General features: G+C 38.8%; 3 protein-coding genes and 1 long non-coding RNA gene across 7 annotated transcripts; 2 read left to right on the top strand and 2 right to left on the bottom strand.

The window, feature by feature from the left end:
- Window positions 1-33,207: 33,207 nt before the first annotated feature.
- On the bottom strand, window positions 33,208-67,620 carry LOC101433720 (carbonic anhydrase 13). The gene is made up of 7 exons (XM_004474763.5): window positions 67,314-67,620; window positions 62,808-63,005; window positions 53,811-53,929; window positions 47,379-47,474; window positions 45,994-46,056; window positions 45,415-45,570; window positions 33,208-35,208 (listed from the first exon to the last, which is right to left on the bottom strand). Exons 1-7 carry the CDS (start codon window positions 67,348-67,350, stop codon window positions 35,089-35,091), a joined length of 789 nt encoding a protein of 262 aa, XP_004474820.2. The 5' UTR covers window positions 67,351-67,620; the 3' UTR covers window positions 33,208-35,088.
- A 1-nt stretch (window position 67,621) lies between these two features.
- RBIS (ribosomal biogenesis factor) lies at window positions 67,622-93,757 on the top strand. Of its 4 annotated transcripts, XM_023583568.3 has the most exons (9): window positions 67,622-67,718; window positions 68,577-68,688; window positions 68,926-69,002; window positions 73,924-74,050; window positions 75,519-75,646; window positions 88,332-88,586; window positions 90,999-91,115; window positions 93,220-93,336; window positions 93,627-93,757. In XM_023583568.3, exons 7-9 carry the CDS (start codon window positions 91,002-91,004, stop codon window positions 93,696-93,698), a joined length of 303 nt encoding a protein of 100 aa, XP_023439336.1. In that variant the 5' UTR covers window positions 67,622-67,718; window positions 68,577-68,688; window positions 68,926-69,002; window positions 73,924-74,050; window positions 75,519-75,646; window positions 88,332-88,586; window positions 90,999-91,001; the 3' UTR covers window positions 93,699-93,757. The 4 variants fall into 4 exon arrangements, with proteins under 4 accessions (XP_023439336.1, XP_012373568.1, XP_004474822.1 ...); XM_012518114.4 differs by lacking the exons at window positions 67,622-67,718; window positions 68,577-68,688; window positions 68,926-69,002; ... (1 more) ...; window positions 75,519-75,646; window positions 88,332-88,586 and adding an exon at window positions 88,708-88,908; XM_004474765.4 differs by lacking the exons at window positions 67,622-67,718; window positions 68,577-68,688; window positions 68,926-69,002; ... (1 more) ...; window positions 75,519-75,646; window positions 88,332-88,586 and adding an exon at window positions 88,781-88,903.
- On the bottom strand, window positions 93,741-136,143 carry E2F5 (E2F transcription factor 5). Its single transcript, XM_004474764.4, has 8 exons — window positions 135,916-136,143; window positions 106,304-106,413; window positions 104,511-104,672; window positions 103,166-103,209; window positions 101,916-101,980; window positions 100,174-100,441; window positions 97,204-97,251; window positions 93,741-94,502 (listed from the first exon to the last, which is right to left on the bottom strand). The coding sequence occupies exons 1-8, from the start codon at window positions 136,141-136,143 to the stop codon at window positions 94,393-94,395; spliced, it is 1,035 nt and encodes a 344-aa protein (XP_004474821.1). The 3' UTR covers window positions 93,741-94,392.
- A 46-nt stretch (window positions 136,144-136,189) lies between these two features.
- Window positions 136,190-138,221, top strand: LOC131273273 (uncharacterized). The gene is made up of 2 exons (XR_009180442.2): window positions 136,190-136,279; window positions 136,921-138,221. It is a non-coding gene; the product is annotated as an uncharacterized lncRNA (long non-coding RNA).
- Window positions 138,222-144,179: the final 5,958 nt, after the last annotated feature.

Genomic DNA, 144,179 nt, shown 5'->3' with positions numbered 1-144,179 from the left:
TGGAAGGGCCATCTCAGTGAAATATTGGGAGAGAAGAACATTGCAGTTGATTGAAAAATAAATGAAAGTTGAGAATGTGGAAATCAAGAATATAAGCTTTTTCATCTAAAAGTTTGTTGTAATGGTAAAGAGTGGAATAGGGCAAAACTTAGAGGAAGTTTCTTTGATTTCTGAATTTATTTCTTTGTTTTTTAGGGCATGAAAGGCTTAAATAAATTTATAAATTGATTATCTATTATTGGTGAGGGTGAAGAGAGAAATTGATTAGATATTACTGGTGAAGATTAAGAAGGATGAAGATAGAAGAGTTGTATCTGGAAAGTAGTATGATCACACAAGAGGAGAATGGCAGTATGAGGAGCTCATTTGCAATGGGATATTATTCTGATAAAAAAAAATAGAATGAAGTAGCAATACTACAAAACAGATGAAACCTGGATACATTAAATGAATAGGAAAATTCATTCTCCCTTAATACATGGCAATGATGGTATCTAGAAAAACTCCAAATATTTTTATCAAAATATTTGTATATGTAAGACAATATAAATTGAGCTTATTCTCAGTATCCAGACTATAACAAATTTTGTAAGGATATACAATGATTAGGGCTTGCCTCCAAAATATATAAAGAACTTCTACAATTTAATAATCTGAATCCAAATAATCCAGTGAAAATGGGAAAATATTTAAGTATATATTCACCAAAGAGAAATAAAAATGGCCAACAAGCAAATGAAAAGATGTTCAAAATCATTTGTCATTGGATAAATACAACTCGAAATTACAATGAGATGCCACTTCACAATCAATAAGATGGTTATAAGAAAAAAGAATACCAAATGTTAGCAAGGACATGAGGAAATGGAACTCCTCATAGACTGCTGATGTAAATGGTACAGCTGCTTGGGAAATTAGTTTGGCAGTTCCTCAAAAAGTTAAACACAGAATTACCATTTGACCTGCAATTTAACTCCTATATATATATATATATCGAAGTATGTGTGTATATATATGTGTGTGTGTGTGTGTGTGTGTGTATATAGTAGTGAACATAGGTCTACACAAAATCTCAAAAACAGTTCTATCCATAAAAGCATTATTCATTATAGCATCAAAGTGGAAGCAACCCAATTGTCCATGTATTTAAGAATGAATAGATAAAACATGGTATGTTATACAATGGGATATTATTTGCCAATAAAAAGGAATGGGGTGGAGTCAAGATGGCATCAGAGTAAGGTGCTCCTGGAGTCAGCTTGTGAAACAGGGCAGTTGGTGGTCACCCAGAGCTACCTAAAGCACATTTTGGAGGACCCAGGAAACCAGAGGAGTATCCTGCAACATCCTTGACAGTATGGAAGGAGGAGACTACCCTTCTGCACAGAGGAATCGTGAGTGGAGCACTCCACGCTGCAGAGGTCGGTGCCCATGCTGTGCAAGCTGCCTCAAGAGCTGTTCCGTGGTTGGGGTTGGAAGTTCCATTTCCCCCAATGAAAACAGGAGGAAAACACAGAGTGGCACCGACTTCAGTGACTGATGAGTGGCTTCTGCGGGCTGAAGTAGAATCCAAAGAACAACTAAACTTGGAGCCTGTCCAGGTCAGAGGGAAGCTGGTGGCCTCCATTCTGACTCCACCCTGGGGAACGAGGGGAAGCGGCGCTGACTGAAAGTCATAGCGCTTGTAAGGACCGGCTTCTTTCCGCCCAGGTTGGATTGCAGGTCTAGCCTAAACCCCAGTCCCACCTCTGGCAGGGAGGAAGCTGGGAGCACCTGCACTACCTCTCTGGGAAGCTGCAAGTTACACTGCAGAGGCTGGATCTCAGCCTACACTAGGGGCACAGCCACCTCAGGAGCTATTATGTGGCTGGAGTTGGAAGCTCCATTTCCCATAAATGATGGAGGAAGAGACAGATGTCCACTGACCTCAGCTACTGATTAGTGGACTCAGAGGGCTACAATATAATCTCAGAGCCAGCTAGAGTCTGAGCATGTCCAAGTGGGAAAGTCCAGTAGCCGCCATTTTGACTCTGACCCCTGGACATGAGAGGAAGCTGGGCTGACTGAATCCAGTGGAGTTAGGGACAGGCTTCTTTCCACCAAAATCAGACTGCAGCCCTAGCCTAGGCTCCAGTCCCACCTCCAGCAGGGAGGAAGCTGGCAGGACCTGCACCAGGCTCTCCAGGCAACGGAAAGTGGTCTCCACTGGTAGAAGCTGAATAGTCGGACACCTAGGGCTACATCCCTACACCCCAAGATAATAGGACAGGAGCTGGGTATCCTCAGCCTCTCCAGGCAATAGGCAGGAGTTTTCAGCCCACACAGATTTGTTGAGTACCATTGAGCCCATCTCCACCTCTGATCCCCCACAGGATAGGAGGGGGCTGGTGTTGCCTCAAACTCCCAAGGCAATAGTTTTGGGCTGCACAAGTCTGACTGTTGGGCACCTGTGGCTCCACCTCCATCCCCAATAGGGCAAGAGACAGACTGTATTTGCCCAGCCTCTTTGGGTAACTGCAGGTGCTTTTGGCCCACAGCCTGGTCTGGTGAATACTTGTGGATGCACACTCACCACCCAATCAGAAAGGAGGGGGCTGGTCTTTCCACAGCCTTTTTAGGCAACAGCAGACATTTAACCTGCATAGACTGAACTATTGGATGCCTATGAATCTACTCCCACCCCCAATAGGATAGGAGGGGTTTGGTGTCTCCACAGCCTCTCTGGACAACGGTGGGTACTTTCAGCCAACAGGGACTGAACTGTCGGGTGCCTGTAGATCCATCGCCATGCCTTAAGAGGATAGAAGGAAGCTATTGTTTCCTCAACCTCTCTAGGCAACAGCAGGTATTCTCAGCCTAAAGGGACTGAACTGTTGAGCACCCATAGAACCATCCCTACCACTCAATTGATTATGACAGAACAGGTGTTCCTCAGCCTTTTCAGGCAACAGTGGGTACTTTCAGCCTACAGGACTGAACTGTTGAGCATTTGTGGTTCTGTTCCCACCCCCTAAAGGGAAGAAGGGACAGTACTCCCTAAGCCTCTCAGGGAAACTGCAGGCATATTTGGCCCACAGAGATTAGATTGCTGGGCACTCCAGAGGGTTCATTCCCACTCCCAACAGGGAGAGGGTCTAGTGATACATCAGTTTACCTGAGCAACTATGGTCATTTTGGACCCACACAGCATAGATTGCTGACCAAAACTAAAGCTCTATCCCTGCTGAAGGTAGGGGAGGAAGGGGTGTGAAGTTTCATCAATGTCTATAGATGACGACAGACAGTCTTGTGCCCAACTGGGATTATTATACATGGCTACAGCTCTGTCCCTACCCCTGACAGAGAAGCAAGGTGGAAGAATCTTCATCACTTACTGGGGCAACATGGGCAACTTCAGCCTCCGTAGCTCACAGCATGAACTACATCCTTGGCTCCTACTACACAACCAGCAAGGGAGAAAAGATAAGAAATCCCTAAATTAAAGGGAGAAACTGAACCCAGAATAAATACATCTAGTAAGCCAGATGCAGAAATGCCAACAAAAAATTACAATCCATACCAAGAAACAGGATTTTATACCCAGCAAGATTATCTTTTACAAATGAGTGTGAGATTAGAATATTTACAGATAAACAGAAACTGAGAGAGTTTATAACAAAAAGACTAGCTTTATAAGAAATACTAAAGGGAATATTACAGCCTGAAAAGAAAAGACAGGAGAGAGAGGCCTAGAAGAGAGTCTAGAAAAGACACCTTTATCAGTAACAGTAACTAAAAGTGTCAAATATAAAATGACAGACAAAATGCGAAGATCAAAATGGATGAACTAAGAACTGCCTTTACAGTAATAACATTGAATGTTAATGGATTAAACTCCCCAATCAAAAGACACAAACTGGCAGAATGGATAAGAAAATATAAGGCATCTATATGTTGTCTGCAAGAGGCTCACCTTAGACCCAAGGATACCAGTAAATTGAAAGTGAAAGGTTGGAAAAAGATATTCCACACATGCAGTAACCAAAAAAAAGCTGGGGTAGCTATAATTATGTCAGAAAGAAGCAAGACTGTTATTAGAGACGAGGAAGGACATTACATATTAATAAAAGGGATGATTCACCAGGAAGAAATAACAATCATAAATATGTATGCACCTGACCAGGATGCCCCAAGATACAGGAGGCAAACACTGGCAAAACTGAAGGAAGAAATAGATATCTCTACAATAATAGTTGGAGACTTCAATACACCACTCTCAGAATTGAATAGAACATCTGGGCAGAAGATCAATAAAGAAACAGAGAGCTTGAATAATATGATAAATGATCTAAACCTAATAGACATATACAGAACACTGCACCCTAAAACAGCAGGGTATACATTCTTTTCAAGTGCTCATGGATCTTTCTCCAGGATAGACCATATGTTGGGTCACAAAGCAGATTTCAATAAATTCAACAAGATTGAAATTATACAAAGCACTTTCTCTCATCATAACTGTGGTTAACAGCAATACTATAATATTCTTACATCAATACCAAAAAATGTACTGTGTTGATAATGGGGGTATGGAAAGAGTATGCCAAATGTATGCTATGGTTGATGGTAATAGTCTAATCATATTATCTCATAATCTGTTGCAAATATTTCACCATGGTAGGGTTGTTGTATGGGAGATCTACCCATATGCTTGATTGTTTTGTAAGTTCACAACCTCTGTAATAAAAAGAAATTTTTAAAAAATAGGGTGGGTTGGGGGAAAAATACACCAAATTGAAGATATGGATGATAGTTAATAGTAATATTTTGACAGTGCTCTTGCATAGTTTATAACAAATGTTTCACAACAATGCAAGGTGTTGGTGGAGGGGTGAGGCATGGGACCCCTGTATGATGTAATGCATGTTTATTTTTAAGTTCACAAACTTACTATACACTTACTGTTTATGCATGTTCATGTATGAATGATATACTTCAATACTTTTAAAAATTCATTTACAAAAATTCTTCCTCTCTGTCTCTGAATTTCTGTGATTAGGAAGAAGGCACAAATAAATTTGAAACATTTAATACTTTTGAAATTATGTTTTGGTGGCTTATTAACATATCCTTGTTTTTCTTTCCTTTTTTCCTACTTATAGTTTCTGGTGGTATAGAAAAATGCCTTATTTTGATCATATTTACTTATTGGCTTGTACCTTCCTTATGTAGCTGCTTTAACTTATATTATTTAGTAAAACAATAAATGATAATAAAGGTTTCCATAGAGTTCCTACTCTGAAAAGGAACTCTCAGAGAAACTAAAATTAGCTCATCTAATGCTGAGATAACTCCAGTCTTTGCTGTTTTTTTAATTTGTTCAAATGCAGTTTTGTTTACTATGGCTGCAGGGAAATGATACATATCCATTTTTGTTCCTTAGGTACAAAGTTAAACCAGCTTTAAGAGAAAATCTTTATTGTGTTTCAATACTCAATAAGAATAGGAAAGAGAAAGACCCAGTCTAATAGTATAGGAACATCTGTTTTGAGGATGAGAATCATTGTGGTATTATGAGACTTTGGGGCCTATCTATCCCACCCATTGAATGGATCGTTTAACTCTTTCCTGTACTTTCTCTGAGTTTCTTACCCATGTTTCTCTTACGTGAAGTGGGAGTAATACAAATGAGAATCAGTGTGAAGATCAAGTGAAATAGTTTATAAAGTGATTAGCCTGTTAATGTTCAGCAATGAACAAGATGCACCAAGTTAGAGTCACCTTCCTCCAAAGAATTTGTATTACCCTTTCCCAGATTTTCCAGGCCAACACTGAAGAATTTGTTTTCTCCTTATTCTAAAAGAACTATTACCTCCCTCCAACTGAGCCACCCTACTTGAATGGGACCTGCCTGCCACTAGATGGCCCCTTTGAAGAACCACTAAGACCTCTTCTTTATACCTTTGTTCTCTGTCAGATTCACGCCTTCTTGTCGAAGATTTATAATTATTATCACATTGTATTCCTGTGTAAGTTTCCTATTGCTATCATAACAGATCATCAAATCTTAGAGGCTTTAAACAACTCAAATATATTATCTCATAGTTCTAGAGGTCAGAAGTTCAACATGGGTCTCGCTGGGCTAAAATCAAGGTGTCTCCTGAGCTGCAATTCCCCTGGGGACTCAGGGGGAAATCCATTTCCTTGCCTTGTCCTGCTTTAATCGACCTGCAAGCATTGACTCATGGACCCTTTCCTCTTTCTTCAAAGTCTGTAACACTGCATCTCTCTGACTTTGCTTTCATCATCATATCTTTTCCTCTAGCCATAACCAGGAAAGGTTCTCAGCTTTTAAGAATTCATGTGATTAGATTGGGCCTACCTGTATAATCCAGGATGATCGCCCCATCTCAAGGTCCTTAACTTAAATGCATCTGTAAAATCCCTGTTTCCATATAGGGTAACATTTCACAGGTTCTGAGGAGTGGGGTATGGGCATCTTTTGGGGCCATCATTCTGCTTACTGCAATTCTAAATAGTTCAAAGTTAGTGCATAAAAATGAGAATACATAACTCCATGAAATGCCTGCACTGAGCATTTTTCTTGAGCACTCTAATTCCATCTCAAAAACCTCTCTGATTTCGGAAGTCATAGTACCTAGCCCATATAACTCCTGGTGCAAGTTATAGTCTTTAATGATCAAGCTTCATCTTACCTTTTCTGTCATACCCAGCTCAACTTTGATAATCTATATCCAACATGTCTGTCACTCTTTTCTAGGATATGGTAGCAAAATGGCATCAGACATTTTTATTAGAAGTAGTATTGAGTTTCTGAAAAGCTAGCATGGGAGTGAAGAAAAGCAATACATTAAAATATATAAAATATATTATCACAAAAGGCCTGGTAATTGCTAAATATTGTTGCTTATACTCTGAAGAGTTCATTATTGCTTTGCTAAATCTCTTCAAAATAAACTCTTCAGATTCTCCACTATATCACATATCTAGTAGCATTGTGTTCCTATAACTGGAGCAAAGTTGTCCCCCAAAGGGGACCAACAGCACACCTCCTGTAGTGTGGCTGACATTTCTTTCTATGTTATTTTCAAGGGCACGAACCTCATGCAAAACATCATGATACAATAAATCCAACACTTTAGTATCTTGAATAATCTTTCAAAGCTCTCTTCTAAGAGATCAGGAAAGAAAGTAATAATGCAGGTAAGAAAATTCTAAAATGTCATTAGGGGTTCTATGCTATTCTAGAACATCAGCTCACATATTATGAGGTGTTAAACAATGCCACTTCCTGGAAAACATTTGTTTCCAAAACAGGATCAGTTTTATTGGGTACATTCTATTTTCTCCTGTTTTTTTTAATAACTTGAATTTTTTCTTATTCACAGGCAAAGGATAAACCCCCTGACCCCTACATATTCCTTCTAGTCTTACAATTCTATGCATCTTGATTTTCCTCCTTGTACAATAAAACAATAAGCGCTTTCTCTACACAAGTCCTTTTTATGGTAACCCCTGACCTTTACAAAATGCCAGTTGACTCTCTCGGGTTGTCTGTTTTTATGTCATGTCTCTTTAACAGCTGGGATGACTTGTATCACTTGGCCAAACTAGAGGAAGGCTACAGCAAATGTTCCGACCCTGTGCAATAGTCTTATATGGAAATCAAAGAATGATGCACATTCTCTTCTGACTATTTTGTTGAACTCTACTTTTTCTTCTATCTTCACTAGAAAGCTGAAGATACTTGTGGAGATGTCATGTCGTACTTCTAGTAGTGTGGAGTCTTGTAACAGTAGAGAAGCTCAATAGGTTCTGGCAGCAAAAGAAGCAGCCTCTCTTTCTGCACTCCTTGCACCTCTGCTCTGGCAGCCTCTCCACTGTGGGGGTGGCTTCATGTGGCAAAAGGAAGAAAGTCCAAGTCCTCTGCTCGCCCCGCAGAAACCCCCAGGATTGTGCCACTGCTGGCAGATGAAAAAGGAAATACTCTTAAACATGTCTTTTCTGTAATATTACAGACCAGAAATTACATATATTCTACACATTTTAACTACTTATACCTTTAAAATACCACTACCCACTATAATTTCAGGCAGTAAAAAGCAAACAAATTTTAGAACACTTTTCTACTTCATAAAATAAATAAATGAAAATATCATGCTTATATATCTATCTCCTTCACAAGGCTATGGGCCCCTTCAGGTCAGGAACTATATTTTATTCATCTTTGAATCCCAGTGCCTATCACAGCACATGGCACATAGTAGGGATTCAATAAATTGTGGGGAATAAGTAAACAACAAATATTGAGAAACACCATTATTTGCTTATTGCTAACTTTTCAGAAAACATATCCTAGATACAGACGAATGCATTCATTCAAAAATATTAAACAAGCACCTACTATATGCTTTGACACTGTACTAGTTTTGGGGATACAAACATGAAAAAGACACATTCCCTGCCTTAGAAGAGTTTAGTCTGCTGGGAGTGGGCTACAGCACTATGAACAAAACACATAGTAGCAAAGTTGAAAAAGCTCCTAGGTTTGCCCAGAGGAGAGAGATGGCCAAGGAAAGCCTTCAGAGAGAAGGTCCCATTACATTTTTAAAGAAATAGAGAAAGAGAATTTCATGGGAGGAAAAAATCATGAGAAAGAACAACAGCAGAAAAGAACAGAGCTTATTTAGGATTGTTTGGAGAATGGCAAGGTTGTCTGGAGAGGATAGAACACAGGGGACCTCAGGGAGGAGTGGGGAATAGCAGGAAGAGGCTCAAAAAGGGGCTTGGAGCCAGAGAGTGCCAGCTCCTGAACGCAGAGCTGAGGTGTTCAAGCGCCACTGTGTTGGTGGAGTGTCCCTCCTTAAGGGGCTAGCCAGGGAGGAATGCCACCAGCTCTGTGTTTTGCAGAGATTACCGTGGTGGTGAGGCCCCTGGACTGAAGGCAAGGGGGCTGGAAAGTTATGACAATCAGGGCCTGAACTAGGACCGTGGGTGAGAGGAAGAGTTGTTGAACTGACCGACTCTCCTATCGCAATTTCCACGCTCACCCGTGAAATCTGAATGGGAATGCATAAAGGCTATCTTACGATCATGTTAGTCCAATTCCTGCCACAGTCTGTGCAGCCAAACTTAAAAATCTGTGCAACAAGGTAAATGTATGACTTTTGACATTTAAAATTTAAATGACATTTAAAATATGTTGTCCGATTACAACATATTAATAAAGAAAAATATATTCCCTCCTTATTTGTTCCACCCTGAATGTTGGCATCAGTGTGACACCATAGACTTCTTCCTGAGAAGAGAAATTAGCACCCGCAGGTCTACGTGTGACATTTTTCAACTGTTTGCCACCACCCCACTAAGGTGATGTCATGTGGAGGTGAGAAAATGGTACAGTTGCTCCTTGTCTTCTCCGTGGAGCTTACAGGCAGAGAGGCTAGTTGGAGGATTCACAGGCTTGACTGAGGGAAAAGTAAACTAGTGCTTTGGGATAAAAGTAATCTTGACCCTTCATAAACCATTACTGCAAATCTGGGATTTATAAGCACAGAATTATATCCAGTGTATCTGTTTCCCTAAATTTCCCACTGCATTAACCAATTTTTAAAAAGTAAAACAAACTATCAAGACTTTGTAAGAGGAAGATGTACTAGAGATTCATTTTCTTTAGTTCCTAAATGGCAAAAATGGTCATAGTCGCTATTGATGTAGGGGTGGGAATATGAGTGACTTTTTCTTTTCTTTTCCTTGTTTTTCATTTGTGATGTTTTAAAAACCCTGTCTGCATGTGTTAAATCCATTAACATTTCTGCCCAACAGAGCCTTGTAAATGAGCAGCACTAATTATTCTACCCTATCTAACTTTCAGAAGCAAAATATCTTCTGACAAAATCTAGTTCTCCCATTTGGGGCCCCGCTAGGATGGCCCCTCAAGATTTCTGGAGAAAGATCTCTTACTTTTTCTGTGGTCCTGAATAATCATTTGTAAATGACTTCAAGAGACTTCCCATTCAAAGCAAACACTTTTTCCCTCACTAACTCCAGCCACCTAGTACAGCATTTCCATGAGCTGAAATTCTCTACGACCAACTGGACTCAGCCAGTTAACCTCCAGTTTGTGACATAGCATGCAACCTACCTTTTAAATTAGGATGGTCCAAATATACTAATTTATATTATTAGTTTGTGTGTGTTGTTGTTTGTTTTTGTTTTTTCAAAGGTGCTACAGTGGGGCTGTGGGCAAAAAGAAAGTGGACTCCGTTGCCATTGGCTTGTAAATTGCCTCAGACGGGGCAATTTGGCAATATTGCTTAAAATGCTCAAAGATGCCCATGCACTTTGGGCTCAAACCAACTCCTGGAAATTTTAATTAAGGAAAAAAATTAAAAGGAAGAAAACAGTATTATGTTCAAAGACGCTCACAACAATATTATGTATAGCAATAAAAAGTGGAACTAATCTAAATGTTCAACAACAGAGGAATTATAAATTATTATATAATTAATGGCATTTAAAATCCGTTCTTCAATGAAATATGTATAAGGTGAATATGTAAATTGGTTTAAAATATTTTACTTTTAAAAAGGAGTTGCTCTAGGTAAGGCAGAACCACAGAGGTAGGAACTGAGACCTGCCCGCTTGTGCTACCCCCCCACACACATTCTGCATGCTGGCCCCAAACCACCTCAGAGGAATTCTTGGAATATTTGGAGCAGAGTATGAAAAGTACTGTTGCTTACTTATGTTGTAAATGAAAATAAGTATTTAGCTACCTGAGAAAATGTTTATGAGAAAATATTTCTAAGATGATGTTAAGAAGAATGGCACATTTGCATACTATATATGTATATATATTGTATAAACATATACATATAGTGAATATTGGAAAGAAAATAACTAGATGAACAGCCTTGTCTTATAATGCTGTTCTGGAAACAAATGCCTCTACTCGATGGAAATGTGTTTTATCAAATCCACTAACCATAATGCGTTGGATAATTAATCTGTCTTTTCTCAATATTCTCATCCATGAAGTGGGAACAACTAGAGAAACTATGGCATGGAGTTATTGCAAGCCTCAGTGGGTGGACTCCTGTAAGGTGCTTTAATAGCTGCTATCTATCATTAGTAACATAATTCCATTTCACTTGATTATAAGATTTTTAAGGTAAAGAGTGGAATCAAAAGAGAAAAATGCAGATTTCGCCGGCTGCTTCCCTCCTTGCTCTTGTCCTGAGCAGAGTAAACACCTCCTCACATTGGCTCCAGGGGCCCGCTCCTGCCCTAAGGCTTGCTGCAGGTAGGAAACCACAGAAAACAGTGGGATTAGGTGTGCTTCTAGATCTCTTTCCTGTTAAACACATAATAAAAAGTTGTATCTCCCTTATCATATCAATAATGTGATTAACAAAATCAGTACAGCTTCTTGAAAATCCATTCTTGCACATATGGATTTAGGATTTTTTTACTTTCAGCTGTATATTTTCAATTAATCTGATGTTCTATCCACATAAAGACTGGAGAAGTTACTTAAAATAAGGCTTCATTCAATATTTAAATACATTGACTAGATGGTTAATAGGAAGGAAAAGGGAAGCAGACTTGGTCCAATGGATAGCGCACCCGCCTACCACATGGGAGGTCTGCGGTTCAAACCCCAGGCCTCCTTGACCCGTGTGGAGCTGGCCCACGCACAGTGCTGATGTGAGCAATGAGTGCCGTGCCACGCAGGGGTGTCCCCTGCGTAGGGGAGCCCCACGCACAAGGAGTGCACCCAGTAAGGAGGGCCGCCCAGCGCGAAAGAAAGTGCAGCCTGCCCAGGAATGGCACTGCACACACGGAGAGCTGACACAAGATGACACAACAAAAAGAAACACAGATTCCCAGTGCCACTGATAAGGATAGAAGTGGTCACAGAAGAACACACAGTGAATGGACACATAGCAGACAACTGGGGGGGGGGGGGCGGGAAGGAGGGGGAGGAGGGGGAGAAAAATTTTTAAATTTAAAAAAATAGGAAGGAAAAGATCCATGTTGATATGATATTACCTGTCACTGGCTATTTCTCTCTGCTGCTCTTCCTTCTCTTATTCATCTGTTTGCTAACATCCCCTCTGCAGCTCACCCATGCCTCTAACTTCTGAGGCTGATTCCATTGTTTCAGCCTTACATCAGAACCTGCAGCTTCTTAAATAGAGCATCAGCACTTATTTTTGTATCAATCAGTTAATGAGCAAGCCATACTTGAGTAATTGATGTCTAAATATGTTTATTTTCAATTTTCCTAAGATTGACTCACTACTAACATGGTATTTAAAGGAATGCTTCACAGCTTATGTTCCTGAGAGAGCAATCAATGTTTTATCCTTTTTTTTAGAACTTTTTAAAACTTCATTTAGAAAGTACCAAACAGCAGCAGTGACACCTAGTGGCAGAACCCAAAAGGAATGAGAAAATACTAGACCACGGGTTCTTAAGCAGGGGTCCGTGAGCTTGAATAGAAATTCAAAAAAACATTATTCTTGTGAGGATGCGTTGGTGCGGGTGTGATGTATTCATTAAATAGTACACGGTATAGTGTGGACTTACTAAGGGGTCCGTGGTTTTCACCTGACTGGCAAAGGGGTTCGTGGAACGAAAAAGGTGCCACGAACCCCCGTACTAAACTGTTCTTACTTGTATCTCCCGAGTTGACAGAGTGTGGCAATTCGAATAATATCTAACATTTCTTGAACGTGCCAGGCACTGTGATAATTCTTCTAAGCGCCTGATCTCATGTAAGATACACAACAAACTTTTATGCTGATACTATTGTTATTCTCATTTTATGGATTAGAAAAGAGACTTGGAGACATTAAGGAACTCGCTCATGCTCAATGAGTAATTGTAGGGCCAGGGCACCCAAAGTCTTCTGCAAACTTTGCTCCTACCTGAGAAAGTAGTAACCTGACTTCCCTGGAATCCCAAGGCTGGAAAAATCTTAGTCATTCTTCTGCAGCTTCTTTGTGAACAAAACATGTTCTTGAATTCCCCTCAGTCTAGGAAGGGTCTCTGAGGAGTGGAGGTGTACATATGGTGGTGAGTGGAGGGGGTGTGCAGAAGGGACACTAGTCTGGGTGAAGATTTCCTAAATGAAATCTCACAGCCTTGAAGGCCGGGGCATGGTCTTGACCTGACAGAAAACCTGGGGCGGAATAGTGACTGAAGTTGGCCTCTAACCCTACTGTGAATCTCAACAAGAATGGGGCATGCCAAAGAGAAGACAGAGTGGTAAAAATAACCCAGAGAGCTTTTGAAAAGTAAGCGTCAAATGAGAAAGCTTTGGGTAGGTCTTTGATGTCCATGGCCAATCCTAAATACTGCTTTGAATATCTCTGATCTAGCCATCTCCTTTTCATAGAAAAAGAGCACTCACAGACGAGACTCTATGCCATTTACAGAAAACTTAGGAAAGGATTACACATTTATGGAAGTACAGCTGACCCAACATTAAATGACCCAACATTAAAACAGCTTTAATACCAGGAAATTTAAATCCAGACTTGCTTCAACCAGAGGCCCCTTCCTCTCATTCTGTACTTAGAAGTAGACTGCAGTGTGTGATGTCCTTCAAATGTTTCCTGTTAATAAATACTTCTTTGCCCTTCTCTCCCTACGGAGCCCAGAGGCTGAAGTGATATCCAGAGGAGGTAGATATTCTCTCAGAGGCAATGATGGGCAGGAGATGTAACTGCCGGTGGAGGGAGTGGGAGGGTCGGTGCTTAGAACAAAGGAGAGGAAATGGCAGGGCACCATGTATGGGCTGACTTGATTTATGGGCGAGGGCCAGAGATACCCTCTGTCTACGGTCTCCCATTGGCCAATACACTCCCCGGGAGAGCAAATCAGGCTTTCTGATCCAACAGCACCACCTAGGGGTTAACGTGAGGTACTAATCACTGCTGTCCACGCATCTTCCTTTACAATTGGGGAGATTACGCTCACACTGGGGTTTTTGTTTTGTTTTGTTTTCCTCTTAACAGTTTTTTACATTTCTGTTCAAATACTCTTCTTATTTTACTGCATATTCTCCCTTTCAAATATCGATCATTTACTGCAAGAAAAGTTTTCTCTTTCTTCTCCACATCTTCTTCTAAGTCCCTGTTTCTAAGTCTGTCTCTCACCCCAGCAGTATTTTTCTGGAAAATACAGTGTGCATGGCAAATGACGACCGTGAATATTAGGAAATACAGCATCCATTAAAGTGTGAGTGAGGGTCTTCAAATGAGTTGGTTAATTGACAGTAAGATTAATACTTTTGAACAATACATAAAAATTTTTGGAGCCTTTTAGAGTCCTGAAGCACTAATGAAAATGGTTTGTGAATATGTATGTGTCTTGTTGCACTATCTCATATTTTAAAGATTGCAATAATTTTTTAAATTATAGAAGTTATAGTTTACAGAAAAATCCATGCAGAAAATGCAGAGTTCCCATGTGCCCCCCTCACAAACACAGTTTTCCCTATCATTTATATTTTGCATTATTGTAGGACTTTCTTACAGTTGAAGAACCAATGATATTACAATTTTATTATTAACTATAGTCCACCATTCCTGAGGAATGATTGTTTTGTGTTATATAGCCCTATATTTTTGATGGGTTTTAAATTTTTTATTCTAGCAGCAAATATAAAGCCTAAAATTTCCCCTTATTAACCACTTTTAAATATACAACTCAGTGGTGTCAATCACATTCACAATGTGAATCTCATATCTTAAAAATTGCAATTTTAAAACCTTTTAAAGTCTTTAAGGAAAACTTCACACTCATTATAATACCAAATTTGGAATTAAATGGCTTATCGCTAATTATGAGTTCTACATCCTGCATCTACAGGCACAAAAACCTAATCCAGAAAATTCAGGACTATTTGTGAATCTACATGTTATTTCAAATGTGCATGTAAAAATATTCATTTGTTCATTATTGACATCTGATATGTGCCAAGCACTGTTTAGATTATAGGAACATGGTCTAACAAAATAAAATCTCTGTCCTTAAGGAAATTATTTTCTAGTAGGAGAAACAGATGACATTAAAAATAAATATCAGGAAGCGGACTTGACCCAGTGGATAGGGCATCTGTCTACCACATGAGAGGTCCGTGGTTCAGACCCTGGGCCTCCCTGACCTGTGTGGAGCTGGCCCACGCGCAGTGCTGATGTGCACAAGGAGTGCTGTGCCACGCAGGGGTGTCCCTGTGTAGGGAGGCCCAACACGCAAGGAATGCGCCCCATAAGGAGAGCCACCCAGCGCGAAAGAAAGTGCAGCCTGCCCAGGAATGGTGCCGCACACACGGAGAACTGACACAACAAGATGATGCAACAAAAAGAAACACAGATTCCCATGCTGTTGACAACAACAGAATTGGACAAAGAAGAACACGCAGCAAATATACACAGAGAACAGACAACTGGGGCGGTGGGGGGGGGGGGAAGGGAGAGAAATAAATAAACTAAATCTTTTTTAAAAAATAAAATTAAATAAATAAATATTATGTTAGTTTTGTTAGGTGCTATGAAAAAATAATCAAGACTCTCTATAGGTTAAGGAACAAGAGTAACAGAGCTCTCTGCTATTTCTCGGCATTGGCAGGGACACCTCTTTGAAGAGGTGACATTTGAATGAGTGAGGGAGTGATCCATGCAAATATCTAAAGAAGAGCATCCCAGGCTGTTCAAGGATCAGTAAGGGGTCTGTCATACTGGAGTGCAGCGGGTGGGACAAGAGCAGAGAAGACAGTGCACGGGTCATGTGGGGACCTATAAAGCATGGAAGGATTTTGTACATTACTCTGAGTAATAGGAAGTCTCTGAAGGGCAGAGCTCAATGGAATGAAGCATTCTCATTTATTTTTTAAAGGATTCCTCTGGCTACTATTGCAGAGAAAGAGTGGAGTGAGAAGATGAGAGTGAGTTTTGAGTGGCTCCATTTTTGGAGATGAAGAATCCCGGGAGAGGGGCAGGATGTGGGGACGAGCAGGGTGGTAGGTGGAATCAAGAGGTCTGTTTGATGGGAAGCAGATGTGGCTCAGCAGATAGAGCATACGCCTACCATACAGGAGGTCCAAGGGTTTGATACCCAGGGCCTCCTGGCTCGTGTGGTGAGCTGGCCCATGCACAAGCGCTGCTGTGTGCAAGGAGTACTGGCCCACGCAGGGATGCCCCCACATAAGGGAGCCCCCCACACAAGGAATGGCCCCTGATCAAGGAGAGCCACCTCGTATGAAACCACAGCCTGCTCAGGACTGGTGCCACACACACACAGAGTGCTGACACAGCAAGATGATGCATCAAAAAGAGACACAGATCCCCAGTGCCACCTAATGAGAATACAAGCGGATACAGAGAACAGACAATGGGGGGAGGGGGCGAGAAAGAAAGAAATAAACCTTAAAAAAGAAAAACAGAGATCCGTTTGAGCGTATTAATTCTAAGGTGTCTGTTACACATCCCATGAGCTGACCCATAGGCTGGTGGATATGTGAGATCGGAGTTCAAGGGAAGGGTTTGGGCTGGAGAAATAAGTGTGGGTGTTATTTGTATATTTAGAAGTTATTTAAAGTTATGTAGCTAAATAAAATCACCCCTGGAGTACGTAGAGAAAGAAGAACTGACCAGAAAGACGCTGCTAGTGAAGGAGGAGGAAAACCAGGAGCTGTGTCTCAGAAGCAAGAGAAGAAACACAGATATACACACACGTGCCCTCATATATATATTTATGAGTATATATCCATATTTATCTGTTTTAGTTTGCTGAAGGCTGCCAGTGTAGAATACCAGAAACGGGTTGGCTTTTATAATGAGAATTCATTAGATGAAGCTTTCAGGTCAGGGGAGTAGATGTAGCTCAAGCAGTTGAGCACCTGCTTCCCACAGGGAGGTCCTGGGTACAGTGCCCAGGGCCTCCTGAAAAAAACAGAAGAACAAACAATAAGCAAAACAAATGAAAAAAAACTAACTCAGAGTTGCTGATGTGGCTCATTGTTTGAGTGTGGGCTTCCCGCATATGAGGTCCTGGTATGTAAAAAAAAAAACCAGCAAAACGCTTACTGTCTGAGGCTGTGAAAATGTCCACATCAAGGCATCATCAGAGATGCCGTCACTGACGGGCAGCTGCTGGCGGTCCTGGCCTCCTGCCTCTTGGCAGGGCAAAACGGCAGCCCGTCCCTGCTTCTCCTCCAGTCTCACTCTCCCCGAGCTCAGGGCCATCAGGCACACGGCTCGTCTCACTGGGCGTCCTGTGGTCCCTCCCCTCTGCTCTGGGCCCCCTCTCATCAGCTTCAAGCGGCTCCCTGGGTCTAGCCTCTCCTGGGCCTCTTTCCTTACCTCTGTGCACCACTGATTCTAGCCTCCGGCATGAGAGACCTCTCCTTCTGTTTCTAGACTCTTCAGTCCTCCATGTATAAAGGACTCCAGTGAGAGGATTAAGAGCCCCCGCGATAGGTCCACAGGCACAGGAATGGATTAGCTCCAAGGACGTGATCTTTTCTGGGATCCACAAAAAACTTCAAACACACTATTCATATCCAAGGATAGCCATGTCCAGCAAATTAATGTATATGTATCTATAGCCATATTTATAGTAAATAATTAAATTCCTTTATATATACAATTATATCCAGATCTAGTAAATAATTAAATTCATATGTATGTATACATTTATATCCAGACCTAATAAACATCAAATTCATATATTTCTCTGACTCTGATGCCAAGCACATTGGAGAATGGCAGAGGGTGGTGGAGAAGGAACATAAGAAACTTTTGGTTTTGATTTATGACTTAGTTGCAGAATATTTCTTAAGTTTACTCACATGAAATTGTTACAGAACAAGAGTATGTGATTAAGTTTTCCCAGGTGATTCGAAAGATACTATATGACCTGGTGATAAATTTCAACATTTACAGTGAACATTAACTGGTTATAGGGAATAATTCAGGAATTAATCTATTATTGAATATTAGAAGTAATAGATATATCTGAGATCTTTCTTATATTAAAGGAAGATTAAAATGGAATATGTCCTCCTAGCTTATTCAGTCTTACTAATTTTTAACAGGGATACACTTCCATTGCTAATGACGTGGAGATTTTGCTGGAATAGGTATGTTGCATATCCTTGTAATAATGAAATCAAACAGAACTCTCTGGCTCCTCCCTTCCCAAACATTAGTGAAGAAACTAGATTCAGCTTTGTTTTTCTTAATAGAGTCCTTTATGTTAAAGAAAAATTAGGGCTCAAATTTCAGACTCATGACGAGTGAGCAAATTCTGCTAAAAGTGCTTCTGGGTAGCTGCAAAGCAACAGAACCCTTTCTTGCTTAGAATAGGAAGCACTTTAAGCTTGTGTTTAAACGTCAAGGCTCTGATTTCTTAAAGGAAAACACAAAAAATATATGGAGTGCATGGCAAATAAAATGAGTAAATAGATGTGGGTTTAGGAATTGTTGTCTCATTGCTTCTCTCAGGATGCACGAGGGACAGATGGAAAACCCAACCCAGCCTAGTTCCCAGGCCAAAAGTAAAAGGCAACTGATGTTTGGAGCACCCTGGGACCAGGGCCACGGGAGCTTCATGGATCCTAAAGATTTGGCTTATATAACAACCCTGAAAAATGTCTTCAAAATGTCTTTATACCTGCAAAGCCTCTCTTTAGTCATGGAATGGTGATTCATCTAACTCACACTTATCACAGTCAGTGCTTCCCGTCTGTACCCCTGATCTTTTTGTATTGCTTCTCATGCCAACTGGCTGAGAAAATACAGCATCTCCCTGAAGTAGAAGCTTAAATATGTTTCCCCAAAAGAAAATTCCCATGAAAATAAAAAGGAGGAAGGAAGGAAGGAAGGAAGGAAGGAAGGAAGGAAGGAAGGAAGGAAGGAAGGAAGGAAGGAAGGAAGGAAGGAAGGAAGGAAGGAAGGAGGGAAGGAGGGAGGGAGGGAGGAAGGAGGGAAGGAGGGAGGGAGGGAGGAAGGAGGGAGGGAGGGAAAAACAAACAAGCTATATCTAATTCTTTCACATGTGCTGTCTCGTTTCCTTGGATTAAAACACTGCGTTCTGAATGCTGACTCGGCAGTGTAAGGCCTCGTGGAGACTTGTGTCTTTGTGGAGACCACACACTAGCTGAACCCTCTGGTCTGCACCCAGTTCTTAGTACTGCCAGCAACGTGATGAGATGAAGCCCCACCAGAAGAACCGAAGAAAAGGCCTTCCCTTTGGGCCACATGTCCTGACACTCCTCTCCCACTGGGCTCGTGTATTCTATTTATACCAAACCACCACCACACCAAACCTCGTCACCCTTCCACATCTTAAGGTGATTGTGTATTCAGCCAAAATCGTCACACTTTTCCCTGATCAAGACTTAACAGTTACCTCCTTTAAGAAATTTTCTTTACCTGCCTTATTAATGTAGAATACATTATTTCCTAGAAATATGTCAGTATAGTGTGTGGTTATATTTTGATTTTTATATGACTACCTCCTCCTCATGAACTCTGATGTCCTTGATAGCTTAGTTCTACTCATCTTCATCTTCACCTTCCTAGTATCAGGTTATAAATTGTACTTCATGAAATTCAAGATGCTGCTGATTGCAAGAAACTTTATTTCTCTACCACTAAGAAAGCAAAATGAGCTACCACTTCCACCAGGACAATGCTATTAATTGTTAAGACTAACCTTGATTTCAGAGATGATAATTATGTAAAAAGGCACATTTTAGAATCAATATGGCAGTAGGTGCTTAATACATTTGCTGGTCTAAAAAAAACCAAAACATCATGCTCTCTTTTTTTTACACTTTTTTAATTAAAGTTAATAGATCACAAAGAACATTGCTCTATTTTAAACAATACCATCATCAATACTTGGGTGCTACACTGAGACTTTCCCCAAGATATAATTCCCTACAGATTAGGGAATTAGGAGAAGGGATGAAAGGAATTTGAAGATCAATAACTGTACAACATGAAATTGAGAAAAGGTGTGGCAAAAAAATTTGGAGTTGATAGTCAGTAGCACTCAAAAAGTAAAGATAAAAAAAGAAATTGCTAGGGAGAAGCTTCTCAAAACCAAACACTTAGAACAGGAGGGTTGGGCAGTTTGCTGGGAACAGAAGGTAGGTGGAAATTTCTGCTGGCAGAATCCAGGGAGCTGCTAGGCCAGTGCTCAAGTGACCATAGCCTAAGTAGTTGGGACTTGAATTCAAGAAGTAAAACTAAACCTGTAGAGAAAATTGCATATTTCTTCAGTCCCTAAACAGGGATTAATACAAAATTGCTAGAATTGATGTTGGGAAATAAAGTGGCAAGAAAGATATGTTAACAGAAGTTAACAACAAAAGTAAGGACGGGCCATACAGGAAGAGCGAATCTGGCAGTGCTGGGTAGAGGGTTAACCCTATGTCAGACAATGTGGGCCTCTGTCTCAGCACTTTACCTTCTTTTATCTAGGCTATATGTATGTATATGAATATGACTTTATTTCAGCAAGCACCAGTCTGTTCACTAGAACTGACCATAACTCTATAAGAGGAGAGGAGGATCGAGAAGAACAAGGGGTTGGAAACAAATAGAGTGGGAGTGGTTCTCAATCCTTTTGGTCTCTGGACCCTTTGCACCCTTAAAAATTTTTGATGACCCCAAAGAGCTTTTGTTTATGTATCTATTAATATGTAATGTATAAGAAAGTAAAACTAAGAAATTTTGAAACTATTAATTCATTTAAAGATAATAAATCCAGTATTTATTAATATAAAACATTTTTATGAAGAAATAACAGTACCTTACAAAACAAAAAAATTAATTTAAGAAAAGTGGCATTTACTTTTTTTGTAAATCCCTCAAATAGAGGACAGCTGGAATCTCATATCTGTTTCTGCATTCAATCTGTTGTAATAAGCTGTTTTGCTTGAAGTATTTGAAGGGAAACAGGCCTCACACCGATATGTAGTTGGAAGAGAAAGGAATAAGTTAATAGCATTTTCAGATAATTGTGCTTCTTCTTAGCTATTACACCAAAACTTGACATGTAGTTTCTTAAAAATTAGCTGCATATTGGGAAGCGGCTGTGGCTCAATTAGTTGGGCAACGGTCTACCATACGGAAGGCAAATGGACACAGAGAGCAGACAGCAAGCAAAAAAAAAATAAGCCAAAAGGGGGGGATAAAAAAAAATTAGTTGCATATCAATAAATTTCCATAGTCTGCTCCATTAAAATTTATCGGTCTATCTTGCATTTTTATAGATATTTTTATCTGTGCATGATTTTGTAACATCATGCACTGGTCATCTGGAAAATATTGGTTCACTGATTTATGCATATCTTCAAAATATTGATACAATACATTATGCTATATTTTAAAAATCTCATTTGCTAAAATATCCACTAATCTCTTCAGTAAAGCCCTAAAGCATTGAGAAGCTGGCATGCTCACAGAGGCAAAAACAAGTTTTCCAAAATCCTAAATTTCACTTGAAAGTTCTAATTTTATCTTGGCAACAAACACTTTTAATTATTCTCTTGAAGACAAGCTCACTTTGCTTATTTCCAAGAAAATAATTGCCAATTGTCCAAGACTGAATATACATAGTTTGCCCATTGCTCTTGCAAGTAAAAATGGCATTCCATGGAAAAAAATTTCTAATTCAGCTTTGCAAGGCAAACAATTACATACATGCTTTTGTTAGTTTTAATCATTGGACTTATGCAGCAGAAGTTGTTCATACAGCAGATTTGGCTCAACTGATAGAGCGTCCACCTACCATATGAGAGGCCCTGGGTTTGAACCTAACCCGTGTGGTGAGCTGGCTCATGCACAGTGCTGATGCACTCAAGGAGTGCTGTGCCATGCAGGGGTGTCCCCCACGTAGGGGAACCCCATGCTCAAGAAGTGCACCCCCACAAGGAGAGCTGCCCTGTGCAAAAAAAGCACAGCCTGCCCAGGAATGGTGGAGCAGAGAGCTGAAGCAGCAAGATGACGCAACAAAAAGAGACACAGGTCCCCAGTGCTGCTGACAAGAATGCAAGCAGACACAGAAGAACACACAGTGAATGGACATAGAGAGCAGACAATGGGTGGGGTGGGGAGAAGGGGAGAAAAAGAAATAAAATTAAATAAATCTTTTAAAAAAAGGAAGTTATTGATAAGATCTTCCCATTTCGTTACATGGAATATTCAAAGGATGTATACTCAGGGGTGATGTTTAATAAAATTAATAATTTTTACTTAGGAACAAGGGCATTTTAAAGATTAACAAATTTTAAAACTGCAATTGCATGATGGTGAGGAAAACAATGACTTCCATTACAGTTTGCTGCCACAGTCTGGATTTGTATTAAGACACCAGCAGTTTTCTCACCACTGCTTTTGCACCAGCAGAAAAAATATCAATAGAGTGAAAAGGGCAAATCATATCTTGGTATTATTATAAATAAATCTCACAGATCCCTTGGAAGTATCTCAGGAAGCCCTTGGAATCTGCAGACCACACTTTGAGAATTGGCAGGCTATGGAACGCTTGGGGAAGAGCACAGCCTGCTTCTCCAGCTGATGGCAGCAGTGGGTTTACTCAGAGGAGAGCTAGAAGGAGTTTGGCCAGAACAAAGATGGATAGCACTTGTTTGGAGACTGTTCTGGGGAAAGGATGAACCCTTTAAGTCATAAACCTATTTATAATTTCACAATTAATAAATGCATGTCATTGTGGTACAAATTGCTTGAGTTTTTAGAATAAACCTTTATGGGCATTTGCCTTTTCAATGAGGAAGACTGGATTTCAAGATTTGCTAATTTTGTGTGTAAACAAAGCATGTATTTATTCATTCATGTTGTATTAGTTTTCTAGGGCTGCTATAACAAATGACCACAAACTGGATGGCTTAAAACAAAAGAAATGTATTCTCTCACAGTTTAGGAGGACAAAAGTCTGAAATCAGGGTGTCAGCAGGGTCACGCTCCCTTTCAAAGCTCCAGGAAAGAATATGCTCCATGCCTCTCTCTAGTTTCTCATGGTGACTAGCAGTCCTTAGCATTCCTTGACTTGTAAATGCATCACTCAAATCTCTACCTCTCTTGTCACAGAGCCTTGTTCCCTGTGTGTCTTCTCCATTTCTGTGTCCAAATATCTCCCTCCTTTCTCTAATAAAGACACCAGCCATTGGATTTAGGCCCACCCAATCCATCTTAACTGGATTACATTTACAAACACTATTTCCAAATAAGGTCACATTCTGAAGTTCTAAGTTGACTTGAATTTTGTGAGGACACCATTCAACACTCTGCACATGCGTTCATTCATGAGTTCATTCAAGGTACTGTGAATAGCTGGCATAATCAATCCATGTTTGCTGTTAGACTTAGAGGGCTAAGAGAGATGAGAACAAGCTCTAACATCGATTCTCTACCTCCCTGATACTTGTGAAAGGCCCGCAGTTCACAGAGCACAAAAGCCAGAAGCCAGTCTACTTGTAAGCTGTACAGGAAGCACCAACTGAATAGGGTCGACTAGCTTCGTCCTGTTGAAATGCCAGTTTTGCCATTTCCAAGTTGGATATCTCATTCTGACAATCCCTATTCTTTACCACCACTCTGGAAATCTATCGCTTTATCAAAGCTTTAGCAGAAAATTTAAAAAATAAATTCTCTTTTGGTGGATGATGGTTATTTTCCTGGAAGGCATGAATTATCTTGTAAGTTTGCTCTTTCCAGGCCTATCTTCAATGACTTTTTCACTCTTTAGTGGATATTTGTTGTTTTATGCTATGCAGAATCATTTTTCCCTTCTTCGAGTACTAACCTTCTGCTTTCTTTTACTGCAGCCACCCCTCTTCCACTCTTTTTTTTTTTTTAAAGATTTCTTTATTTATTTATTTCTCTCCCCTTCCACCCCCAGCCCCAGTTGTCTGTTCTCTGTGTCTGTTTGCTGCGTGTTTTGTCTGCTTCTGTTGTTGTCAGCGGCACGGGAATCTGTGTTTCTTTTTTGTTGCGTCATCTAGTTGCGTCTTTTGTTGCGTCATCTCTCCATGTGCACAGCGCCATTCCTGGGCAGGCTGCACTTTCTTTCACACTGGGTGGCTCTCCTTATGGGGTGCACTGCTTGTGCATGGGGCTTCGCTATGCGGGGACACCCCTGCATGGCATGGCACTCATTGTGCGCATCAGCGCTGCACGTGGGCCAGCTCCATAGAGGTCAAGGAGGCCCGGAGTTTGAACCGTGGACCTCCCATGTGGTAGACGGACGCCCCAACCACTGGGCCAAGTCCGCTTCCCCCTCTTCCACTCTTGAGCCATGCAGTTTTGAAAGGGGCTGGCTCCACTCCTTCCAGGAGCGACCATTGACCCAAGCCCCCAAATCGGCATACTCTATCCACTGTCCATGGATTGAGGATGGGCATGTGACCCAATCTAGGCCAATGAGTTCAAGCCAGAAAACTTTTTGAAGTATCTGGTGAAGGACGCGCACCATTTTCCATTGCTGTGGCTTAGGGGAGGTGGCAATGGTATGAAATGCAGGCTTCCGCCTTGCCAAGGTGAGAGTCTGGGTGTTGATGGAGGCCACAGGGGTGGAGACAGCAGAGGAGGGAGACTAAGGCCTGATCTGAGCTCAACCACTGGACTCTCAAGTATGTGAATCAATAAATTGCTTTGCCCACCCTTAAGGCAAAAAGCCACAGTGAGCCCCAACTTCCACTGGAGGAAGCATTCACCGAGTGTGAGGGTTAGGGAGAAGGGTGGAGAGGGTTTCCTTGCTGCAGGTTTGGTTGCCTGGACCCCCGTTTTGAGCTTTGAGGAGCATTCCAGCTGGCTCAGTGTAGCACCAGGAAGAGAGGAGAGGCGAATCTCCTAAGGCTGCCTTATTTGCCTAACTGCCCTGGGATAGAGAAAATTGGCCTGGGAGGCAATTAAGCAGTCCGGTGCTGAAAACTATCAAAATTTCAACTCCCCTAAGGAAGGCAGGCAGTTAGAAGCACTTACTAAGCTTCCAGGAGCCTATTTAGGGTTCTCTGGGAGGAGAGGGTGCTCTCGAAGAGGGTTGATAGTCATTTTTTTTCTGTGGTGAGCTAAGTCACCACGGTCCCACTTGAATTTCAAAAGGGAACACTCACAAAGGCTATTGTGTCCTGCTGCCCTGGGAGAGAAAGCAGTAAGAATAGAAGAGCGAGAACAAGCTTCTATTCAGCAGGAATTTATCCTATTGCAAAGAGTCAAACCTACCCAAGGGAAAGTGACTAGATAGCTTTCTGAAGAACTAAATGACCCAATGAGAAAGTTTAGCTCAGTGGAGGAGTTTCTGCCTTGAATATACAAGGTCTCTACTTTGATTCCCAGCTCCTCTTAGAGTAGTGATCCACTGCTGGATATTAAACATCCAGCTGCTACTTTAGGACAGAGAAAACATAGACATTATTCTTGTATTAGTTTCTCCTGGGCCTTATTTTTTCTAAAAAAAAAAAAAAGAAAGAAAATGGTTACTTTTGTTCTAAAATTTAACTTAGTTTACTCACTAAAACCGGCTTCAAAACCTGCAGAGGAAAGGCTGCTGGGTAATTGATTGATGAACACTGGCAGCCTGAGAAGCTCTACAGGGGCCTAAGAGGGAAGGCTGTTTTTCCTTAGTTTTTGTTTGACTGCTTGCTTGTGGGTTTCTTTGTTTTTTGTTTTCTTGTCTTTCTTTTCTCTTTCTCACCACCCCCGCCCCCTTTTTTAAATTAGGTGCTACTGGCTCATTTCTTGTATGCTGTGTTTCCTCTTCCTTGATTTCCCCTTTTCTGTGTATACCGGTTTTGGCTACCAGTGCTATCTCTTTTCCTTTCTACATCTTTCTATCTTCCACCTTCTGTTGTTATTCTTACATTACATCTCGCTTTGTTTAGTCCTCTATTTTTCTGGTTTTTTATTTCTAACTATTTTATTCTTTTTTCTTTCTTTTATTAACTTTTTTCTCTTTGATCTTTTCTCTTTCCCTCTCTCCTCATTATTTTGGCATTTTAATTCATTCTATATTCTTATCTATATTCAACTTCCCATTTCATTGTAAACACTCCACTTTTTTATTCCTGTTACTCTACACTGCTTACATGAGTTAAACATTCATTTTCCTTTCAAGAGTTAAAGTTTCCTCTTCTAACTTTTACTATTATTATTATTACTATGATCCTTGTTCTTTTCTTACCTCTTGCTTTCTCTGGCCCTACTCTTTTTCCTTCAGGGAAACATAGACAACAACAAGGAAATAGAATAAGAAGAACAAAATGTCAAAGAGAAAACTTGATGCAAACACAAAACAGGAACTAAATAAAACCCTGGAATAGAGAGAGAAGCTAATTAACTGGATAAACCCATCAAAATAAAAAGATGACCAGACAGCAACAAAAAATTACAAGCCATATCAAGAAATAGGAAGGCATGGCCTAGTCCAATGAACAAACTGCAAACCAGGAAGAGAGGCATAACATTGAACAACTAATCAAAGCTGTCCAAACAAATATCATGAACCAACTTAATGAAGTGAAGGAGATTAAGAATAGTAAAAAAACAGTGGGAGAACATACTGAAGAAATTGTAAGCATACGTAAAAAGACAACAGGTATCATGGTGATGAATGACACAATCCAAGAAATCAAAAATATACTCTCAGCAAATAACAGCAGATGTAAACAGGCAGAGAAAAGAATTAGTGATGTGGAAGACAGCACATCTGAAATCAAACAGATAGCAGACAGATAGATAAAAAGATTTTTAAAAATCCAGCAGGGACTTAGGGATTTGAACGATACCACACAACACACAAACATATACATTTATAGGCATTCCAGAGGGAGAAGAGAAGGGTAAGGGGACAGAAGGAGTGCTGGAGGAAATAATGGCTGAAAAATTCCCAACCCTATTGAGGGAGATGGATGTACATGTACAGGAAGCATAACACACCCCAAACAGTATAAATCCAAACAGGCCTACTCCAGACATATACTTGTCAAATTGTTCTATGCTCAAGACAAAGAGAAAATACTGAAGGCAGCAAGAGAACAGAGAACCATCATAAACAAGGGAAGCTCAATAAGATTGAGTACTGATTTCTCATCTGAAAGCATGGAGGCAAGAAGGCAGTAGTATGACTTAGTCAAGGTGCTAAAAAAAAACTTCCAGTCAAGAATTCTCTATCCAGCAAGCTGACATTCAAAAATGATGGAGAGCTCAAAATATTCACAAATAAACTAAGAGAGTATGCCAATAAAAAACCTACCCTTCAAGAAATACTAAAGGGAGTTCTGAATGTTGAAAGGAAAAAAACAGGAGAGAGAGCATTGGAGGGAAGTGTAAAAACAACTGAAAAGACAAAAAGAGAAATAAAAACAACATATGACATACAAAAACCCAAAGAAAATATGGCTAATGTAAGTAATTCCTTCAGAGTAATAACACTGAATGTTAATGGATTGAACTCACCAGTCAAGAGATATAGATTGGCAGAAAGGGTAAGGAAATATGACCCATCTATAAGAAACCTATCTCAGACCCAGGGATTCAAGGAAGCTGAAAGTGGATGGCTGGAAAACAATCTTACAAGCAAACAATAACCAAAAAAGGGCAGGAGTACCTACTAAAATCAGACAAAATATACTCTAAATGCAAAACTATTGTAAGAGACAAAGATGGACACTATATATTAGTAAAAGGAATAACCTTTCAAGAAGAAAGAACAATCACAAACATTTATGCACCTAACCAGGGCAGCTTAAAATACATGAGGCAAACACTGGAAAAACTAAGTGGAGAAATAGATGCCTCAACAATTATAGTGGGGGACTTTAATACACCATTATCACAATTAGACAGAACATCTCAACAAATAATCAATAAAGAAACAAAGACTTTGAATAATACATTAGAGGCCTGGGATCTAATAGACATATACAGAACAATACATCCAAAAACAGCAGGATATACATTCTTCTCAAGAGCATAGGGATCATTCTCTAAGATAGACCACATGCTAGGTCACAGTGAAAGTCTCAATGAACTCAGAAAAATTGAAATCATACAAAGTAATTTCTATAGCCACAATGGAAGCTGGAAATTTGTAAGGACCAGAGACCCAGAATAGGCATAAAAATATGGAAGTTAAACAACACCCTCTTAGACGAACAGTGTATCAAGAGGAAATTTCTAAAGATACCAGTAACTACCTTGAAATGAATGAAAATGACAGCACACCATATCAAAACTTACTGGATGCAGCAAAAGCTGTTTTGAGAGGGAAATTCATAGCCATAAATTCATATATCAAGAACGAAGAAAAAGCTAAAATCAATGAACTAACCGCACACCTGGAGGAATTAGAAAAAGAATAACAAACTAACCCCAAATGAAGTAGAAAGAAATAACAAATATCAGAATAGAACTAAATGAAACAGAAAATAAGAAAGCACTAGAAAAAATAAATAAAGCCAAAACCTGGTTCTTTGAGAAGATCAATAAAATTAACAAACCCTTAGCTATACTAACAAATAGAAAAAGAGAGAAGATGCAAATACACAAAATAACAAACAAGGAAGGGGCTGCCACTACTGACTCCAAAGAAATAAAGAGTATCATAAGAAGAAATTTTGAAAAATTATATGCCAACAAGAAGGACAAATTAGAGGAAATGGACAAATTCCTAGAAACACACAAGCAGCCTACATTGACAAAAGAAGAAATTAATGAACTCAACAGACCAACCACAAGAGATAGAATCAGTCATTAAAAACCTCCCAACTGTAGCTATGTTTCAATATCTATACCTCAGTTGTAGCAAATATAATATCCACATGTTAAAAGATCATTTCTGGGGAAGGGGGAAAAGAGTTTGATGTTAGGTATATGGGAGGCCCTTATATTGTATATGTGACTTTACTGTGATATAAAATTTTTTGGAGACAGAATTAAAAATTTTTTTAAAAATGGATGTAGACACTGAGGAAGGATGGAAAAGAATGCCTTGCCACTGTATATACAGGGCAACACCTATTACAGTGATGAAGGCAAAATGTCAAAAACAAAGTTTTATGATATTTTTCATTTTTTAATACCCCAATTTATTTTTTATTTTTTTCTAAATTAGTATGTATTTTATTTCTAATCTTTAAAACTGTCATTACTATTTCATTTTCCTACTATTTGAATTTGGTAATATATTAGGCTTCATTTCTGAAGAAGTTTTGGATCACAGAGGGGTTCAACTATGGCAGGCGAGGAGCACTGGTGTAGGGTGTCATTAATAGGTGACACATGGTTGTGTGGAGTTCTCCTGGGCATGTATATAGGGTACATAAAAATGTTCAGATATTCATTGGGTATTTTCATAGTATCTAGAGTTATAGATGACAACTGAGGGAGTGCTGAGTTCCTAGCCAGGGGAGCTCTGTCACATTCCCCAATGGAACAGCAACAATTCTCGAAGTGCAAGGGCGAAGACCAGTGAAGAAGGATGGTCCAATGATGGGCCCTTGATACTGATGACTATGCTTATGAGCCTGTGTGCCTGAAATTTCAACTAGGCCTAGAACTGCAGGGTGCCTAAGAGTTACCTCGTGAGAGGATCCATGTTGCTCAAATATGGCCACTCTCTAAGCTGAACTCAGTGGTAAATGCATTACCTACCCCCAGCGTGGGACCTGACTCCCAGGGATGAGCCATCCTGGTGCCGAGGGATTACTACCAAGCACCAGCTGGTGATGCAACTAGAAAAAGACCTTGAATAAAAGGGGGAAATGGTAAAGACAAATGATTTTATATGGCTAAGAGACTTCAAAATGAGTCAGGAGGTCCTCAGAGGGTTATGCATGTCTCAGCAGGATCCCAGAGACAGCCAAAGTAGATACAACCCCAGGTACTGGTACACCTGAGGTTCTACAATCATGGCAGATGGCTCTAGAGTTCAGTGCCTTGACAGTGGGCCCTACTTTGGAATTTGTGCTACTGAGTGTAATGGAGTTGGACTCAGGTGTGACCTCTCTACACATGCCTCTGTCACTTTTACTGAACCTGTAGTTGACACTGGAATTGGTGTATACTCAGGAGACTTGAATCTCTGGATTGTCCGTGTGCCAGCTGGGCCTGAGCCCCAGCAGAGTTGCAACACCTACTCTCTGGTTCATTGGACTTACCCAGGTCAGCTAACAGGGAGGTGAAGATGGTCAACCACTACACCAGGAAACCAAGAGTGTCTATAACTGCAAGCAGGAGAATCCCATCCATCAGCCTTGTAGGATAAAAGTTCTCTCTCAATTATAGGTGGAGTGGGCATCACCATCGCAGAATCCTCAGGATTGGGGAATAAAATATGGATTAGAGTGGACTTACTGGTATTCACTATTGTGACTCTAGCAATGGTTGAAAGTGTATCATTGATGTGAAGACAGTGGCCACGGGAATTGCCAAGGGCAGGGAGAGGGAAGAAGAGGTGCAATGTGGGGATGTTTTTGGGACTTGGAGTTATCCTGTATGATACTGCAGGGACAGATGCAGGACATTATATATCCTACCATAACCCACTGAATGGACTGGGGGAGAATGTAAACTATAATCCTTGTGGTGTAGCAGTGCTCCAAGATGTATTAACCAAATGCAATGAATGTGCCACAGTGTTGAAATAGGTTGTTGATGTGAGAGGAGTGGCAGGGGTGGGGGGTGGGCTATATGGGAACCTCTTATATTTTTTGGTATAACATTTTGTGTGATATATGTATCTTTAAAAAATAAAGACAATTACATTTTAAAAATTTGGGGAAAAAAACAAAACAAAACCAAAAAAACAACCTGCCAACTAAAAAGAGCCCAAAACCAGATGGCTTCACAAGTGAATTCTACCAAGTTTTCCAAAAAGAACTAACACCAATCCTGCTTAAACTCTTCCAAAATATTGAAGTAGAAGGAACATTGCCTAACTAATACTATGAAGCCAATATTGCCCTAATACCAAAGCCAAACAAAGATGCCATGAGAAAGAAAAATTACAGACCAATCTCTCCAATGCATCTAGATGTTAAAATCCTCAGCAAAATACTTGCTAATCATATTCAACAACACATCAAACAAATTATACACTATGACCAAGAGGGTTTCATCCTGGGTATGCAAGGATGGTTCAACATAAGAAAATTAATCAATGTAATACACCACATAAACAGATCAAAAGAAAAAAAATCACATGATCATCTTGATAAACACAGAAAAAGCATTCAACAAAACACAGCACCCTTTCCTGATAAAAACACTGCAAAAGATAGGAATAGAGGGAAACTTTTTGAACACGATAACGGGTATATATGAAAAGCCCACAGCTAGCATCATATACAATGGTGAAATCCTAAAAGCTTGCCCTCTGAGATCGGGAACAAGACAAGGATGCCCACTATCACTGCTCCTATTTAACATGTGTTAGAAGTACTTGCTCAAGCACTGAGGCAAGAAAAAGATACAAAAGGTATCCAAATTGGAAAGGAAGAAGTCAAAATTTCACTATTTGCAGACAACATGATCCTATATATAGAAAGCCCTGAGAAACCTACAACAAAGCATCTAGAACTTATAAATGAGTTCAGTAAAGTCGCAGGTTGTAAGATCAATGTGCAAAAATCTGTAGCATTTCTATACATCAATAATGAGCAATCTGAGGAGGAAATCAAGAAAAAATACCATTTATAATAGTAACTTAAAAAATCAAATACTTAGGAATAAATTTAACTAAAGATGTAAATCACTTATACACAGAAAACTACACAATTTTGTTAAAGGAAATCAAAGAAGAGTTAAATAAATGGAAGAATATTCCCTGTTCATGGATAGAATGACTAAATATCATTAAGACTGCTATCCTACCTAAACTAACCTACAGATTTAATGCAATCCCAATAAAAAATCAACATAACATTTTTTACTGAATTGTAAAAACTAACTATGAAATTTATTTGGAAGGGCAAGAGGCCCCGAAAAGACAAAGACATATTGAAAAAGAAAAATGAAAAAAATAAAAATAAATAAATTCCATTATTTGCTTTAACCATTTTGCTTTTGTTTTTATTTTCTAGTATCTAGGACTCTTCACTGACACATATCCCTACCACAGGTACCAGGTGCAAAACACCACCACAGAGAGAACTCAGAACTCAGTTTCCAAATATACCACACTTGCAAAATTTCATGACTTCATTAATTTCTCCAGAATTCATTTCTCCATCTTCCCATGGTACTCTATAGATATCTCAAATTAAAATACTAAACATTTTGTATTCGTGCAAATTGTATGCTTGTCCTGGAAGATTTTGACTATTTGAAAGTAGGATGTCTTAATATCTTTATATCTATAGTAACTAGCTCAACACTTAGCACACATGTGCCCAATAAATCATGCTCAGATTAAGTTTCCAGCGTGGGAGAGAAATATAGCAAAAGTCACAGGAAGCAGTGAGATGGGGTCTGGCACCACAGTTCTTTGCCTGACTTGAGAAATGGAGGTCCCCAGCTCTTGACCTGTCAACCCGTTTGCCCTCTGATCCATTCCTGGCCCTTCCTCCTGCTCTATTCGTATCGCAGTCACTGAGTGTTACACTTTGAATGGGTTGTACAAAGCATGGGACTGTATAACACAGGGAATCCAGGGGAGGAAGATGGACTGTGGTTAACGGAGTAAATGTGAGAACGTTCTCTCATGAAATATAGTAAATGTATATTATTGATTCAGGGTGTTGATGATTGGGTGAGTTGGGGGGAAAATGCACCAAATGTAAGATATGGGCTATAGTTAATAGTAATATTTTGACGGTGCTCTTTCATAGTCTGTAACAGATGTTTCACAACAATGCAAGGTGGTGGCAGTGGGGTGGTATTTGGGAGCCTTATATAATGATGTGCATGTTTGTTTTGTAACTTCACAACTTTTAATATACACTTATTGTTAAATATGTTTACGTATGAATGATACCCTTCAATAAAATTTTATTAAAAATGTAATCTCACTCTGTTTATTGCATACACAAGGACCCAATGCTACTCAGTTTATCACATTTTTTAAATTGTATTTGAATCCAATTTAAATTAAAATACAAAAAGCTTAACAAGCATAAATCCAATGTATGTTGTGGGAAACAAAAGAGAGAAAAGAGAGCTATACTAGTATTTACAACTCTTTATTTTTTTTAAAAAGAGAGATAATATAACAATTTTTAAAACAATCTTTTTGCATCTAAGGAATATATATATAAATCAGCAGACAATCTTCAAGAAAATCAATTCTGTGTCAAACCTTTGTAGTCCAATGTGCAATTTGTAGTACAGAACAGATCCAATAGTCTAGCAAAAACCATAGGTTACAAAGTAGTAACTCACATAACACAGTAATTAAAATCCCCATTATGCACGCCCCTCCAGATAAAGCAATTTGCATTCTCTGAGAAAACAGGGTTCTTTTCCTGACTAGGATACTTCACAAAATATCTTTTCAAACTAAAGAAATATCTTTCTACTCAAAACAGGTATTTTAAAAGTCATTAGCACTTCTGATTATACGAGTATAATTAATCATCTCTTTAAAAATAAACAATTTTCAAGAGATGACAACCTACATTTTACTTTTATGCTGTGTATTTGATCCAAGCAGAGAGTAATTATCAGAGATATCAAATAAAATTAAACAAAAATATTCAATTCATTAAATATTTACCTCAAAGTCCTCAAGTTAGATCCTGTGAGAGGAAATAAAAAATGACCAAGTTATCAATTTTACTTTCCAAGAGCAAATGCTATACAACAATATATAGCATTATGGACACAATGTACTGATACTCATTTATTCTTTCAAGAAAAAATTACAGAAAATTTTCAGTTATTAAAATCTACATCCAGGGGAAGAGAAATGTCTAAAACAAATCACCAGAGGTATAGCATATCTTCAAGTCTTAAATGTGGTTAACAGGAATTTAAGTTAATGTTTAGTGCCACTCATTTATACCAGGAAGGGCAAAAAAAAACCCATGCTATTCTCTTTCACCAAAAACAAACAAAAATATTACACAAGAGGTAATAGGTTAAAATGATTGTCTATCTATTACATAGAATTACTTAAAAGACTGAAGGCCATGGGTAAAAAAGGAGACAGGTTCTGATGTGAGGATGGGTTGAAGAGTTTAGAATATTTACATGAGTTTCAAATAATTTTTCCCACCACTTGGCAGAAAATGACCTCCATGGGATTTCTTCTTGCTCTGTTGCCAAAATAGAGTACCAAACCTTGGCAACCCATTCCTCGAGCCTGAGGGCAGCTCTCCCTCGCTGGGCCTGTGTAATTCGTTAGCTTGCGTACTGCCAATTACTAGCCGTTTCATCATTAACATATTGAGGGAATATGATGTATGGCATAATTTGTAAAAATGTATGGTTTATTTGGGAACTGTGGCGTAGACCCATTAAAGAGCTATATCCTACCTACCCCCTACCTCCCTCATATTCTCATATTGTTTTCATTATTAAAGGCATCACGCAATTCAAATCAGCAACACAATAATATACAAAAAAAAATCCTTTAAAAGGAAATATTAACTCCTTTTTATGACTCAGAATAAGATTAAAACATTAAGCAGAACCATTTATTTAGAAAATCCTAAATTCAAGAAATAAAATTAATTTTTTAATCAAACATCATTGAGAGATATGACTGGTTTGGCCTCTCTGGCAAGGCAAAATTTTTAATGTACACTGAGGCTGATGATGCCAGCCATGTTTTTACACAGGTTGAAGTAGAGGTATTTCATGGGTTTTGATATAAATCAAACGATGTTTATGGCTTGAATACCCACCCATAAGTACAACGGAAACAGAAGAGTTCAATTAATTTAAATAAAGGGATCTGGTTTGTTTTTGCTTTTTGTGGTGCTAAAACTAACAGCAAAAAGGTATCCATAAACCAAGATTCTAGGAAAGAACTGTTAGCAGAGAGTTTCGTTTTCTTTTGTTGTCTCTCCGCAGTCGTGTTTGTAGTGGTTGTTGGTGACAATTTTTAATAGAAAGAGGCTCTCACTTTGCGTCCCTTCAGAGGCTGTGGTGGACGGTGATTGCTCAACAAAAAAGCCGCTGCCTCACCCTCAGCTGTGCACAGGAGGCTGCGGAATTTGGCTAGCTGTTGAAAAAAAAAGGAACTTCAGCATAGAAAAGTCATGCTTATGTTAATGAACTGCCTTGCATAGAGAGTTAAGAAACATATAAACTTGACAAGGAACTACAAATATGGCAATGAAAATTTTCTAAATTACAGGTCATAATAAAATAGCTCTTTTGCTAAAGTCTCACCATTATACAAATACCTATGGGTTCAAAATTAAGTAAGCAGTTGATTTCCCCTCTAGCAATACTATTGTTGTTACATGCAAGGTATAAGAAATATTTCTGATAAAGCAAATAACCTGTAATTTACTTAAACATTGGGTTAAAGTTGGATTTTTTAAACAATATTTCTTCATTATTATAAATGATCCTATTATTACTATTTTTGCACAAAATACACCTGTCATTTTTAGAGTATTTTTCCTGAAGTATCTAGGGTTTAAGACCTGGAAATGAAAATAGATTGAAATCTGAGGACGTTTTATTTTCATGACGTAAATCTAATTTTACTTCTAAGTGTTTCTGATACATAATAGATGCTTAATAACTATGCCTTAACTGAAAAAAGGAAAAAAAAAAGGTGGAGTGAAAGCTAAATACTGATATTATACAGTGATCAGATAAAAGCACTCTTTATTCAAATACCAAAGTAATAAGAAGAAACAAGATGCAGAATGTGGTTTAAAGAGTATATATCTTGAAACCAGGCAAGGTCATCTAAAAAGGTAAAATAGGACAACAGCACTGAGCTGGTTTTCAGAACTTTTGTTTTAAGTACTATTTTCCTTTAACTTTGCTTTCACTGCATTGTGCCTTGTAAACAACTAGCCATGGAAGGGCTCTTCAACTTCTGATAATATTTTAATGCAATTTAGTGGTATAGACCATTTTTCTCACAAAAAGAGCTTAATATTCTTATTACCAAAACAAATGCTTACGAAGTTTACACTGTATATTAGAAAAAAAATAAAATTACTAGTAATCCTACTACTCAGAAATAACTACTGTTAACGTGATGGAGTATACATACTCTTCCAGATATGACTGAATGCACACACACATGCATACATACACACATACCTTTTTACATGTTTTATTATAAAAATAAGCTCAACCATACATACTGTTTTGAAACCTGATTTTTTCACTTTATATATATCCTAAATATATGTACTTTAATACATATAAAGATACATATTATTTTTAACTGCAGCAAAGTTTTCTATTGTAAAAATTTTTATAAATTATTTTACAATTTCTTTGAGGGTTTAACATTATTTAATAAGATTCAGCACAGGTCTACAGTAGTGAAATGAAATTAGGAAAATTACCAGAATAATTCTACTTTCTCTAAAATGTTCATCAAAAATATATTGCTCCGAAGCGGATGTGGCTCAATCAGTTGGGCTCCTGTCTACCATATGGGAGGCCCTGGGTTCGTGTCCTGGGGCCTCCTCGTGAAGGCAGGCTCGCCCACGTCCATAGAGAGCTGATGGCCCACGTCCACGGAGAGCTGGCGCAGCAAGATGACCCAACCAAGGCAGATAAGCAGACACAGAAGAACACGCAGCGGATGGACACAGAGAGCAGAAAGCAAGCAAGCAGCAAGGGTGGGGGGACATAAATAAATAAATAAAATCTTTAAAAATATATATATTGCCAATTAATACACATGTTTGGTGTTTGTTTTGTTAAGGACAAATTATTAAATAATAATAATACAGTAATACATAGGAATCTCCATTCTCTAAACTTGGCTAGTCAGATTTAAACAAGGACACACCAGTTAGGTTTCCACCACCGTCATCATTTACCTGAGGCCTAAAATATTTCTTGTCTGGTACTAACCAGGATGGAAGGCAGAAGGGAGAAAGGTCCTTCACATAAACAAACAGTTAATAACCTCATTTGAATGGGACAAGGTCAGCCATCATATACAGCTGGGTATTTCCATAAGTGATATTCTGAGGTGTCTTTTAAAGGGTAGAGATATGGGAAGATGAGGCAAATACAGTTTATTATTACCCACATTTCAAGGGATTCCTAAAATAAGACCTGATCATTGTAGCTAAAAGTAGGTGAGACTTAAGAGATTCTCTGTAGCAAGTAGTCAAGTGGCAGAGGTAATTGAATTGAACCTCTGGCCCCATCTTGAAGACAGGCACTCATCTGCAGATGGTGATCTTCTTCTGGATCTTCTCCAGTTCTTCTGGAGCAGCCATTCCAGGTGGGACTGTGCAGGAATGTTGAGTCCTGTTCAGGGCACCGACCCACAGGCCTCAGCAAGCACAGCTTACCTCTCTGGTGATACTGCCAATTCCTCTGAAGATATTGGCTTCATTCTCCTCACTTTATTTTTTTCCTGTTCTGGAAATTGAACATGGCTTTCATCGCTATAACACCTTAGCCTCATCTATCTAAAACTGGACATTATTCTAGCTCTCTCTGAGCAACCTGCTCATTTTAGTAAGAATTCCTAAACCTGTCATAATGTCTTACCACACCCCTTCCCTTTTTTGATCTGGGTCTTCCAATCACTTAGCCCAGCCAGTTGAACCCTGCATCAGCCAGTAAATAATTCCAGAATTGAATACCTAGAATGTACCTAGAAAAGAGCTGTATATTCTCTTGGCTCTGGTGTCATCTGCCATTGAACAAAATGCACACCCCTGGCTGGCAGCTACCAGTCGCATCCCCTCGCCCAGCCCCAGGCTTAGTTCAGACAGAAAACCTTGCCCTCTGCCTCAGCACCTCCATCGCCCCTGCCAGCATGCTACGCAGTTCAGACTTGAGTCTGAGGTAAGTATAACCTGTTTTGCTATTTTTCTTGGCTCAAATACTGAAAATTTTATTTCCTTGTCGAGTAACCCAGTAAGCTGAAATATTCTTTTTTAATGTTTCTACAAACAGCTTTGATTGTGTCACTCTCCTGCTCAAAAGTCTTTAATAGCACTTCATTACTTGCCAAAGTTGAGTAATAGTAAAACTCTCTTGCTTAATTTTATAGGCCAGGTACTGTGCTGAGTTTGTAAGTTTACATTTCATTATCTCATTTAATCCCCCACATAACCCTACTGATAAAATATTATTATCCTCATTTTACAGATGAGGAAACTATGGGATATCTAGCAAGTTTCAATGAGTAAGTTGTCTGGCAAATATAAACCATGTACTAACCACAGCACTGTATTATATCCCCAACTTTTTTTTTTTTTTTTTTTTTGCCATTTTCCTCTAATTTATTTTCATTTATTTTTTATTATGGAAAATTTCAAACATACACAAAAGTAAAAAGAGCAGGGTAACAGACTCCTATGAATCGATCACTCAGTTTCAGCAATCATCAATTTATGGCCAATTTTATGTGATCCATATTCTTACTCATTTGTTTTCTCTTCTCCTCCTGCCTCACATTGGGTTATTTTTAAGTAACTAGGGTACAAATACCTCAGAATATATTCTAAAATATCTAGCATCTCTAACAGTCAATAGGCACCCAAAACACCTTAGCTTGGCTTCCAAGCCTCTTAAGCACACAGTTCCAGCTAAACTTTTTAGACTAATCTCCTATTACCTTCACACACAGGCCTCACTCTATCCCAGGTTCCTGAAAGGTGGTCCCAGATCATGTGCATGAAAGGCCCCTGGGGTATTTTTTAAAAATGCTTATTTCTGGACCCTGTCCCAGATCTTCTGAATCAGAACGTCTGATAAGTCTCAAGGATCCACTGGGTTTTTTAGGTACCAGGCCCAGGGATTGAACCCCAGACCTCATGTGTATGAAGCTGGAACTCAACAACTGAGCCACATTGGTTCCCCTGAGTGGTTTTCTCATTTGTTTGCTTGTTATTTGTTTTGTTTTTAGGAGGCACCGGGGACCAAGCCCGAGATCTCCCATGTGGGAAGCAGATGCTCAACTGCTTGAGCACATCCGCTCCCTCCAGGTTCCACATTTTGATAGGCTTTATGGGGTGATTCTTATACACACTAACGTTTGAAAAACAGAGGTACAATCAAAGTTGCCCACATATTTTCTGCACTTTCCTGTATTCTTTCCTCTACTTACAGTGTTCTTTCTTTTTTGAATCCCCCTCCTCCTTTCTTTTACTATCTTCCACTACTTGCAAACGTTTAACCTTCAAGGTCCATACGTCCCAAATGCCAGCCCTTTCAGGAAGTCATTCCTGATTCCTCCAATGAAAATTAGTCTTTCCTCTTATGAGTTCCCATTAAACTTTGTGTTTCTCTTATAGTACCAAGCACAGCCATTGTGCTAAGTTTATTTATTAATTTATTTTATCCTCTCTATTAGATTATACTCCTTCAGGACAAGGCCCATTTTTTCACACATCTTGTGTCATGTTGTATGTAGCCTTACAAAGAACTGGCAATTAGTAAGTAATTCCAGAACTGAATATCTAGAATATACTAGAATAGAGCTGTATATATTAAGTTGAGATGCATGAATTCTTTCTTCATCTCATATATAGCCCAGAGAAGAAGAAGTAAAGGAAAACATTCTTAGATCATTATTTCATTTTAATTAAATATCAAATACAAAATTTTACTCTTAAAAAAGGACATTAGAAGAAGCGGATGTGGCTCAAGAGATTGAGCTTCTGCCGACCATATAGGAGGACTCAGGTTCAACCCCTGGGGCCTCTTGGTTAAAAAGAAAAGTGAGCCTGCATGAGTGCCCATGCAGCAAGCCAGTGCCCACGCAAATGAGTCACATAGCAAGATGATGACGCAACAAAAGAGAGATGAAGGGGAGAATCAAGGTGAGGCGCAACAGAAACCAGGACCTGAGGTAGCACAAGTGACAGGGAACCTCTCTCCACATCAGAGGTCCCCAGAATCAAATCCTGGCGAATCCTAGAGGAGAAAAACTAGAAGAAAAGACAAAAAGAGAAATAGATACAGAAGATCACACAACGGGGTGTGGAGGGAATAAAAGGACATTACGATTTTTGCTTCCAGATATGATATTCTTAGACCTTCCCAATATCCTCCCTGTAGCAAACTACTACGAAACCCAGATGCAATACAAAAAGCAACTGGCTGAAGGGACTGGAGAGTGAACAGGAGCAGGAAGGCTTTAATGGGGAGGTCATGTTCACTCAGAAGAGAGAAGGGTGCTGTATAACTGAGTTCCTGTCCTCCAACTTCTGGCTTGGAGCTAAGCATAGCCTGAAAAGTGAACACAGCCATAAGGAGTATAGCTGGAAAAGCGTACAGTCTTCTGAAAAGTGAAGCCAGGAAACTGAACACTGAAGAGAGTAAAAACATCCTGCAATAGAAAGAGTCAAAGAAGGGATTCCCTAACTCTTTACCCACATCTTTGATTGACTCATGACTCATACAAGAAAAATTACCTGTTAAAAACAAAAGAAACAATAATCATCAGAGGACAAATAACAGGATCCAGAATTTCTGCAACCTAATGTCCATATATCTATGATACAATAAAAATTGCCCAGCATAAGAAGTACTAAGAAAATGGAACAAATTCTCAAAGAAAAGGAAACCAAAAGAGTCTGACCCATGATGAACCAAATGTTAGAACTAACAAGGATTGCAGTGTGGCTATTATAACTATAACCTAAGGATTATATAAAGTTAAACAAAGCAACTTTTCAATGCATGAGAAATCTCAGCAGAGTAATAAGAAAAGAAAGGGAAATAATATAAAAAGAACCAATGGAAATTCTGGAACTAAAAAGTACAATTTCTAAAATGAAGAATTCACTAGATGGACTTGGTCAAATTAGTATGACAGAGGAAAGAGCAAATCAACATGAATACAGATCAACAGAAATTATCCACAGTGAAGAACAGAAGGGGGAAAAAGGATTTCAAAATAAAATAGAACCTCAGGGTCTCAAATGATATTAAGAGTTCAAATGTATGTGTAAATAGAATATCAGAAGAAAGGAAAGAAAGAATGCGGCACACCATACACAAAACTTTAACTCAAAAACAATCAAAGACTTAAATTCAAGAGCTAAAACTATTACTTAAAGCAGGAGAAATATTCTATAGCATATAGTTAGAGAAAGATTTCATAAACATATACCAAAAGCAAAAACTATAAAAGATTAATTGATAAAATGGACTTCATCAACATTAAGAACTTTTGCTCTTTGAAAGACATAGTTTAAGAATCAAAAAAAAAGCCATAGACTGAAAGATAACTCTTGTAAAATAGGTATCCAACAAAAGGTTTTTATCCAGACTACAAAAAAATAAACCTTGCAACTCAATAATGAGAGAACAAGCAATCCAATTTTATAAATGGCTAACGGATTTGAACAAATACTTCACAAAAGTAGACTGAACTATGGTCAATAAGCATATGAAAAGATGCTCACCATTCCTAGTCTTCATAAGAATGCAAAATAAAATCACACTGAGATACTACTACAAACACACACAACAGCAGAGCTAAAGTTAAAAAGACTGACAATAACAAGTGCTAACAAGGATGTGGAGCAAATAGAAATCTCATACATTGCAGGTGGGAATGCAAAATGGTGCAGCCACTTTAGAAAATAATATGGCAGTACCTTATAAAATTAAACATGCATTTACCACATAACCCAGCCATTCCATTCTTAGGTAATACTCAAGACATGAAAATGTGTCCACACAAAAGTGTGTGTGTCAATTATTCCTAATACCCAAATATGAATAGCTACTAGTCATAATAATCAAAAGTCTATCGACTGGTGAATAGATTTTACAAATTATGGTATAGCCATACCATCCATATCTATGGGATATTACCCAGCAACAAAATAAAATGAATGAATCTCTAAAACATTATGCTAAGCAAAAGAAATCAATTGCAAAGCCTATGTCTGGCTAAGTCCATTTAAATGAAATTCTAGAAAAGGCAAAATTCTAGTGACAGCATGCCAGTGGCTGCCTGGAGCCATGGGTGAGAAATGGAATAAAATACAAAGGGGCTCAAGGAAACTTTTTGAGACAAGTTGGTGGTAATTGTATGGGCGTATGCAATGACCAAAATCAATTGTACGCTTAAAATTAGTGAATTTTATTGTCCTTAAATAACATAATAAACAGAGAAGACCTTAAAAAAAGAGAGAGGAGTATTAAATTCAAAATTTTTCCATACTGAATTTCAACAGTTGAGCAAGCCAGTTTAGATAATTTAGATAAAGGAGACTTGACAAGAAAAATCAGTCTTCCAAAGAAAATGACAAATTTATTAGCAGAAAACAGTACATCTGCTCACTGATACAGCAGTTGAATTAACGATACTGAGTGTTTGACAGTGAGGAAGAAAACTAGACTTGAATAAAGAAAAAGTAAATGAAAAGTATCTGATTTGCCCTATAGGTCAGAAAGAGACTTGGCAAGAAAGAAAAGAAAGAAAAAAGAGTGGAATAAAGAAAAGAAAAGAACAGTAGCAAAACTTAGAAAAAATCTGGCAAGAACTTACTAAAAAGAGGATATTAGTCTACACAGCAAGTGACATATGGTGGTATTGGAAAATGAATGAAAATAATATTCCACAGTGACTTTGAGAAGAAAGACCTGCCAAAAATAAGATGGAAAAGTATCTTTTGGAAAGTAATGCATTAAGGCAGTGGTATATACAAAAGACATTTCCTTTTCACTTTATATCAAAGAGCTAAACAACTGAATAATTTTATCAATCCTCTCATGTTTGCAATTTTAAAAAATAAACCTTTAATTTTAGAACTGTCTTAGATATACAGAATTATTACAAAGATAGTACAGAGAGTTCTTTCTCATATACCTCACACCCAGGTTCTCCTGTTACCAACATATTGTATTAATATGGTAGATTTGTCAAAATTAATGAACCAATATTAATATGTTATCATCAACTAAAGCCCATAGTTTATTCAGATTTTCTTCCTTTTTACCTAACATCCCATCCATAATCCTGTAATACATTGAGTAGTCATATTTCCTTAGGCTGTTCTTGGTTGTGATAGTTTCTCAGACTTGCATTGTTTTTGATAACTCTGACAGTTTTCAGGTGTACTGGTCCCTCAACTGGAAATAGTCTGATATTTCTCTGATAGTTAGATTGGAGTTGCACTTTTAAAATATCTTTTTTGTTTCATTCTCTAACCCTCAAAATCACCATAATATCACTTTATAATAATTGAGATGATTATGCAGATAATCAACTCAATCTGTGTAAAAATTAAAATGTCTGAAATGTTTTTGCTATAGCAGATTTAAGTGAATGTTTCAAAGTGAAATAATCACGGAAGAGCTCTGCATTGCAACGATTATTTTATATACTCTACTGTAGAAAAGCCAAATTAATAATTGTTAATTGAGCCCAAAATAAGATGCAGCAGTGATTCCACGGCTAGACAGCTAAACTTGCTAAACTTCCAGAAAATTATTTTTCACAAGGTTAACTTTATGAGTTTTTGAGGAACTAAATTATATATTTTGTTATGTTCTTTTCCAAATTCCCATTGGATTGAAAGAAACGTTACTTCCCAAGTGACTTTAAAGAACACGGAAATCCCTGAAAGATGAGAAAAGCATGACACTCTTATTAACTACCTCGATGTTAATTAACTCTTACTATTAATCTGTTCAAATTTAACAAAGGAATAAAAAAGTAATGTTTTGCATGGGGAAGAAAAATTCCACTGACAAGGGACAGGTCGGTTTTTTCATGATACAACACAATTGATTTATGATGTAAAAATTCACAGGAGTTTTCATATCAATCAAGCTCTAGATTTTCACCCAGACTTCTATAATATGTTTTCATAACTATGCTCCTCAATTATTAGTTGGCCCTCATCCTACCGACAAGGTCAACAGAATTCTGAGAAACAGCCAATAGAACATTGGATGTGTTCTGCACCCAAAGGGGAAATGTAATCTGACATGCTCTTGATACAGCTAAACCTACTCTAGCCTTTGATTTGGGGAAAACTAAACAGCAAAACCTAGATTATGGCCCTGCTAAAATAGTGCAGCACCTATTTCCAAAGGAAAGCTAAAACTAAAACGAAGCCCAGCAGGAGGCACAGCACCCCCAGAACCCCAGGGAGGACCCAGTCAGTTTGTCAGGTTGGTCAATCTGCAAAGAGCTTGTGGGCATCAAAGACGTCCTTGGTCAGCTACTGCAGGGCTCACAATCATTCATTAGAAAAAGGAGAGCATGGCTGATTCATTAGAAAGGCATAGGTCTTAAAATGCCATGCCATGGCCTTGGAACAAATGCTTAAAAGCCCCTCAGGCAGCCCCACGAAGTTTTTGTGAACAAAAGCCAAAAGATCTTCTTAAATTCTTTTTTTTTTTTTTTAGTTTTTAAGTAAATTTCATTGGTTGCTAACTATAATTTTTTTTAAATATTTTTATTTATTTCCCTTTCCCCCATTGATTTTGCACTTGCTGTCTGCTCTCTGTGTCCATTCACTGTGTGCTCTCTGTATCTGCCTGTCTTCTCTTTAGGAGGCACCAGGAACTGGTCCCTGGATCTTCAGTGTGGGAGAGCAGCACTCAATCCTTTGAGTCACCTCAGCTCCTTGGTTCACTGCATCTCCCATTTTCCCTCCTCTGTGCCTCCTTTGTTGTGTCATCTTGCTGTGCCAGCTCTCCACGTGAGGGCCAGCTCGCTTTCACCAGGAGACCCCAGGAACTGAACCCGGGACCCCCCATATGGTAGACAGGAGCCCAATCACTTGAGCCACATCTCTTCGCTCTTCTTAAACTCTTATGCTGTCAAATTCTAGACACACACGTTTCGTAGGGCACTGTGATTCTCGCTCTTCTTGCTGTTGACTTGCTGAGTGTGAAATCTGTGGGCGGTAAATGACTGAGGCCAGAAGGGAGGATGTGGCTCTCCAATAGGAGCCTCTTTGCTGCTTTCGCCATTTACATCCACTTATATCTATTTATATCATAGACCAGACAAAAGCAAATGATAATAGTGTTCAAAACGGCATTTCATTTTCATCAGTGTCTTTATGCACATTAAATTTCAAAAACTAAGAACCAGGAAAGGAATTGTCTAATGATAGCATGTCAAATGATAAAGAGACCCCACTCTCTTATCTGGTCCAACCACTTACCTGACTAATGAAGGGAAATGACAGGCTTCTTAACATGACGTTTAGCACAAGGTTTAAAAAAAAAAAAAGAAGGTTCAGCCTCGTTTCCTGAGTGCAAGATCTACCTTGAAGAGGTGAAATACCTGCTGAGAGCTGATATTTATAGGTTGCTTTAAAATGATCCATGTGACACTCTCAAGAAGAGGAGGGACTGTGAGGGAACCAGGATATGTCCAGTAGTCCCAGGATGGAGGAAGGAGAGATAATGGGTCAAAATTCGTGAATCGAGTTTGTTTACCCTGGGTGAGAAAGGAGAATTCCCACAAATTACAATGGGATAGCTTCATACAGACTTTGAAATATGCACATCCAATGAAATAATATGGAATTGTTTAGTATCAATCAAAAATATCAATAGCACATCATCTAGATTTAAGAAACACAAGATTTGTTTTACTATATGTTACATGAAATGTATTACAAATAAAGGATTATTCTGCAATATCAATATTAGGAACTAATTAAGCATAAATAAATTTATTAATGGTTATATTAGATAATTTAAGATTCATAATTTTCAAACGAAAAATGGTAGTAGATTATTTCTACTCTTTTGGTGAAATATGTTCCAAACCTGTTGGTGTCTAAGTGTTCAAAGAAAGGTAAGAGGATTCAGAAGAGAACAATAACAAAAATACATTAGTCATTAGCAAATATTTTACCTTTTCTTTAATAGAATCCAAAATGTCAATAATCTTCTGCAGTTGGGAATTATGTTCACCAATCTGAAAACAAAGAATTTCAAAAGAAATTGTTACTATAGCAGATTTGGGCTGAATCACTCCATTTCAGTCACTTTTTAAAAATTATTTTTCAAAAAAGTTAAGCTAACCCAGAACAAACAGCGTTTGTTCTATAATCAAGCTCTATTTTACCTGCTGGGCCTTATCATGCCAGAATAACCTGAACAACAAGATAATGTTGCAGGGTCCCTTAGCTAAACTGTCAGAATTGTTCCAGAACTGGTAGGAACAGCTTCATATTTTTTTCCGCTTTATAAACGTTTAAGATATAGGTTGCCTTGAGAGAAGCCTTGCTTAGGAACCTCTGACATAATACTTGCATTATTAAGGCAAATGTGACTTGCAGACCTAGATCCAAACTGGCTACGGTGGTGTCAAAACACTAGACCCAAACATCTTTCATTTTCAGCCTAAATCAATTTGAGGTACCAAATCAAGAAGATACACCATCATGAGCTGAACTCATCAGAAGGATATATGGATTATATATGGATATATGCTTTTCAGTATTACCAGTGGCCTAAAATTGACCTGATGGTTTTGAACACTTCAGGACTAAACTGCCATCTCTTGTGTCACCTGGATGCCACTGCCACCACCCAGACTTGGAAGCCAAAGAAAAGGGACTACCTCATCCAAGCCACTCTCCGCCTCTGTCCCACGCTTCTCCCAGACCCAACCCCATGAGTTACAACATCACACTCAGATGATGTGGCCTAGCAAATGGACAGGCCCTACAAGAATGTGGTCACAGTGGGAGTTCAGCAGCCCAACCCGCCCACAGGTATTGTGACAACGATACTTGCCTGACCACAGGTGAATATTACACAAGGGGAAATACAACAAAACTATTATTAAAAAACAATAATAATAATATGTTGGGAAACAAGCCATTGTGGTCAAACTAGTGCTTCAAGAATAAGGAGCTTGAACTTTACTCTTTCCTATATCTCTAAGTATTGTATAATAAGGAAGAGCCCGGAATAAAGGTTTTCTTTTCAGTCTCCATTGTTATTTCAGTGGCTACTGTTCGTGCTGTTACTATTAATATTATCATTGCTGCTAATCACATAAAAAGACCAGTGGACAAAAGAGGAATCATAAGACCAAGTTTCTAGGGTACTTTTGGGACCTTAGATGAACCATAAACTTATGCACAAATTTTTAATATTTGTTTCAAAAGGAAAAAATGTAAGCCCAGAAATAGCTGACTATTAACAAAATGATTAACTGTACTCCATGATTGAAACTATTTATCAAATATAGCTGGTGGACTATTTAAAATGAAATCAGTGAATTCTTACCTGTAAAAATACTCCCACGACAGCTAGTCCATCTGGCTCATGAGCTGCCTCAACAAAGCTGGGGTATTTGTCAGAATTCCAGTGAACAACATGGAGCTGAAAGGAATGTGCACAACATAATTCAAATATATTTTTTTAAATCCTTAAAAGCATAAGTGTAAATAAAACATTTATATAGATGTTCTGGTGCTATACACTCTTATATACAATGTATTCTTCAAAAGACCCTTGGACAGAATCCTTCTAGTTACATTTGTCCAGAAATTGAAGTACAAGAAGTCGGAAGGAGCATGGTCAGTTAGCTACTGTGCACTGCTTTAGAGCTTACTATATTAGAATTTACCATTTGGAATGTCCTGGAAATTCCTGCCGAGTCCCTCCAGCCCTAACAATCTCCCACCATTGCTACCTAGCAACTCAAGGCCCATTTGGGCCTTCCACGGATATGCAGTGGCAATTTAACAGTCCTTTATATCAGGTTCCAGCTGGTGGAAGGGTCTACAGAGCTAAGCCTTGGCTCACAGCAGGTGGGTCAGTCAACCACTACACAGTGAGTTTCCAGGGACAATTCTCCTGCTAAGGACAGTATCATTTGTTCCTGAAACCACCCAGTTGGATGTTTATTGCCTTGGTTTGATACTTTATGGTTTGAAAATACAAATTCTCCTTAAGAGTAACTATTTTAAGCAGCATGAATATAGACGGATCAGAGAGCAAGTTTCAGTGGAGAAGAAGAGGCTTCAGGGTCTGGGGTGTCTGTGGAAAAAAATGAGAGGCAGCTGATGCTGCTGAAGAGGAGAAAAGAGAAAGAAGTGGGAAAAGGAGAGAGGATTGAGGAAGCTGAAACCTAAAAACAGATTTCACTGTTTCACAACTCCAATGTTGTGCAAGCAGCTTTCTGCAAAAACAAAAGTGCCCAAAATATTCTACTGTTGTAAACAATGCAGTATCCGAAACACATGAACAAGGGTGAAAGGCTGCAGAATAGCAATAAGGCAAAACCATGTTAGGAGAGTCTTCAGCCCTGGTAAAGGGGAGGACAACCTGAGATTGAAGCCCGCAGGCAATGTGGCACATCCATGAGATTTGGTGAGGTCTGTAGATGGTGACAACCAGATAGCACTGTCCTCGGAGCCTATATGAGAGACTGACTTCAAATAAGGTCCCCTTTTAAGAGGCACATTAGAGAGGAAGCACTTGTATGAGCCTTCATACCCAATGGCCCTTCTAGCTAACTTATGGAAGGAATTTACTATTTTCAAATACATGTTTTTACCTCCTCCTTTAAATATAACTCCACATCTAACAAGTAATTAATATAGAAAGGAAGTGGGATTTTTGGCTAGAAATACCATAAACAGTAAACTATAAAAGAGTACACCATCCACAAAAAATCAAGAGAGGGTTGTTGGATATTCAGACAGAAAATATGAGAGTGGATTCCTGTGGTGTCATGTTCTAGGCTGGTGCGAGAAGAGTTGGGGGAGGAAAGAAAACTGTCAGCACTGGATGATGAAACAAAAATACATGTGGCTCACATGAGACAGACGACATTCCTCAGTAAGGGAGGAGCTGAAGAGGAGGTGAAGATGGTTTTAAAATGGCACTGTGCCCATGCATCAGTTTATTTGGTAAGAGATGACACATGCCAAAGAGATGAAAAGATTCAAACTGACATTTTTAGGGTCACAACAACTAAGTAGAAAATGAATGTGTAACTAAAGAGAGAAGCATCTATGTCCTTCTACTGTCTAAACCATAAAACAATAAACAAAAAAGTATTGGGAAGCTAGAGCAAGAAAATTTTTTTTTCTTCTTGTTATTCTTTTTTCTTTTTTTTTAATGGCAGGTCTTCCTCTTTCCCATACATCGGCTTAACTGACAGCAATACCTTCAGAGAAACTGACATCATTTTTATTAGCATTTGTATTAGAAATAAAATGCAAAGAACAAACTTTCATTTCCTGATTAACAATGACAGCAACAGTGATTTGAGCTGAATGACAAGAAGTCAGTGTCGCACTATGAAAATTAAAATAATAAGATTCTTTCCTATTTGGAAACAATTTCTAAATCATAATGTTATTCAGCTTTGTTATTTTTAAACTGGATATTGATGATATATGAAATACAATTACTATGCCCTAAATCCACCATTAATGTTGAAATAATAATTTCATTATCAACTACATATTTAATACACTAATATATTCTCTGTAATCTGTAATCAGATAACACTCAAAATATGGGGTGAGCTATTGGACTAATTTTTGTAGGTGCTTAACTATTGAGATAAAACTTTTTCATGATTTAGATCATTTTAATCTTTCCCTATAATGCCTCAAATCATCAGATTAGATCCAAAAGAAATTTTTTTATTTAAATGTCTTTTTTTTTCCTTTTCTTTCTTTTCTTCATTTTATTTTTTAATGGACACAATTTGCTGGTGATAGTCATGAATTCATTAAAAAATGGCTGAAAAAATGAACTAACTCCTTGAAATCATTTCTATAGTTGAACACAAAGGGAATCTTTTGAACCTAAAACGAAATGCAAGTAACTCCCAAACACCTCCCACTCCAGACCTGACCTCTTCTTAAAATTTCAACTTTGTATATTGTGTACTTAAATGCTAGCCTAATAGGCACCTCAAATTTAACGTGTCCAAAACAGAAAGTTAATTCCTTTCCACAGCCAGTTCCTGCTTGGAACAGTAAATGGCACAACCATCCTCTCATTTGCTCAAGCCAAACCTTAGCAGTGTTTCTAGACTCTTCTTTTCTTTGCTTCACTCATGACATCCTTTCCAACGGCAAGCCCCATTGACTTTACTTCCTAGCATATATCATGCATCTGGCCACATCTCATCATCTCTGCCCCTACACAGGGCAAATCACCATCCTCTCTCACTCGGATGATTTCCATAAACTTTCTAATTTGTCTCCTTGCCTCAACATTTGCCTGACCTTAGCCTAGTCCCCAAACAGTATTCAGATATATGTTATAAAATAGTAAGCAGAACATGCCATTGCCCTGCTCAAAACCCTCCATTGTCTTCTCTCCAGTACTTTAGGGCTAAGCCCCAAAAGGCTCACAATGCCCCACAAAGCCCAGCGTGGTGTCACTCCTGCCTGTCCCTCTTGGATAGGGGTTCTTAAACTTTTTTGTTCCACGGACCCTTTTGCCAGTCAGGTGAAAACCACGGACCTCTTAAGTCCACACTATACTGTGCATTATTTAATAAATATATCACACCGACACCAATACATCCCCACAAGAATAATGTTTTTTTGAATTTCAATTCACGCTCACAGACCACTGGTTAAGAAGCCCTGCTCCAGGACGTCTCTTACCACACTCCTTTCGTAGTATGTTGCAATCCCATAGGTCAATGTTTTTCCTTTCTTGAAAATGCCCATCTCATTCCTGCCTTAGGACTTTTGTACTTGCTGTTCCTGCTTCCTGGAAAGCTCTCATGGTGGCTTCTTGTCATTCAGACCCAATTCACATAACATCTCAAAGAAGTCTCTACCATCTACCAGATCACATCGTATTGTTTCTGTCAAAGCACTTGCCACTTATTTCTTTGTTTATATGTTTAGTGTGTACCACTATCTTACTGCCAACTGTGAGCATTTCCTATTCAAACCAAAAACACTGACTCCTCCTCTCCCTCATCCTCCAATCCAATAAAAAACTTTCACTGAAGGCACCACTTCCATCCAGCCAGCCCTGCACCTTCAAGCCAGCACCATTTATCTGCTGGGACTTCCCCAACAGTCTCCCAACTGGCTCCCCTTATCTCCTCCTGCTTCAATCCAATCAATTGTAGGACTTTAGTCTGAATGATATTTTTTAAGCGGAAAACGCATTACTTCCCAATCCAAAGCCATTAAATGGCTTTCATTGCACTTAGAATAATGTTCACAATTCTTACCATGCTTTATCCGTGGTTTATGTTAGTATGATCAACCTCCCCCCATTTTGCCTTTGATAACTTTTCCCTTTGATCTCTATCTCTAACCAGATGGGCCATTCTGTTCTTCAAATGTGTGAGGCTCTTTCTCACCCCAATTCTTCACACAAGATTCTACACAGGACCACTACTATCCCTTTCCTTTGCTTGACTCAGCCCTATTCAGTCTTCAGTTCTCCGCTTAAAAGCCTCTTTTGAAAGGAAGCACCTTGACCCCTGACCCCTGACCTCTGACCCCTGAGTCTGGATTAGGTTGTGTAGTTATGAGGACTTGTGGCATCCTTACTTCTTTCCAGAACTCCTTTCAGGATGAATACAGGTAAGTAGGGCTCTCAAATTCTTACACAGTAAGTGAATGAATGAGAGAATAAATGAATAAATGAGCAAATGAACTAAAAAATACCTTAAATAAATATTAAAGAATAGTATAACCATCAACTCATAAATGGAAAGACAAAATGTGGTATATGCACATAATGGAATATTATTCAGTCATAAAAAGGAATGACGTTTTCATAAATGCTACAACATGGGTGAATCTTGAAGATATCAGGTTGAGTAAAATACGCCAGACACAAAAGACAAATATTAAACAATCTCGCTTATATAAAAAACCTAGAATAAGCAAATTCATAAAGACAGAGAGTAGATTACAAATTACTAGAGGCCAGAGTATGAAGGAAATGGGAGGTTATTATTTAAAGGGTACATAATTTCTGTGTAAGTTGACAAAATTTGGGGTAATGTATGTTGGTGATAGTAGCACAATATTGTGAATATAATTAATACCACTGAATTGTACACTTGAAAGTGGTTCAAATGGGACATTTTGAGTTGTATACATGTTACTACAATAAAAAGTTAAAAATTTTAAAAAGAGCAGTTTATGAAATTTTAGTCAAAGTTTTATCCACTACAAGAAGGGAAGTCCACAAAGATGGCTCTTGTTTTGTAGGTCAGGACTCTGAGCCTCTGCCAGACTTCAGGCTATACAAGCCTTTTTCAGAAAACTGCTTACCAAATCAGAGTAAATCTCTGTAAGAATATACTTGCAAATTTATGAAAGCACAAGGTGTAACTATAAAGCAATGCGGGCAACTCTCCTGTGTTACTTAGGAAATTAGAGAGCAAGGATCCAGAGCAGCCAGCATTTAATCTCCACTGAGCTTTTGAGATTTGGAGCAACATGTTAAATTTAGAAAACAAAACTTTAGAAGGCAAACATGAAAGCTATTCAGTAGATGAAATACATTGAGACAATGTCCAGATTCAGGAGTCCCTCCTTTCACATTCTTGGTGTCTTTTGTCCACAGCCACAGAACACATTTTGTGCACATTTTTTCCATACACCCCGAGGGCAAGCCAGTTCCCATACCATTATGCACTTGGCCTCAAACAAAAGTATTTTAATAGGTAAAATTGACACTTTTGGTTGATAGCCTCAACCGTCAGCTATATGTGGTAATGGAAGAATAAAATTGGAAAGATGTTCCTGTTTGCTGGATTTCTCTGAACAGCAGTGCGGTAAAGAGACTAAAATTCACAGCTCAGTAACAATGAGAAAATGAGGAAAAACTGCCCTCGCCTCATAATGTTGCTCTGTCTTGCTTAGGTGAATCACAAGCCAAATTATTTTCACTTGAATTAGCTTTGGCTGAGTCACACAATTAGCCACTTTCATCTCATGGTAAAGTTGGATGTTTGCTACATTTGCTTACTCATATTAACACTTAGAGCATATTGCTATTTATCCTTTAACCAGAGGATTAAAAAATTAGAGTGCTGTTAATGAATATAATCATAATGAAAAAGGAATAACTTCCCAGTGGGGGGAAAAACAAAAAGCAAGCCAATAGACTTTTACTGTGTTATACTTTACCAATGACCTGAATAATTAATTAGCAGAGATTCCATTTATGCCTGTAAATATAAAGTAAGGCAGAGGTTAGGAAAGTTTGTGTCTTTCTTTTTTTCCTGAGAAGTAGAACTTTACCATTTACTATCACCTATCTAAATGTGGACTTTACATGATATTTGTTTATATTTGTGACCAAATATGTACACTGGTAGGCCTAAAACAAATGTTTCTTTCTCTCCTTTATCATTGGACTTTCAGGAGAAACAAGAGACACCATAGAAAGAGTTCATAATTTGGTATCAGACAGATCTACATTTGAAATCATCCTGACCACATCCTAGCTGGATACATCACTTATTTTTCCAAGTCATTATTTCACTCATTTCTAAAATGGGAACAGTAACTAGCTTTCCCAGCTTGGTTTTAGCATATTTAAAACACTCAGGTTGATAGGAATATCTCACTCTCATTCTAAACGAGTAAAGGAGCTTCAGACTGTGAGCAACCTAATTGGCTCAAGGATTTCCAGGGAGCTGTGCCCTGTGCTCCTGACAGCCCACGCATAGGAACCTGCGTGGTGGAGATCTGTGTACCTTACCTCTGCAGCATACTGCACACCGTCCACCACATGCTCAGAGCCGTGATCGTCAGCAGACCCCCAATGAAGGTGGAACTGTCGTAGCCTGTAGCTGCCAGTGAGAGGACCTCCTCGCAGAACTGAACACCGATACATTTCATGTTGTTAGAAAGAAAAAAATGTTTGCCTGTATGGTCATACACAATCCACCACATTTTCCTGGACTACTCAACATTTCATTTCCTCCAAGAAAACTGTTTCACATGTGTCTTTCAGTTTGCTGACAGGAATACAACTTTCAGGTATATGAGGCTCAACCACAAACATTTTTAAAAGTTAGATGGTCCTCAATACAGATCTTTATGGAACAGCTGGGAAATCTCAACAATTCCTTAAAGATAAGAGTTTGACCTGTTTGTGGATAAGTCGGCCTCTCTGAATAAGGATATGATATGCAAAGAAGTCCATCTCATGCTCACAGAGGCAGTGCAGAATTCTGGGTAGGGCAAAGGCTATGGCAATTAGAAGACCTGGACTCACCCTCTCTTTTATGAACTATGTGATCTTGGGCAAACTCTTTAACTTCTAAGCTTCACATCTATAACCTAGAGAGAGAATAGGACCTCTTCCTAATGCTGTTGTGAGAAGAACAACAAATGAATATAACACACTTACTACCGCCTGACACACAGTCAGTCTGCTGAACATTTTAGCTATTATTTTATTGTTATTTTTATTATAAAAATTGACAAACTAAGCATATCTTCTATACTCAAATTCTATATTCTTAGGGTACAACACATGTAAAGCAGGGCAAAATAATTATTTTTTTCTTAATCCATCCTCTCTCTGTCACTTTGACAATGTATATTTTTACTTCAAAGTATATTTCCCTCTACAAATATGATCTCTAAAACTATGGCACTGGAACCACATCAGGGCTACACAGAAAACCTTCTTAATAGAAAACTTAATACTAAACTGTTCTTTCCAATTAATCTTCCTTGGACCTGCTGAAAAGGAAGTAGGAGAGTGCAGAATATACTAGAAGTATCACTAAACTCCCATCAGCACCCAACAGGATTCGTGTGGGATTGGTGAGCTGCAATCTTAATAACGGTATGAAATAAATTACTCATTAACCCTTCTCTTCAGAGATCTATATAGCCATTGTCTCAGATTACATCAAGTAGCACCTGGACAAAAAGCAAAAAAATGTTGCGGGGTTTGTTATATAGTTTTCTACACAAAGCAAGGGGGCAAAAAAAGACAATATATTTGCTGAAGGCATATATCTCTTTGAGTTAAACTGTAAAAGCAGGAAAGAACCAGACTATCTATATTGACCAGTCAAGTCATTCAATTCTTCATTACTAGTTTCACTTTACTAAAGTTTAAAATCAGTGGTTGAGTTGGTGTAGTGTAGTATTAGCAGCCTGGGAATCAGCAGACCTAGGAAGAGTCTCAGCTCAGCCACTAAATTATGAGATCTTTCCAGAGTCATGTAAGATTCTCTGGGCTTCAGCATCCTTATCTATATTTGTGTTTCTTTGTCCTTTTTTTAAAATTTATTTTATTTTTTATTTCTCCCTCCCCCCTCATTGTTTGCGCCCACTGTCTGCTCTTTGTGTCTGTTCATTGAGTTCATTCATTTTCTTTTTTTTTTTCAGAGGCACTGGGAACTGAACCTAGGCTCTCCCATGTGGAACGGAGGTGCTTAATTGCTTGAGCCATATCTGCTCCCTGCTTGTTGTGTCTCTCGTTGTTCTTCCTCATTGTGTTTCCTTGTTGTGTCATCTTGTTGCATCAGCAGGCTGTCTTGCTTGTTGTATTACTCAGTCAAAAGGGTGCTGATGCAAAATACCAGAAGTTGGTTGGTTTTTATAAAGGGTATTTATTTGGGGTAGAAGCCGACAGATACCAGGCCAAAAAGCATAAGTTACTTCCTGCATCAAAGTCTATTTTCATTTGTTATAGCAAGATGGCTGTCGAAGGCTGTGAGGATTCAGACTTCCTGGATTTCTCCCTTCCAAGGTCTTGCTTCTCTCTGGGTTCAAGGTTCCTTTCTTCCTGGGACTGGCTTCTCTTTCCTCTGTGAGCTTACTTCCCAGGGCTCCAGCTTAAGTCTTCAGCATCAAACTCCAACATCAAAACTCCAACATCAGAAACCCTCAACTCCTGGGACTGGCTTCTCTTTCCTCTGTGAGCTTACTTCCCAGGGCTCCAGCTTAAGTCTTCAGCATCAAACTCCAACATCAAAACTCCAACATCAGAAACCCTCAACTCTGTTTTTTGCCACGCCTTTTATCTGTGAGTCCCCACCTACCAAGGGGTGGGGACTCAACGCCCCAATCATAACTTAATCATGCCCAGGTACAGATCAGATTACAATCTGATTGTAATCTAATATCTATTTTTGGAATTAATAACCATATCAAACTGCTACACTTGTCTTCTTTAGGATGCACCGGGAAATGAACCCAGGACCTCACATGTGGTAAGGCAGCACCCACCTGCTTGAGCCACATCTGTTTCCCTCTGTCTGTTTTTAATAAGAAGGTTGGTCTGGATGGTCTACAGTACTAAACTGCTCATGAAAAATTGTGAGACTAGATAATAAAAATATTTTGGAAAGTTGAATGTTTGGGGTTTCTTTTAAATTTATTTGGATACAGATTTCTTTACATTAAAGAAAAATAGCTATTTTCAAAACCCTCTGAAAAACAAGAGATACGAAAAAAACACATCAGCCTCTAAGGCTCACTCCTCAGCCCCTCTATTACAAAGAGAATATTGTTAATGTTTTGGCACTCACTAGATAATGTCTACAAACACAGAGACCATACCTGTTTGGGCTACTGTTGACCCATTATCACAGAGATGTACCAAAAAAAAAATTTGATGGATATCTGAATTTATCTTTTAAAGGAAGTTTCAAAGATTATTCACAGATCATTTAAAAAACACATGTCCTTAAGATATACCACAGTCTTTGCAATGACATTCCAAATAAAAAGAAATCAATAGCTCTATTGTTGTTGTTTTTTTTCCCTTTACTGTTACATAATGAAACCTGAGCTGAATCTCATAAAGTCATTCCTTCACAGATAAAAAGCAGATTAGAGAGCTGGAGTAATCAATGTGGAATTTTTTTTTTTGACTTTTTTTTTTAATTCATTTTTTAAAAATATTACATTCAAAAAATATGAGGTAATGTGGAATTGATTTTAAGAGAAGCAACAAGAAAGCTGGCTTAAGAGAAAAGAAAGTGACACAAAAACACACATTGTTAAGGAAACATCCAAGAGAAACGGTCGGCTTCTAGAAAGCCTGCTTGGAATCCAGGGTTTAAAGCCAGACAGATTAGCACAGCTGTTTAGTTAAGCAAAAAGATTGCCTTATAATTCACATATTTATACTCAACATTTGAGTGTTTCAACTAAATTACCCAACCTGGGATTAGGATCAGCAAATGTCTAATGGTGGAGAAAATCATTCTCTTGGAGCAGTGCTCTTCCAGAGAAACGGGTGGGAAATGGTGAGTCAAAATATCAAGGCTTATTTATCACTGGCTCTGAGAGAGACTATACTGAACAGCTAAACTATGGTATGAAACTGATAAAGGCTACAAAAATTATTTTTAACGAGCACAGTTTAGATAAATAAATAAATAATATGGTCTGCATTTTTTGTCTGAAAACAAGAATCATTCTTCTAAAATCATACTTGGCATATGTAGTCCATTTATCTTTTAATGCAGAATTTTTCAAAAAATCTATTCCAAGTAACACACTCAAACAAGAAGTCTATACAGATTAAGGAGCCAGATTTAAATGCAATAAAATTTGGGGAGAAATTTGATATCTTAGTAAAAGAAAGTCTTTGTCACTGGCAATATGCAAGGTCATGAAATTAGAAATCTATGTTTTTCCATTAAATTTGACTTTTTAAAATTCAGTTAGTAATATGCCAACCCTACTCCTTTTCCTAAACCTCTTTATCGTCAGCAGCCTTGCAATGATAAGCAGGGCTGAGAATAAGATCAGGAAAAAGTTCATTTAAAAATCAACACGGGGAAGCAGACTTGGCCCAGAGGTTAGGGCGTCCGTCTACCACATAGGAGGTCCACGGTTCAAACCCCGGGCTTCCTTGACCCGTGCGCAGCTGGCCTACACACAGCGCTGATGCGCGCAAGGAGTGCTGTGCCACGCAGGGGTGTCCCCGCATAGGGGAGCCCCACTTGCAAGGGGTGCGCCCCGTAAGGAGAGCCGCCCAGTGCAAAAGAAAGTCAGCCTGCCCAGGAATGGCGCCACACACATGGAGAGCTGACACAACAAGATGACTCAACAAAAAGAAACACAGATTCCTGAGCCGCTGACAACAACAGAAGCAGACACAGAAGAACACGCAGCAAGTGGACACAGAGAACAGACAACTGGGGTGGGGGGGGAAGGGGAGGGAAATAAATAAATCTTAGAAAAAAAAAATCAACACGGGGAGTAGATGTGGCTCAAGCGACTGAGTGCCTTTTTCCCACATGGGAGGTCCTGGGTTTGGTTCCCAATGCCACCTAAAAACAAAAACAAACAGCAAACAAAAGAAAAAAAAACAACTCAGGGGAGCTGATGTGGCTCAGTGGTTGAGCACCATCTTCCCACATACAAGGTCCAGGGTTCAGTTCCCAGCCCTAGTACCTTAAAAAAAAAAAATCAACACATTATGTCTCTTCTTACATTTAATGTTCATACATATCCCACTGAGATACCAATTCCTTTCAAATAGAAACAATCCTAATCTTATACCTCTGCCTACCCAGTGCCTAGCACAGTGCTGGACCCAGTAAATATTACTAACACAAAATAAGAGAAAGAAGCCACGTGTGGTAGAACTCTCCACAAATGCTGGTTTGTAAGGGCTTCACGGAGGTTACCTGGGAATGGCTGAAGAGTAGATTTTCAGACTAGAGAACCTCAAGGAAGCTGTGGCCTGATCACTGTATGGTAAAATGGCTCTCTGAAGGAAGACTAAATTAACAGCAGTGCTGTCATCTGCTTGGAAGCTAGGAAAAGAAGACCCAAAGAGCACACGCTGCCAGTACTACATGACAGGAGAGACTGAAGGCCAGAGATGTTTCCAGGCCCTGGGGCCAGTGTTCTTGAAGCAATAGATGGGGCTCCTGCCCGCACCTGCACAATCTTTCTTTCGTCCACAGTTGTGAAGGGCTCACTATGGGCCAGTGAGTGCAGGGAACACTAAGTACGCAACAGGAACTAGAGTGCTCCTGTCCGCAAGGAATTTACAGCCTGGTGGAGGAAACAATTACAGTGAAGCTTTATAATTTCCACTTGATAAATTACCAATTCATCTGCCTGGTTATCTTGATTCCTGGGGGTTCTGTACACCCAAGGTATGCCCTCTACATTTTTTTTTTCTCATTGTATATGCGACAATCTTATGAATTTAGCATTTACCCAGAAGTAGATATTGTGATCACAACTGAAAAATTGACGACTTAGAGTGTCTAGAGATACAAATTCAACAACAAACACCAAGGCCATCATATTTTTGCTATTCTTAGGAGGCTTTTCTTTGCAAGACGCTAGGTTACTTCCCTTTGATATCTTTTAAAAATTTTACACACGTATGTTATCCATAGAAAGGTCAAAGAACATTAGCAGTAGTATAACCAGTAGTAGTGGTTACAAGTAGTACCTGGGCACTTACTCATGAGCGTGGTGTGGAAATGTATGCCAGGAACTGTTTCATTTAATAAAATATAAAAAGTAGTACCATAGCCTTTAAAAATGAAATGTTCAAACAATTAATAGCCTACCAATATTTAACTATTTAGGTGTTAAGATGTTAAATACTAATTTTTTTTTTTAAGATTGATTTGTTTATTTATTTTTCTCCCCTTCCCCCGCCCCACCCCGGTTGTCTGTTCTCTGTGTCTATTTGCTGCGTCGTCTTTGTCCGCTTCTGTTGTCAGCGGCACGTGAAATCTGTGTTTCTTTTCGTTGCGTCATCTTGCTGTGTCAGCTCTCCGTGTGTGCGGCACCATTCCTGGGCAGGCTGCACTTTCTTTCGCGCTGGGTGGCTCTCCTTATGGGGTGCACTTCTTGTGCGTGAGGCTCCCCTATGCAGGGGACACCCCTGCGTGGCAGGGCGCTCCTTGCGCGCATCAGCACTGCACATGGGCCAGCTCCACATGGGTCAAGGAGGCCCAGGGTTTGAACCGCGGACCTCCCATGTGGTAGACGGATGCCCTAACCATTGGGCCAAACCCGCCACCTTAAATACTAATTAATTTCTGTGGTTTGTTATTTTCCTGGATTTAATCTGTGTATGCTAATGCACTATCTACCCTAATGCATTATCGTGGTATTTTTCATGACCTTCAAGGCATATCATATTTAAAAATTTAAAGAAACGTTTATAGAGTACCTACTGTATGCCAGGCCCCATGCTAGGTAGCTGAGTAAATAAGACATAGCTGACGTCCACAGTGAGCCTGCAGCTCACATATCAGGCTACGATTATGGGTGGCATAAACTTTGTATTTAAAGACTCTTTATTGCATGACAGGACAATCCCGGGATGCCATGGGTAGCCCTGGCAAGGGTGGTGGGGCCAGTCAGGGGGGTTCTGCTCTCGGCCCTGAAAGACCAGTAGCCAGGGTGAAAACCCGCCTTGTTTTCCTCATTAGATCGTAATTTCCCTGACCTACCACGGTTATGTCAATAGGAATTCTTACTAAAGAATGTCACACCCACCTGCCCTTTTTCAAAGGACTATTAATTCCTGAGGGAGGCTCCCTGCAAGTTAGCCACAGAGCAAGCCTGTAGCTGCCCAGCCAAACCAGCCCTTGGAAGGACCACAAGGAAGATTTGCTGCAGTGGTTCTGTAAACTGATGAGAGGGGAGGGGTCGGGTATATGAAAGTCCCTATATTTTTATTTTACTTTTATATAATCTAAAACTTCTTTAAAGATAAAGGAAAAAAGTTAATTTTGGTTTCCAGTGGCTTCTTTACAAAATGGAAATTATTTTATTCAAATTAAAGTAGTTTGCTACAGAAAGTAGCCCTATTTTTTTTAGTTTAACAAAGAAAAAGAAAAATCAGCATCAACTTATTTTGTTTAACTATAGTGGTTCTACTTTTTAATCGATTTAATCTCAAAAGTAACCATGAAATATTCTCTTTTGATTTATCTTGAGGAAAAAAAGAATGAGACTCATGACCCATATTTATATAGTTTGTCTCAAGGGAGTACAAATTATTAACTTCATGGATATTTTCATTTAATTCTGGTTATTTCCTTGTGAAATAACATAGAAAAGAGACCTTCATTTAATGGGCTAGGAGTGGATAGCCTCAGCTTGTTTGTTTTTTATGATTGAGACTTTATAAACAGCATCATGCTACAATTATGGGTGGTATAAACTTTGTATTTAAAGACTCTTTATTTAGAAAACTCAGGTTTCTTTTACAATGTACTCTTTACATCAACTATATCTATTAATATAGATTCACAAAACTGAGGATCTGAAGAAATACCATTGAATATATATAAAAAGCCAGGCCAAAAATAAAAGTTGAAAACACCAGGGCTTGTTTTTTTTTAAACAATATTTTGATAAAAATGTATCATTTTCATGAATTTGATAAATATGAGGACAAAATCTGTGTGGGCTTATAATTATTGCTAACAATAAAGCTTTACACAAATACAGGATGTTATTACTAAACTAAATCTGAGTTTAACGAATAAGTGAAAAATTTCTTCCAATTAAAGACTTTCAATCCAACTATAATTTTTATGAATAAAGAAAACATAGCATCATCCTAATGTTAGACTAAAATTCAAAATAATTTGTCAGAAGCCTCAAAAAGTGTTCTAAAATATGATTCTCTCTAATATTCACTCTTACCTTACATTAAAACTTCATACCTTTTATTTTTTTGGATAAGAGGTTATGCTTGAAAAAGGATTAAATACTCATTTTAAGGAAACACTCTTTTCTACATTTCTTCGTTTAGTTAACAAATTAAAAAATACAATAAAATTTTGAGTGGTCTATTATTTATTTATTGTGAAAGATACGATTCCATGAACTAATCAAACCAGTTTTCTTTTTTTTTATTACAAGTTCGAGTAAAGTAATTAATAAGGAACACAAAGTTGGTAGGCATTTCAAATTTCTTCTTTTTTTTAAATAAAACTTCTGTCTCCTTTAAATGTTCATTATTAGGATAATGGTGTATAAATTATCATATAAGCCTAGTTGATACCACTCAGCTTTTTTTAACAAGAACGCTAGGTCTATACGTGTTAACAAGGAAAGATGCGTATGAAGTAACTTTAAGTGGAGAATAAAAAGTTCTAGGGTGATATAGCATAATTTCATTTTACTTTTTAAAAGAAAATGCAAAAATATAAGCAAAATGATATTTTTATGTGTTCATTCTTCCATATGACTTATGGAAGAATATAGAATTACAACAGGAAAGGTTGTGGGGAGAAAAAGAATTGTTAATTTTTATCATCTATTTCTGTGCTGTTTTACTTACTACAGGTGTGCATCATTTTTGTAATTGAAATAAGAGAATAATATATTGAAATATATTGAGTATATTAGACCACATATACTAACCAACAAAACAGTGTTTGCAAATAACTCCTAAAATAATTATGACTAAAACTTCCCAGAAACAAGTCAATTGTTTATGAAATATTAAACTCAATATTTTCATGCTGATAACTGCTAAGTGAAGTCATAATAATATCCATAACAATAAGCTAAGATAAATTTTAAGGCATCATTCAACATACCTTTTCTAAACACTCCTTTTTAAGATAAAGTTATCTTAAAGTCAAAATACATAACATGATATCTCAAGTCATATAGAGATAAAAATATGCTTCATTTAGACAAATTCCAGATCTAGTCAAAATAAAATATAAAAGATAAGAAAGTGAAGTCTCCTTTACATCCCACCCCAAACAAAAGAGCTAACCTGATTTGTCCTCTGTGTCATCAAAGTCAACACTGAAGGAATGGCCACTATTGCTGATGATTTTAGCCGAGTTTGGGTCGTACTTGATAATAAGAGATCTGAGGGAAGAGTCGTATTTCACTTCTTTGGTTTTAATTTCAATCGGAGACTGATGATCTCCATCAGCAATAGGGAAAAATTCATTCCAATGAATAGGACCTTAAATATATAGGATCAAAAGAAAAGAACTAATAAGTCGTCTTATCCATCCATTCTTTATTTCATTCAACAGATATTTCTTAAATGCAATGCACTCAAAGATTAATAAAATAAGATCCACCCCCTCAGGAATTTACCACATAATTTCTTTGAGGTAAAGTTCACACAACATGGAATTTAATCATTCTAAAGTTTTCAATCCAGTGACAAAATTTTAGTACATTCACAATGTTGTACAATCATCACCTCTATCTAGTTCTAAAACATTTTCATCACCAGAAAAGGAGATGGTAATTTCTATTAAGCTGTCACTCCCCATTCTCCCTCCCTCCGTTTTTTACAAGACTAATTATTTTCATTATAAATATGGAAAATTCTTGATTTGCCTTAAATAATTTTCTGAATTAAACTAACCATTGTAGAAAAAAAGAGCATGTGAGTTTTTAAAGTACTTTCCAAGGACTCTCTAAACAAACTCAGAATAGCACAATTCATCATTCAAAACAATGAAATTCAGTCTCAGCTCCAAGAACAAGCTGTGGTCACTCCAGCAGTCAACAAGTTTATTTGGGGGCAGGGGGGTAGGGAGTTGGAAGGACCCACAAGCTGTATAACAAAGAAAGGGAGTAGTTTTAAAACATGCTGTTCCTACTTCATTCTTTCACCACTTACCAATATCTTGTGGTTTCACTCAGGCCTCAACTCAATTACCTCTGATGTATAACAGGCATACTGGGGAAATATATAAATTTTTCACATCAGATAATGCAAATCAAATGGCTGCTCCACATGAGGACATGTAATATTGTTGGTTGTGGTAGGGTCAGGCTGCAATTAATTTATCTTTCTACGTTGTAGAAGGTCCTTCTGTGGCTATTTTGCCAATGCTACATTTGATTTCCAACACAAGGGACAAATGTTACTTGATTCTCTATTTAAAAAGTCAATATTACATCAGGTTCACAAATTAGACAGGCACATGTTTGGTAAATTTTTTTTTTTTAAAGATTTATTTATTTATTTATTCCCCGCTTGCAGCTTGTTCCCTTTTTTGCTGTCTTTTCTCTGTGTCCACTCGCTGCATGTTTTTTCTGTATCTCCTTGTCTCCCTTTGTTGGGTAATCTTGCTGCACCAGCTCTCCATGGCGCATAGGCTGTCAGCTCTCTGCAGTGCGCAGGCCAGCTTGCCTTCACAAGGAGGCCTCCCATATGGTAGACGGGAGCCCAACTAATTGAGCCACAGCCGCTTCCCTGTTTGGTAAATTTTTGTGAGCCAATAAGCTGGCAAGTCACTTATCTATGTTCCTCCTTCTCCAGGAGACTCTATTCAAGTTCTGCCTCTCAATAAAATCAACAGCAAGTTTCAGCTTCCTTCGTGTATATGCCAAGTCAGTTTAGAGATGTGAGTCACTTTAGCAGGGGTTCTTAACCTTTTTTGTTCCACAGACCCTTTTGCCAGTCAGGTGAAAACCATGGACCCCTTACCAAGACCACACCACACTGTGCATAATTTAATAAATATATCACACCTGCAGCAAAACATCCTCACAAGAATAATATTTTTTTGAATTTCAATTCAAGCTCACAGATCCCTGGTTAAGATCCCCGCTTTAGAGGTTACGGGCTCTTATTTTCTCTCTACTGTACCTGCAATTTACACAGCTACCAGTAGGTGGGAAGGGTAGAGGGCTACTGACTAAGCTTTCCCCTGCTTCACTGACCACTTACCTCTACTTATTAAAGTGACACCATATGAAAATTAAGCATAAATTACCAATAACAAACACTTGAAGAAAGAGAAAACTTAGAGTAAGATTTAAAGAAATGCAGATATATCGCCATTCACAGCAGCTTTCAATCTCTTAATCTAATGCTTCTTATTACTCTTTATTTTTGCTAAGGAGAAAGCACAAATGTTTCTTTCATGTATGTCTCACAAAGTCACAGCATGAATACAAAACTAGACAATCAACATAAAGTTGTCTTCCTGTGAATCTGGCAGTTTCAAGTTCAAAGCAACTTGAGCATCAAAAGTCCTTGCTTAAAGTTTATTACAGAGAAGATACTAAGTATCCCTGTTAATACTCATTTACTTTTCTGAATACTCTTTCAATATGACAATCTAGTCCTTTTTCTCTACATGAAAAAAGCTTTTTATTGCATTGTTACCAAGAATGAGTGAACCTAATGTGATTGAGGTTTCAAACATGCAGTGCACGTGTCACAGCATGTTGCTGACTTTTTCCCAAAGGTTTATTTCTCCTTCCAATTCCTTTACTCTCCTATTCAGTCCCTTATAGCCACTACTGTTTTTAAAAGCAAAAGTAAACCAACATAAAATAAAAGTACCACTACTTTGCATCAAATACCCAATATTATCTATTAATCACTATAGTTGGTACAGTCCCCAATCTCTTAAAGAGGCCTTCCCCCTTTTAAAATTTTTCTTCCCTAACATTCAGCTTTAAGTCCATTTAAGCATAGTTCTTAGGTAAACATATGGTGGCTCTTCAAACTGATTTAGGAACTTTTGAATATCCACGGTGATGGACGATTTTCAGAGGTTGTTACATTCCCTAAACAAAGCCAATAAAACTATCCAAGGTTAGTCTCAGAAGTTATTCCTTCTTTGGGAAAGCAGTGCCCTCTTCCATGCTCCACCTCTTGATGTACCCTTAGATCTTGCTGCTCTTACAGGTTTAAGTGTCTCTTCATCTGCTCATTCACTGTTTTCTGCCAATGTCTTAACAGACAAAACCAACAAAACTTGCCTAGTCAAGATACAACATATTCCAATAAGGATTTTGCCAAATTACTTAAAGGCATGGTCCTCAGAAAGCTTTTGAGTCTAAAAGAAGGAAAGTCTCCACAATTCCTAGGAGAAAAACAAATTCACTCCTTGTTGATGGCTTCTCTATGACAGATTTTTTTTTCATTTCTGAAGGTAAGTTTCATTTGAACCAACATTTTCTAATCTAGTAAAGAACAGTCAATACTCCTTGACTGAAAATAACCTTCTTCTTCCTAACAACAGTGAGGGCACCCATCAAATATTAAATAACAGTAATAAAAATGTTTCCAGCAAAGAGGGAAATTAAAAGAGACCTGTTTTGTGATTTTTTTTCCAAAACATAAATTGGAAATTAGCAAAATATAAGATATAATCATGACCTCAGCCACAAAGCAATGTGCTCAAATTATATTACTCCTTCTTAAAGTTCTAATTTTTTTTACTTTACTGCCATCTTGAAATTAACCTGTTAATGGTAAACCTCAATAAGGCCACAATTACAGAAGGAACTTTTCTGTTCCATTGAGTAAGTAAGTCTTCCATAAAATCTGACTATACAATAGGGTTTAGTAATACAAATGTTAATCCAGGGAAAGTATTTTCATTAGTAATACACAGCCCTAATTTTGACAGCAGTTCACTATACCTAGTGCATCTTAGCAATTGTTTCAAACAATCAATTCAGTTCAGTGTAAGAACAAAAAAAAATATTTTACTTTTGATAATTTAGGATATACAAGAAAAAACTATACATCTTACTGTTGCTGCTCCTATCAATAAACACATTTTTACCAATGTCAGAATTTCAGTAATACTCAGTTTCTGCCAAGGATGAAGATGGAAGGAGAAGAAAAGAAGGGAGAAGTAGTCCAAAAAAATAATTTTAATTCCTAGAGAGAACCTGGGAATAATAAAGCTAACAGTAGCAGTCAAACAACTGTAAATTGCTGTAGGAATATTCTACAGTAACAGCTCTTAAGAAATTTACAATATTTTGGTTGTCAAGAAAGCTAGTCTTCAGTATGCCATGCAAATTAAGGGTTCTTAAACATATTTTTAAAGATTTTTTCATGATCCGTTTCTCCTCAATAGAGAGTTCAAAAGTCTGAAAGAGAACTTGCCCTCAATTCATCAAAGTATGTCACTAGTCTTCTTATCTCCTTGCCTTTGGTTGGTAAGTGGTTATTACTACGCAAAGCCCTGGTCTTTCCAAATGAAGGTGAAAGAAGGTTATCTGCTGACCCACAGCAGCCCTCACCATCACAACCACCACCACCCAAAGAAAAAGCGCTTTTCCAGGCTAACCCGGCTCCCAGCTTCCTGCTCTCGGCTCTGGGAAGAGCTGTTCAATTTAAAGAGGAACAGAAAAAGTTTCTCGCACACGCGGATTCAGCGTTCTGCGGCGGGCAGGCGCGGGGCCGCGAGCTGGCGCCCTGCGCCCCCCGCGCAGAGCCCCGCCCGGCCCGCCCCGCGGGGTGCCCGCGCGCTCCCGGCTCCCGCTCTGCAGAGGGGCTCACCGTTGTGTTCGCCGTATCCCCAGCTGATCCTCGACATGGTCCCTCGGGGTGGACGGAGAGGAAGATGTGGCCGGGCCGTGAGAATCAGGAAGGGAGCGGGGCCGGCGAGGCGCGGGCGGGAGCCGACCTTGGGCGGGGACCGCGGGGTGCAGCGCGGCGGGAGTGGGCGCCCTGGAGCCCCGCGCCCGGGCGCGCCCGGCCTCGGCCTCCAGGGGGCAGCGGCGCGCGGGAGAAGGGACTGCTCGAGACCGACTTACTAGAGAGAAAAGTCTAGGAGGGTTTCCAAAGGGGATTTCCTGCCTTGCGAGAACCCGCAGCCGTGGAGAGGAGAGGGTTGCCTGGAGGGCTGTCCTGGAAATGAGTCACCCGGTCCTGCAGTCACCAGGGCTCCTGGCGCGGATCCAGGTGATGATGTTGAAGAGGTCGGTGGTGATGGTGGTAGCGGGGGCGATTACGAACGGAGGACACTGATAGGAAAATAACCACAAGAATAACCTAACGACTCTGTATTAAGAGTTTACTAATGGGTCAGGATCCGGGCTAAGAAGGTTGCCCCCGTTTCCCGATTAGAGCCTCACAACAATCCCTTAAGGAAGATGGATAAGTATCCCATTTAGGAGAGGAGGAAAGGAGACTGAAGAGAAGCCGAGAGATCCCCGCCCAGGGCTGGCTGCCCGCCCACGCGTCCTGCTCCCAGGCTCTTACTCCAGCCTCCAGGCAGGACTGGGGCTTGGAGAGAGAGCCGAGCAAACCCAGTTGCTGGCCCTTGGTCACGAACTTCCGTTGCCCTTCCCTCCGATGGAGAAGAGCAGCTTTCCAGGCCATCCTTTTCTGGACGTTTGGTAAGCTTGCTGCCGTAGACTGAAGGCGGAACTGGCTACAGAGCCCTGAACTTCCGTCCTGGAGCAGTTCTGGGCACTAAGTGAAAGAAAACTTCACGAGTGTGATCACTGATGAGTGGGGATGTAGAGGAGAATGTCCTTTCTGTCAGGAGATGAATGCTGAAGCCTGGGCTGAAGTGCCTTGACGGCATATGATTTTCAAATATGTCAGTCAGTAAGTGGTGAATCCAGTTGAAGGATATTTCAGTGCTCATGATACTAGTCTTAAATTCATTTTTCTGTAGGTTTGAAATTTTTTCTTTTAAATTGGGGCCAGAAATCTTCATCAAATCAGTGGCCCTTTTAACTTGCTAAATAACCTTCTCAACTGTGTGTGTGTTGTTTTCTCCTTAACAAAGAGTCTCTGTCTCTGGGTTCACAGCGTCAAGAGTAAAAACTTAAAGGAAGAGTAACACTGAGGAAAACCCAAGTACACCGACCTAGCATATGGTCATCAGTTCATCATCTCTACTTCTCTCTTGAACCACCAGTAGGTACAGTTCAAGCTTTATTTTGGGGGGGAAAAAAAAACACAAAAAAACATGCGTAAGTCTGTTCTTTTAATGTATCAGACTCTGCAAATCAATAATGTATAGCACCAAGTTACAAATCTAGCCATTAAAATAGTTACGTATAGTAACATATTAAGGAAATATCAAAATATGAATTAGTATCATTTTATCGGGCATGTACACAGCTTCCTTCTCTGTCTGAGATGTACTTTTTTCCAGTTGTCCCATTTAGGAACTGTAAATATGAACCAGAGTGTGTCTATTATCACATGACCTTTACCAAGCAGGAAACTGAGGTGAGTAATGTTCCCTGTTAACCAGAGAGACAAGCCACACAGTTAGGGACATAAACCCAATCTGCAGAGTCCCAAGTCCAAGGTGCTCTCCATCTGTCCTTGGTTTCTTTAATTCATCAACTCCTGTGATTTGTGCCACTGAGACTTATTAACCCCATAGGAAAGTCTTATCATTTGGACATTTCGTGGAGACTCTTGATTTCATGTAGTTGATACTATATGTGGTTTTGATTTCTCAAATTCCTATTCCTAAAGTTAGGATTGTATAATCCAGTCTCCCAAGGAGTAGTCTGAAGTTCAAAGGAGTTAAAAGACTTGCCCAAATAACCTAGCTTTGGTGCCAGGACAGGGGTTCTCCTCCTAGCATTGAAAGGGGAACTTTCGTGAATGAGCTCTCAAGTCGCTTCTCAGGTTGTAGGTTTCAGAAACTAGAGCCAAACATTTCTTCTGTCCTAAATTTTCAGACAAGGGCACATTGTTAAAACCCTACATTCTACACTTCTGTTCTTTTGTTTATTATCATCCAGTTCTCTAATAGAAATTTATCCACACCCTATTTTGGATGTTTCACATCTTTTTGGAGCATATTATAAAAACAGGTAGAGCTTGAAAGAGAAAGGGGAAAAGTTAAGATTATTTAAAAGAAGTGAGCTAATGTAAATAACACATCATTGTTGGAAATTCCAAATAATTCAGCTGCCATAGAATTTAGTTAATAGTTAGAATTTACTTAATAGTCTCTTGGCTTGGAATGAATAAATCAGTATCACTTTATTGCTGTCACCTCTTTGAAATGTAAAGAGAGAGAAATTAGAGGTGCTATCAGGTATATAGATAAGACATTCTGTCATGAGCATTTATCAGGTTTATCTACCCTCTGCTGTCCTCCAGGAAAGGGCAGTCCGTTCTATCAAGAACAGTACCCACAGCCCCATCTCCTTCACCAAGTAAGGTCTGATTTACCTCACTCCAGGAAGATCCTGACCTGAAGCCCACCACTGGAGGCTTGCTTCCCCGGCCTTACTCAGCCAGCAGGACCTCCAGTTCCCACCGATTCCATTACCTACGTTACCTACCCCATTCCCCACCTCCTTTTTTTCTTCATTGCCATCTGCATACTAATGTGCTCTAGAATTTCCTGTTGTTAGGGGGGGGATTTTTCTTTGAGTATTCTTCACCCTTTTGCTCCTACCCAACCTCTGTGGCATTTCTCTGGATCTTCTTCCCATACCTACCCTTTTGAGGGGGTAGGGGCACTGGGATTGAACCCAGGATGTCCTACATGGGAAGCAGGCACTCAACCACAGTACTACACCTGCTGCCCTCATACCCAGTCTTTCAGTGTTGCAGTTTTCAGGATTTCTTCTAGGATCTTTCCTTTCAGCACTCTCCTTATGACTTCTACCAACTTCTAAGGAATTCATCTCTCAAGCTTAGGTATCTATTCCAGCACTATGCAAGAGAAGCTATTTGAGTCACAGATGCAAGCCATACATGTAACTAATTTGTCAGCTATCACATTAAGGTCAAATGAAACAAGTGAAATTAATGATGTATCTCATTTAACCCAGCATATTAAAAAATGTTATCATTTCAACATGAATCAATATAAAAATCATTAATGAGTGGGTCAGTCATCAGTTTATTTTCTCTTAACTCTAAATTCACCTGCTCTGCAATAACAGAGCTTTAAGAATTTCTTCTTGGCAGCAAGCATGACATTAAGTTTTTTTCAGTAGAGGAACATGCAGGAGGAAGGAACTTGTCTTTCTAGTTCAGGTGTGCTGCATTGTTTTCTTCCGGCCCCTCTTGCACTGTTATCAGTGGCACATGCGCAGGGACATTCAGTGGCACTGTGGCCCAGCCACACACCCACAGTGTTCAGGCCATTGGCAAGCTCAAGCCCGAGCTCTCACCAGTGACCACATTGTCTCCTGCCAGGTCTCCTGCCGCCTTCCCATCAGGCAGATTCTTGATGCCCGACTCTCTCTGTGTGCCTGCTCAGCAGCCTCCTCCTGCCTGCCCTCCTGAGGGTGACGTGGACATTGTGCACTCTAGGCCGTGCATCACCTGCCAGAGAGGGAGTCCCCGATGCTCTGAGTCCCTCTATAGGCCTGCACACCAGCCTCAGCCCTCCCCCAGTATCCTGGAGAGGCATTTCCTACTTGCTCGGTAATTGGACCAGTGAACTTCTCTGTCATCCAAAGACTGCAACCACAGGTTCCCCTGTGATCTAAATCCCAGTCCAAAGGGAAGTCTGCTTTCCAAGTTTGTCCTTTGTTAGAAACTTTCCCTTAGCCCCAGGAGATTCTGTAGAGTTCCCTCTACATCGCCATAGTTACCCCTGTTACAGTTAATAATTCTTTATAGGGAAGCGGACTTGGCCCAGTGGATAGTATGTCCGTCTACCACATGGGAGGTCTGCGGTTCAAACCCCGGGCCTCCTTGACCCGTGTGCAGCTGGCCTATGCGCAGTGCTGATGCTCACAAGGAGTGAGCCCCACGCACAAGGAGTGAGCGCCACGTGCAAGGAGTGCGCCCCGGAAGGAGTCCGCTCTGCAAGGGGTGCGCCCCATAAAGAGAGCCGCCCAGCGGGAAAGAAAGTACAGCCTGCCCAGGAATGGCACCGCACACACAGAGAGCTGACACAGCAAGATGACACAACAAAAAGAAATACAGATTGCCGTGCCGCTGACAACAACAGAAACGGACAAAGAAAAACATGCAGCAAATGGACACAGAGAACAGACAACTGGGGCGGGGGAGGGGAGCGAAATAAATAAATCTTTAAAAAAAAATTCTTTATAGTGAACTTTCCTGTTCAATTACTATGTAATTTCTGTTTCCTGATTCAAGAATATATTTCATATTCTTTTTTTCTTGCTACATCTTCCAAATCTTACAGCACATCTCAATTCACGCTAGCTATATTACAAGTGCTGTATGTGGCTGAATGTCTATATCGGGCAGCACAGCTCTAGATCCACTGACTCGAATCCAACTGCCCAAACTTAACAAGTTTCCTATCCCTCCCATCATCTTTCCTCAGTTTCCTATGTTTCATTAAATGGCACCGCCATCTATCCAGTGGCACAAGACAGAATAATCACATTGATCCTTGCTTTTCTCTTTCTCCCTCACCTCTAAATTTTGTTTTAACTCCTATGCAATCAGTTAATTTCATGGAAAAGAAAAGAAAGAAAAATATACTATGAATATAAAACAATTCAAAAGATGTATTTAAAAATTTTATGCCATTTCTTCCTAATCAGTGTCAATTTCTGAAAAGTATCAACATTCCACGTTGACAAGGATGCAGTTTAACAAGTCTGCTCGGGAAACGGACTTTGGCCCAGTGGTTAGGGCGTCGGTCTACCACATGGGAGGTTTGCGGTTCAAGCCCCGGGCCTCCTTGACCAGTGTGGAGCTGGCCCGCATGCGCAGTGCTGATGCGCGCAAGGAGTGCCCTGCTACACAGGGGTGTCCCCCGCGTAGGGGAGCCCCACTCGCAAGGAGTGCACCCATAAGGAGAGCCGCCCAGCGCGAAGGAGAGAGCAGCCTGCCGAGGAATGGCGCCGCCCACACTTCCCGTGCCCGCCCACACTTCCCATGCCGCTGAGAACAACAGAAGCGGACAGAGAAACAAGACGCAGCAAAAAGACACAGAAAACAGACAACCGGGGGAGGGGAGGGGAATTAAATAAATAAAAATAAATCTTCAAAAAAAAAAAACAAAACAAAAAACAGGCCTGCTCATACACTATTGGTAGAAATGTAAAATATATGACCTTTCTAGAAACAATTTGGCAATTTAAATCAAGAAATCATTTTGATGATTTAAATGGAAAAAATTGGGAGGTTCCTATAAACCCCACTCCCCACCCCCCACCCCACCTCATACATCAACATCCCCTTTCATCAATAAGGCACATTCATTGCATTAAGGGAAATTTTAAAAAATATATAATAAAATAAATGAATGCCAATGTAAGAGATAACAAAAAAATAAAATAAAAGGAAAAAATTGTTGGTTTAGAGTTAACACAGACTGAAGCAGACAATTTTTGACTCTCCTCTTTGTGTTGTTTCAGAGCAACCCAAGAATAATTATTCTTGGGCATGCTTCTGGAGAAAATAATCAGAGATCTCATCAGATTCATGTTCAGTATGTTTCTCACAGAGTATTTATAACAGAAAAAAATCTAGAAACAACCAGAATGATACTGGGAATATAGCAGCTGCAGTAGCCAGCCTCCAAGATAGTCCTCAATGATCTTCACCTCCTGGAATTCACCTCCTTGTGTTGCCTCCTTCCTCACTGCATCAGGACTCGTATGTGTGATTAATAAAATACAGTGGAAGTGATGCCACGTTACTTCCAAGTCTAGGTTATAAAAGGCATCGCAGCTACCCCTGCTCTCTAGGTTCACTCACTCTGAGGAAAGCCAGCTACCATATCATGAGAATATTCAAATTGCTCTGTGGAGAGATGCATGGGGAGAGGAACAGAGGCATTCTCCATAACAGCCAGCTCCAGCTTGCCAGCCTTGTCAGTCACCCCTCTGGAAGCAGATGCCTTAGCCCCAGGCAAGCCAGCCCCAGCCAACATCTGACTGAAACCTCTGGAAAGAGCCAGAGCCAGAACTGCCCAGCCATGCCCCTCCCGAGTTCCAGACTCACTGAAAGTATGAGATAAATTAAATGATGATTGTTATTTTTAACCAATAAGTTTTGGGATAATTTGTAATGTGTGTTCTATAAACATAAAATTTGTCTTCAATAGTCTATATGGTTATAAATAAAAGGTTTAATAAAGCATTGTTTACATTAAAGTATTAAATGGCTAATTCCAAAAGGTCATTCTTAAATATATATAAAACTGAATTGATGATGATAATAATAAAAGGTAATTTTATAACAGGAAAGATTGGCAGCAACCAGCCGCCCCAGCCGCAACTGGTGCCCGAACAGGGACCGGGGCCAGTCCAACGTGACCGCTGCCTCACCCCCGTGGGACCTCGCTCCCACCCCTTCGCCGTGCTCTCAAGGTAAGGACCCCCGTTATCGGCCCCCGGCAGAAAAATGGGCGGGCGTCTATCTTCCCGCCAAGCGCCGCAAGTCAGAGCACTTGCTGGCCTACTAGCCTGCCACCAATGTAAAGTTTCAGGCAGGCAACTCCAGGCTTACTGGGATCTACTCGTCCCCTTCAACCCCTAGCTTTCCACTGCCAATCTCTCGGACCCTGATACCTATCTGAAATTGGCCCCGCCTATCAACAAGGCCAGCCACAAGCCCGAAAATCCACACAAGCTTATAAGGCAATCAACTCTGTTCCAGCAAACGCCCACCCCCTTTCACAACTCTTTGGGCTCCCTACTATCTACAGGACAATGTATCTCTGGGCTAGTGAAGGCTGATATAATTAATCCACTGGTATGAGAGAAAAACATGGCAACATTTGTGTTTTGTTTTATTTCCATGCTAATTCTGATTGGGCTTATTTAACCAAGATAATAAAATTAGTACAAAATTTTTATCAAGGTTTAAAAAGGAATTTTCAGTTTTAAATCAATAGTTTACTCCTGAACTTCAAGTCTCACTATAGTCTTACAGTAATTATCCAAAAATGTGTGCTAATGGTCTGCCTAACTGCTGCTCGAGTTATTTTAGCTGATTGCTAATAACTGATAGGAATGTTTCGGAGCACAGACTTTCGTGTTGCAGGCAGCATGGATTCCAGAGAAAATCTTGAAAGGTACAATCTAAAATGTGCTATATAACAGAGGATTTAAAAGCAGCTATACTAAGAAACTAAGAATTATGAGTTAATTGTAAACTGTATGTTTCTGTTACTGTGTTGTGATTGTTCTGTGTTTGTTCGTTCAATGTCAGTGTATATTTTGATACCTCCGGATGGTAATATAAGTTAATAAAAATTTATAAAAGAGCTCTATACAAATGGCCAAAAATTAAATAAGCGCTTATATTAATACTTAAGTTTATTATATCAATACATGAGCTTAAATGTTAATAAGATATCTACAATAATAGAAATCGTAAGTCTTGATTGACAAGATTAACTGTACGTCTTCATAAAAGGTTGTTCTTGCCCAGATTAAAATGAATAACTTATTTTTCTTCACAGGATAATATAAAGAATGTAAAGCTTAAATGAATATTAAAAAAGGTTAAAAGTTTGTGAAAATGCTAACTGAAATGTAATAAGTTTTGCAAAAAGGCGTATTTTGTCCTAAAGTAAAATAGCTAATTTTTCATGAACTCTTGAAACTTAATTTGCAGATGGCAAGCTGTAAAAGGTATTGTGATAACTTTAAGTAAGGGAATGTGTTCTATAAACATAAAATTTGTCTTCAATAGTCTATATGGTTATAAATAAAAGGTTTAATAAAGCATTGTTTACATTGAAGTATTAAATGGCTAATTCCAAAAGGTCATTCTTAAATATATATAAAACTGAATTGATGACTATAATAATAAAAGGTAATTTTATAACAGGAAAGATTGGCAGCAACCAGCCGCCCCAGCCGCAGTAATGCAGCATTAGAAGACTAACACAACAGCTAACACCACCAGACAAAAAAGCCCTGCCTTCAGGGAGCTTACATTCTAACAGAGAAAGCCAGGTAATTAAAAAAATAAAGAAAACCTTTAATATGTTATATTGTGATAAAACAGAGAAGGGGAGCGAAGACCCTGGAGGACTTGCAGTTTTATGGAAGGAAATCAGGAAAGTCCCCACTGAAAAAATGACATTTGATAGAAGACCTGAAAGAGACGAGGGAGTGAGCCCTACAAATATGCAGGGGGAGAGTGCTGGGGCAGCAGGGTTGAGGAAAAGGAGACTGCCTGGAATGATGACAAAACAGTAAGAAAACCAGCAGGGCTAGAGTGTTCCAAGCAAGCAAGGGGGAAGAAGAGTGGATAGGGTCAGAGAGAGAACATTGGCAGCCAAGCCAAGGGGGTCACTATAGAACTTTACGGGACATTGTAAGTGCTTTGGCTTTTGTTCTGATTGGAGAGTTTCAAGCTGAGGAATGACACAGGATCCCTCTGGCTGCCAAGTGGAGTAAAGATCAAAGCATAGTTAGAATGCTATATTACAATACTCCAGGTGAGGGAAAGATGATGGTGAGTTGGATCAGAAAGCAATAATTGGTGATTGTTCATTTTCTCTTTTTATACTTTCTGAATTTTCCAAGTTTTCTGCAAAGATGCTTTGTTACTTTTCTAATCCAAAAAGGAGAAACAATAGTTTTTAAGGAGCCAAATATTTGTGAAATACTTTATAGTCCTCAGTATTTTTCATTGTATTTATCAAAATATAGATATTCAGGTAATTCTTACTAGGATCTCCACACAACAGGGATACTCTAAAACGAAACAAAGAAGAGAGTCAAAAATTGTCTGCTTCAGTCTATGTTAATTCTAAACCAACAATTTTAACTAAAAGACAAAACCCTTGTTAGTCCATAGACAACTTGAGAGTTTCCATTATTACTTAACATGATAATTACAAAGTACAATGTCCTTTCAATTTTTTCCTTTTAAATGCTGCAGAAAATTGGAGGGTTAAAGCATACTTCCTTCTTTGATTCTGCCAATTTTCTGAGTTTTTAATGTGTACCTAAATATTTCACAATTTCTCTAATTTTTAACCATTACTTGCATTTTAACAAGTATCATAAAAAATCTGAAAGGACTTTGTGTACCTTTGAATATTTTTATTGCCTTTGTGATATGTACTTGACTGCTCTTAACCTTCAAATATTTCATATTGGGCCCTCCTTTGTGACTGTAATTAGTTCAAGTTCAAGAAATCTGGGCATTTGGCCAAGACAGTACTCTGGATAAAATCAGCTTAATTAAATTGAAAACATATTTGTAGAGTACCTATCCTGTCTAAGGAAGAGTGCTATAAGCACATGAAAAGTGTATTTGTAGGTATCTCTTAGTCATGCTAAAGACAATAGAGTTTTGCAATCATTTTTAGTGTATAGATTACAATTCCTTGTCTTTTTTTATGCCTCACAAAATGTTATTTCATTCAACAAACATTTATGCCACACCTCCCATGCCCTGGAAATAAATGATCCTGGATGGGACTACAAAAGTGCTTAAGTAATGGACTCTGCCCCTGAAGAGCACATAGATTAGTTGAGAGATAAAATACACATACACGTAATGTGATTTTTGAATTATAGAAAATATATAGTGAAAAGCTAAAGCCCGTGACCTACCTCTTGAAGCAAGTCACTGTTCCTTCGCTACAAAGAGTTAATCGTCCCTCTTCACTTAGTGGTTCTTACCCTCCAGGTATTTCTAGGAATTCGACCTGGATGCAAAGAAGAAGAGGGCCTATGGTTTGCTCTACTTTCTGTCTTTTGTAGAACATATTATACATATTCATTCTCAGTCTAAAAAGAAATGCTTCTTTCACTAAGGGATTAAAAATTAGACTCCCAATTTCCACAATTAAGCCTTAAAAATATTCATGATCTAATTGACTTCTTATAATAATGCAGATTTCATTTGGGGGTAGCTTTACTAATTATTTAGCCTATTCTGCAAAAATGCAAGATGGGGAAGCAGCTGTGGCTCAAGCTACTGAGATCCCATTTATCATATGGAGGACCCAGGTCCGATACCGGAGACCTCCTGGTGAAAAAAAGTAAAAGAACATCCCGGGCCTGGGTGGAGAGGCACCAGCGAAGCAATGCACCAAAAAGAAAATGACACAACCAAATAGAAAAAATAAATAAATGCAGAATGCATATGTTTTTAATTGACGACTTTTCATGCATCGGTTACCCACAGGAGCCATAGCAGGTGGTCCCTGGCTCTCTATCATCTCTCTGTCCCATCATTTATTTCCTGGACTATTGCCTCTTTGCCTGGAACCCCTTCTTCCTCCAGTTGACTTTCATGCTGCTGCCAAAATTATATGCCATCTTCTGTGTGGGTGAGTGGGGGTGGGGAGGAAAGGTGATGGGAATTCCTCATTACCTATTGAATAAAACCCCAAACTGTTGTCTGCTTTACTTCCTTCCTCCCTTCCTCCTTTCCTCCCTTCCTCCCTCTCTCCATAGGCAGGTTAGTTTAGGAAATCGGAAGATGAATCTAAAACCAGGCAGAAAATCATGACTGCGAAACACGTGGCCATGGAACCCATCCTGGAAACCCCGAGGGCAAGACCCCACCAGAAGGCTGCTGGAAGGACTTCGAGACACTCCTCCATTCAGAATCCTCCATTTGGAAATTTTGTTCAGGGTCAAGGAAAAGCCCTGGATACTTTCAAGGGACCTTATCATTGGACCCCCCTGGGGAACTGACAGGTGGTGTAATCAATCAACAGCAAACAGCTGGGACCTCTCCCCTAACATTAGCAAGGGGAGGAGTAATTAATGGTTTAAAAGCAAACACACAAGAAAAATCTCTCTGCATGGAGCAGCCTGCAGCTATACCTGAGGACCCGTAATCTGTTATTTTCTCCTGTTTCTATTCTCTTCTCCTATTTCCTTAATAAACTAGCGGCCTAACTAAACTGGCATGTTCTTAAAATTTTTTTATGTAACATAGCCAAGAACCTAGAGGAATCCGGTTACACTCCCTTCTTCCTTCCTGAGTAATTCAGTCCAAAAGTCATCAGGTGGTGCCAGGCAAGGTCCCCATATAGGTTTAGTGGGGAGGGATCAGGGAATGGCAGAGAAGAGGGACGATCAGAGCCTAAGCAAGGTGAGGAAGCCATCTATGCAGATGGGCAGAGGGGATTATAGAACCCCAAGGTTGTGGGAGGTGTCAACAGTAAGAGATGTGTTACACAGTGGGAGATAGACCAAATGAGTACATGTATTGAGAATAATGGGAGCCAGGTCTCTCACTGATGAAAATATGGGAAGGGAGAAAACTAAAATAAACCCTATTGGGTTTTATTGAAATTGGAGATAGCCATGTGAGCTCAAGGTTTGAAAATATAGAAAATAAGTACAATTCTTGAGGTGTGTTAATGTATACAGATAGGTAGATAATATATAGATACTATAGATAGTGTATAGATACTAATACAAATATTAGTGTACATAGACATATATAGATTGCCTAACTGCCCACTGAGAAGGATTGGGAGCAGCAATTTTCTAATAGTAATGAGAACACCTAATACCCAAATTTTGGTTTCTAGATACCATTTTCCAACAAAGGAACCAAGTTCCATACAGAAATGGCCAATACTTGGACTAGGGCAGAGTAGGTCCACGATGAGCCCAGAATGTTTTGTTGTGCCTGAAAGTAAAGAGGCAATTAAAGAATGAGGTATTTCTTGAAAGTAATATTTTAAAAATAAAGAAAGAAACTAAAACAAAAACAAAAAAAGAAAAAATAAAAAAATAAAGAATGAGGGAAACTGGTCAGGAGGACATTCTTGATGAAGCACTCACTGGCCAAATCTGGGTCAATGTGAATATGGCAGTTTGATATTATTTATGAATTCCAAAAGAGATATAATTATGTTTATAAACTGGTCTGTTTATAAACATAATTATATTTATATAATTTGATTGTATTAGATTCAGCTGAGACAGCTGATTAAATTATGTTCAGATTAGGGCTTTAATTCAATAACATCATTAGAGTGCAACTCAGTACTGAGTCCCAGTCCTTGGGCTGATAAAATAGACTCTCACACAGAAGTAGACACACAGAGAAGGAGACACAGAACAAAGAAGAATAGACATGGCTCATTAGATATGGCAGGAAAAAAGATGAGCCTAATAGTCTACAGCTGACCTTGTGAAGATACCAGAGCAGCTGAGCCCAGAAAGAAACAAGCCCTGGGAAGAGAAATGAGCCTGATGCCAGCTGAGAGCTGAGAATGGAAGAAGCTGGGACCACAGAGCCTTATCAGGAAGAAGGAAGGCTGAACGCCCACATCGCCCACCATTTTGCTCCAACATGTGGCAAATGACTTTAGGTTATGAAGTACCTCTTATGGTACCTTCGTTTGGACTCTTTAGGGCCTTGTGACTGTAAACTTCTACTCCAAATAAATACCCTTTATAAAAGCCAGCAGAGTTCTGGTATTTTGCACCAGCACCCCTTTGGCTGACTAACACAGTAAACATCAAAATATAATATGATTATAATATGTAATACAATCCTTTGTATAAAATACGAATCTATAATGTTATACTGATATAAATAAGTACATGAACAAATAAATGGACAGAGGAGAAAACTTTTACTTGCAATGGAATATAAATTGATAAATGTAGAAGGAATGATGTAAGTAGAAAATTACATTGGGGAAGGGTTACAACTATGGCAAGGGAGAATCACTGGTGTGGGATGTCAGTGATGGAAGATACATGGGTGAAAGTTCACCGGGGCACACATATAAGATATATAAATATGTTCAAGTGTTCATGGGGCATTGCCACAGTGGGCAGCGATTCACAAAACCAAAAGAATACCGAATTCCCATCCTGGGGAGCTCTGCCACATTCTCTAATGAAACAGCAACAATCCTCCAAGTACAGGGGCAATGATTAGTGAAGAAGGATGGCCCATTGATGGGCCCTGGATATTGACAATTATGCTTATGAGACTTTTGCTCTTGAAATTGCAACTTAGCCTAGTATTGTAGGGTACCTAAGAATTACCTCCTATGAGCCTCCATGTTCCCAAATGTGGTCACTCTCTAAGCCAAATTCAGCATATAAATGTGTTACCTTCCGCCCAGCATAAGGCATGACTCCCAGGGATGAGATTCCCTGGCACCAAGGGATTACTACCAAGTGCCAACTGGTGATTTAACTGGAAAAAGACCTTGAATAACAGGGGGAAATGGTAAAGGTAAATGAGTTTATATGGCTAAGAGACTTTAAATGAGTCGAGAGGTCATCAGAGAGGTAACACTTACGCACATCTTAGCAGGATCTCATAGACAGCCAAAGTAGATACTACCACAAATAGTGGGGCTCCTGAGGGCTGTGGAGACACCTAGGTGCTGTGGTCATGGCAGATAGTTACAGAGTTTGGTGTCTTGCCACCAACGTCTTTCATTGTCATCAGACATTTGTTACAGATTATGAAAGAATATTGTCAAAATCTTACTACTAATTATAGTTCTTATCTTACATTTGGTGTGTTTTTCCCCAACCCACCCTATTATTATTTTTTAAATATATTTTTATGATGGAAGTTGTAAACCTATAAAACAATCATGCACATGTACAGTATTCCCAAACAACATCCATCTATTAACACACCACATTGTGGTGGAACATTTGTTACAGTTAAAACAATATTTTCTGATTGTTACCACATCCATAGTGTACATTTGGCATACATTTTCCATGCTGCCCCATTATCAACACGGTACATCTTTGGCATAGATGCAAGTATATACATTATTACTGCTAACCACAGTCCTTAGGTCACTCCAGTTGTATTTTTCCCATACTTCTCCACATTCCCACCACCCTGCTGTGGTGATGTACATTTGCTCTAGCTCACAAAGGATACTCTTGCATCTATATCACCCCCCACAATTCTCATCCACCTCTTAGTTTAATGTGCTATTCAGTTCCTAGATTATTCTCTAAAATTCTGTCACTTGGTATTTACATTTCTAGACTACCATTTTCAGCCAATCTCCATCTATAAACTAGCTGTTACTGTGTGTTACCAACCACTCTATATATTTCCACACTTTTATAGTAAAGCTAATTAAAACTGCTAAATACATTAAAGATCAGTAGTCCATCTCAGTCCTCTTCTTATCTCCTTTAAGAATCCACCACCTACCACCAGGGTTTGAAGATATTTTCCCACAATTTCTTCTGGAAGTTTTATGGTTCTTTTTTTTTTATATTTAGGTTTTTGATTTTGAGTTAATTTTTGGATAAGGTGTAAGACAGGGGTCCTGTCCTCTTTCCTTCTTTTGGCTATGGATATCCAGTTCTTTCAGCACCATTTGTTGAATGGATGGTTCTGCCCAAGCTGTGTGAGTTTGACAGGCTAGTCAAAAATCACCTGACCATAATGTGAGGATCTGTTTCTGAACCATCAGTTTGATTCCATTGGTCTATGTGTCTGTCTTTATGCCAGTACCATGCTGCTTTTACCACTATAGCTAGGTAATATAAAGTGTGGAGATGAAAGTTTGTTTTTCCTTTTTAAGATTTTTCTGGCTACAGATCGCTTACCCTTTCAAATAAATTTGAAAATCCTGTTTTCAATTAAAAAAAATGTTGGTGAAATTTTTATCAGAATTGCATTGAATCTGTATACCAATTTGAGAAGAATTGACATCTTTATGATATTTAGTCTTCCAATCCATGAGCATGGAATGTTCTTCCAGTTATTTAGGACTTTTTAAATTTCTCTTAACATTGGGTTGAGTTTTCTGAATACAAGTGCTTTACATCGTTGATTAAGTTTATTCCTATTTGAGTTTTGTCTCTCATATTTTATTTTCCCCACTTTTTTTTGACACTTTTGTTTACATTTATTGATATACTCTTCATTTCCAGACTCTCCTCCAGGACTTTTTCTCCTGTCTTTTCTTTTCAGGCTCTAGCACACCCTTTAGCATTTCCTGAAAATCTGGTCTCCTGGTTAGAAATCCTCTCAGTTTCTGTTTATCTGTGAATATCCTAATCTTGCTCTCACTTTTGAAATACAGTCTTGCTGGATTTAAGATTCTTGGATGGAAGTTTTTCTCTTGTACTATCTTAAAATTATCATACCATTGTCTTCTTGCCTCCATGGTTTCTGGTGAGAAATCAGCACTTGATCTTATTGGGTATCCCTTATATGTTATACACTGTTTTCCTCTTGGTGTTCCCAGAATTCTCTCTTTGTCTTTGGCATTTGATATTCTGATGACTATGTGTCTCAGAATTTGTTATTTGAATTTTTTTGGATGGGAGTATGTTGTGCTTCTTGGACATAGATATCTATGTCCTTCAATAGCGTTGGGAAATTTTCTACCATTATTTCTTCAAATATTCCTTCTGTCTCTTTTCCCTTCTCTTCTCCTTCTGGGACACCCAGGACATGTATTTTCATATGTCTTTTGATGTCTTTAAGTTCCCTGAGACCTTGTTCAATTTTTTCCATTCTTTTCTTCATCTGTTCTTTTGTATGTTCAATTTCAGAGGCCATTTCTTCAAGCTCCCCAATCTTTTCTTCTGCCTCCTCAAATCTGCTATTTTATTATTCTAATGTCTTTTTAATTTCATTTATTGTGACTTTCATTCCCATAAGATCTGCTATTTTTCTATGTATGCTTTCAAATTCTTCTTTGTACTCATCCAGTGTCTTCTTAATATCCTTAATCTCTTTAGCCATCTCATTGAATTTATTAAGGAGTTTGTTTGAACATCTATGATAAGTTGTCTCAACTCCTGTATGTCATCTGGAGGCTTATCTTATTCCTTCAACTGGGCCATATCTTCCTATTTCTTGGTGTGGATTGTAATTTTTTTGTTGGTGTCTTGGCATCTGGCTTACTAGAGTATTTATTCCGGGTTTTTCTCTTTAGTTTAGGGCTTCCTGCCCTTTCCCTCACACTGGTTGTGCAGCAGGAGCCAAGGATGTAGTTGGTGCCATAAGCTGTGAAAGCTCAAGTTGCACTCATTGCCCCAGGACCAATGAAGCTTCTCCCAACTTTCTCCTTTGCTAGGAATAGGACAGAGTCACAAGTGTGTGGAATAATCCAAGTCATGCAGGCCTAGACTGCAGTTGCCCAGAGAGACTGATGAGGCTTCGCACCCCTTTCTCTCCTGCCTGGGGCAGCAATGGAGCTGCAGGTGTGGGCAGCAATCTATGCGGTGCGTGTCCAAGCTGACAGCAGTTTTCTGGTAGAATTCTGATTATTTAGTCTGTGCCAGCCAAAGGTACCTGCAGTTACCTGGATAGGCTGGTGCAGGGCCCACCAGCCGCCTCCTTCCAGAGGTGGGGCTGAAGCCTAGGCTAGGGCTGCAGGCCAATCTCAGTGAAAGAAACTGGTTCTTACCATCACTGTGATTTTTGGTCCTGGTTTTCCCTCAGGCTGGGGAGAGTCAAAATGGCAGCCACTGGCCTCCTTCTGACTCAGACAGATTCACACCCCAGCTCTTCCTAGGGTTATACCTTAGCCCCTGATTCTACTAATCAGTAGCCAAAATCTGTGGCCAACCGTCTCCTTCTCCCCTGTTTTTGAGAAATGGAGCCTCCAATTCCAGCCACAGAATAGCTCCTGGGGCGACTTGTGCTGCCAAAGTTGTATATTCATTGGCCTCTGCACTTTGGTTGGTAATTTCCTGGAGAGGCTAGCACAGGTCCCTGCAGCTTCCTCCCTGCTGGAGGTGGCACTGGAGCCTAGGCTAGAGCTGCAATCTAATCTGGATGGAAAGAAGCCAGTCCCCACCAGCACTGTAATTTTAAGTCCGTCCCACTTCCCCTCATGCCAGGCGTGGAGTTAAGATGGATACCAGCCTCTTTCTGACTTGGACAGGCTCAAACTTTAGCTGCTGTCAGGATTATACTTTAGCTTGCTTAATTTACTCATCAGTAGCTGAAGTCGGTGCCCAACTCTCTCTTTCTCCCCCATTTTGGGGAAGTGGAGCTTTCAATTCCAGTGGCAGAACAGCTCCCAAGGCAGTTTATGCCTCCAGTGAAGGATGGGCACCGGCCTCCGTGGCATGGGGCACTCTACTTACAAATTTTCTCGGCAGATGAGAAGTCTTCTCCTTCCATTCCTTCAAGAATGTGGCAGGATGCTCTTCTGTTCTCCTGGAACCCCCAAACAGGTGCTTTAGCTAGCTCCAGAGAGTTCTGGTATTTACTAACTGACCTGTAGCGGGAGCTGCCTCTAGGAGCTCCTTATTCTGCCACCATCTTGCTAGTTGTTCGGAAATCCCCTATATTTTTTATGTAACATTTTATGTAATCGAAGTATCTTTCAAAAACAAATAAAGATATATTTTTTTAAAAAGACATTATTGGAATAATGAATGGAATTTGAATAGTGTCTGAAGATTAGATACTAATGACATATCAATGTTAATTTCCTGACTTTTGATGGTTGTATTTTGGTTATCTGGGAGAACCATATGGGACTATTCCAACTCCTGCAAACATAGCATTTCCATCTCTGGGTCTATGATTTGCTCATGTTATACTCTATTCCTAGAAAGCTTCCCTTTTTTCCTGTTAATATAACTTTGCTCTTAAATGCTTAAGTGTAAGAAACTTCATACAATTTTTCGGCCCCAAATTTTCACTCCTGAGTTTGGAATAAAGAGTCAATCTCAGTCTCAAGTATATGGGAAGAAGGTGGCTTACCCAGTAGCCAGAAAATGGGAAAGTCCTCTAGTCTTCAGTCCATCACTGTGGACTGCTGACATAATCAGTACTAAAGTTCAAGTTTCATTTAAAGTTAGGCAGCTCCATCCCTTCTGCACACTTATTGGTGCAGGGATTATGTGCTTCAACTGCTACCACCTTGTGTGTGTGATAGGGATGTAAGTCTTACGCACTTGCAGAAAATCCTTATACACCCTATCTCCAATCATTTCCCCAGTCTCTGGATGCTCAGCTTCTCCCATAGGATAAGCCATTTCCCTTTTCCACTCCTAAGGAAGGTTCAGGTGGGAATGTCTTCTACATTTCTGGAGGTTTCCATTTTCAACCTCAATGCTCAACGTCATTAACAACGTCTGGAGGCAAAGGAGCCCAAATTCATGTCACCATCTTGCGCAGCTGGGAGGAAAATGCCTTTTATTCTTTTGAGTCTCTGTAGCTTTGAGAATAGAGCGTTAATTCCTCAATCAATTGTACCACCAGGATGCTTATCTTCTAAGATAGGCGGTAGCAGATAGTAAATATTTTAGGTCTGTCACAACTAATCAACTCTGCTGTTGTGGCACAAAAGCAGTCATAGATAAAATGTAAACAAATAAGTGTGACTCTCTTCCAGTAAAACTTTATTTAAGGAAATTACACTTTGAATTTAATATAATGTTCATATGTCACAAAATATTATTATTATGATTTTTTCCCAACCATTTGCAAATATAAAACCATTCTTAGTTCTTGGCGCATATAAAAATGAACAGTGGGTGGGATCTTGTCTTTGGGCTGTAGTTTGCTGATCCCTGCTCTAAGTCAATCAGATGAGAGCTTTAACATGAATGTTTCCAGAATTATCTCCTTCCGTATAAAACACATTTTTGCACATTTGTTATAGTTTTTGCCACTTTCGGTCAAGGATAATCATTCCATGTACATACATACCTCCAGGTGATTGTGCTCTCTTTACAAGAAAAAAAACGAAAACAAAAAAACACTGCATCATATATGTCATTTGAGCTCCTACAGAGTCTAGGCAGTCAATATATTTTGATTGAATAAAACTGAGTGGCAGGGAGAATAAGGTAGCACATATGGAACATGCTCATTGTGGAGTATACTTATACGAGGCTGGCTTTGTTGTCAAGGAGGGCTATGAGTTTTGTTATAGAGAGATCGTAATTATTTATGTGTGCTCTTGTTTTTCTCCTCTCCCTAATTATCTTTATTTTTTGAATTGCTTACAAGACTAGGTCTGCACAAATAATTCTGCATTGCTGACACTCAACTGAAAAACTAAGGTTTTTGAAAACTTATGTTTCCGTTTATGATTTCATTCATCTTTGAGGTTATAAAAACTTGAAGAGGAAATGCAATATTTGCGTAAGTTTTTAAACATAAAAAAATTTGAAGCTATTTTTGTCTTTCTGTATGTATGAATCATTTGGTTCATTGATAAATAAGGCCTCTAGAAAATTAACATGTTTTTTTTGTCCTAGTAATATCTTATGCTTTCATGTCTTGTGTCTCATTGACTATACAAAATAATCTGGTGAAGTAGGTAGGATAAGAGTAGAGTCAAAACTCAGGTATAAGTGATTTTTTTTTCAGTAATTTTAAAGGGGAGGGGGGAGGGGGGAGGGGAGGGGGGAGGGGGGAGGGGGGGAGGGGGGAGGGGGGAGGGGAGGGGTTAAATAAATAAATAAATAAAAGGAATCTTTAAAAAAAAAAAAGAAAAATCCTTGGAGGAGAATTGTAATTATCAGGCCAACTAGGACCTCTTGAGGGAAGAAGACTGGTTCCCATGGAAAGTGATGCTGAAGAGACAATCAATGTTCTCTAAAGTGAGGATGATAGTCATTTAAATATGGAAAACCGAGGCACAGAGAGATGAACAAACTTGTCACACTGCTAACTGGTGGGAGAGAGAGGCAAAGCGAAAATCGCTATCTCTTCACTCTTACCTTATACAATGCCCCTGCTCTTCCCTGTAGAACAGTATTATTTCCTGGGTGAATGTGTCTCTATCTCACCATTTCAGGACAAAAGCTAGGCCTATAAATTTTCAAAACCACTGCAATGTCATTCCATTACATCAATTTCTTTGTCCTCTGCATTTGCATCAATAACTTCACATTCAAGGAAACATTGTCTGCCTTATTTGCTTCAGTATTCGTGGATAACTCTGACCTTGTAAAAAAAAACCTGAAGTTTTTTTTGTGGCTTTGGTTTTGCCTCCATGTTTTATGGACCTAGCTTTTTACCAGAATCTTAAGGTGTTAAAAAAAAAAATCACTCCTTAGAAAGAATACAAAATCTGAATAAACATACGTTCACAGGTAATTATTCCTGTCGTTAATATACTCTCCTTTTTTTGTGATGGGCGCATACATAATAAGATGATTTATTGTAGAAGCATGTCATCTTCCAACAAGCAGGCCAGGAGGTTGGGCAGAAGAGTACTTGACCCAGTACCACGAGGTACAGATTCTAGTCTGGTTTTATCAATCACTAATTGTGTTTGCCAGCAAGTGGTTTAAACTGAGCTTTAGTAGTACCCTCACCTGAGAAGAGGGGTTGTATTAGTGTCTTACTTTGATACTTAGAGGACTGGTAGGTTGAAAGTAAACTACAAAATGGTATATAAATGTCAGAACTTCTACAGTTGTTTGAAATTTGGTTATTCTTATAACCTCAACAGAGTAAGTAGACGTGAAAACTGTTGATTGACTTAATATGGAAATCTTCTTGGAAAAGTTCAATTTCCTGGAAAATGCAACCTAGAACCATTTTATTGGGAAACACAACAGGAAGGCAAAAACATTTCTTTTAAGTTCCCTGATCTTGTTTTAATTTTTATATTTTCTTGCTCCTGGTTTCCTTGGTGTGCTGTGAGAAATTCTCTTTTTGAAGAGCGGAAGCTACACTGCAAAAAGCATTTCTAACTTGCCACTCACTACAAATTTTCCTTTCGAGGTTCCAGCCGCAACAGGATTCTTCCTCCCGCCAGCCGCTCTCGGGCCCCATTCGGAGGAGGACAGCGCCACCTGCTGGGAGGTGGGCAGAGCGAGCCAGGAGTCAGCGGCCTGTGTGACCGTCCTAGCTCAGGGGACCCAGAAACCCTCCAGGCGGTTTCTACACACGTACGCATTCTAGGAAGTCAAGACTTGACTCCGTCTCTAACGCCAATAGCTCTGTCAGGCCGAGGAGACGTTGGCAACGCGGCCTAAGGTAAAGGACTTCAACTAGGTGGGCCTATCCTCAGAGGGCGGTACTTCACTCTAAGGAGGAGCTTTAGGTGACAGACTGCCTCTGTGGGCGGGGTTACGTTTGGTGGGCGGGGCTTCGCCCTGCGTACTGGCGGAGCTCGGTGGGCGAGACTCCGTTCCCTGAACCGGATAGGGTTTGTGGGCGGGGCTATGGTTGGTGGGCGGGACTGCGGCTTGTGAACAGAATCGTGATTCGCCCTCTCCCCCCGGAAGTTCCCTGACCTTGTGCGTGTAGATGGCGTCACTTGGGGCTTGAGGTGCTGCACGCGGATATCGGAGGTCTGGTGAGAGGTCGCTAAAGTGGTTTTCAGGCGGGCCTGGGGGCAGGCGGGCGGGCAGTCTCCGGGATTTGCGGAAGGGTTGGGCGGGCCTCGTGCTGCTGCGGCCTTGAAGCCTGGTTTGTCGAGCTCAGCCTGGGGCAGCCCTACGGTCCAGGCCCGGAATTCCGGTGCCTGTCGGGGCTTCGGCTCTTGTCAGGGTCCCGGTTTGCTGTTATCACGACTTCCACGTGGTTGCCACAGAATTTCCCTAATCTTCCCAACCAGGGTATTACTCTCTCCACGAGGCTTTATGTCCGCAAATCCCCAGCTCTGTTATGGGTCTCTCCCTCTTGAACCCTCACTTGTTTGCTGCCTGTAACAGTACCCATCATTATTGTGTTTGTTCACGCCACCTAGGCTGGGAGTCCTTGAGCTCAGGAGACATGCATGTGTATGTTATCAGTTTCTATTCCATGCCTACACACCCGACCCATAGTAATTGCTTAATGATTATGAACTTTTGGATTTCGGTAACGATCTGAAAGCTTTTACATTGTTTTACGTTAGGGAGGGTTATCCTGTGTATTTTCTACAATTTTTAAAGTAGGAATATTTTTCGGGTTCGAAACATTTGTTCTGTTAAGTTTAAATAGTGTAGGTTGGTAATAGGCAGGATCTTGAAGGAGAATATAAGGTTTCAGTCAAGAGATACAATGTGTCTTCAGAGAACAATTAGAAGACTAGGCTGGGTAGTGCAGTATGTATGGCAGGAGATAAATTTGATAGATCTAGGCTAGATTCAGGGTACCAATAATATGTCAGGCCTAGGCATATTGTCCCTTATACATTGGGAGAGTTATTGGAGGTTTTTTAACATTGGGAAGGTTCATCACATAATTATGTGCAGGATAGGCTTGAATCCGGATGGTGTAAGCCAGAGTTGTCACAGTTTCTGTGAAGAGCCAGATAGTAAATATTTAGGTTTTGCTGGCATAGTTGTAGTGTGGATGCAACCACAGACAATACAAAGCCGATGAGTGTGGCAGTGTTCAGGCCGCTGGATTCGGGTCATGGGTATAGTTTGTGCAAAGGAGGTGGACCTAGAGACTACAGCAGTTAACTCAGTCCTGAACCAGGCAGTACTATGATGTTTTCGTATTCCTTTTTTTATTAATACACAAGAGGTAATACCACATAATGGTTAAATGTGAGTTCTGAATCTAGTCTGCCTTGGCTTTGAATCCTGGCATCCTCTGGTTACTAACACTGTGACTTTCGGCAACTTAATTAACCTTACCTGCATCAGGTTTTTATCTGTAAAATGGGGATGGCAATACTTCCTCCAAAGGATTGTAGTGAGGAATAAATGAGTTAAAGCCATAAAATGTTAGCACAGTGTCTATACACAGTAAAAGCTCAATAGACGTTAACTACTATTTTTTAAATTATTCTCATGCATTATTAAAGACAGATTCAAGAGATGCTTCTAAGGAAGAATCTACAAGCTTAATGATACAAGGGAAAAACTACTTAACTTTTCAAGGCAGAATCCATTCACATAGAGATGATATGGAAGTCTTGAGAGTAACTTAAGGTCTCGAGAGAGAGCAAGAAGAGGATTTAGGACTAGTCTTGAGGGTACACAATGAAGAGAGAAAATGGATAGCGCAAAAAGAAATGAAAAAAAAAAAAAAAAAAAAACCAGAAAGGAGACAGGGAAGTCAGTCAGTTCCTAGGGTATAGAAGAACTGGTGTGGTATAGTGGTATGCAAACTAGCAAGATGGTAGTGATGGTTAATAAGGTCACATACTGCAGAGAGCTGGAAAAAACGACTGTTGTGTTAAAAATACTAATTACTAATTGGGTGCCTCCTTTGGGCCAGGTGCTGAGGATTCAGAAAAGAATTAGATATATACTTTTCATTCAAAGAGCAGAAAATCTAGAAGTGAAAGACATGGAAATAATTACAATCCATGTCATACATGCTGCAACTTTAAAAATAAGAGTAAGGCAGAAATTGGGACTTAATTGGAACCTTTACTTTAAGAACTTAAATTGATTTGCATTTCATAAATGTGGACAGCCTAATTAACTCATTTTCTTTCTTTCCTAGAAAATGGCCAAGAACAAACTAAGGGGGCAGAAGTCCAGGAATGTATTTCATATAGCCAGCCAAAAAAACTTTAAGATGAAAAACAAAGCAAAACCAGTTACCACAAATCTTAAGAAGGCGAGTATTAGTTAAGCATACTCACTTTATTATTTATAAGAAAAGCAGAGGTGTGAAGCTCCTGAAAATCTGAAGGTTTTTATTTAAAACAAAGGTTCTAAGCCTTTCTAAGAGAGCAAAATGCTTTTAAATGGCTTTTTTTTTTTCTTAAAAGGAAACAAAAGAAAAATCTTTCTTGAACCCAAATGTCTGAAAAGAAAAAAGTATTTTAACTATGAGTGTGTTCGGATCCATATATCAGTTTACTATTATTAGCATACAAATCATAACCATGGAATGGAAAATAGTTCTTATCTTTGAACTCAAATATATTCAAGAACCTATTAAGAGAGCCAAGATACAGAATGTCAGTCAGCACCTACTCTTACTTTCCTCAGTAATTCTTATCTCTCTGAAGATATCTGGAACTCAAACCAAACCTGTAAAATGAAGATAAAATGCTTTGCTTTTTAAAATGCAAAATATGAAAAGGGGTTTCTTTAACTTCAAGTTTACATTTCAAAGTATTGGGAACTTTCATGAGGATTAAGTGGATTACAAAAATTCCTTAAAATGTTTTCAAGTTTAAGTAGTAGGTGGAGTCACCTTTCCAAAACTCAGTAATTATCAATATTTTCTATAGAAAAGTAAAATTTTATCTTTCAACTTTCATGAGCTAGCTAAGATTTTTGACTGAGCAGTTTTATTCTTTGTAAATGCTATGAAGGAAACAAGGCTCAGTAATATGATGGGTTTTGAGGATAACAGTTTTGTCTTAAATGTTAGAGTTGCTATTTAAGCCAAGACCTGAATGATAAGGAACAAATGTTATAAATTGAGAAGAGCTGGGAGCAGCACATTTTAGGCAGATAATAGCAGATACAAAGTCCTTAAGCCCTAAGTAGGGGAAAATCCTTTCTTTTTGGATTGATAACTAGAGCTTTTATGTATGCTGGTGGGAAGGACCTCAGAGAGAGATGGACCTTTGGGTAGGCAACATGGTTGGAAGTTTGAGAAAGTATAAAATAGTTATCTCAGAAAGGCATTAAGACTGCCAGGCAGTAAATAAATTATAAATTAAAATTTTGACCATGAATTGAAAATGACACTGGTCAGCCAGTTATGATTTTCTAAATCTTCGATCCCAGCAAGTGCAACAGTTGAGTTCATCCAGGTGTTTGGTCAAGGGAGAAGAGGGAAGGAAAATTAAGAGACTATAAAGAAGTGATTGAGTAAAGATGGTCATGAAATCTGTGTTGGCTGAGGGGAAGAGTGAGGATATGAAGATGTGAAAAATAGTGAAATTTGTGGGAAGAGGTGTCAGCAAGATTGAACAATTCTTAATAAACTAAGTGAACTAAAAGGCTAGAAGGTGATCTAGTTACTAAGGTGATTCCATGGGAGTGGATGACTATATAGGCTAGAGGAAAAGGTCCCTGCAGATGATGACCTCAAAAGATTAAGAGGCCATAGGATTAGATTTTTATTGAAGCCACTTGATAACAGGCATGAGGATAGAGAGAGGTCAGCTGAGAAGTGAAATCTTTCATGAAGATGAGAGTAATTGTAGTGTTGGCAGGTAACTGGCAGTGATGAAGAGGCATCAGAATATCTTCTGCATCAGATGCAGAGTAGCTTTTGAAAGGGAAATGGTTTGATAATAGCAGTGAAGAATGGGAATAACTACCCACCTCTTAGACTCAAAAGAGGAGGGCTGCAAAGGAAGCTGTCCTCCGGGTATTGCCAGGTTTCCATTAAGACAAGATGAAGGCAGGACTCAGAGGCATACTATTAGAAGGGCAATAAAATCATTTGATCCAGGTTCCTTGTTTTACAGATGAGTGATATATTACCAAAGCCTAGAAAGATTGTAGGCACCTATTTTTGCCTGCCTATACTATTAAAGTTAGGTATAAGGCATAGCTATATAATTCTTCTTTTAAGAAAACAAAACCTTTCATCTAAAATTTCCTAATAAGACTACAAGAATTTTAGTTTGAGTTCTTCCCACAAATTGGTTAAGATTGCTAGTTTTTAGATTTAACAGGGTTAAATTAAGGTCGTATATATTGTATATCTAATGGTTACAAGATCTTGGATTAATTTTTTTCTTCTTTTTTAAAAGATAAACATTGTGAATGATGAAAAAGTTCACAGAGTAAATAAAGCTTTTATAGATATACAAAAGGAACTTGCATCTTTCTCAAAAGGCCTTTGCCTTGAACCTGTGCAGAAACAGCCAGTAAGTAAAAATCATTTGCTTTCATTATGGCTCAAATATAAACTGAAGGCCAATAAATTAAACTCAAAATTTTGAAGGCCCTTAAGTTGAACATAATTTTTAGTACGTTACTTTGTAATGCATCTAGCATATTCAGTCATATTCAGGCTTTAAAACATTTGAGTCTGAATATGAGAATTTATTCTATACACAGTTATGTAGGAAAAAATTAGGTTGAATAATGGATTATATAAAGGTCATTTTTTGTTCTGTTATCTACAGTTCTAAATATGATACTTTTCTCCCTTCAGATTCCTCAGCAGTATGATGAAAAGAAGCCAGTTAACGTTGATGAGGCTACAAGATTAATGGCTCAGTTGTAACACAATAGTGATGCATCAAATTCCCAAAAAAAGACCAATAAATTAAATGTTTTATACAATTTTATTTTTAAAAATCTTGTTAATGTACAGGCATTGGCACATTTTAAAAACAAACTACATAAACAGGTCTTTCCTATAATCTAGGAAAGTGGAATGTCAGAAGTCAACAAAATGTGATAAACTTAAAGTGCTAGAACAGAAGGCACTTCACAAAATCTGTTCACTGAAACAGTATGTCCTAGTTTACATCCTTCACTTTGTAAGTGGCAGTGAATGTATGATTGTATGGGAAGGACAAAGAAATTGAGACACTTCTGTGGCAGTAAAAATATTAGACAAGTGATAAGCCCATGGGCTAACTTTTTTGTATTTGGTGGCCTGAAGTCTACTTTAATTTTTCTCTCATAAGAGAAAAAAATAGGATTCAGAGTTGAAAGACAAGCTGGAATCCCAGAATGTAGTTACGTGGAAGGGAAGAGGGGGACCTTATCACTCTTTCTCCTGAAGCAATTAGAGCCCTTTGTTTTATGGTTGAAGTTTTGTGAAGTTAAAAAAAAAAAAGTATTAGGGAAGAACACTTCAGAATCAGTGAACTAAAGGATGTTACATTCATTATTTTGAATACTCAGGTTATTAAGAAGTCTAAAATGTTACATAGTTAGAGGTAGATAAGAGTTCCAAGTTTCCATGGCATCTAATAATTCAGTATCTGGACATCAAACAGATCACATACTCCTTCGTTATCATCTAAATTAAAGTTGTAGTCATCTGCTGGGGTAGGAGAAAGCCTCAAGAGAGGAAACACTGTAAGCAAAGAACAAATTCAGTGTTAAAGATGGTTTCCTGTCAATCCAAATTAAATTACATTTCCTTTGTCACAAATAAATTTTAAAAAATATGTAAATAGCAAAAATAGTGAACAAATTAATAACTTGTAGTTTGGTATATATTTTGAAAGGTTTTTATTTAAAGACAATTTATGCATTGATTTACAGGTATTAGCTTGAGGAATAAAGGTTAAAATTTTTATTGGCTAAATTTGTCACCAGACATCATTCATAGTCAAAGCATTTTCTGTGATCTGCTAAGTAAGCTACCACTTTGAAAACAATAAATTTGCTGATGTTCTCTGCTTCTACATAAATATTTAGTGAATCTCTAAATGGTTCCATACCATTTGTTGACTTAATAGTTCCCTCTTTCAAGGTCTTTGGTATGTTTGTTAGAAACCAAGACTCTGAATCTAAGAGCTTATAGAGAGGTAAAAATGGAGAGAAATTTTTGAAATCATTTTTTAATTTCTTCTGATTAGATAATGGCCTCATTATACTACTAGTGGGAAACAGCACCAGAAAAAGCATTCTCCCTTCCCTACCAGCATACTTCTCTAAACTCTGTTTTGCTCTGAACCTGGCTGGGTATTCTTTATGATCCCAATTTGAACCTGACCCAAGATTAAGAAAAAATGGATGGCTTTGAAAATCCGTTTTTTCTCCTATGTGGTTGTGTCATCATCCTTTTTTGGTGCATAGCTTCGCCATGCAGGGGCCTGCACCTCTCCACACAGGTCTAGGATGCCTTTTTTCTTTTTTTTTTTTACCAAGAGGTCATGGGGATTAGACCTGTGTCCTCCATATGGTAAATGGGAACTCAATTGCTTGAGCCACAGCTGTTTCCCAAACACTGCAGATAAAATTCCTGGTGGCTAAATTGTATGAACAGTTGAGACAGCATATAGAGTGTGATGTTCATGGACACTGGAAAACTTGTCTTGGTGTGAAATTTATCCCTCCTCATTTTAAAAAGAACCTATAAGTCAACATTAACAGGTGTTTTGTATGAGTCACATACATAAAATTTGCCAGTGGCTCTGAAGTCTATAAACGGTGGCTTTTCATCTTAGCTATGTATTACAATCACTCTGGGAGCTTTGAAAACATTGATAGGCAGGCTCCTTGGTCCTTGCCAGACCAATTAAGTTTCTTAAGGATGGGGATTTAACTATATGTTTTTGCAGCTATCCAGGTTGAGCTTTAAAGGTAGGGTTGATAATTAGCACTTTGAAACAAGGGTAGGTAACTTAAAACTTACAGTGCCTCAGGGTAATATTTAGCAAACTACATTCCCCTTTTCCTCTTGGTATCTTCTGTTTTTCTTCTTTTTCTTTTTTCCAATTTTTTTTTTTATCCTATGTGCTCCTGGTTGCTTGTGATACCCAACTGGCCTCTGTAATCCAGCTTTGTCCAACTTGTTCCTGACCCCTGTTTCTAGAGTAAATTAGTTTCTAATAAGTGGTCAAGTATCTTGAATTTTTGTTCATGAATTAATAGCTTTAATTTAGTTCTTAAGTAAAATTAAGATGGATTAGGGTCTTGAATCTTGAGTCCTCCTTTCATTCCTTCAATTAAAATAACCTGAATGACAAACTCAGTGAATAGACAGGCCTCAAAGTGTAAATGCTATTTGAATAGTAGTAATATTTATTTCTCTCACCCCCCTCCCCATTAATATTTAGTGTCAATAACAAATGAATAAATTAGGTTTGTTCTGCTTATACCTTCCATTCTAAACGCTATTGCTTGGGAGAGAGGAGCCTTAAACTGGCTCATACCTAAGCCTGCTTGAGGCCTATTCTGGACATAGTTTTTCCGTACTATTGTATCAATGCTTAGAAAAGAACCTGGTTCCAAATAACTAGAAGTGATAGACAATGGGTAGTGGCTGTTGAGTAACCATCTTTAAGATTATAACATGGACTGCAAACTCCAATTCCAAGAGAGGCCAGGCAGGTAAAATGGATGAAAAGCACGGGGAAAAGACTTTCTGGTGCACTGCAGAGAACTTGCTCTTAGACTCGAATATCTTTTAGGATTGGTCCTGTTTTGGGGTTGAAGAATAGCATTGTACTTAATTGCAGAACACTTCAATCCAACACTAAATAATGGTATTTTATGAGTACTTTTGCACTTAACCAAAAAAAAAAAAAATATATATATATATATATCAATCACATTGCTTTCTATTTGGATAGTACTTAACACTAGTCAAATACTTTAATATTGCCTCATAGTTTAAAAAAAAAAACATAGGAAACATTATGAAATTCACATTCTACCTTCTGAAATTTGGGTCATTTCATTGTTCAATCTCTGGTGTTATTCCTTTAATACAATACTGGCTTTTCAGGTCACTTTTATGCATGTTATTTAACTCTTGTTGGGTCAGATTCTTCATGAGGGAAAAGGGCTAGTGTGCCAACACCTTGGAGTTTATACAGTGAAGGTGACAAGTATCCCCTTATGGATTCCTTTCTTTAAAAATGCAGATAAAAATACTCTCTGAAGGATATCTGTGATTTACTATAAAGTAATATTAAGGGAAAATGTTCATCAATCATATTAAATAAAAGCAGCTAGAAAATACAGGTTTCTCATTTTTTTAAAAATCTGTCACTTTCAAAAGCATTATTGATGTAAGATGGTTAGTAAAATTTTAAATTACTTACCATCAGAGGACATTAACTCATCAATGATATCTCCACTAATAGATCCAGCTGGAAACAGAAATATTAAGTTTTGTTAAATTTCCTTATATATCTTGACACTAAAGGTGGTTATATTTAAACACAGGCTGTCCAATCAGCAGCCTAATTAACAGCACAAAGTTAAAGTCCTAGAACTTTGTGGAAAGAAAACAGAGTTCATTATACTGAGTATTTTTTTTCATAAAATATTCCAAATTAGATCTAAGAGAAGAAAAAGTATAATGAATTTACTTCCTAGTTTCATAACTAAGTTGGAGGAAATCTTGAGTCCCCTAAATTTAAACTACAGTGAGTTAATTATTCACTAATAAAAGTAGGAACTATTCAATATGTAAGAACTATTGAGTTCAGAAAATAGTATTTGAGGTATTCAGGTTAATCATCAGAACTCACTGATAAGAGTAGTACAGGCTTGGCAGTTCTAGGAGGCATTACATATGTGTGATATTCAGTAATATTTTACTTATTTTGACCAAATAATTATTTCTCACATTTGTTCTTTATTTCCATTCCCATTGTTATCACCCTGTTTTAGCCTTGACATTACTCTTAACAGTACATAACTGCAGATATCTAATCTTTAGCCTTCGTAGCCCCTAATCTCTTTTTGCTTCCCAAGGGCAAAAGCATCTTCCTAAGTGTGCTTTTCTAATCCCAGTATGCTTGTGTTCACCAGTGTACAGTTCTAACTGTGCTACTTCCATGGTCACACACCTTCCCTGGTTTTATTGTATGAATTCTTAACTTAGTAGTCTGATACACAATGCTCTCTCTTATCTGAACCCAAATTACTTTCCCTACTATTTCCACATATAAAACTATATACAGACACTAAATACTGAAATAACTTTTTTATCAGCGGCATGGGAATCTGTGTTTCTTTTTGTTGCATCATCTTGTTGTGTCAGCTCTCCGTGTGTGCACCGCTATTCTTGGGCTGCACTTTCTTTCACATTGGGCGGTTCTCCTTATGGGGTGCACTCCTTGCGCGTGGGGCTCCCCTACACGGGGAACACCCCTGCATGGCAGGGCACTCCTTGTGTGCATCAGCACTGCACACGGGCCATCTCCAAACATGTCAAGGAGACCCGGGGTTTGAACCGCGGACCTCCCATATAGGCGGATGCCCTATCCATTGGGCCAAGTCTGCTTCTCTAAAATATTTTTTAATTATTTGTGGAAAGCAATAATTGTATCTAATGATTGTCTCTAAGTCATATAAACTTGTCTGCTGTATTCACCCCAATTAGATTATAAGCTTTTTGAGGACTACATTTTTTTTTTTTTAATTGACTTTGTAATAATATTACATTAAAAATATATATGTGAGGTCCCATTCAACCCCACCCCCCCACCCCCCCTCTCCCCCCCCAACAACACTCGTTCCCATCATCATGACACATCCATTGGATTTGGTAAGTACATCTTTGGGCACCTCTGCACCTCATAGACAATGGTCCACATCATGGCCCATACTCTCCTCCATTCCATCCAGTGGGCCCTGTGAGGATCCACGATGTCCGGTGATCACCCCCGAGGCGCCATCCAGGGCAGCTCCACGTCCCAAATACGCCCCCACCTCTCATCTCTTCCTGCCCTTCCCCATACCCATCGTCCACCATGTCCACTTTTCCCAATCCAATGCCACCTCTTCTATGTGGACATTGGATTGGTTGTGCAGGACTACATTTTTTATAGTGCATCCCCATGCCCTATGGCATAGAAATACTTGGAACGAAAGGAGGAAAATAGACGAGCCATGAGAAACTGAAAAGTATTCCATGTCCATTTACATCTTTTCAGCTTCATTTATAATTACTGTGAACTCCCAGAGTAGTTGACTCCTGCCACATTCCAATGAGACACATGCCAAAGGTAAAATAAAACAAGGGATTATGTATAGTTTCAATTATCTGTGATACTACATCTAAATTGCCATGAATTCATTCCTTCAACAATCACTGAAGGAATACCTACCACATGCCCTTCATGGGAAATCAATAAGGAGCTGCTAAATGCTTAACCAAGCGTGAAGATGGGTACCAAGGGCATTTTTATAAAATTAGGGGATGTGACCCCTGCTCCTGATGCCCTGTTTTTACTATTTTAGCTGTTTATCTTTTCATAGAGGAAACAAGTTAGGAAGGCAAGATTTCCTAAATAATTGAAAGTAAGACCATTTATCAACTCTATAACATTCTACATTAGTTTGATTTTTCTTAAAGGTAAAACATATTTCAATAGTTTATCCTAGAGTTAATTACTAGGAGGATAAAAGAACCTAACAATGTGAACCTCAGATAAAAGCTGAAATATTTATTTAAATAGTAAAAGGAGGAAAAGGAACAAATTTGGCTTAAACCAAATAGGTACTCTTTAGGAAGACTGGCCTTCTTTCTAAATGCCATTCATTTATTCCACTAGCTACCCTGACACCTCGGTAATTCCTTTGGGTTTCACTCAGGGAAGAATTTTTCCTCAAAGATGATCACCTTACCAAAAAACAGTATTCTAAGGAAAACAGCTAACCTTGGCCCATAACTGTCTTTCCCTTACTCAATAATCATTATTCTATACAAGTCTTAACCATACTATATTGTTTCTGATTGCATATTTCTGAACTGCATATATTTGTTTATAGATTTATGCCCACACGGTATGAATATATCCTGCCTATGAAACAAATTTGTAGTAATATTAAAGACAGGATATGTTTGTAAACTTTCCTCATAACATCTATCCCAGCAATGGACAAAAAGGAGACACTGAATATTTGATTAAAATTAAGCTTACTATTTTGGCTTCCTGTATTAGATATTAGAAATAACATCCCAACTAATTCACAGAAGCTCAATCATCAACTTGTTTAATACAGTATTCATAATCCTTTTCCCATATATTCTAATTTTTAAAACAGAGGCCTAAACCCACCTGAAGATATATCTGTAGCTGGTGTATGCTGAAGGGTCTCGCTTCTTTCAGAGGCAGGTGGCTCAGGCAGATTCTGGGTTGCCAGGTTGGGTTTCTGTGGAGTCACGGGAGTTGAGGGTTGAGAGGAAGGTTGCGTGAGGTCATCAGGTGGGGGAACAGGAAAAACCACAGGCTTAGAGGAACTGGACTCTTTATTTATAAGTAGCACGTGGATAGGTCCTGAGTGACTCTTTAAATTGATCTGGTATTTCTTTTGTCCATTCTGGCCCTTTGAAGTTATTGGTAGAACAAATGAATAAATATTAACATTTCTAGCTATGTTGAAACTTGGTATTACATTAAAAACAAGACAGACAAAGCTGTCAGGTACTAACATAATGTTAAGAAGTCACCAAAACAAAAATAAACAAACAAGTTACCAAGTCAAAACAAAAGATGAGAAACCAAGGATAGAAAAGGAAATTGAGGGAATGTGGCTCAAGTGATTGAGCTCCCACTTACAACAGGGGAGGTCCAAGTTTGGTTCCCTGTGCTTCCTAAAGAAGACAAGCAAGACAGCCAGCTAGCACAGTGAGCTGATGCAACAAGATGGTGCAATTAGGAGACATAAGGAGGAAAACATAATGAGACCCAGCAAAGCAGGGAGAGGAGGTGGCCCAAGTATTTAGGTACCTCTCTTCCACATGGGAGGTCTTGAATTCAGTTCTGATGCCTCCCAAAAAAAGACAATGAGCACACAACAAACAGACACGCAAGCACAAATGGGGTGTGTGTGTGTGTGAATAAATAAGTAAATAATAAAATTTTTAAAAAGAAAAGTAAATTGAGGGCTCAAAACACTTGCCCCTAAAAAGTAAGCTTTTCTCAAATACTCTCAGCACCATCAAGATTCTTGGTTGTAGAATTCTGGCAAACATCTATTTTTGCTGTGTAAAATTTTACATATCAGCAGCACAGCAGTGGTCCAAACATCTTCCATGTATTTGGACTCTTTTCCCTGGATGCTGCCATCTCAACATTCTCAAAATGCCATCTTAACTGACAACTATTTCACCACAAATTACAACTCTTTTTCACCCCATTCAGCAAGTATAAAGACAACTGATTTGCTACAGAGATGTAAACATAAATATAAAATCCCTTCATTTCAAAAAAGTAAAATATACTGAAGGTTCAGATTCTAGTTAATATAAATGCCCTATATACAAACAACTAAAATACCTGGAAGAGGGGTAGAAAATATAGTAGTCTTTTTCTACTCCCTATTTTGGTTGCTATAACTAAGTCCAAAAGTTAAAAATGTGAATCCAAAAACTAAATTCATGAAACTTCTACATAGTATTAAGTCACTACATGTTTTTTATTGAAAAAAGTCAGAAAATGTTTGTCTTTTAAAAGACATCTTTTAAAGCAATCTAGTATGTTGATATTTAAATTGAACTTTTTTCTTCCTTAGGATTTTTTATCAGTTATAGATGTGCTTATTTTAACTGATTTTTCTTCTAGTTCAAATAAAATCAAATTAAAGGAATATTCTTTATAATGAAAATGTTAAATGATTAAAACACTTGTATTTTACCAAAGTACTAAAGAAATCCAAATTCAGATAAACGCTTTCAGTAAGATCATTTGAAAGGAAGTGTTTACAGACATTTAGCTCATATTCAGGTAAAGAAAGTATATTTGTCCCTCCTGAGACAGTAGATCCATTCTTCCCACTTATATAAAAGTATCCTACATACCATTTCTGGAATAGGTACCTCCAGCTGTGTACCAGAAGGTGCTTGAATGGCCAAAAGTGTATCACCTAGTTAAAAAATAAATCCAAATTAAAAATTTCAGAAACTACTATTTATCATGGAATATAGTGTTGAGAGTTTGGGCTCTAGAGTCAGAAGGCTTATTTGGAATCCCATGCTATTAGCTAGGTAATCTGGGGCTTCAGTTTTTAATTCTGTAAAATGGAGGAAATGTAACCTATTGCATGGGTTTGTTTTGAGGATTAAATGAGATAATACATATATTACACTTCCTAGAACAGAATAAACACTATTAGTTCTGTTTTTCTCATTAAATTCAGCACAAGTTCATTACTCAGATGGCTTTGGTCTCTAGGAAAGTCTGAGATTCTGAAGACATTTTAGCTCTAATTAAGTAACACTTTATTTGAAATATTTCAATTGCTTAATTGTCGAGTTGCAGATTAAAACTTTCTCCAAACTTTCTTTGAAAGTTCAGGAGATATGATGGCAAAATAGAGCAATTAGGTCACACATATTTCCAATATAGACTTAGATAGAAAGCCAGATTATATTTGAAAAAGTGTGTGGCAGAATGTTATAATACGTATGTAATACAGAAGGTTGTCCTTTTAATGGGATATGCACGTTGAAATTTAACTGCATATGCAAAATTTCATTTTGCCTGTGTTATAATTTTGGGAAAACAGATCCCACTCCCAATTTCAGTCATTAATACATTATGTTGTCATTTCAAGGGGAAAAGATGGGAACAAGGGATGTAACAGAATTAGGAATAATTTTCTGTTTATTAAATGGATTCTTATTCTTTCCGCAAATTTTCTTTGAGTTCCATTTACGACTAGCATACTTGCTGTGTATAGTTGATACAGCTGTGACTGATGTGAATCGTTATATAGGTCAGGTTTGGTCACTGACTCTTGTACTCTGAGACTGTTGCTTAACCCTTCTCTGACTCTGCTTCCTGCCCACCCCAACCTGCCCAGTTTGTACCTACCAATGGAGGCAAATGAAGTGAAAGCTGTAAAAGCAGTTATGAAAACAGAAACAAAAGCAACCTATCAATATACAGCACTGAAGAGCAAGACAAAATGTCCACATCTACTAAAAACAATGACTTATATTACCCTAATGGGGTGAAATTCTCTATTCACGGGGAGTTTTGAATTACCGTATACTATATAAGTTGATTAGAGAAAGAATGTAAAAAAAAAATTGCTAACAGTACTTACCATTAAAGCAATTACAGATATCCTCATGAGTTACATAGGAAAATGTACTGTCATAAAAAGTTAAGGAACAACATTTAAATCAAGTTCTAACCATTTAAATTAAGATGATAAACCTGAAGGCCAAAGTAAAATACAAAATCATATAGGGGCTGCTATATATATAGATAAAAACAAAAGCACTCTTTTGTCTGGAAAGGCAAAGATCATCAGATAAGGGTCCGTAAGGAGTGTCCATCCTTTGCTCTAAGAGGCCACTTTTGATTTCTGTGACATTTGAGGACCCTTGGGGGAGAGACGGCACACAGTGAACATTCCTCAAAGAGACAAGGGCTTCTCCAGGGTGGAAGATGGGTAGGGAAAAGGAGGCGAGTGGTAAGATTAGAAAGCAGGTGTATGCACCTCCAAGCTGCTTCTTGGATCAGAGTTTTGAGGAATTCAATGTTCAAGCTGATCTTGAATCAAAGTTCACAATCAGTTAGTTCAAGGGTTTTTGAATCTTGGAGCTCCACAGAGCACAGCCTGAAAACTCCCATTGTTATCAAACTCTTAAGGAGCTCTGATACATAGAAAGGACATAAGTGAGATACTGGACTTGTTTACCAAATCCAAGACAACACGAAAAATAAGTTATTTTGTATACAATTAGCAAAAAGATTCATGGGTGGTAGTACAAATTTAAAAGTATATAAAAGTTTCCTTAAGAGTGCAGACAAAAGTTCACAAATCAAGAGGATTGCAGATATTTAAGAACAGACAGGGAATTATAAGGAAAACATGGAATGTATCACCAATATTTATTTCCCCCCAATATAATACGATAGATATGCAAGACTTGGATCCCTGCCCACTGGCTGGTACTATTTTTGGGCTAATTAGACAGATGGTATCCTGGATTGATTGTGGGCCCATGGCATTTCATTTTCAAACCAAAATTAATTTTTCAAAACTTAGAGAGTTACTGAATTTTTACTACTTTAGGACCAGGATCATCATAATTTTAATAGACCTATGCACTTGACAATGAGGTCTGATATTCACGGACCTCTAAGCACAACTTTTTGGCTAGCATATTCTATCCTATCAGTAGATCTAAATGAGATGAAACTTCTTTTTTTCTCTGAGCAATGTAGAAATATTGTTAATGCATGTACCATATAACTTAAAAAGGTTAAAAAATTTTAAATTACTAATATAAATTGTTAGAGGAATATTATAAAATTAAAGCTTTATATTTACTTAAAATCTCTCTAAAAGTACTAGAATAAAGCAACTGACCTTCAACCTGGAAGGATGTTATATAAATACATACTCTATAACTATATGTATAATTTATTTGAAAGGATATCTATTATTAATGGAGTCATCCATCACATTTTTGATGCTTTGCTGTAGCCACAACTTCTGCTGATCAAGTTCTCTTTCCTTCATTTCTAGATCTTCAATTTCAGCTTTAAGATACCTTAATCTATCAATGACTTCCTTAGTATTACAGCCAGCACCTACGCCTCTTAAAAATATATAAAAATTAATATCCCCAGTATCAGACCCAGGTGCTACTTAATTTTCGTAGTAATAAAACTGACTTAACTAGTTAACATATTCAAGGTAAAAATCTTTATTCTTCTAAAAATTCAATATGAAATCTTTAGAATATTTAAAAATCAGAAATCTTAACATATTTGCTTAGAAAAATTACTGACAAGAACAATCAAATTACAAAAATCCTCAATATACTGAAAGTAGAATTTGTCTTCTAGAAGTGGTTCATAACAAATACCAAAAGGATATCAACACTAAATAGTCACATTTGACAATTTCATGACTTAGTCTGAGATACTGGCAAAATAAATTAAAATCTTTAATATTTTGTTGGTATTTTAACTCCCCCCCACCCCCAATAAAGTGACAGGGACAAAACTTGAAAAACAGAGTATTTGGTTTTCAGTTGTCACAAGCAATCATGCAATAGTTAATAAATGAAAACATGCACTTTAATCAATAACAGTTGATTCTCATTATTAAGTTTCTTTCTATATTATGTTTTGTAAAGTCCCAGAGAATAATGGATTAGCAAATACTGAACCACTGCCCCTAGGGGATACAGGGGTGAGGTTCCTAAGGCACCCTGTTCATATTTAGTCAGTCCATCCATACATAACCTTGTTTTGTGGCACCTTACACTTTTGCTTCCTCCTTAAAATTGTGTCCAATGATTCCCTAGGAAGTTCATTGTTTCACCAGCATTTTAGAGTCTGCCCCTGTTTAACCCCATTTAGAAACAGTATCACTGCCTTCAGAATATTTTAGAACAACATTTTAAAAATGCCTCTGAACACAAATTTAAGCAAGTTAATCATAAAGCACTTTGGGGGACAGGTAATTGGAGCTCATCAAATAAGGCACAGATTAATTAACACTGAACTCAGGACTAACAGCACTATAAAGCAAGTATGTTATCTAACATGTATTTTTCTCTGTAAGGCACATCACAGCATTCTTGCTCTTAGGAACACTAGACAGCACTTCAGGATTATACTTGGGGGCCATTATGAACAGTGAAATCCCCAACTGAAAGCACACAAAAATGCAAAAAAAATGTGCCACTTAATATTCTATAAAAATGACACTTGTTTACAGTATAAGAACTGAAACAAGAAGGCAGGGAATCCCTTTATTTAACTTCAGATTGACAGAGCCTAGTTGGGCTACTCTAATTTTTCACTGCTTTAAACATGTCTGCCAAGGACTAAAAGCATTGAGAATATTGATTTTGCAGTTACAAACAAATTTAACGAGTAGGACAAGCAGCAATAGGGAATCCATGAATAATGAGGATCGACAGTATTTGTAGTTTATATTAGTTAGGGAGATAAACACTTAGGCAGAGAAGGATTAATAAAGTAAAAGCAGTATGCAGTGTGTGCCAAATGTGCCTGAGAGGGAAAATAAGACTAAAACTTTAAGGATGTAAATTAAACAGCAGCAGGAAAAGTAAGGGAACATCCCAACATGAAGCTGATATATATGGAGGGCTAAAATAGAGGATTTAGGTGTAATAAAAGTTAGAAAGATCAGATTCCATACAGCATTGGGAAGAAAAATAAAGGTTTTAGAAGAGGACATTGGTTTATAACTTACTTCCATTGGATACTATTTTTTGACTTTTTTTCAATCAGGTCAATTCCTTCCAAGACATTGGTGATATCATAAATTCTTCTTTTTTGCCTCACAGCCAAAGTATCTGCAGCCTGGTTTTTGTTTTTGATTTTAAACAAAGAGAACAATAAAATAAAGGACATTTTGAATTTTAAAGTAAAAAAGAGTTGATGATTAACTTCACAGCATGAGAGCCCATCCGTGAATTTAACCCAGTCAGTTGCTTGGGAACAGTAGCTGCATATGTTCAAAGTATTTCCTAAACATAAGCAAGTCTCATTTAAAGGCAGCCTTAATATTTTCTGAAACTTTAAAAAATTACATTTCAGCAAATTTTTTGATAATTAACTCAAGATACTTGGGAGGAAATTCTAAATTATACACACACTTGCAGTACCTTGAAATACACTGTTTGCATATTTTAAACTCAAAATGAAAAAGGAGGAATGAATCATGCAATCCCAACAGAGCATAAAGTCAACAAGAAATCAAAACTGATATCAGGGAAGTGGACTTGGCCCAGTGGTTAGAGCGTCCGCCTACCGCAGGGGAGGTCCGCGGTTCAAACCCCAGGCCTCCTTCACCCGTGTGGAGCTGGCCCATGCGCATGCACTGCAAGGAGTGCCCTGCCACCCAGGGATGTGCCCGCCAAAGGGGAGCCCCACACGCAAGGAGTGCACCCCGTAAAGAGAGCCGCCCAGCGCGAAAGAAAGTGCAGCCTGCCCAGGAATGGCACCGCACACGGAGAGCTGACGCAGCAAGATGACGCAACAAAAAGAAACACAGATTCCGGTGCCACTGACAACAGAAGAGGTCAAAGAAGAACACACAACAAATAGACACAGAGAACAGACAACTGGGGGAGAGAAATAAATAAAATAAATAAATCTTTAAAAAAAAAACTGCTATCACAAGGCCGTGGTGCTTTACAAAAGCTGGGTAGTTTTACTTGCATTATATAAGAGCATGCTCCCCAAAATATTACATGTTCTCATGCTATAAACGAATTCAAAGACACTCTACAGTTCCTCTGATTAGTTCCCACTTAACATTTCTGACATTTTCCCCAAATAGAATCTCAAAGAAGTTACTCTGCATACCTTAAAAGTGAATTAGACAACAGCTATCTTGAATATGAAACCACTTTTTAAGACTCATGGTAGAAGAAAAATACATTTATGTCCATACTGAGGAAAGATACTAAATCAATTTTCAGCATCTAATCAGAATTAATGAACAGGATTTAGCTTCATATAATTTGGTTCTGTAACAACCAGAATCTTCCTTGATTCTGTAAAAAGTAGCTCCTACTAAAACCCAGCACACACAGTGTTTGATATCTGAACCTGCCTTCCTCTGGGAGAAAGTGTGATGGACAGCTACTGCTGACTTCACAGGCTTTTGAAGCATGATGTGAAACATACTGAAGCGTCAATTTTCTGTGCAACCATAAAAACCGGGTTACTACTATCTAGTCATTCCATTCTTCTTCAGTAAGGGGATTCATGGGTCAAACAGGGTGTCAGTACAATGTGGCAGAGAAGGAAGAATGGGGTAGTGAGGCTCTTTTGAGTCCCCAACTCTGACTCGGCACTGTCTCGTCTAGAGAACCAGAAAATTCAGAGTATCTCCTTCCTTTGTTAGTAATTCTCTCCCTAATTTATCTACTTTCTGTTCTTGAGTTTGAGGCTGTTCCTCTGAAGAACAACAGTTAGCCGTGAAAAACCGACATTAAGGATTCATCTCACACTTTCCTCTGGAGAGGCCCTCCCAAGAAGTCTCTCAGAGCACACCAAGCCACAGCTCTGAGGCACCGTATCTATGTACTCACACACGAAAACTTTCACAGCCATAGCAACAGCTCACCAGTTTGGGTATTAGAACATATTTGTGTAATCCAGACCATAAGAGCTACCCTAGCTCATTAGGCAAACAGTCATGAGACTTAACTTTTAGCTCAAAATTGAAAAAAAGAAAAGTATCTTGTGTATATGTATTATTGTTTAATAATTACAAAATTTAACCTTTGACTTCCTAAACATTATTTTTAAAATGTTTCTTCTTAACCTGTATGCATATATGAATGACCAACAAGTAAAGATCATAGCAATTAACAAGTAGCTCCAGGAGGCTTTTATTCTATGCTTAAGAAATTAGGTTCAAGAGTTAGGCACACTGAGATCTAATCCCAGCTCTGCCACTTCCTATCTTTTATAGCTGGTCTCTTAAGTTTGTTAAGCCTCATTTCTGTTTTTGTAAAATGGGATAAAACATATACTGAATAGGGGTATTGTGGGGATTAAACTGGATAATCTTAGCACAATGCTGCTTTTATTTTAAATACTTAAATGTTGACTAGTAACAGCTTCATCATCAAATATAGGTAGAATCAGTATTGTGGGTAAGATTTAGATTTTGTGTTTACCTTGTCTATGCAGCTTTTTGAAAAGTTGCATATGAATTCTTAAAAGTTTAATTGAAATCATTTAAGGCTTTAACAGTTTACCAGAATCATGCAATGCATCTGCCGCTCCGCCCCCCACCCCCATCCATTCATTCACACCTACTCTCTGCCAGGCATGGTTCTGAGTCTTATGGATACATTCTGATCCTGCCCTCAGAGGGGAGGCAGGTTAATAATATACAAATAGTTTTATTAGGAGGCAAGGTAGGCAGGAGGGTGCTATATTAAATAGTATTTTTAGAGACAAGCTTCCTGATAAGGTGATGTTTAAACTGAATGAAGTTGAGTGTGAAAGAAGAGATCTCTGCAAGCATCTGAGTGAAGAACATTCTGAAACAGCCAAGTGCAAAGCTCAAAAGCAGGAAAATGCTTAGTTCTTTCAAGGGAAAGTAGACACATCAGAGTGGCAAGGACAAAGTGAATGAGAGGTAGAGTGGTAAGAGAGGCAGGTAAAGATAAGGCTAGGGAGACAGCAGGGGGCCAGATTACTGGGGCCTTGAACGCCAAAGCAAAAATTTCTGCTTTTACTCTGAGTGAAATGGAAAGCCACTGGAAGGTTCTGAGCACATGAATGATTTGCCTCCACATTTAAAAAGATTCTTTCTGACTGCTCTATGGACAAGAGTGGGAGAAAAGTGAAGGCACTGGCAATAATCCATCCAAGAGATGGTGATGCTTGGGGCGGTAGTGAGAAATGGTGAAATTCTGCAAGTATTTTGAAAGTAAAGCAAGCCCCTGATCCTGAGAGAGACAAGAGAGGAATCAGAGGTACTTCAAAGTTTGTGACTTTGAGTAACTGGAGATGAGGGAGACTGCAGGAGGAACAGGTTGGGGTATAGGAAATCAGGACCTTGGCTTTGGACCTTTTGATGTCCAAGGGAAGAAATTCAAGATCACTGGACATGTGCATGTGAGGTTTAGGGGAGAGGTCCAAACTAGAGCTCTAAATTTGGTAGTTACTGGTGAATAGATGATATTTTTGGCCACAAGACAAAATCCACTGGATTCAACTTGGAGGTAGGTATATAAAGAGAGGAGGTCTAAGGACTGATCTCTGGGGCATTCCAGTGTTATAGAGGTTTGGAAAATGAGTAGGAACTAGCAGCAGCCATTGCAGTAAGAGAAGTAGGAGAGTGGTTCTTGGAAGCCCATGGAAGGGAGTAAAGAAAGAGTGAAAAGTCAAGTATTGCTGATAGGGTCAGTCAGATGAGCACCAAGAACTGGCCATTGGATTTGTCTTTGAAAATATCATTGATGACCCCGATAAGAGCTATTTGGGCATGATAGTGAGATCATAAACTTTACTGACTTTCAAGACAGAGTGGAAGGAAAGCTAGTATGGATAATTCTTTGGAAGAGTTCTGCTGTAAAGGGGAACAAAGAAATGGGGCAGTAAGCTATATGGGATAGTGCGGTCTCAAGGAAGTCTTTTTCTCTCGTTTCCTTCATTCCCTCCCTCCCTCTCTTCCTCCCTCCCATCCATCTACCCATCCATCCATCTACCCATCCATCCATCCATCCTTTCTCTTTCCTTTTAAAGATGGAGACTTTTCAATATTTCAGTATGCTGACAGGAATGATCCTAAAGGGGGGAAGGAGGTTAACTGAAGATGCAGGAAAGAGAATGGACAATTGCTAAAGCGGTGCAAGGGGAGTGGTAGGGAGGGACACAAACCAGACAAGTAGGGGGACTGGCCTTAGATAATAACAGGGCATATAATAATTGACATTGGCAGAGTGCTCAGGTGTAGGTAGGTTAATAGATAAGGAAGGGAGAAAGTAAGTTTCCTTTTGGCTACTTTTTATTTCAGTGAGCTCATGGGGGGTGGGGGGTGGGGTTGTGGGAAGGATAAGGGAGGGGTGCTGGTGGTCGAGAAGAGCGGAGAAGGTTTGAAATACTCATCCAGGTATGTGAGAAAATAGGTGGTATGGGACTGTTGGGCAGCATTTATTGGCCTTTTTGAGGTTAGAAGCCGCGAATTTAAATGAGACCTATTGGCTATTTTTCAGCCGTGGAGAAGTGCCTGCACACAGGCAAGAGGTAAGCAGTAGAAAGTAAGTCACCATCCTCCCCCCATGCTTGCCACTATAGCTGCATGTATCAAATTTACTTGCAATGGTTTCATTTTTTATAACAGGATTTTTCTATACAATGATAAGGAAGCATGTAATTGTATCCCACCCAACTCAGTTCAGAGAAAAAAATTAAAAGACGTAACTCTGAAAGAAACAGATCTCCCCCCCGCCCCCACCGTTCAAATATGACATTCTTTTCTAAAAATACAATCTTTCACTAGTGGTAAAGTGATGTCTATGGGCCAAGCAAAATTAAAGCTCATGATACTTCTAAGAGGTAGGCAAGACAAAGAAACCAGCAGAGCTGGGAAGGATGGCAAGTTAAGTGCTAACGAGCCTCAAGGACCCATGTAACCTCATCCCTTCAATTTAATAAATGAGTCAACTAAGACCCACTGTCAACTCAAGAAAGGGAGAGAGATTATGTGGTAGCTTTATTTGAGTTAGGATTAGTTGCAGCTCATTTGCTCAGGGATGTTCTGAGCAAGCATGGTGTTGCATTCAAAAGAGCTAACCTCCAAATGATAACAACAACGGGAAACATGCTGTCTTTCAGGTTCTCCACCTGCAAAGCAGGTACTTAATACACTCTTCCAGGACCACAACAGTCAATACATGTGTACTTAATGTATTAGCTACTGTGCTTCAGAAACACTACATTAAAGCAATGAGTTACACACAAGTATACACACATGCACGAGGGACAGGATTCTGAAAATAAGGTGGGAGTGCTCCTAAGTGACAGCACAGAAACAGCCAGTAGTATAAACTACTTTAATGGGAAAAACAAAGAAAACAGAGAACTCACTTTCCATCCTGCCACATGGTATTTTATGCTGACCTACCCCATGATAACTGTCAAAGATTTGCACTGGTAAAGAAAACTAATATGCAGAATATTTGATTCCAACCCAAGGTTAAGGAAAATCTTTTATAAACCAGTAATGGGATAACTGTGTAACAGGATCTTACACTGATGTTACCTAATTTAATGCTTACAGCAGCTTGATAAAGTAGACATTATTACCTGTTTTATAGGAAACAGAAGACTAAGGAATAATCAAGATGGAATCTATCATTAATTATATCTTCATGAGACAGATTTGCAACAAAACATTTTCAAATGGGCTTACATAAAAGACTTAATTTCAAAGACTTTAAGTAAAGTTGGTGGACAGCTCACAGTTCCCAAGCTATAAGGTTGCACTGAATAAACAAGTCAACAAGTACCTCTGGTCTACAGGAAGTTTCACCTGGAGAGTGTAAAATAGTTTGAAAAAGCAGAAAGATATGCATTTCTATTTAATCATTCATTCAAAAATATTAAACAATAACCAAAAAATGTTGCATACATATCTAAAGCATTGCAACTGTGACTGACACCTCCTAGAATAAGGTTTTAAAAAAAGTAGAGATAAAGAGTTTTAAGAAGTCTGAAAAAAGATTACTTAAGGTGGGGGCAAAAGGCTAGAGTTCCTGGAAAAGGCCACTTGTGTGCTTTCAATGATTCTGTGGGAGATATTAAATTAATAAGGAAATTAAATACTAAAAAATAAGCAATTGATTTAAAGGATGCAAAGAACTTCCTCCAGAAGCAACACTAAGCACATAATAATTTTTTAATTCCCAATCGGAACATTGCCTAAAAGGAGGATTCTTTCTCTCAAAAAAAAAAAAAAAAAAAATTATCTTCAGTGGCTTCGCTACCCCAAACTAACTGCTGCTGTATTTGAAATATTTTTCAGTGCATAAAGCTTCCATTTTTTTTTTCATTTTGATTTTAATAAATTTTACAAAAGCTTTTAAAGAGAACCTCATTTTTACTGTTCTACTCAAGTCACCAAATTACTCAGAAGGAAAAAGAAGATATTTGATAAAGTACCTATTTTTCTAAGAAAAGCCTGTGGAACTTTTGAAATCTGTAAATTGCAAGATCTAGACATTGTCTCCTTAAGTCCTCAACTGCTTGCTTTAGAAATTCTCTTTTCGAAAATTCTTATTAATATTCTAAAACAGAGGCAAGATTTAAGTGTGCTTCTGATATTCTGCCACTGGGATTTGCATCGTGCTGGCAGCACAGCGTAGAGGTTAGGAACATGGACTCTGGCATGGACCCTACTGTGTGACTCTAGGCAAGTTACTTAGACTCTCTGTGCCTCAGTTTCCTCTTCTGTAAGATAATTGTTAAGATACTGCTGTTTTGAGGATTAAATGAGTTAATAGATTTAAAACATTTAGAAGAGTGCCTGGCATGTGATAAGCATTACATTTATGTTGGCTATTAGTACTATTATTGATCCAATTTCTTACTTACAGTGATAAGGAAGTATCATTCACTGAAAGGCATATCATGGAATGTACTAGAACAAACCTTACTTATCTGGTATAACTCATTAACTTTAACAACTTAGAATACAGTAAAGTGCAAAGAAGTAGGTAAAAAAGACCTCTGGATGCCAAAAGATATAAAAACATGTATTTTCACTACTCAAAGTGTTTACCCCATTTGAAATCTATTAACTCCTACTTTTAGATGATTCTCAACATTCTGAGGCTATTTAGTTCCAAAGTCCGCAGAAGAATTAAAAGTACCTGGAACACTAGGAAGGCACCTGGGAAATAATCAAGAGATAAGAAAGAAACTATAAAAAGAACAAAAAATTTACAAAGCACAGAAAGCTGGAATTTAGTATAGCAATAGTCCAACATGCTTCCAGAAGCTTATTCTGCCAAATAATACAAAAAAGAATATCCATCATGACTCTTGATTTATCCCAAAACTAAATCCATAGAATTTTTCCAATTTAAGAAGACAGACACATGTATAATGCATTTTGGAAAAGCTGCAAACCAATATGATTAAATTTTATGAAGTAATAATGTTATTAACAAAGATTCATCTTCAGCTAATCAGAAAAGTCAACTATGGGTAAAAATCTCATTACCTGAAGGATAAACAATGTTTTCCAGATACCCAGACTTGCCATTTTCAAGTGGAATATGCTAGTCAGATATGGCTTTTAAAATAATCTAAAAATCTCAAAAGGATTATAGATGAATGTAAGTCAAACCCAACTTTCATTTGGCAATCCTCAATATTGTGATCGACAGCCAACTCTGAAAATTGATTAAAACTCCCAAAACGAGAGTGGCACCTCTCTCAAAAAAATACACAAAATGTCAAAAATATCCTTCACTGGGAACTTCGAAGTGTCAAAATCTACAGAAGCAGTAAAAAGGAAAAGACAAAGATGACTGTCTCAATAATTTAAATTCATATAAAAATCAACAAGAAACAAACGGAAAAAGGTGCTTATAAGAAATAAAAAATGGTATCTTTAATATCCAAAGGTTATATATACAGGTGGCTCAGAAAACATGAAGACCAAATTATAAGATGGGCAAAATGCAGAGTCATAAAAAAGAAGAGTTAACACTCTTGAGAAAGTTTCCAAACTTTTAATGAGCTAATAAAGAGTAATAACCAAATAAATGCAAAATAAAAGAATGAAAATATGTCCCCCCCAAGACTGGTACCTGAATGTTCACACCAGAGCAGTATTCTTAAAAGCCAAAACTGGACACAGTAGATGAATGGATAAACTAAGTACTACCAATCAATGAAATAACACTTGGTAATAGAAAGGAATGAACCACTGATACAACATAGCAATTTGAATGAATCTCAAAAAACATCATGCTGTGGGAAAAAAGCCAAACACAAAACATTCTGTATGATTCCACTGACGTGAAAGTCTAAAACCGGACATTCTAGTGCATGGGAAAGCAAACAAAGTCATAGTTGCCTGGGCTCAGAAGAGGGTTGGGGACTGACTGGGAAGAAGCTAAAGGGAACTGTTTAGAGCCATGGAAATTTCTCACATCTCACTGTGGTAGTGATTATACAGGCATAAACATTTGTGAAAACGTGAAATGTATATTTTAAATGGGTACATTTTAATGTATGTAAATTACACAGTTATAAAGTTGACAAAAAATAGAGGTACTATTCTTCATCCCCTTTCAAATTTGCCAAATATGAAAACATGAGAATACCCAATTTGATTGCTCTATCTCCCTATCTATTTAACAAACACCTGTCACAGCATTACTGTATGCCAGGCACCTTTTATGTGCTTTAAGAATAAAAACTCATCTTAACAGCTCCTCCTGTAATAGCCATATGAGGTAGGTACTATTATTGTCCTCATTATTGCAAAAGACGAAACCCAGAGAAGCGGATTTGGTTCAACTGATAAAGCATCCGGCTACCACATGGAAGGTCCAAGGTTCAAACCCAGGGCCTCCTTGACCCGTGTGGAGCTGGCCCATGCACAGAGCTGATGTGCACAAGGAGTGCTGTGCCACACGGGGGTGTCCCCTGTGTAGGGAAGTCCCATGCACAAGGAGTGTGCCCCATAAGGAGAGCTGCCCAGTGCAAAAAATGTGCAGCCTGCCCAGCAGTGGCATTGCATTTAAGGAGAGCTGATGCAGCAAGATGACGCAACAAAAAGAGACACCAATTCCCAGTGCCGCTGACAAGAATATAAGTGGACACAGACGAATACACAGTGAATGCACACAGATTAGCAGACAACTGTCAGGGGTGGGGCGGGGGGGAAGGGGAGAGAAATAAATTAAAAATAAATAAATCTTAAAAAAAAAAAAAAGAGGAAACCCAGACTCAGTAACTTGCCCAAAGCATGTACACAGTAAAGTCAGGATCTTAACCCATAAAATGCAAATCCAGAATGCAAGCATTTAACCACTGTGCTACTTTTGAGTGGGGAAAATGGCTCAGTATAATCACATGTTGCTAAATGGGAGTATAAACTATTAATACTATCTTTTTATAAAGCAATTTGGTGATATTCATTTTATGTTTATTATCCTTTGATCCAGTAATTCTTTTAGATAAGATTATCAGAAGTGGAAATAATTCGAATGTCTAAATGACTAAATGCTTTCAAGGAATATTATTTTTATGTACTCTGTTACTAAATCTAAGCGACACTACAAAGTGCTGTGTATCTTCTGCAACACTTGACATTGGTTGGCTTTTCCACATTCTTAAAAGGCTATCCTCTCATCTAGGTATCACGAGAACCTCCAGGTATTTCCCCTAAGTCTTTCAGTGCTTTTTTGACGTCTCCATTTCCCCTGCTGTTCCTGAAGTACTGGTATTCTCCAGAGTTCCAATCTCATTCCTCTTTACTCTAAATCTTCTCCTTTACCAGCTCATAAACCAATGATTTCCAAACCACACTGGCCCTCAGATATCTTTCTCCAGACCCGTCATTCCCACTGGTTGCCCAACATCTACTCCAGGATGACCTACAGACTTCTCATACATACCCAGAATGGAATTTAGCTTTTCTCTAAAATCTTTTCCTCTTTTTATAACTTGTAAATGAAAACCACTACCATCCACTCAGTTGACAAGCCAGAGACTTGGCAGTCATCCATGATTTTTCCTATTCCCATGGACTCAGTATCCTAGTTCTGTCACTTATACACTGTAACATGATCTCAATCTCTCCTTGTCTATACACTTCCACAGCCAATATCCTAATTCAGGCTTAAAATCTTACCTAGATTAAAACAATATTCTTTTAATCAAATTGTCATGATTTAGAGTTTCTCAAATACATCTATCCCCTGCTTTCTCTGGTCTTTTGGCTCTGGGACACTGCTTTTCTGGGAATGTCCTTTACCTAAAGTCAACCCTAATCTCATCTATTTCCCCAGCTAATTTATTGAAAGCTTACTCTGCACTAGGAGCTTGGCCAGCCAGGTCAGCATAGGTAACATACTAGAGAGACATAGTCCTTGGCCTCATAGAGCACTTGGTATAGAGGAGAGCAGAGGCAAACAAGTAAACAAACAAAAAACAAACAAACAAAAAAAGAAAGGTTGCTGAGAAGGAGAATAATAAGGAATCAACTTGTAAAAGACAGGAAATGCATGTGTATTGGCATCCTATTCCTGCTGTAACATTACCACAAACATAGTGGCTTAAGATAACACAAATTTGTTATCTAATAGCTCTGTGGATCAGAAACTCAAAACAGGCCTCACTGGGCTAAAATCAAGATGTCGGCAGGCCCCATACATGGCTCTTCTTCCCCTTTTATTTGAACCTGTAATTAGCATTGTACCATTTAAACATATGTACCAGAGACTTAGATCTTCTGGCAATTCATTAGCCGGTTGAGCCCTGAATCTCAGCAGAGTTGCAGCCAACACCTGCTCTCCCGTTCACTGGACTCACCCAGGACAACTAACAAAATGATGACGATAGACAACACCCATCCCAAAAAACAGAGTATCTACAACTGCAAGCAAGACAGTTCCATCCACCTGCCCCATGGGATCTAAGCCCCCTCTCAATAAGAAACAGAGTAGGGATGACCATCCCCAAATCCTCAAGATTGAGAAAAGAACAAACATAAGGTGGGGGGAAGCAGATGTGGTTTAAGCCATTGGGTTCCAGTCTACCATATAGAAGGCCCAGGGTTTGATACCCAGGACCTCCTGGTGAAGGCAAGCTGGTCTGTATGGCAAGCGAGCCCATGCAGAGTGCTGGCCCACATGGAGAGCTGGAGCAGCAAGATGACGCAACAAAAAGAAACACAGAGGAGAGATAATATAATAAGAGATGGAGCAGACCAGGGAGCTGAGGTGGCGCAAGAGAATGATCACCTCTCTCCCACTCTGAAAGGTCCCAGGATTGGTTACCAGAAAGAATACAAGCAGACACAGAGGAACACACAGGAAATGGACACAGAGAAGCAGACAATGGAGGAAGGGGGGATAAACAAATATTTTAAAAAATATATATACATTAAAAAAACAAAAAACAAAGTGGGGATGTAATTATGGACTGAAGTAGACTTATTATTCTAACAATGGAAGAGCTTGTAACACTGGTATAAAGGCAGTGGTCACCAGGGGTTTGAGGGGAAGGAGAAGGAAGAACAGGTGTAACATGGGGCATTTTGGGGACACTGGAATTGTTCTGAATGACAATGCAATGATGGAGACAGGCCATTACACATTTTGTCAAAACCTGTAAAAATATGCAGTCCAAAGTGTAACTAAAATGTAAACTATTGACCATGGTTAGCAGCAATGCTCCAATATGTGTTCATCAATTATAACAAATGTACCACACTAATCAAAGATGTCGCTAATGATGAAAAGTTTGGGAGGGGGAGGGGGTGGGGTATACGGGAATCCCCGTACATTTTCAATCTATCATTTATATAATCTAAAGCTACTTTAAAAATAAAATAAAATGAAATACAAAAAGATGTCAGCAGGGCTGCGTTCCTTTTGGATGCACTCCAGAATATCCATTTCCTTGCCTTTTCCCCTTCCCACCTTAAGGACCCTTGTGATTAAATTGGGCCCACCCAGGTAATCTAGGATCTCTTTATTTAAGGTTTTATGATGTGCAATTTTACTTCCATCTGTTAACCTTAAATACCTTTTACCAAGTACTCAAATTCATAGGTTCCAGGGATTAGGACGTGGACATCTTTGGGGTACTGTTTTTCTATCTACCAGAGCATCTAAAATGAGGAAACTGGAGGGTTGAAAGAATTCACCAGTCTAGTGAATTTGTATGTGTATATGTTACAGGCAGAAGGAAAGTCCTATTCAATGGGCCTGCAGTCAAATGGAGGACACATGAGGGTGCTAAAAGAGGGGCACTGGGCCTGGCACAGCATAAGGAGAGAATGTACTAGAAGAAGGGAAGGAGATATAGGAAGGCCAGATTATGCAAGGTGCTTTATGATAAATCATGTGGATGCCGCTCCAAGTAGAGGAACAACATGATTTTAAGCTCTTGAAGACTTTTATGTATATAATGGGACTTCATTTTGAGTCCCTTAGTTCCCAGCTTGGCTCCCACTTCCTACCTGCATTAAAGCCTGGTTCTCCCATCACTGATTCCAAGGCTCAGGCAGGGGCTTCTATAGCTCTCTCACAGTTGAAAAGTGTGTAACTGCCCATTTTCCTGAGTTCCCTCACCACCCGCTGCCCCACCTCCCACAACAGTCTGTAAGCTAAAAGGTAGGGACTATGGGTCACACGCTGGTTAAGAAATATTTGTTGAATGAGATGGAATAAAAACTAGAAACAACTTATTTATCTGCCTTCAAGAATGGCTAATTCTGAGTAACATTATAGATCTAAATTGTGAAGTCATCGCAAACTATGTTTATAATTTGGGAAAATAAAAGTTTGATTTCAGCTATATAAAATATGTAAGACACTGGGGAAACAATGAAAATTGTTGATAGTCATTCTCTCACGGAGGTGGCATTCTGGGTAATATTATTTCTTTTTTTTCATTTTTAGTGGGATTTTTTTTGTATTTGTTCCTTTTTTTTTTTTAGTTTTTATTGGGGGATAGTTTTTATTCTAGACTATATTAACCTTTTTTTTGCCAAATTTTCAACAATTGTATGTTACTGCAGTAATTTTTTTAAAGGTAAATCAGTGGATAAACAAACTGTGCTTCATCCATACAATGGAGTAATATTCAGTGATAAAAGTGAATGAGCCGGAGCAGATGTAGCTCAAATGGTTTAGCATCTGTGCCTGCTTCCCATATATGAAGTCCCAGGTTCAATCCCCACTATCTCCTAAAAACAAAACCAACAAACAAAAAAGCCAACTCTCATTGGTGAGTGGATGTAGCTCAGTGGTTGAGTGCTTGCTTCCCATGTATTGAAATCCTGGATTCAATCCCTGGTACCTTCTTTAAAATAAATAAATAAATAAGAAGGAACTGCCTTTTTGCAACAGGTTTGCCAGTAGAATACAGGTGTCACGAAAGCCATCACTAAATCTCGAGCCAAAAGGAGAAAGGAGAAGACTCATACAAACATTTTCATCACTAAGCCTGTAGATTAGGGCAAGTCCACCACTACTGGCCATCTGATTCTATAAAATGGTGAAATCGACAAAGAACTGTCGAGAAATGTAAGAAGGAAGTTGCTGAGATAGGAAAAAGCTCCTCAAGTATGCCTTAGATATTGAAAGCTGAATGTGAGTGAAAGATATCCAGTGGTACCGCCCTATGGAAATTCAAGACCAGCAAGTATTATGTGACCATCAGTGATGCCCCAGGACACAGAGACTTTATCAAAAACATGATTGCAGGCACATCTCAGGCTGTACTGTCCCAACTGCTGTTGCAGCACATGGTAGTGAATTTGAAGCTGGTTTCTCCAAGAATGGGCAGACCCAGGTGCAAGCCCGTTTGGTTCACACACCTGGATGTGAAACAACTAATTGTTGGTGTTAACAAAGTGGATCTCAGTGAGCCACCACACAACCAGGAGATATTAGGAAACCATCAAAAGAAAGTCAGCACCTAATTTAAGAAAATTGGAAAGAAGGAACTTCTGGGAAGATAGCGGACTAGAAAGACACACACGGGACTCTATTCTCCTCCAGAAAAATCGCAAGAGGACAGGCTCAAACAGCCTGGACAAAGATCTTCTAGGGTTTAGAACACCGCCCAGAGGAGATCTGGACAAAGGAAGGGAATCATGACCATAGAACTGTGGATTGAAACCAGCGACTGCTGCTGCCAGCACCATCCCCCATACTAAAGACACTTTAGAATACTCAGGCTTCTGGGTCTGCCGCTAAGACCAAGGGGGCTCTAGGACTCTACCACCCCAGGAAAGGGGTGAGAGAGGGACATAGCCTAAGGCTGACTCAGCTTCTGACCCACAAATTTGATCTGCTGTGTCCCACCAGACAGGCCCGGTGGGGCAGCACCATTATTTACCTTGGGAGCAGACAAGGGGCTAAAGATCTATGACTTTCCCAATCTCCTTCTCTACTAACCAGGACTGATTGTTGAGGATCCAGAGAGGGGTGAGCATATTTCCTACCTGGGAAAAGGGAGGGGGCTGCCACTGAAGGCTGGAGAATTGTGTCTGAGAAAGTTTGAATTATAAGGTTCTTAGCCTCCAGGCAGGAAGCTTAACCACATTGATCCAATCTGTGTTGTAACAAACACACTCCCACCAGGCATTTAACTGAGAGGGCTGCCAAAGAGCCCCATCTGCTGTCAGATCAAAGAAGTGCAAGTGAGAAAAGCAAAAATAAATAAGAAAGGCTTTTTTCCCCCGCCTTATAGCCCCCTGCAGGTCTGCAATCAATTACTGGGTCCAGAGCCCAGTTCTGAGTAACTAGCAGGGGCAATCCTAATGATCCAGGTCAAGCTAAGAATCAAAGAGCAACAGTACCACACAGCCTCCCACCACTAAATCCCTAAAACAGAGAAAGAAATTGAGCATCTGAGTAAATTACATCCTAATCAGATGCCTAGACATCAGCAAAAATTACAAGCCATACTAAGAAGAAGAAAACAATGGTGAGATAAAAAACACATTAGAGGTATCCAACAGCATACTCAAAATGAAAAAAGAAAGAGTGACACAGAAAACAGAACAGGCGGTGGACTTGGCCCAGTGGTTAGGGCATCTGTCTATCACATGGGAGGTCCACAGTTCAAACCCCGGGCCTCCTTGACCCATGTGCAGCTGGCCCATGCCTAGTGCTGATGTGCGCAAGGAGTGCTCTGCCACGCAGAGGTATCCCTGCATAGGGGAAGCCCACGCGCAAGAAGTGAGCCCCATAAGGAGAGCCGGCCAGCGCGAAAGAAAGTACAGCCTGCCCAGGAATGGCGCTGCACACACGGAGAGCTGACACAACAAGATGATGCAACGAAAAAAGAAACACAGATTCCCATGCCGCTGACGACAACAGAAGCGGACAAAGAAGACACAGCAAATAGAGACAGAGAACAGACAACTGGGGGGAGAGGGGAGGGGAGAGAAAATAAATAAATAAATAAATGGATAGATAGATAAATAGATAGATAGAAAGCAGAACAGCTAAAATTGAAGAAAGAAAAGAACAGAGAGAGAAAAGTATGGAAAAAATTGACCAGGGGCTCAGAGTGTTGAATAACAACATGAAACACAATATATGTGTCATAGGAGTTCCAGAAGAAGAGAAGGGGAAAGGGGCAGAAAGGGTATTCGAAGAAACAATAGCAGATCACTTCCCAACTCTCGCAAAAGACACGAACTTACAAGTCCAAGAAGCACACTGTACCTCAATGAGAATAAATCCAAACAGACCTACCCCAAGACATATACTACTCAAAATGTCAAATGTCACAGACAAAGAGAAAATTCTCAGAGCAGCAAAGGAGAGGTAAACCATCGCATACAAGGGATGCCCAGTAAGACTTAGTGCAGATTTCTCAGCAGAAACCACGGAAGTGAGAAGACAATAGTATGATACAATTAGGATAATGAAAGAGAAAAACTGCTAACTGAGAATTCCTTATCCAGCAAAACTGTCCTATGAATATGTAGGTGAGTATAAAATATTAAATAAAAAACAAAAACAGAAACTAAGAGAGTTTGTAAAAAGAATCCACCTTTGCAGGAATATTAAAGGAAGCCTTAGAACTTAAGAAAAAGACAGGAGAGAGAGAGGGCTGGAGGTGAGTAAAGAAGAAAGAAAAGCAGAAAAAATAACCAAAAGGGTAAAAACACAGACAAAAATATAATAAGACATAAGAAAACCAAAGACTAAAATGGTGGAAGTAAATAATGCATTTATAGTAACATCATTCAATGTGAAAAGATTAAATTTCCCAATCAAAAGTTACAGGCTGACAGAATGGATTTTAAAAAATGAGCCATCCATATGCTGCTTACAAAAAACTCACCTTAAAAAAAGGGATACAAACCAGCTGAAAGTGTAAGGTTGGAAAAAGACACTCCACACAAATAGTAACAAAAAAATTCTGGCATAGCTATACTAATATTGAACAAAACAGACTTTAAATGCAAAAAAGTTAAAAGAGATACAGAAGGCCATTTTATATTAATAAAAGGGACAATCCATCAGGAAGCTACAACAGTCATAAATATTTATGCACCTAACCAAGGTGCCCCAAAATAGATGAGTCAAATTCTGGCTAAACTGAAGGGGGAAATAGCCATCTCTACAACACACCACTCACTTCATTAGATATAACACTTAGACAGAAGATAAACAAGGAAACAGAGAACTTGAACAATATGATAAGTTAGACTTTACAGACATATACAAAATGCTGCATCCAAACTCAGCAGGTTATACATTCTTTTTAAGTGCCCATGGATCTTTCTCCAGGACAGACCACATTAGGGCACAATGCAGCGCTCAGTAAATATAAAAAGAATGAAATTACATAAAGCCCATTCTCTGATGATAATGGAATGAAACTGGAAATCAATAATAGACAGGAAAAAAGGAAATTTGCAAATGTGTGGAGGCTAAACAACATACTCCTAAATAATCAGTGAGTCAAAGAAGAAATTACAAGTGAAATCAGTAAATACATTGTGACAAATGAAAATGAGAACCCAACTTATCAAAACATGGGATACAGTGAAGGCTGTAAACTTACAGCCCTCAACACCTATATGAAAAAAGAGCTATAAACTGAAAGATTTACCTGAACAACTAGAGAAACTAGAAAAAGAACAGCAAACCAATCCCAAAGTAAGCAGAAGGAAAGAAATAGTAAAGATTAGAGCAGAAATAAATGAAATTGAGAACGACAACAAAAACAATAGAGAAAATCAACAAAACCAAAAGCTGGTTCTTTGAGAAGATCAATAAAATTGACAAACCCCTAGAAACCCCTAGCTAGACTAACAAAGAAAAAAAGAGAGAAGATAAAAATAAATACAATGAGAAATGAAAGGGGGGAAGTTACAACTGACCCCACAGGAATAAAAAGGATCAAAAGAGGATATTATGAGAAACTGTATGCCAACAAATTAGACAACCTAGATTAAATGGACCAATTCCTAGAAATGCACAAACAACCTAATATGACACTATAAGAAATACAAGAACTTAACAAACCAATCACACTTAAAGAGAGAGAAGGGAAGCATATGGAGCTCAAGCAATTGGGCTCCCATCTACCATATGGGAGGTGCCGAGTTCAATTCCCAGGACCTCCTGGGAAAGGCAAGCTGGCCTGCACTGCAGAGAGCTGACGTAGCAAGATGACACAACCAAGGGAGACAAGCAGACACAGAAGAACATGCAGCGAATGGACACAGAGAGCAGACATGAGTGCAAGTGGTGGTGGTGGTGGTGGTGGAGGGAGATAAATAAATGAAAATAAATACTTACCAAAAAAAAAGAGAGAGAATCCATCGTCAAATATCTCCCAGCAAAGAAAAGTCTAGGACCAAATGGCTTCACAGGTGAATTCTACCAAGCATTTCAAAAAGAATTAACACCAATCCTGTTTAAATTCTTCCAAAAAACTGAAGAGGAGAGAAAATTACCCAATACATTTTAAGAAGCCAACATCACCTTAATACTAAAGCCAGATAAAGACACTACAGAAAAGAAAATTACAACCCAATCTCTCTAATGAACATCAATGCAAAATTTCTCAACAAAATACTTGCAAATCGAATCCAACAGCATATCAAAAGATATATACATCATGACCAAGTGGGATTTATTCCCAGTATTCAAGGCTGGTTCAACATAAGAAAATCAATCAACGTAATAAAGCACATGAACAAACTGAAGGGAAAAAAGCCACATGATCATCTCAATTGATGCAGAAAAGCCATTCAAGAAAATCCAGCATCTTTTTTTGGTAAAAACACTTCAAAAGATAGGAATAGAAGGAAAATTCCTCAATATGATAAAAGACAAATATGAAAATCCCACAGTCAATATCATACTCAGTGGGGAAATGTTGAAAGCTTTCCCTCTAAGATTGGGAACAAACAAGGATGCCCACTGTCACCATTGTTATTCAATATTGTACTAGAAATTCTAGCTAGGGCAATTAGACAAGAAAAAAAAATTAAAGGCATCTAAATTGGAAAAGAGGGAGTAAAACTCTCATGTGGATGACATGATCCTGTATTTAAAAAATTCTGAAGTATCCACAACAAAGCTACTTGAGCTAATAAAAGAGTATCCTGCAAAGTGGCAGGATACAAGATCAACACGCAAAAATCACTAATGTTTTTGTACACTCGTACTGAGCAATCTGAGGAAGAAATCAGGGAAAAAATTCCACTTACAACTGCAACAAAAAGACTCAAATACCTAGGAATTAATTTAACCAAAGAAGTGCAGGACCCATAAGCAGAAAACTACAAAACAATGCTAAAAGAAATCAATAAAGACCTAAATAAATGGAAAAACATTCTATGTCCACAGACTAGAAGAATAAATATCGTGAAGATATCAATCCTACCCAAACTGATTTATAGACTCAATTCAATACCAATCAAAATCCAACAGCCTACTTTTCAGAATTAGAAAGGGCAATTACCAAATTTATTGGAAGGGAAAGTGTACCTGAATAGCCAAAGCATTCTAAAGAAGAAAAGCAACATGGGAGGAATTTCACTACCTGACCTTGAAATACATTACAAAGCTACAGTGGTCAAAACAGCATGGTACTGGCATAAAGATAGACACATCAATCAGTGGAACAGAACTGAGAATCCAGAAATAAACCCTCAGCTATATGGTCAATTGGTTTTTGACAAATCTACCAAGTCCGTGTTAGCAGGACAAAACAGTCTCTTCAACAAATGGTGCTGGGAAAACTGGGTATCTATAACCAAAAGAATGAAAGAGGACCCTATTTCACTCTCTATACAACAATCAACTCAAAATGGATCAAAAACCTAAATACAAAAACCAGGATCATAAAATTATTAGAAGAAAATGTAGGAAAATAACTTCAAGATCTTATAGTAGGTGGTGGTTTCTTGGACTTTATACCAAAGCACACTCAACAAAAGAAAAAAATAGATAAATGGGACCTCCTCAAAATTAAACACTTCTGCATTTCATAGGACTCTGCCAAAAGGGTGAAAAAGTCTGCTGACTCAATGGAAGAATATATTTGGAAATCACATGTCCAATAAGGGTTTAATATCCAGGATATAAAGAGATGTTACAACTCAACAAAGTCAAATGATCCAATAAAAAAATGGGCAAAAGACTTGAATAGACATTTGTCCAAAGAAATACAAATGACAAAAAAAAAAAAAAAGAAAAAATGCTCAACATAACTAATGATTAGGGAAAAGCAAATCAAAACTACAATGAGATGTCATTTTACACATATCAGAATGGACATTATTAAAAAGACAGATAACTACAAGTGTTGGAGAGGATGTGGAGAGACAGGAACACTTATTGACTGTTGGTGGGAATAGAGAATGATGTCGCCACTGTGGAGGACTGTCTGGCAGCTCCTAAAGAAGCTGAATATAGACTTGCCATGTGACCCTAAAATACCACTACTGGGTATATACGCAGAAGAACCGAGAGCAGTGACACAAATAGACATCTGCACACCTAGGTTCACAGTGGCATTATTCATGATTGCCAAAAGCTGGAAACAACCCAGGTGTCCATCAATTGATAAAAGGATAAACTGCGATGTGTTCACATGATGGAATATTTTGCAGGAATAAGAAGAAATGAAGTTGTAAAGCATTTGACAACATGGATGAACCTGAAGGACATTATGTTGAGTAAAGCAAGCCAGACACAAAAGAACAAATACTGTATGACTGTGTTACTATGAACCAAATATATTGTGTAACATATTGTATGATTCTAAAAAAAAAATGTGTATGTATCCAGTACATTTGAGAAACGTATGTTTTTATTCAACTGTATTTTTTAATATACTTTTTATTACTTTTTAAACATACTTAGATTACACAAAATGTTACACAAAAAAATATAAGGGATTCCTATATGCCCCACTCCCCACACCTCCCACCCTTCTCCACATTAACAACTACTTTCATTAGTATGGTTCATTCATTGATGAACACATTTGAAGCATTGCCACAAAGCATGGATTATAGTTTACATTGTACTTTACACTCTCTCCCACTCTATTTTGTAGGTTATGTCAGGATATATAATGGCTGTATCTGTCCTTGCAATGTCATTCAGGACAATTCCAATCCCGAAAATGCCCCCATATTACCTCTTTTTCCCTCTCCCTGCCTTCAGCACCTCCAGTGGCCACTGTCTCCACATCAGTGATATAACTTCTTCCATTATGAGAATCACAATAAGCCTATGATCACAGTAAGTCTATGTATTTTCTTTTTCTTTTTAAATTATTGATTATGCTTTCAATTATTAAATGTACCAAATAAAGTTAAAAAAAAAAATTGGCCACAACCCCAAGATGGGAGCATTTGTGCCAATTTCTGGTGGGAATGGTGATAACATGCTGGAGCCAAGTGCTCACACACCTTGGTTCAAGGGACAGAAAGTCTCCTTAAGGATGACAATGCCAGTGCAGCCGCGCTGCTTAAAGCTCTGGATTGCATCCTGTCACTTAGCCCAGGATGTCAAAAAAAAAAAAAAAAAAAAAAAAAAAATTGGTGGTATTGGTACTACGTGGTGTGGTGGTTACTGACAACTGAAGTAGGTCGAAATGCACCATGAAGTCAGTATGGCTCTTTGTGGGGCCAATGTGGGCTTTAATGTCAAGACTGTGTCTATAAAAGATGTTCATCATGGCAATGTGGCTGGTGACAGCAAAAATAACCCACCCAAGGAAGCAGCTGGCTTCAATGCTCCAGTGATTATCCTGCATCATCCAGGCCAAATTGGTGCCATGTACCTGTGCGGGATTGTTAACCAACTCACACTGCTTGCAAATTTGCAAATGATTTGCAAAACAAATGAACTATTAAACTAAGACAAGACATGGAGGAACCTAAATGCACACTGCTAAATGAAAGAAGCCAGTCTGACAAGGCTACATACTCTATACCAACTATAAGACACTCTGGAAATGGGAAAACTAGAGACTGTAAAAAGCCAGGGGTTCAGGGAGCAGGGAGAGGGATATATAGGCCGAGTACAGGGACTTTTAGGGTAGTGAAATAATTCTGTATGATACTGTAATTATGGATACATGACATTATGCATTTGTCAAAAGCCCATAAAACTGTACAACCCAAAATGTGAACCCTAATGCAAACTATGGACTTTATTTATAACTAATCAATATTGATTCGCCAATTGTAAAAATGTTCCCTAATGCAAGATGTTAATAATAGGGGAATCTATGTGTGCATGAGAAGGGGGGATGTGGAAACCCATACTTTCCATGCAATTTTTCTGTAAACTTAAAACTACTCTAAAGTTTATTAAAAAAAAAAAAAGATAAACCAGAAAAAATACCATCCTCTTCACAAACATATCATTTAAATTTAACATATAAAAGGGAAACTTGGACAAATAATTGGGGAAGGATGTCTTAATTGGCAAAAAATTAAAATACAAAAAATATTTCTAAGAAATATTTATTTTCAAACTTAATATAGTAAAGAAATGGTATAAAATAGCACACTTCCAGAAAATATATATGAAATCCACATCAACAGCCATTCCTATTCAACTACTCATGGTTTGCTTTAACTAACAAAGGCACTTGACTTTTATAATTCATCCTTGAATTATGATTTTATTCTTAAGTTAACCCCACTTAGTGCACTTGACATTAAAGTATACTTCAGGGAGCAGACGTAGTTCAGTGGTTGAGTGACTGCTTCCCATGTATGAGGTCCTGGGTTCAATCCCAGTACCTCCTAAAAAAAAAAAAAAAGACTTAATCTGATAATTAGTACTTCCGCCCTGATCTAATTTTACTTTCCCATTATCTGCTGTGCCTTAATTAAACCTTTCTGAGACCTTTATTTTTGTCAGTGCAAACAACATATGCCTGAATTCTGCCTTTTCACCTAAACAACTTTATTAAAAAGACAAAGGAACTGAAGACATTCACATGCACTTTAGTAAATGGGTTCCAATTTATTATTTATTTCATATTTTCTGAGTATTATGTTTTCATGCTCTTTCTTTTTTTTCTTTTTCTTTTAGGTACCTGAGCCAGGTACCTTGTAAGTAGGAAGACAGTGCTCAACCACTGAGCCACATGGCACTCAGCATAGCAACTGTGATGTTCTATACCAATCTGAATTGTTCTTTTGCAAACTTTTTTTTCTTTTTAAAGATTCTTCTCCTTGTGGCTGGAAATTGGAAATTTTAGAGGGTTATTGTTTAGAGATACACATTTTCCAACAATCATGACCAAAAGTAAGTGAGCCATTCAAAAGGAAAACTTCAGCACTACTAGGATCACTCAGTTCTAGGAGGTGGCGCCTCTCTAGAGCGCAGGAAATAGGCCAGCTCCGTGCCCGGTTTCTCCAGGAGCCGAACCCTGCCCGAGCACTTCAGCTTCATTCAGCATCTGGGCTGCTCAAGGGAAACAGACTGCCTAATATTTTCACAATGAACTTAGAATACTTGTGTTTAAAAAATTGGCTTCTTTAAAAATTTACCTGCCAAAGTAGGAATTTATTAGATACAACAGTGCCTAATATTACAACTAAGTTAACAGATTCAATTATTTTCTAAATTAGATGGGAAAAAAAAAGTTCTAGTTAGCAATATTTACTCAGAACTTAAGGTACAATGCAGTTACTAGCAGTACATCACAAAGCCTTCTTCACACAAGGTCAACAGAAATAACCAAACAAAAACTACCACAACAAAGCCCATGCTGGGTATATATTCTGTTGTGAGATAACATTTCTCACATAAACATACCATACTCCCACCCTGTTCCACCCCATCCAAACCTTCCCAAGACTAGACATCATCAGAGAACACAAACCAAACTCCAGAGAAGGGGTTCTTAACCTTTTTTGTTCCACAGACCCCTCTGCTGTGTCAGATGAAAAGCATGGACCCCTTCTCAAAATGTGGCAGCACAGTTTCATTATGCTTAACATCGACATGTCTTTAAATTAAATTTTTGGATTATTCAAAATTACATTTTACAACTTTCCCATAATTTCAATACCTGATAACCTAACATGGTCCAACATCTACTCTAACAGTTATTTTCAGCAATTAGAAATTCGAATTTTCCCATGGCCTCATAAAACCATCTCTGCCATCTTACCAACCTTTTTGCAGTTATCTATTGCACTTAGAACATGCTACATCAAAATAAAAATCATACTAAGCCCACCCTACACTGTGTATTATTTAATAAATACATCACACCCGCACCAACATGTCCCCACAAGAATGTTTTTATGAATTTTCAAGTCAAGGTCCTGGACCCCATGAAATCTTTCCACAGACCCAGTCTGTGGACCCCTGGTTAAGAATCCCTGCTCTAGACTGAGATATAACTTCTCCACATTCACATTCATTTATGACTTAAGGAAAGAATAATTAAAACTTCCAAAACATGGACATTTAACAAATGTGGACATGTTAGATTCTGTATGCTTAGAAGCTTCTCAGCATAACTTCTTATTTTTCTATTCATGTGTCAGCTTTAGTGGGAAACAAAACTATGGAAAGATCTGCACAACAGTGAAAGCTTACCTAAAATTCCTGGACACTCTGGTTATTACAATCTCCCATTAACTGAGAAGCTCAACTAGAAACTCCTTATTCCTACTGTTGTTGAGAATCTTCAAAGATTTATTTTATTTATTTCTCACCCCCCCCCCCCCCCCCCGCCGCCCGCCCGCCCCAGTTGTCTGCTCTCTCTGTCCATTCGCTGTGTGCTCTTCTGTGACCGCTTCTATCCTTATCAGATGAGGAATCTGTGTTTCTTTTTGCTGCTCTCTGCGTGTGGCACCATTCCTGGGCAGGCTGCACTTTCTTTCGCGTTGGGTGGCTCTCCTTACGAGGTGCACTCCTTGTGCATGGGGCTCCCCTACGCAGGGGACACCCCTGTGTGGCAGGGCACTCATTGCGCACATCAGCACTGTGCATGGGCCAGCTCCACACCGGTCAAGGAGGCCTGGGGTTTGAACCTTGGATCTCCCATGTGGTAGGCAGACACCCTATCCACTGGGCCAAGTCTGCTTCCCTCCTGCCTACTCTTAATTAAAGGAAAGGATCCTTCCTCAATGACTGAGGCTCTTGCATCATTCTGAGCATCATCTCATCACTTAGTTCCTGGAACATAAATGATGCAGGAGAGTCAGCTGAAGTTGCACTGATATTTTTCTCCTTTTTAAACAATTAAATTCAAAACTTGTAATTTTCCCTAATAGTACAAATGGATTTTTACATAAAAGTGGATTTCAATACTACACGTTTATAGATAGTACTCTCAAAGCTGACTCACTTCTACTAAAAATTACATCCCTGAATTAACTTCAGATTGAAAAAGCTATAATATGTTGCAACTTAGAGACAGCAGAGGTTGTTCAAGAGCATATAAAGGGGCAGTGTTCTTCAGCATTCAACATTTTCCAAAGAGTAGCTCTCTCATCATTCTTAAGTACCCCTAACAGGTCAGTCCTTCTCCCCATTAACCCCCCATCCTGCAAAACAGCTGAAGGTGGAAAAGAAAAAGCAGAACTCATTCCACTGTTCACTGGGTCTCAGACTCAGCAGTCATCAAACTTACCTGGGGTATTTTTAAAAAATGCAGTTTCCTAGGCCCCTTTCCCTGCCCTAGAGAATCATATTTCTCAGGTCTGATCTTAGAACCTATATTTTTAAAAAGAATTCCAGAAGATTCTGGTGTTTCACCTCTACTTCCTCCTCGGGACAAGTATATGCAATTTAGAAATTCCATAACTTACTCAAGAATATACTGCTGGAAAGTGGCAGGATCAAGACCAAGAACCCAGAAATACTGACTTAAACTATAGGCCAATTTGTCCCTCGCAGACCTGGAAAAATGAGATAACTGGCTTCCCCACCTTTTTTTTAACTTAGTAAAGTTATTTTTCAATTCAGGCAACAATTTTGAAGTTGGTCCACCTTTTGCATAACATAGTTGTTAAGGGCACTGATCAGAGTTCATATCTTATTTACTGTGGATTTTGGGCAAGTTATGCCTCAATTTCCTAATTAGCGAAATGGAGATATATATTTACAGTTTTGTTATGAGAATAAAATGAGTTCATAAATGTAAAGTATCTCCCATAGTGCCTGTCTTTTGGTATTAGCTATTATTAATTAGTGTTGTGGAGCTCAGCCTCCTGAGAATTTTATTTTATTTATTTACTTTTAATTCTCTCCATGTCACCGCTCCCAGTTATCTGCTTTCTGTGTCCATTCGCTGTGTGTTCTTCTGTGACCGCTTCTATCCTTATCAGTGGCACCGGGAATCTGTGTTTCTTTTTGTTGTATCATCTTGTTGTATCAGCTCTTCGTGCGTGTGGCACCATTCCTGGGTAGGCTGCAATTTCTTTCGCACTGGGAGGCTCTCCTTACCGGGTGCACTCCTTGCACGTGGGGCTCCCCTACGCAGGGGACACCCCTGCATGGCAGGGCACTCTGTGTGCATCAGCACTGCACATGGGCCAGCTTCACACGGGTCAAGGAGGTTCGGGGTTTGAACCTTGGACCTCCCATGTGGTAGGCGGACGCCCTAACCACTGGGCCAAGTCCGCTTCCCTCCTGAAAATTTTAAAGTGTGCACTATAGGTCTGGTTATCTCTCCCTAGGCTAATTTTTCCCAAAATTATCCCTTGGTGTCACAACCTAAAACGTTAGATTAAGTTACTTGTCTCTTCCAGGTTGTGTATTATCTTATCCTAAAGGGGTATGAGTCAGGGACCTGTGACATAAGAAACATCATAAATTCTTTATCACATTAACCCAGGTACTTTTCAGGCAATTGTATTTGAACAACTACAATTTAAGAGATAAGTAATCTTGATCATGCTTTTCAACATTCAACATTGTACCAAAATGGCAAATAAAATATAGAAAACTCATTTATATATTATATTTAATAGGAATTTTTAAAACAACATATGGATATTTTATCAAGATTATCCTAACAGGTCTTCAAAATCCTAGCTCTCGAAAAACAGAGCCCTGGTTTAACTTGTGGAATAGCATAAAGACTGAAGGGACATGTGAGATTTGCCATTAGTACTCTCAATTTCAATACTGGTCGCTTGGTGTCTCCTTCTCTACCATGGATGAGTACATGCATAAAAGAGTCATGCATTTTCTCTTACAAAATAGATTTCATGTCCTTATGCAAATGAAAAACTTAAGATGTTAATTTATTTTTGACTATTGAAAGGGATTATAGCCTATAGAATAAAAACAAACATTCTAGTTTAAACTGTTAGCTCTGCCACTCTTTACTACATGACTTTGGCAAGTTATTTAAATTTTCTTGCATTCATTTTCCTCCTTGTCAAGAGATTTAAAGGTATGTAAATTGTCTGGCACATAATAAATAGACAAAAAATGCTAGCTATTATCAACATAAACTAGCTATCCACATAGCTTGTAAGGACCATATATAATTTCTCATCCCATAGTCACTGGCAGAAAGACATAGTAAGCACTCCACTCCCACTATTATAATGAGTGTAATGTGGTGGGGGTGGGAGGAAGATACTGACTAAAACTTTCTCAAAGTCTTCCAAGGTGTTTCCATTCCCTCCTAAATGTTAAATTATACCAGAACAGCCATATTAAAATTGATCTGATCTGTGAAGATATGTCCTCAATTAGTTATGTTACAAAAAGAAATGTATCGCTCGGAACATTATTTCCTTTTTTTTCAGCACTTTATGTCATAAATCAAAAAGAAAGAGCATCCATATGGTTTCTCAAACACTGGATTTTTATGTGAAGGTTGATCAATTTTTAAAATGTCATCTTTGCTACCATAATTTTTCTATATTAATGCCTGTTTTCCTGATATTCACATTAATGTTTAACAGCATTTTTTAAAGAATGTGGTATGCAAGAGAGGTTATGAATAACTTATGCTAAAATACACCCCCTACCCAAAGTGAGTACATGTGGCTTTATAATTTCAAATTAAAGGAAACTTGTAGTTGTGTTAGTCCATCTTCAATATGTACTGTCAAAAATGTCTTAATTATCTTTTATTAAGATGCATAAGAAGAAAAATCATTGGACAGATTTCAATGAAAGATTTTTACATATAGGATTTACATGCATGTATGTAAATAAATGAAAAAATAAAATGTATTTTTCACATACGTATGCGAAAAAGAATGAACTCAAACTCTTCTTTAGGATTAGAAGTGGTTAATATAATGGGACCTAATGTTAAGACAAAAACCTTTGAATTTTAAGGTGAGTTCCAGGTCAATGAAACAATGTTGTTATGCAACACCAAATACTACGACTTCCGTAGAGGCATAAAATAGCCACAGAAAAAGCAGGAAGAAGCCAAAGAACTTAAAGTCAAGGAAAGGCAACTTTCCATCATATTCCAAGGGCAAGTTGAGGAAGAAACCCTGAAGGTTCTGCCCTCAGGGTTCAGTCTTATTTGGATGACCCCAAACTTCCCTGGCTGCTTTTACTAAAGGCATGGGCTACAGATGAATATCTATATTTTGAATGTAATTATGCACCTTGTATTTCACAACACCCCCTCTTTCTCTAATGACCTCATGGAATTCTTTAAACAGGATCCATTTTAACAGACTACAATTTAAAGACTATATATGCCATAAAACACTTTTAGGGAGGGAGGGAGAAATAGCTCATGGGGAAAAAAAAAAAAAGAAAGAGACAGAGACAGAGAAAGAACCAGCATTTCTAAAGGTGGGAGAATAGTTCCAGAAGTAAAATTTCAAAAAGAAGAGGGTAAAAACATACCCAATACAAAGTAAGTGCATAATGCTTCTTTTACATAAAGTAGAACAATTTAGATAATTTAATTCAATAAACACTTACTGAGTACTACTACATTTAGGGAACAGAGGGAGCGCGCTCTGGGCTACACCGAGGCAGAAGACATCAATTTGGTCCCTGAGTTTCTTCGGTCCCTACATTCAGAAAAGTACTGGAGGGCACGTTCCCGCTCAGATTCGGCTTCCCTGGCTTTGTGCACAATCCGGATCATCAACGTGACACCCTCAAGACACGTAAGGTCATCTGGGCACTCCCTGGATGCTAGGACCAATCCTCCCAGCAACACCAGATTTAGTGGGTGTGACGTCCAGGAGAGAGTGGTGTTTCAAGCTTTGGTTCTTAAACTCGGTGCGCCAGTAGAATTTTAATACAAGTGACCACAGTCTCTTTTTCCTCAGTGTTGTGGAATCCTTCCAAATCCTGCCTCGAACATAACCGTTCACTTGGTATGACCACACACAGCTCTCCACGCATGTTGTCTGAAAAATCTGAACTGTATCAAAAGGCGAAGCACACCTTCTCGTGAGGCGTGAAGCGCTTCCACTTCTTTGGGTGCAAATTATAAACATTCCCGTTTCGTGTGCTGGCAAATCTCATTTTTAGACCTCTAACAAGATGAATTAGTCACAAATATTCCCTCCTGATTATGAGGATGATGAAAACAAGTGCACAAGGAAGTGTTTTTATTACTATTTTAAAGACTTGAACGAGAGGGGTTTGAAGACAAGTTCACTTTTTTTTCTTTCATCCGGAAAAGGTAACAAAATCGCGCTCAATTTTTTTTTTTCTTTTTACAACGAGAATACGATTTCAACTAGAATCGCCTATTAAAACTATCAACTCCCCAAATTCGATCCCGAGGTGTCTCCTGGAAAAGCGCCCAGGTGTCCCCTGCTCTGTGCCACAGGTGGACGCGGCGCCGCAAGGGCACTCGGGCCCCCTGCGGTCCCTGAGCCCGGGGACGGCAGCCACGCGGGCGCGCTCGCGGTCCAGGGCCTCTTTGTCGAGAGCCGGCGCGGCCAGCGGATCCCATTGGTTCCGCGGCCGGTCGGGGCCATCCCGGCCCCTCGTCCCTCCCCCATCCCGGCGTCCTGGGCCCAGGCGCAGGCCACATGGCCCGGCTTCCGGGTTGCCGGATCCCCGCCGGGCACGTCCACCCCGCGCCGCCCGACCGCACGCGACGACGCGGGGCGCTGCTCCCCGGGCTGCGGGCTCCGAAGTCCGCCCCCGTCCCCGCCTCCGCGCTCACCGCTTTGAGATCTAGGACGCCGTCCTTGGCCTCCTGCAGGAGCGACACGAACTTGGTGGTGAGGAGCCCCAGGCTCTTCTCGTGCCTGCTGCTGCCGCCCCCGCCGCCTCCGAACTGCTGCGGCGGCTGAGGCGGCTGCGGCTGAGGCGGCTGCGGCTGCGGCCGCTGGCCCTGGCCCTGGCCCTGAGGCGCCTGCTGGCCCGAGCTCGCGGGCTCGGCCGCCGCCATCGCGTCGCGGCGCCGCGCAGGTCGGGCGCCGCGCACCACCGCTCGCCGTCCCCCCCGCCCGCGGCCACCTGCCGGGTGGGCTCCGCAGCTGCCGCTCGGCGAGAGCCCGACGAGGGTCGCGGGGTCCTGCAAACAGGTGCGCGGCGCCCACCAGACTCGGGGCCGCACAGCGCGCCGGGCCTCCGCCCCCTGCCCAAACCCCGGGGAGCGTGAACGAAGCCCACAGCCGAGGGGAGGGGGAGTGGAAGCGAGGAGAAGGGGCGGCGAGGGGGTGGGGAGCCGAGTTTAAATGGCAGGAAGTGACGCCGCGGCCGCCGTTGCTTGGAAACGCATTTTTCTGAGGAAGGAGGCGCTGGGGGTTGTGGGGGAGTGTGTGTTTCGCACTCGCCTCCTTGCTGCTGGCGAACTGGCCCTAGGGGAGGTGATCTCCCGCAGCAGTTTGGGAGGAAAGGAGAAGAAGAACTGGGCAGGAAATCACTATGCCCAATGATAATAAATGTCTGAGCTTTGAAGCTGGTAGGTTCTCCGTTTGTAGAACCAAACAAGTTTAGCCTAAAGTCACTTCTTTTCATTGGGCTGGTTTTTGCTGCCTTTGCTCATATTTCTCTTTTCGAGCTCTAGAATCGTTTCCATACATTTCAATAGCTTGGACCGAGTGCAGGGCTTTATTCCATAAATCACCTTTTAGGATTTGGAAAACGGGAAAATCAGAACCATGGAGTTTTAGGGTAGGCTTTATCCTCGTCTGCAATCATCAACAAACGCTTTGTTTCTTAGATGGAGAAACAGTGGTAAAGATGGAGAGGTTGTGAATTGCCCAAAGACTGGCCGCTAGTTGCTGGCGAAGATCGAACTCACCCTAGACCTCCTACGCCCAGAACAGTGTTCTTAATACATGATTAGAACCAAGTTGTACTGTATTAACTTAGGGTATTATGCAGGTTCTTGTGCTATAGTGACATCCCAAACCGTTGATGTAAACGCGATCACACACACAGTCTGATGGAAGAAAGTATTTTCCCCACCAGATTTAAAGACTCCTGAGAATCGGGACTAAATTTTTAATGACTTATAGTCATTATACATTTTGAACATAGTAGACAATATATATTGCATTTAGCAGTAAAATAAGAATGGAGAGTCATGAAAAAAGATTTTGAATAAAAATTAAATCAGAAAAAAAGATTTTGCTTAATTTAAAAATTTCAATAAACTAGCAAGAAAAGATCTCTGAAAAGAAATGAAATACTCCCACATGAGCATTAACTAGTAAAAGTGAGTCCACCAACTATTAAAAGAATGTTTCCCATTCACAGGCACAGAACTTTATTACTAGCCAGATAGCCTATATTTTAATGAAGGAATTATGTAAACAACTTTACAATTAAAACTCAAGTAAAACATGAAAATACTGGTCAATACAATAACATCTGAAGATTTTAAGCTGAGAATAGTTTTCTTTACGTGATTTGGCATCAAGTTTTGATAATTAGCTTTATGACCATTAGCCAGTGTGTTTCTTAAGGAGGTTTTAGTTTTAAGTTGAAGGAAGAACATTCAGCTATAGATACAGGTAGAGGAGTTGACAAAATTAAAATTATTTTAAAAGCTTATATTTATGTTGTATTACTTGATTTTAGTCATTTTTAGAGTAGTGGGTTCAAATAGATTAGCCATCATTTCAATTAGGCTTCAAAATATTATGTCTGTCTCAGGAAGTTAAAAATCACTTCCATCAGCAATTCCTAAACTTTAGGGGGAAACATCTGCTTTGTTTGTTAAAACTGTAGTTTCTTGGGTCCAACCTTAGAAATTAAATCAGCATTTGTGAAGGATTTGACCTTGGAATCTACATTTTCACAAACAGTTACAGGAAATTCCCATCATATATGTTCACTCATTGAGAAATAATGAATTACACAATGAAAAAATAGTGAAATAGACCTTTTTCCTAAAAACTGTTAAAGATCAGAGATTGATAACGCAAGTTGATTTATATTGCTGAAACTTTATGAGATTTCTGTAATTATTGAAGAAACTCAGTTTTAAAATCCAGAATAAAAATAACCTTTAAGATATGGTATTAGTCATTATATTCTAAGATATTACTCTGACTTTGTTTCTATATCCTTTGGGCTCTAAAGGAAACAGCTATCAAAAGGCTATCAGTTGGGGGGTGAGGTGGGGAGTGGGATATATGGAAACTTCATATTTTTTAATGTAACATTTTGTGTGATCTGTGTATCTTTTTAAAAAAGACAATTTTAAAAATTTGCTGAAAAGAAAAAGGCTATCAATTGTTAAACCAGTTCTTTGTGCCAATTCTTAGAAAAGCCTAGGAATTCTTTCCATCAAAACTCAGGGCTCACGCTTTATCAACAAGATTTTTTAAAAGATTTATTTTGTTTATTTCTCTCCACCCCACCCCCACCCCCATTGTCTGCTCTCTGTGTCCATTTGCTGTGTGTTCTTCTGCATCTGCTTGTATTGTCATGTGGCACCGGGGAAACCATCTCTTTTTTTGTTGTGTCATCTTGCTGCGTCAGCTCTCCGTGTGTGCAGCGCCACTCCTGGGTAGGCTGCGCTTTTTGCACATGGGGCGGCTCTCCTTGCAGGTCACACTCCTTGCACGTGGGGCACCCCAAAGTGGGGGAGCCCCTGCGTGGTACGGCACTCCTTGCATGGCAGCACTGCTCATGGGCCAGCTTACCACACGGATCAGGAGGCCCTGGGTATCGAACCCTGGACCCTCCATATGGTAGGCAGACGCTCTGTCAGTTGAGCCATGTCTGCTTCCCTATCAACAAGATTTAGGTAAGATTTTTCTAAACTTAATACTGTTGACCTGTGGAGTAATAAATGCAGGGCAATAGTTCTTGGTTAAATTCAGATTACACTAGACTAATTGGGCAGATACTATGTTCTCCTATGAAATTGCTTTTATGCTCCTGTTTATATTTACTTTATATTTTGCATTTTAGAAGTGCAGCTGCTTAGCCAGCTTAGGACTAGAAGGGGAGGACTTAAAATTTTTGAATCTAGGTGGCGGACTTGGCCCAGTGGTTAGGGCGTCCATCTACCACATGGGAGGTCTCCGGTTCAAACCCTGGGCCTCCTTGAACCGTGTGCAGCTGGCCCACGGGCAGTGCTGATGCGCGCAAGGAGTGCCCTGCCATGCAGGGGTGTCCCCCGCATAGGGGAGCCCCACGCGCAAGGAGTGCGCTCCATAAGGAGAGCTGCCTAGCACGAAAGAAAGTGCAGCCTGCCCAGGAATGGTGCCGCACACACGGAGAATTGACAAGAAGAAACACAGATTCCTGTGCCGCTGACAACAGAATCGGACAAAGAAGATGCAGCAAATAGACACAGAGAACAGACAACCGGGGTGGGGGGTGAGGGAAGGGGAGAAAAATAAATAAATAAATCTTCAAAAAAAATTTTTTTTGAATCTCACAGAACGATTTATTAGTCTTTGGCACATTAGGCTATGTTAGTGTATTATATTTGTAGAATTTCACATATGCTATTATTACAGGGGACCAGGATCAGTTTAAAATTGTAGTTAAGTATTTAAGAATATTCAATCAACTTTTATTTTGTTTGCTGATTATGGCTTACTATTTTTAAAATGCATTAGTCTATTCCATGGCTAATGACTGGATGAAACTTTCAGCTCTCAGTTCTCCTTTGAGCTAACTTCTATTTAAGACTGCCTACATCACCTTTATTACTTCATTGTTTTAGTTTGTTCTAAATTAGTGAAAGTAAAATTTGGCTTTCTATTTTTCCTCTCCAAAAATTACAACACACCATGTCTCTCTTCTTCACTTTTTAGGTTAAAAAATAATAAATAAATATCTTAGTTTAAAAGATAATTTTTAAAGATTATCAATCCTCGCATGATAAACAACATTTTCCTTTGCCTACCCACAACCTATGTGGTACAGTATGATAAATAATGCAAAGCTCTTCAGAAGTTTGTACCCTGTTAGTAGAAATAGGAAATGCAGATTACATTTAAACATACATAGAAATATAATTTCCACACATTGTAGCAATTTTAAATTTTATTTAAATTTTACATAAAATATTTACCTGATTGTTTTGTCAATGTAGCTTACAGAAAGGACATATATGAAAAAGATGGTATGACATTAAGATGTAGTTGCCTCCAAAGAAACTTGAAGAGTGGTATTAAGAATTCCAATTCTCATTTTCATTGTTATTGCTTTTGAAATGACACATGGTATCTAAATTTAAGATGTAGAAACTATAATATTCAAATGTAATTGTAAGAAATCCAAATTTGTTATAACAAAAAATTGAACTGGTAAGTTTCTATCTACTTATGCTTTAACAGTCCTCTAGAAGTTTCTATCTTCTTATGCTTTAACAGTCCTCTGACTACCCTTGTAGTAAAAGGGAAGGCAAATTTTGGTCAAACATTTACTGAAGCTGTATGCCATTTAGACCTTCCTAAAAAACCAAGTTGCTCAGCAAACACTCCCACTGGCAACACTGTTGATAACACCATTTCTTTAAGATTTTACTACAATAAAGCTCCTTATCACTAAACTGCCAAAGCATAAGATGACAGCTTGTCCAGATAATGAGGCATCACACAAAGACCCACTGTTTACCATACCATGCCCAAGTTAAAAACACAAATTACAGTGCCCTGAGATGCAACCCTTTGGCAAATAAGAACCTATGTCAATTGAAGTTCAAAAAATCTGGATTTATGACAAAGAAGGAGTGATAGTAAAAAAAAAAAAAAAAAAAAAAAAAAGGGAAACGGACTTTGGCCCAGTGGTTAGGGCGTCCGTCTACCACATGGGAGGTCCGCGGTTCAAACCCCGGGCCTCCTCGACCCGTGTGGAGCTGGCCATGCGCAGTGCTGATGCGCGCAAGGAGTGCCGTGCCACGCAAGGGTGTCCCCCGCGTGGGGGAGCCCCCACGCGCAAGGAGTGTGCCCGTGAGGAAAGCCGCCCAGCGTGAAAAGAAAAGTGCAGCCTGCCCAGGAATGGCGCCGCCCACACTTCCTGTGCCGCTGACGACAACAGAAGCGGACAAAGAAACAAAAGCAGACAAAGAAACAAGACGCAACAAATAGACACCAAGAACAGACAACCAGGGGAGAGGGGAAATTAAATAAATAAATAAATCTTTTTAAAAAAAAAAAAAAAAAAAAGAATATAACAAGGCTAAATTTCTAAAAAAAAAAAAAAAAAAAAAGTGCAGGGAGAAGGTGTAGCTCAGTGGTTTGAGCACCTGCTTCCCATGTACAAGGTCCTCAGTTTAAACCCTGGTACCTACTGAAAAAAAAAAAGGATAATTTGTTGCATGATGTATGTAACCTACTCTCAAATGTTTAGAAAGTAGAAAGAAAAGAGAATGATATAACAAATGTGGCAAAATGTTAAAAGTTGGTAATTCTGGGTATCTGGGTATGGAGTATATTGAAGTCATCTGTCTCAGTTTTAAATTTTTTCAACTCTTCTCTGAGTTTGAAATTAAGCAAAAATTAAAAGTTTAAAAGATAATTTCTTGCCATTATAGTCCTCACACCATTCAATTCTTGTAAACTGCCAGAAAACCAATTACCAAGAGTGAAAAATAAAGCACTCAAGATAAATGGTGTTATGTGAGAATTGTCTAACCTTAACAAATGTCCCATTATATTGTGTCCTATGTAATAAACTATTTTACTTATGAAGTCTATTTATATAATTATATTTATGCTATTAAGATACTAAAGAACTTATTCAGACTTATCAGTATATATCTTCCAACTAAGCCATGTTAGCCTTATCTATTACCAAATAAAATGATATTTGCTTTTTAGAGTCTCTGAAAAAGATGCTTTATAAAGATTAAAAAGATGGAAGAACTGAAATATTACCATTGGACACTCTCCTCAGTCAGTAGACAATACAGTAATTTATCTGTCTTTTCTAACGTGTGATTCTCATACCACTAGCTGTACATGGGATGATTTTAGCTGATACATGGTAAAACAATTTTTATTTTAATACTTGCATGATTAATTTAATGTGGATTAGAAAAAATAAAAAACAAATATAACCAGAACATTAGGCCAGTGACCTCATTTATATTATTTATGTTGTAACTAAAAGAGGTAATTAATTTCTTAAAATATGTCAAATTTAGGAAAATAAGAAACTAGTGTGAATGGCCTGAAGATATGGTGAAAATCATGAAGATACTAATGATGCCATAATAAATTTTAAATGCATCCATTTATTCAATGACCATCATCAGTTGAAGTTTGGTAAGCACTTATTATTTAGCTCACAGGAAGGAAAATATTTTAATTTGTAGACATTAGCTGATTATGCATCTCTAAGAATTGCCATTCAAACTTGAGAATCTTTATGGGAGTTCTATCAGCATAGAGAGCAAGCACACAGGTTTTATAGGTTCAATAAGTTTATAAAATAATAGGTGGTATATGCCTACATTGTTAACACTGAAAATAAAGTCTTTCCAAGATTTAAAAATGTAAACCAATATTCTCTTCATCACTGTCCAGAAGAAAAGTATGCCAATTAAGAAGCTCACCTGAAAGGATTAAAAACTATGAAAAGAAGTAAAGATATAGTCTCCATCTCCTACCACATAATTTTTCACAATGAACCATACTTTTAAGAAAACAGAGTAAGTAGAATCTAAACAATAAGGCAGGTACATTACCAACCAAACACAGTGGTATATAGATAAAAGTGAAAACCTGGCTTACAACAACAACAAAGCCACTGGAAATGGTGGCACCCAAAAGTACAGACTATGGCAAGGTGAGAGAAATCATACATCCACAAAGTGTGTAGAAATCATCCTTTATATGCAATGTCGCCAAGCTGTAACTGAGATCCTGGAAAGAGTTCAAAGATTCTTATATTAAACCTAGGCTCCAAATTCTCAAGGCTGTAGGAAAAAAAACATTTCTTTAGGTTTAAATAAAAAAATACAAGAGTTTGATAAAATGAAAAAAAGCCAACTTCATTTACAAATAGCATGCTTACTAAAATCTACGTGTATATGAACAGACTATAATTTGTATCCTTCTTAAAGGAAGATAAAAATTTAGTCTAATTATAGATTTAACAACTATACTTCATTTATCTCTTCCAAAACCTAGTAAAAGGGTGAGAAACTAGAAGAGTCATGCAAAGAAAGTGGAGAGAAATGATGCTGTGTATCACTGTAGGAAAAGAGCATTTTGACTTGGTGAGTCTCCCATGAGACATGACAAACTGATCCCCTAGAATTCACTTGGTATATATATCAAACCAGAGTGGGTGTCCACTATTGGAAGGTGTATTAGTCAGTCAGTCAAAGGGGTGCTGGTACAAAATACCAGAAATCTGTTAGCTTTTATAAACGGTATTTATTTGGGGTAGAAGCTTACAGTTACCAGGCTATAAAGCATAAGTGACTTCCCTCACCAAAGTCCGTTGCCACGTGTTGGAGCAAGATGGCTATCAACTTCTGCCAAAAGTTTGACCTTCCTGAGTTCCTCTCTTCCCAAGGCTTTGTTTCCCAGAGGGAACATGGGTATCTGCCTTGCTCTCTCCACAAAGCCAGCCGTAGACTATCAGGCTACTGGTTCTGTCTCTCTCTTCCTGGGGCTTGAATCTCTCTGGGCTCAGCTGCTCTGCTCCTCTCTCCACAAGGACAGCTGTAAACTCTCAAGTGAATGGCTCATTTCTCTTCCCGAGGTCTCTGCCATGTCAAACAGAACCTTCTCTTTCTTCATGTATCTGCTTCTCCTGCGTATTTACTTACTGGGCTCCAGGATTAAAACTCCAAACTCCCTTCTCTGTGGTTTCATAGTGCCTACCCACCAAGGAGGTGGGGACTGGACATCCTACTGATGTGGCCTAATCAAAGCCTGAAACATTATTTAATCAAATAAAAGTGAAACCTCCAGATCCAATATAATCAAATATGCCCAGAGGAACAAACCAGTTTACAAACATAATCCAATATCTAGTTTTGGAATTCATAACCATTAT

The sequence above is a fragment of the Dasypus novemcinctus genome, chromosome 14 (genome assembly GCF_030445035.2).
Source record: "Dasypus novemcinctus isolate mDasNov1 chromosome 14, mDasNov1.1.hap2, whole genome shotgun sequence".
In the NCBI taxonomy this organism is placed as follows: domain Eukaryota; kingdom Metazoa; phylum Chordata; class Mammalia; order Cingulata; family Dasypodidae; genus Dasypus; species Dasypus novemcinctus.
Note: the sequence above shows the minus strand (reverse complement) of the source record. Positions and strands in the feature narration are given on the sequence as shown.

Bases quoted from the DNA above. Each gene is read 5' to 3' on its own strand.
- RBIS (XM_023583568.3), top strand. From the start codon at position 91,002: ATGGCCAAGAACAAACTAAGGGGGCAGAAGTCCAGGAATGTATTTCAT. The intron at 91,116-93,219 runs GCGAGTATTAGT...CTTTTTTAAAAG, and splicing joins TTACCACAAATCTTAAGAAG to ATAAACATTGTGAATGATGA. The intron at 93,337-93,626 runs GTAAGTAAAAAT...TTCTCCCTTCAG, and splicing joins AACCTGTGCAGAAACAGCCA to ATTCCTCAGCAGTATGATGA.
- E2F5 (XM_004474764.4), bottom strand. From the start codon at position 136,143: ATGGCGGCGGCCGAGCCCGCGAGCTCGGGCCAGCAGGCGCCTCAGGGC. The intron at 103,210-104,510 runs ATATCCTTTCAA...TTATGACAGTAC, and splicing joins GATGACTCCATTAATAATAG to ATTTTCCTATGTAACTCATG. The intron at 94,503-97,203 runs GTAAGTAATTTA...CTTTGCTTACAG, and splicing joins TGAGTTAATGTCCTCTGATG to TGTTTCCTCTCTTGAGGCTT.
- LOC101433720 (XM_004474763.5), bottom strand. From the start codon at position 67,350: ATGTCGAGGATCAGCTGGGGATACGGCGAACACAACG. The intron at 53,930-62,807 runs GTTAGCTCTTTT...ATCGGTGTTCAG, and splicing joins TGACACAGAGGACAAATCAG to TTCTGCGAGGAGGTCCTCTC. The intron at 35,209-45,414 runs GTATTTCACCTC...TTTTTTCAACAG, and splicing joins TAAATATCAGCTCTCAGCAG to CTAGCCAAATTCCGCAGCCT.